The 119,081-nt window shown below is 37.3% G+C and overlaps 3 protein-coding genes and 2 long non-coding RNA genes across 8 annotated transcripts; 3 read left to right on the plus strand and 2 right to left on the minus strand.

Moving 5' to 3' along the window:
• Positions 1–38,201: 38,201 nt before the first annotated feature.
• LOC109804634 (dihydroflavonol 4-reductase/flavanone protein) lies at positions 38,202–43,097 on the plus strand. Its single transcript, XM_020366467.3, has 9 exons — positions 38,202–38,456; positions 39,527–39,647; positions 39,791–39,891; positions 40,270–40,395; positions 40,491–40,611; positions 40,741–40,825; positions 41,432–41,545; positions 41,633–41,672; positions 42,712–43,097. The coding sequence occupies exons 1-9, from the start codon at positions 38,280–38,282 to the stop codon at positions 42,862–42,864; spliced, it is 1,038 nt and encodes a 345-aa protein (XP_020222056.2). The 5' UTR covers positions 38,202–38,279; the 3' UTR covers positions 42,865–43,097.
• Positions 43,098–52,761: 9,664 nt separating this feature from the next.
• On the minus strand, positions 52,762–77,356 carry LOC145954162 (uncharacterized). 4 transcript variants are annotated; one of them, XR_014431328.1, is made up of 4 exons: positions 76,817–77,356; positions 76,283–76,417; positions 55,030–55,093; positions 52,762–53,013 (listed from the first exon to the last, which is right to left on the minus strand). It is a non-coding gene; the product is annotated as an uncharacterized LOC145954162 (long non-coding RNA). The 4 variants fall into 4 exon arrangements; XR_014431327.1 differs by having other exon boundaries at positions 76,324–76,417; positions 76,817–77,353; XR_014431325.1 differs by having other exon boundaries at positions 76,283–76,367; positions 76,817–77,352.
• Positions 77,357–84,381: 7,025 nt separating this feature from the next.
• LOC145954736 (uncharacterized) lies at positions 84,382–98,068 on the plus strand. Its single transcript, XM_083069427.1, has 2 exons — positions 84,382–85,187; positions 97,129–98,068. The coding sequence occupies exons 1-2, from the start codon at positions 84,382–84,384 to the stop codon at positions 98,066–98,068; spliced, it is 1,746 nt and encodes a 581-aa protein (XP_082925553.1).
• Positions 98,069–98,246: 178 nt separating this feature from the next.
• On the plus strand, positions 98,247–100,522 carry LOC145954737 (uncharacterized). Its single transcript, XM_083069428.1, has 2 exons — positions 98,247–99,809; positions 100,280–100,522. Exons 1-2 carry the CDS (start codon positions 98,247–98,249, stop codon positions 100,520–100,522), a joined length of 1,806 nt encoding a protein of 601 aa, XP_082925554.1.
• A 1,591-nt stretch (positions 100,523–102,113) lies between these two features.
• Positions 102,114–103,093, minus strand: LOC145954163 (uncharacterized). The gene is made up of 2 exons (XR_014431329.1): positions 102,802–103,093; positions 102,114–102,365 (listed from the first exon to the last, which is right to left on the minus strand). It is a non-coding gene; the product is annotated as an uncharacterized LOC145954163 (long non-coding RNA).
• Positions 103,094–119,081: the final 15,988 nt, after the last annotated feature.

The following is a 119,081-nucleotide window of genomic DNA, read 5'->3' on the forward strand; positions in this document are numbered from 1 at the left end:
GCATCATTCCTCGGTTACAGAAATCGGCAGCGCACAGCCCGTCTAGAGGAATGGCAAAAATCCAAGCAAAGAAACGCATCGGTTAATTCTTTTGAAAAATAAATCAAATAGAATTAGGTGCATCATACCGCATACATGCATACAGATGATAGGTGTACTGGAAGATCACTTATTCTCTGTTTATTGAAAAAACAAACAAAAAACAAAAAAACAAAAAAACAAAAAATAAACTTCAGAAAAAAACAATGCGCCCGTACCATGTTCAGTACGCCCGTACTAAAATTAGGGTTATGAACAAATTTTCAACTCAATACGGGCGTACTGAAATGAATACGGCAGCATTGGCCATAACGTCCACACCAATACGGGCGTATTGAATTCAATACGGCCCGTATTGGCCCATTCTTTTGTACATCAACAACATCTTCATTCCTCTGCATACTTTATTTGTGAGTGTGTTTGAGATCCCTCCGATGCCAAAAAAAAAAAAGCCAAAATCGACAAAAAAAGAGAAAAGGAAAAATTCAGAAAATACAGAATAACTGAGCCTGGAGAGGCTTGCCGAAATAATACTCCCCAGAGATATCTCAGCTTGCACTCTTGGGCCGAATTCCCAGTGAAAGCTATCAGAGCAAGATCAGCAAGATTCCTCAACGGAAGCATGATCATCCAAACAAAGCATCCGAGTCAAAAGACTCAGACTTCCTCAGTGGAAGATGGCTTTCCAACTCAAGCGACGAGTGAAGCTAAGCCTGCAGAGGCTTTCTAAATAATACTCTGGGATACACAAGATCCTCAATCCCCATTCGCCTACTCAGAGGCACTCCTTCAAAAAAAAAAAAAAAAAAAAAAAAAAAGGGAAAATCAGAAAAGATCAAAATGACAGAATCCCCCAGCGGATAACAGCCTACGCAGAGGCAACAAAACCAGAAAATCAAAAAAGAGTCACCCGAATAAGGATAACCGGGATACTCCACAAACGTCGAAAGGACGTCAGCCAATCATAAGGCATCGCTCACATCAGAAGGAGCATCTTTGTGTCTGCATCCCCAAGGAATCAGAATTTCCCCAGTGGGCACCAACGATGCAATGGAAAGTTGGGACACAAGAACCTATGAGTAACTGCACATCCCCTAGACGGATCCCTGCGTTATCCAGCCCTCAGCGGCACCCAAATCGAAAACAACCGTCGAAACAACATCGTGGACTGTGGAGACAAAATCATCTCAAATACCTGGAGAGGGTAAACTCACGCTACCAAAGTGACCAGAAGCACGGAGGTATGCAACCCTGGGGAGGGCAAACCGCAGACCCTGGAGAGGGCAAACTCAAGCTGCCAAAGTGATCAGAAACACTGAGGTATGCAACGAGCCTGGAGAGGCGACGACTAATACTCAGCTACCCCGTCGTCAGAAACACGGAGGTATGCAGCTGCCGAGGTTGTCAGAAACACCAAGGTATGCACGAGCCTGGAGAGGCGATGACTAATACTCAGCTACCCCGTCGTCAGAAACACGGAGGTATGCAGCTGTCGAGGTTGTCAGAAACACCAAGGTATGCACGAGCCTGGAGAGGCGACGACTAATACACAGCTACCCCGTCGTCAGAAACACGGAGGTACGCAGCTGCCAACATTGTCAAAAACATGGAGGCATGCACACCCTGAGAGGGCAAACTCACGCTACCGAGGTTGTCAGAAACACCAAGGTATGCACGAGCCTGGAGAGGCGACGACTAATACTCAGCTACCCCGTCGTCAGAAACACGGAGGTACACAGCTGCCAACATCGTCAGAAACATGGAGGCATGCACACCCTGGAGAGGGCAAACTCACGCTACCGAGGTTGTCAGAAACACCGAGGTATGCAACGAGCCTGGAGAGGCGACGACTAATACTCAGCTACCCCGTCGTGAGAAACACGGAGGTATGCAGCTGCCGAGGTTGTTAGAAACACCAAGGTATGCACGAGCCTGGAGAGGCGACGACTAATACTCAGCTACCCCGTCGTCAGAAACACGGAGGTATGCAGCTGCCGAGGTTGTCAGAAACACCAAGGTATGCACGAGCCTGGAGAGGCGACGACTAATACTCAGCTACCCCGTCGTCAAAAACACGGAGGTACGCAGCTGCCAACATCGTCAGAAACATGGAGGCATGCACACCCTGGAGAGGGCAAACTCACGCTACCGAGGTTGTCAGAAACACCGAGGTATGCACGAGCCTGGAGAGGCGACGACTAATACTCAGCTACCCCGTCGTTAGAAACACGGAGGTATGCAACTACCGAGGTTTTCAGAAACATCGAGGTATGCACGAGCCTGGAGAGGCGGTACTCAGCTACCCCGTCGTCAGAAACACAGAGGTATGCAGCTACCGAGGTTGTCAGAAACACCGAGGTACGCACAAGCCTGGAGAGGCGGTACTCAGCTACCCCGCGTCAGAAACACGGAGGTATGCAGCTACCGAGGTTGTCAGAAACACCGAGGTATGCACGAGCCTGGAGAGGCGACGACTAATACTCAGCTACCCCGTCGTCAGAAACACGGAGGTATGCAGCTGCCAACATCGTCAGAAACATGGAGGCATGCAGACCCTGGAGAGGGCAAACTCACGCTACCGAGGTTGTCAGAAACACTGAGGTATGCAACGAGCCTGGAGAGGCGACGACTAATACTCAACCTGGAGAGGCCACTCAACAATTTTCCCACCGGAAGACACTACAAGTCGGAAGGATGGCTTACTCCCCGGACAATTGGGTCAACTCCTTTACTTGTCAACCGGTACACCAAAAAGCCGTTCGACTAAGTAAAGGGGGGGCAGCTGTAGACCCCTATAATTGTCCGGGTCGGAAATAAAGCTCAAAGACTCTCGAAGACCGAAGGAAAGTCAGCCGGAAGGACTCCTGGAAGACCCTAGGATGATTCTTTGTAGGTCTAGAAGTCTTAGAGTAGCTTAGAATAAGGGTGTGCGAGGATTGGAGCTCAATACACCCTCCCAGAGGTTCAGTACGGCCGTACTGAGCCATTTGAACTGCAATACGGCCGTAGTGAACTCAATACGGCCGTACTGAAGTTTTTGAACTTCAGTACGGCCGTACCAAATTCAATACGGCCGTACTGTAGTTCAAAAAACTTCAGTACGGGCCGTAGTGAAATCAATACGGCCGTACTGAAGTTTTTGAACTTCAGTACGGCTGTACCAAATTCAATACGGCCGTACTGTAGTTCAAAAACCCAGTACGGGCCGTATTGACCTCCCAGGCCGTATTGCGCCTCAATCCTATAAATAGGACGTCATTGGCACGTCCTCCCACACTTTTTCCAGACTTCTGGACCCTCGTGCTGAGTATTCTTGGGTTTTTGAGCTATTCTCTGCCCTAGAAGTCTCTCCGAGAGCCAATCCGACGAAGTTCTTGAGTCATGAGCCATTAGCTTGAGACTCGAACAAGTCGAAGGGAAATCTCTTTGATTTCCATAGTAAACATTATTTTTAGGGAAAGGAGCAAGCGGACGTGTAGTGGGAAGGAGCGCCAAAAAGCCTCCTAAACTTCGTTTTGAATATATAAAAGCACGCTTCGAAGGTTTATTCCCAAAATCCTTTCTTTTACCGCTTTCTGATTGTTGCATTACACGTTTAAAGTTTTCATCATGTAAATATTTTACTTATAATCGTTTCTAATAAATGGGGGTAATTTAGTAACTTTACGCTATTATTCATGAAATAATCCGTCATAGGGAACCCGAAAGGGGCATTGTGGGGTGCTAACACCTTCCCCACACGTAATCGACTCCCTTACCCAACTCTGGTTGTAATGGCCAAGGTTGATTTATGAAAATCAATTGCCTTATATCTTTTTCCAATGTTTTGAGTAAAATATTGGTGGTGACTCCAAGAACCCTTCCTTTTACGAAAACCACTAATCCATGGAGGGTCCCGCTTGGGATTAACATGGATTGGTGAGAGTCATTTAAATAAAATTGTTAGCTCGATGAGGTCTCAGTTTGAGAATAAGTCGTTCTAACAATCCATCATTTTTCCAAACTTTAAAAAGAGTCCGACCATCGTCGCGAATGCCAATGTCCGTTTCGGCGGGTGGCGACAGGTGTGGAAAGCTCCTAAAACTCATCTCATACACTTTCGATGAATTGATTGGAGGAGCTGTCCAATTTGATTCCAAGACCTTTGGAAGGAGTTCTATCATCAAAAAGAGTGCATACACATTGAGAGGCTAACTTTTGGGTGTTCCCACTAGTGCAAAAATTAGTTTTAAAATCGGGGTTTTAAGATCGGTTAAAAGGTGATCGATCTTAAAAGTGATGCAGTGACAATTTTGTAAATAATGTGAACACTTTTAAAATCAGTTAAATTTTAACCGATCTTAAAAGTACTGTAACTATTTAAAGAATGCAACGCTCTTCCTTAGTCATTCTTCCTCGCATGCGCCTCCCTTAGTCATATTTTAAGATAAATAAATATATTAATTTAATTAATAATTTATTTAAAATGTTAAAATTTAATTTATAAAAATAATATTTTAAAAGAGAAGGGTTATAATAACACCGGTGTAACTTTTACTAAGTATTACACAACTCAATAACTTTATATTAAATGTGAATTTTATAAATTCAACTGTTAGATTGAAAGTTTTTTACTCTTAGCTCATATATACAAAATTTTATATTAATTCAAGATGATTTAATACTTCATTCTTATAAAACAAAATTGACGTAATATATATATTTTAAAATGTACTAAAATGTGAACACTTTGATTACCTTCAAGTTATTTTTCAATTTTAACAAAATTTTATATAAACATATAAAGTGATATGAACTTTCAATCTAACGGTTGGATTTACAAAATTCATATTTTAATATAAAGTTATTAAGAAGTGTAATACTTAGTAAAAGTTACACTGGTGTTATTATAACCCTTATCATTTTAAAATATAAATTATTATTTAAACTTTTAAATTTATAATAAATAATTTAAATTATATCATAATATTAATTTTAAATAGAAATAAGTAAAATGTTAATTATACAAGTAAGTATATATATAAATAAAGATTAATTAATTAAATATAATATTTATTATTATTGGTAATATAATTATTATATATATTTTTATATTTTTATAGCGGTCTAGACACACCAAAATGAGAGGGATCCAAAAATAGTATAAGTATGAGATTGTATAGTTGAGGATGACTTAAATGAATTAATTTGTACTACTTATACTAACAACATGCATTTATTTTTTGGTAGCTTATGTCATCAGAACTCTATAGTTAAGCGTGTTTGACTTGGAGTAATATAGGGATGAGTTACTTTCTAGGAAGTTTTCCAGAAAATGTGCACTAAGGACAAAGCACGTTGAAAAGTGAAGTGTCATGAAATAACATCCTTGAGAGGCTAAATATAGGGATGAGTGACCTTCTGGGAAGTTTCCCAGAAAATGTGCAGTAAGGACAAAACACGTTGAAAAGTGAAGTGTCATGAAATAACATCCTTGAGGCCAAATATGAGGGTTGTTACATTAATAAATTTATTAAAATTAAACATGATACTTTTAAGATCGTTATTTCGTAACCGATCTTAAAAGTTGAACTTTTAAGATTGGTTATTTAATCGATCTTAAAAGTAAAAAATAATCAATCTTAAAAGTCTTTTTCCACTAGTGTCCTTGTGAAGGGGTGACAAGTTGGAGACTTGAAGACTCAATTTCTTGAATTGTTTTATCTTTTGCACCATTTCTTTTAGGCCACTTGTATTTGGCCTTTGTTTCTTGAATTTTGGTTTGTAATTGGCCTCTTTAAACCTGGTAGTTCTAGGGTAATTCGAGTAGTGCTTGTGGGAGTGGCTTGAATACCACCAAGGTCATTTCAAGATCCCACCCTAGGGAATCCGACTAGCACATTCTTTAGTTGCTTTCTATACATGCTTTATTGCTTTAGTAGTATAATTGCTTAGATTCTTTATCTTGCTTGTTTCATTTTAGGAGGCTACAATTTTCCTACTAGGGGGCCATGCACACACACACTTAAATCTTGTGCAAAAATTATTTTTGTAAGAAAAGTGTAAAAGGGCTTAGTGATTTTTACTTGAAAAGGCATGGTTTTTAAGTGATTCCTTGTAGTCCACCTCCCTTGATAGTTCAAGTTGTACACTTAGGCCTTTTTATACTAATCTTGCACCTTCAAATATTTGTGAAAACTTTTCATCACTCACTCTTTGTGAAAACCTTTTTGCCAACCTTCTGAAATATATTTTTGAAAACCTTTTCTTAATCAAAGATGAGTGATCACTCTAGAGTACATGGTCATAACTCCTATAATAGTAGACCTAGTGTTAGGGATGAGATTAGGGAGTTAAAAGAGTACATAAGAAAAAAAAAGAGGAAAACATAAAAAGAGAGGAAGAAATTAGAAAAAAAGAAAAAGAAAATGCCAAGAAAAATGAAGAAATAAGGCAATTACTTGCAAAGTTGGTTGTGTGGGGGGAAGCTAGTGGATCCAAACCAAGGGTCCCTCCAACTAGGTCCTCAAAAGGCAAAGGGGTTAGAATCCCTACAAGTGTGCATGAGGAGGAAGGGCATCATACCCAACCTCCAAGTGAGAGCCTTTATAGTAGTCATCACAATGATGATTACTATCAAAGACCCCCAAGACAACCTAAACATAGGGAGTCTTCCAATAAGGAACCCAACATTACTATTCCTTCATTTCATGGCAAAGATAATGTTGAAATATATTTAGATTGGGAAATGAAAGTTGAACAACTTTTCTCTTGCCATAAAGTAAGTGAAGATAGGAAGGTTTCTTTAGCAACCCTTAGCTTCCAAGGGCATGTTATGTATTGGTGGACCTCCTTAGAAAAAGAAAGGAGAATAAACCATGATCCCCTAATCCAATATTGGAATGAGCTCCGTAGTGCTTTGAGAAGGAGGTATATTCCTCCATACTATGACCGAGAACTTATGGATAAGCTTCAAAGATTGAAACAAGGGTCATCTAGTATGGAAGAATATATTCAAACTATGGAGTTACTAATGATGAGGGATGGGATTAGGGAGGAAGAGAGGAACACTATATCAAGGTTTCAAAGTGGTCTTAACCTTGAGATAAGAGATAAAGTTGAAATTTTACCTCACAGAGATTTGAATGAACTTGTTCAACTTTGTTCAAGGGTGGAGCATCAACTTAAGAGGAAATCTTTTCCAAAAGACTTCACTCCCTCTTATTCCAAGAGTTTTAAGAAGGAGGTCCACTCTTCCCAACCTTATCCCAAAGAAGAAAAAAGATAAAGAAAAAGATCAAGAAAAAGAAAATTCATCATCTTTCAAAGCACTTTCCAAAGAATCTAAGTCAAGTGAAATCAAGTGCTTCAAGTGTCTTGGAAGAGGACATATTGCTTCTCAATGTCCTACAAAGAAAACTATGGTTTTAAAAGCCCAAGATCACTATAGTAGCCTTGATGAAGCTACTTCATCTTCCTCTAGTAGTGAAGATGAAGCCATAGATTCTGAGGAAGAAATCTTACCTTGTGAAGGAAACTTATTATTGGTTAGAAGGATCCTTAGCAATCAATCTAGTGAAATTGACCAATCTCAAAAAGAGAACGTGTTTCACACAAGATGCAAAGTTTTAGAAAACACTTGTTCTCTCATTGTAGATAGTGGGTCTAGCTCCAATTGTTGTAGTACTAGATTGGTTGATAAGCTAGCCTTAACTACAAAACCTCATCCTAAACCTTATAAAATGCAATGGACCAATGAGGAAAGAGGTATTGTAGTTAACCAAAAAGCAAGCATACCAATCTCCATTGGCAAATATAAAGAAGAAGTTTTATGTGACATAGTTCCATTGGAGGCTAGTCATGTCTTGCTTGGGAGGCCATGGCAATTTGACAAGAAAACAATTCATGATGGCCTCACAAATAAAATAAGTTTCCAACACTTAGGTAAGAAGTTTGTGTGGTGTCCTCTATCACCCTCTCAAGTGAATGAGGACCAACTCAAATTGAAAGCCAAGAAAGATGAAGAGGAGAAAAGAAAAAACAAAAATAAAAAGAAAAAGAAAAGAAAAGAGTTTTCCCTTTGAAGAGAAAGAAGGGCTAGGTTCAAGGGAACCTTAACCCTTGTGTCATCCTCAATCTTTTGGTGCCAAAGAAAGATGACAATGGAGGAAGAGCATCGTTTATAAAAGTCATCATTAAATAAAGTATAGGCACCTAATCCCTAAGCTAGATGATTTGATGGATGTCTTGCATGGGGCCATTAAATTTTTCAAAATTTGCTTATATGCATGGTTGGTGATGCCTTTTTGGGCCTCCCCAATACCCCTAGCACTCTCATTCATCTAGTAAATCACTTACTTAAGGATTGAGTAGGAAAGTTTTAGTAGTTTATTTCCCTAATTGTGGTCTCACATCTTTTGAAAGGACCAATGGCATGGATAAGCTTAAAGATTTAAGGTCAAATCCTTCTCAAGAAGGAGGGGATGATGGAGGACCATCCTTAGAGCTTCATGTGGGACCCATCACTAGGTCCATGGCTAGGAGATTGGAAGAAGATAGGGGAGCTAACACCCTAGAAGACATGCTTCTCATCTTCACTGTGAGTGTTCTCACCTTTAGGAGTGGCCTTCATCCATCAATGAAGTGAGCCAAAAACCCTAGAGTATCATTCTATCATTTCATCAAACACCTAGCCTCCATAAACATCAGTCGCCCATCTCCATCACCAAGGCTAGAAACCTTGAGTTCCATGATCCAAGGAGTCCGGTCTTCCCTCTTTGATGCTTCTAGCTCAATCCATGCAAGGAAGGTTGCCATCAATACGCCAAGTTTTCTAAAATTATTAAAAGGATATTTTGATTAATTTTATAAAATATTTTAGAGACTTTTAATAATTATGAGTATTTTAATTAAATAATAAATATTTGTAAAAATCATTTTGTATAATATGTAATACAAAAATATGTGTTTTGATGATATTTTGTTATAATAAGTATTTGGAGAAAAACATGTATTTTTATTATAATTGCGTACTATTTATGTATTTTATTTTAACTATAATGATGCCATGAGAAATATATTTATTTTATATATTATTTTTTAATTATTAATTATTGTATTTTTTTATACTTATTTGGGTTGAGAGAACTATGTTTATTTGATATATTATAAGTTTTAATATTTGAGGGAAATGAAAAGATAACTATGATTAAAGTATTTTAACTAAAGGTTAAGTGTGGGTTAAGTTTTTAAAAGGGATTTATGATAGTTCTTATATTTTTACGCTATCATTTTCCATATTGTGCATACACTCTGAAGAATGGGAAGGAGAATCAGAGCTCGTAAGAGAACGCTTTGGAGATCCACGACCTTCATCAAACATTCATCGAGACGGGGAAGTGAGTAGTCTAACTCTAGGCATTGGGTATTGGGATTGATCCTTATTCCTTTCTTTGTTGCTTGTATTATATGAAGGGGGTTTTCCTAATTGATTGCATTATGTGTTTTTGGTATTCTATTTAATGTTGTGTAGTTGTATATGTCTTCCATTTTGTGATTGAACTTATAATTGTGAAGTTTGGATTATCTGTAGGTTCTCGTGGGAATCCTAAATGGTTATTGTGTGAGTAGTTAATAGGAGTATGTAAATAGAATGTGAAATTGATGTTAGATTTGAGTAATTAATCATAAAGTATTAAGCTTTAATCGTAATTTTTATCGATTGGATTGGTGTTCAGAGTTCAAGGTTCTTAATCTGCAATTTTTGCACATTCTGCAAGCTTTTCACAAATTGATATCTCATTAGCGTCGAATAGGCCACACTGGGCACCATTTGATGTTGTTTCTACAAATTTTTGCATAGGGCATGGCTTCAGTCATGTTGGGTGTAGGTACTACTGAGAGGATGTTTTCTTTTCTACATTAGGCATAATCAACATTACGCAAGGTGTGATACTATTAGAATCAGGTTTTGTGATCTTCATATGAATTATAGCCTTGGATGTTTTCTTTCAAATTCTATTAAAATCATCTAAAAAGAAGGTCTATAACTCAAGTTATGATCAAATTAGTGAGTGAAGGTCATACTATCAGATTAAGGCTAAAACATTATAATTTTATATTTTTTAAAAAAAATAATAGATGACATAATTGGCTCTTGAGGTCAACATACAAGTTGGAGATGGACTCCTTCCACCAAGGGGATGATCAAATGTTCAATGGTGAAGAGGAGCTTCTTTCCAAGGCCAAGATGGTGACCTTAGAGGGTGGACGTTCCTTCAAGGGTGAGGCTAAGTGATGGTGGGCGTGAAAGGTGTAATACCCATTTTTTTAATTATTATTTATTAATGGCATTTTCGTAATTTTTATAAAGGTATAGGGTATTTTGGTGATTTTGCAACGGGCTGTTCCAAAAGCGGAACGGGCCGTTCCAAGCACCAAAAATGAACTAGTTAAGAAATTGAGAACGGGCCGAGAACAGGCTGTTCCAAAAGGAGAACGGGCCATTCTGGTTTTGGAACGGGCCGTTCTGGACGAGTCTCGGAACGGGCCATTATGGTTTCGGAACGGGCCGTTCCAGTTCAAAAATTTGCGTAGATTTGAAAGGCCCAGAACGGGCGTTCCACTTTTGGAACGGGCCGTTCCGGGTAGAGGAGGCAGACTTCCATAAATAGGGGGCTGGGGTTTGGAAAATGGGGAACTTGAGAGGAGGTCCTAGAGAGAGAAAGAGGAGAGAGAAAGAGGAGAGAGAGAGAAAGAAAGAGAGAGGAGGAGAAAGAAAAGAGGAGAGAGAGGAAGAGAAATCCAGAGAATGAGGTTCTGCCAGGGGAAAGAAAAGAGAAGGGAAATGGGGAGGTTCTGCCCTAGTTTCGATTTCTGCTTTTCCAAGTAAGGGTAGTACTTATAAGACTTAATCTAGTATGTATGAGCATGATAGGGGTAGTATAACTTTTAATATGCTATTTTGTTTATATGAAGATTGTCATTTGTTTAAGTTGATGGTTGTTTTAGGTGTTTAATTATTTGTTATTATATTGAATGATTTGACATGGTTATGGAAAAGTTTGTATGTAATTATGGAATATGCTATATGTGTGTGGTTTGGAAAGCTAATAGAACTTAGAGGAGTAAGGTTATGGTATGGATTAGATCTCTTGGTGAGATCAGGATATAATCTTTGGAAAAATATGGAAATTTGGGAGTCCCATGGTGAGGATTCCAATATGGAACTTTTTCAAAGGTTATATGATAAACCACTTCAGATGTTAGGTGGATTCTGAAGTACTCCTCTAAGTATTTTATTTGCTACCAGTATGGGTCCAGGCCGAGTCATACCGATGGATGAGGTGGCCACGATCACCAGGGTTACGTGATGACGTAATCCAACTGTATATTTTCCATGAGAGGTTAGGTGTGAGACATGGGTTGATGACATGTTTCACCGTATCAACACTTGGTTTGGATGTGTTGAGGCCAACATTTGGTTTGGATGTGTTGGTTACATCATGGATTATACAGTGGTGTGACTTTGTGTTGGATGTGGAATATGTATTCATATGGTATGGATTGTAAACATTGGTTATGGATTCTTTATTATCATAAAATATGTATGCATTGGCATGGATGTGTATACATTATATTTTGGATTGGTCTATATTTAGCTTGGAAATGACTTGTTGGTCTGGATAAATACTGTGGATAAATATCTATTTAATGATATTTTATTATGATGTACTATGATTAGTTTTATATGTGCTAACCCTTATATTTCCATGATGGACTGTGATGATCTCACTATGTGGGGGAGCAGATCAGGTATGAGGCCTTGGGATAGCAAGGAGTCTTTTGGATAGCTGCTTTGAGAAGTGGCTAGGTTTAGAGCTTGACCAGCACCTAGGGTGTCTTATTTTGATGTCTTCATGACGTTGTAATTATATTACCTTTTTGTATTAATGTATAACCTTACTGAGGATAATGACTTTATTATAAAAATATGTTATATATTTTGGAAACAATTTTATATGTTATTGTATATTTACACTCTAGTGTAACTGGCCCTTGTTCTATTTTCTTTATTATATATTATTTTATTTTGGTTGGTTCTGGATGTGACGGCCTAGGGTGGGTCGTTACAATTTTTGGTATCAGAGCTGGTCGAGTCTCTTTAGGATTTGTGGGAAATCGTCTTGTTATGTTTCTGTTGTGTGGAAATGGATTTTGGAAAGGAATTACTTATGTGTTTTGGTGTAAACTCACGGGTTCCTTGATCTTTTATCTTGATTAGGATGGTTGGTAGGGGAAACCATTCTAATCCTTCTACAGGCGTGGATGAGCGGCAGATTGCTCAGGCTATGGAGCTAATTGCTGCTGCTATTGGACAATAGAATACTTTGTTGGCTCAAATGGAGACCAATCGGGCTGCAGCTGAAGCAGCTAGGGCTGAGGTACCTGATGAGTATAGGGGCTTGTCAGAGTTTAGAAAAGGGAATCTTCCTCAATTTACAGGTGATGATGGACCTGAAGTTGCTGATCAATGGATTGAGGAGATGGAGAAAATCTTCATGGTGATGCATTGTCCTGAGGAGAGGAAGCTAGTTTATGTTGTTTATATGTTGGTAGGTGAGGCTAGCTTCTGGTGGAAAGGTGCTCAAGCTATTGGAGGCTAAAGGGGAGGCGATAAATTGGGAAAACTTCAAAAAGGTATTCCTAGAGAAATATTTTCCAGATAGTGCCAGGTATGCTAAGGAAGCTGAGTTTTTGAGACTGCAGCAAGGGACTATGTCCGTAAAAGAGTATGTGGTCAAGTTTGAACATTTGGCTAGGTACTATTCTCAAGCTATCTCTGAAGCATGGAGATGCAGGAAGTTCAGTGAGGGTTTAAGGTATGAGCTGAAAAAGACTATTGTTCCTATGGGGATTGTGGAGTTCCCAATTCTAGTTGAAAAGGCAAAAACAATTGAGAGATTTGAAGGAGGAAATAGAGTGGCAAAGGGTACAGAGGGATCATCTGGATTTGGGAGGGGGAAACATCCTCAAAAGAGACCATCTCAGTTTCAAATTTGAAATGTTAATAAGAAACCAATGGGGACTACTACTACAGGAGCTGTTTAGATTATTAGATGTTACACAAGTGGAGGCCCACATATGATGAGGGACTGTCCTACAAAGAACTATGTGTGTTTTAAATGTGGCAAGGTGGGTCACATGGCTAAAGATTGCAATGTCAGAAACACTCCAGCTAGAGAGAACTAGAAAGTGGATCGGCCGACTGCAGCAGGTCGTGTTTTTGCTTTAACAGGTGATGAAGCTCAAACGTCATCTGAGCTGGTAAAGGGAAAGGGCAAAGCTGATGGTAATGATATTTCTATTCTATTTGATTCTGGTGCATCACATTCTTTTAATTCTTATGAATGTGTGGCAAGGTTAAATTTGGTTGTGAGTTCCTTGTGTGTGGATTTAGTTGTTTCTACTCCAGCTTCAGGTTCTATTTTGACTTCTAAGGTTTGTTTGAAATGTCTAGTGGAAGTGGAAGGGCATTGTTATAAAGTGAATTTATTTTGTTTACCTTTATCCGGTTTGGATGTGATTTTAGGGATGGATTGGCTTTCTGCCAATACGATTTTGATAGATTGTTCGGAGAAGAGTTTAATCTTTCCTATTGTTGAATAGGAGAGATTTATTTCTAGTGGACAGGTGGATGGGTTGTTGAAGGGTGGAGCTCTTGGGTTTATGATCCTATCTTTTATTAGTGTAGAGAATGAAAAGTTGTTGAATAGTATTGATGTTGTTAGAGAATTCCCAGAGGTTTTTCCGGATGATGTTCCGGGATTACCACCAAAGCGAGAGTTGGAATTTAGAATTGATCTTATACCAGGGGCGGGACCAATGTCTATTTCTCCTTATAGAATGGCACCAGCGGAGTTATCTGAATTGAAGAAGCAGGTTGAAGAACTTTTGGAGAAGCAGATCATCAGACCTAGTGTATCTCCGTGGGGAGCACCAGTGTTATTGGTAAAGAAGAAGGATGGTGGTGTGAGGTTATGTGTGGATTACAGGAAGTTAAATAAATTGACAATCAAGAATAAGTATCCATTGCCAAGAATAGATGATTTGATGGATCAGTTGAGGGGAGCTTCTATTTTCTCCAAGATTGATTTGAGGTCTGGGTATCACCAGATTCGGGTAAAGGAGGAGGACATACCAAAGACTTCTTTCAGGACTCGGTATGGCCATTATGTGATGGAGGTGAGTAGGAGAAGTGATGAACAAGCTCCTCCTAAGCTCCTTCTAGGCATGGATCCTCTTCAATGGAGATGGAACTAAGTTGTTGAACTCCTTGAACGAAGTTCTCTAGCTGAAGACAAGGTCAAGACCTTGAAGGAAGCATCCAAGCTCAAGAACTCAAGGGATTGCACACTTCAAAGGGAAGGAAACTAGGTTTTCCTAAGGGAATTTTGAAGGCACTCTCTAAGGTTCTCTCTTAGGTGATTCGGTGACTCTTGAAAATGGCTGAAGCAATTCAGATTCTCATATATTCAAAAGTGTTTACAATAGGTGGGAAAAGATACACTTATAGGAAGAAACTAGGTTAACTTTAGGCGGCAATTTCAAACCAATCAAATTGGCGCCTAGTTTGAATTTCAAATTTGAATTTGAAATTCAAACTTTGGCTTCCAACATGACTAATTCAGATGCTACCCTCATTTAGGAGTCATTTAGAAGTGATTTGAGTCGCATTTGAAGCTCACATGGCCGGAACCACTCCATGCCATCCATGTGACTCAAATTCAACTCAAATTTCTTCTAAATGATGCATAAATGAAGCCTAATTTTCCTATTAATGTATTCTTCATATAACCTTAATCTAATGACCGAAATACATTGGTCTAATGAATACAATGAATAGGAAAAAATATAAGAAGAAGAATGAGCCTAATATTGGGTATCAAAAGCCCAAAGCCCAAGAAGCCCAAAACTAGGCCCAACTAGCCTATAACCTAAAATGCTACTCTATATGGTCCAAAATACAAGACCAAAATATATTCAAACTAGGTTAAGAAAAATATAATAAGGATGTTAATAACAAGATAGGCCCATGTTGAAACTTGGTTTGGGCCTTCCAAGCCCATAGGGCCCATTGGGCCTAGACTGGCCCAATCTTCCATGTCTAGCCCACTCCTCTTGGATCTTTAAGTATGTCACCTCTTGCACTCCAAAGCATGATTCCATCATCCCCTCCCTCTTGAAAAGGATTTGTCCTCAAATCTCGAGGATGAATGGAAGAAGAAAAATTAACACCTACATATAAAACATGCAAGGAATAAGAAGTAACATGGTAAGAGAAAAGATCATGGATCCTAAGAGGAGTCCTAGTATCTAACCTAACAAAGAAAGATAAAATACTAAACTCTCTAGAAATAGGCTCCTCTTCTAAGCATAACCTAGAAGTAAAACCTAAAAATGTAAGAACACTATGACTAAGACAATGAAAAGACTGATTTTTAAACACTACAATATCTTGCCTAAAGTCCCCTAAATGGTATCCTAGGCTTTTCCTAAAATATAAAGAAAATACTACTAAAAAACGTCCTAAACAATTTTGGATTTGATTGTTTATTAGATACTCATAGTCATATAATCTATTTTTGTCTTGTAGGGAAGGAAACATATTAAGTTCAAAAAAATAAGAACTTCCCATAAGATCAAACATAGAATATAGATTATTACAAGTTATATCTACTAAACAATGTAAACCGAAAATTGGGTGCTTTATGAAATCCAAAGAAATACTTCCTTCCTTGTGCACCTTCAAGGAAGTAGTATAAGGAGTAACACTAGGTATAGTCCACTCCTTCTTCACTATATCTCGAAGTTGAGAAGAATTCTTTACTTGAAATTCATTTTGTTCCTCATTCTCAACTTTAAGATAAGTGGCAGCATTAGGATAAGAGTCAAGACTTTTATGAATGAAGAGAGTTCTTTTCAAGTCTTGTTTGGTCATAAAATAACTCTCTTTTGTCATAAAGATCTTAGTGGAGTCCCCTTTAACCACACTCTTTCCTTCTTTCTTTTCTTTGTTTCTTTTCTTTTTCATTTGCTTTTGATCCTCAAACACTTGGGGTGGTGTTAAAGGATTAAAAACAATTTCCTTATTTTTATGAGTGAAGGATATTTTGTTAGTGAGGCCATCATGTATAGTTTGTTTATCAAATTGCCATGGCCTACCAAGCAAAATATGACAAGCCTCCATAGGGATCACATCACATAAAACTTTGTCTTTATAATCCCCTATAGAAAAGTTGACCTTCACTTGTTGATTCACCTCCAATTCCTCACCTTCATTGAGCCAATGAAGTTTATAAGGGTGAGGGTGAGGAATGGTGGTAAGGGCTAACTTGTTAACCAACCTTGTACTACAACAATTAGAACATGATCCACTATCAACAATGAGAGAACAACTTTTTTTAGAAACCAAACATCTTGTATGAAAGATATTCTCTCTTTGAGATAGTGAAGTGGGACAAGGTTGGCTTCCAAGAAGCCTTTTGATCATAAGAAGATCACCATCCACAGGATATAACTTTTCAATTTTAGGATCTTCCTCACTAGTCTCACTACCACTTGAAGTGGTAGAACTAGATTCATCAAGACTACTATAAATGTCTTGTCCTCTCAAAATCATGACCTTTTTAGTTGGACATTGAGAAGCTATATGGCCTCTCCCAAGATATTTAAAGCATTTGATGTCACTAGTTTTACTACTAGAAGTGACAACATTTTTATTTTTATCACTTTCTTTTTCTTTTTCTTGACCCTTACTAGAGTTTGTGGAAGAGTTATCTTGCCCCTCCCTCTTGTAGTCTTTCTTGATATAAGAGTTAGTTTGAGTTTTTCCTTTTCTCAAATTTTGTTGTTCCACCCTTATACAAAGTTGGACCAAATCATCAAGGTCCCTATAAGGGAGTAACTCAACTCTATCTCTTATATCAAAATTAAGACCACTTAGAAATCTAGCAATGGTCAATCTTTCTTCCTCTCTTATCCCAGCCCTCATGAGATATAACTCCATTTTTTGTCTATACTCCTCAACACTCATACTCTTTTGTTGGAGTCTTTGGAGCTTATCCATAAGCTCCCTACTATAATAAGAAGGTATCTGCCTTCTTCTCATAGCACTCCTCAACTCATTCCAATAAGTGATGGGAGGATCATTGTGAAGTCTTCTCTCTCTTTCCAAGGATGTCCACCAATACATGGCTTGTCCTTGAAAAGCTAGGGTGGCTAGAGGAACTTTTCTTTCCTCACCTACTTGATGACAAGTGAAGATTTGCTCCACTTTCATCTCCCAGTCCAAGTAGGCATCCACATCCTCCTTTCCATAAAAGTAAGGGAGATCAACTCTTGATTCCCTCACTTTGTGTTCTTTAATGACTCTCCTAGGTGTTGGTTGGTAGTATGCATCCAAATTCAAACTACCATCATTTTCTTGACTTTGAGAATCATGGGAGCTCTTGGTTGAGCTCCTAGAAGAACCTTTTGGACTTTTATTTTTATTCAATCTTTTCAAAAGTTTTTCTTCTCGTTGCTTAATCTTTTGAATCTCTTGTTCTAAAGCCATGATTTGTACTTCCTTTTCAAGTTTTTCTTTTTGTTTTTGAAGCATTTCATTATGCTTCCAAAGTTTTAGTGCCTCAACCTCCTTGACAATTCTTTTAAAACTTTTAGGAGATTCAAAGTCACTACTACTTTGAGAATGTTGACTCATGATTAAGCAATAAGATTTTATATGCTATGCAAAAAGTTATAAAATGTTTTTGGTATTTTCTAGGAATGAAAATAACACTTGGAAGTCTAAGTGTACAAGTTGCACTATCAAGGGAGGTGAGCTACAAAGAGCCACTTAATAACCAAGCCTTTTCAAGTGGAAATCACTAAACTCCTTTGTGGTACTTCCAATTCCCCAAAACTTTTCACAAAAATTTTGAATGCTTTTTCACAATTTGTTTGTTTTTGAGACTAAACTAAACATGAGCAAGTAAATCTACACAAGTCTAGACGAATTTAAGCAACTAAGTAAACACAATTAAAGTTCAAACACTTGAAGGAAGCAAGGATAATCAACTAGTCGGTTTGCCCTAGGTGGAAGCTTGAAACATATGAAATTTTCAAGCCACTTCCACTAGTACTACACGTGAGAATACTAACAAGGAGTTAGATATACCTGACCAGCTTCTTAATACTCCCTCCAAGCTTTACAAATTGATTTTAAAATACAAGAGAGATTGCAAAATTTAAACTAGCCTAGAAAGCAATAAATGGCGTTTTTGGTGACCAATTAGTGACGGTTTTGTGTTCAACTTTTCTAACACTTGTTTCAGTGTCTTAATCCGCCACTAATCCTTCAAATTTGATGCTCCTAGACCTGCAAAAAATCACAACAAAAGAGGTTAATGGTGGCTGCCTCACAAGGTGAAAGGAATGGTCACTCAAGTGAAGGAAGTTTAGGAGAAGTTTTGGTCACTAATTTAGGTCAAATTTTTAGGTCTTAGTGTCCAAACTTTTCCTACTCTTTGTTGAGCAATGCTTGATCCTGGAGCAAGGATTTGAGGCCACTTCCAGCACAGGGAAATTATTGAAAGAAAACTAGACAAGCAATAGAAGCACAATTTGAAAAGCTTATACCAAAAGTTAAGAGTAATATGTATATATGACAAGACTCAAAGAGGTTCAACAAGTAAAACTGGAAAATAAGACTCCAAATAAAGCTAGCACTCAGTTAGGAATGTTCCTAGATAGGTACTAGAGTAGATGAACAAAACAAAAAAAATTGAAAGCAATTGGATAAGTATAGCAAAAATAGTAGTCAAAACAATAACAAGGAATCAAGTAGTTTTTCACCAATGTACACCTCTCGGATTTTTCCTTTTAATTTGCTTTCTCTATTTTTTTTTATTCTTTCTTTTTCCAGTTTCAAGTTAAGAGTCCAGAGAGTATATTTGCCTTTTGTTTCAAATTTTTCTATGATTCCAAGCTATAGAAACCGAGACTACAAGTTAGCCAAAAAATTAGGTCAAAATTCAAGTGAAAATGAGAAACTAGTGCACTAGTCTTTAGGTTTTGGTTTGGATTCCTTTTTGTACTCTTTTTCTTTTGAAATTTGGAACTCTTCTTTTGTTTTAGGCTCTGTATTTCCTCTGTTTTCAGCCTCCTTTTTTTAAAAAAAAAAATTGAATCCACAAGAAAAGTGCACTAGAAGTAGGTTAAACACTTGAAATTTTAGGTCACAAAATTTTTAAGAGATTTTCAAAGGAAAGTGAATTGAAAACTTAAGTACACAATAGAAACCTAACTCTAAAGAAATTTGCTAGAACTAATAGCAAATTATGAACACAATAAGGTAAAAGAAAAAGCACATATAGGTAGGCAAAAGAGAAGCAAAACCGAGAGCAATATGTAGACACAAAGTTCAAAATAAAACTAGGTTAAACATGTTATTCAAGGAATTTGCAACATATAAAGACTAAACACAAACTTCTAAGATAAAACATAGATTCAAAACCAAAATCTAAATGCAATGCATGAGGTCCAATCACGGACACATACAAGGAATGGAGAGACTCAAAATAAAATCAAAAATAGCACAAGCAAATAGTTCCTAAACAAGTTGATTGAAGAAGAAATTCAAGAACAATCAACAATGGATCTATGAACACAAGAACATCAACAATATAGATCCGAAAATGAAACTCTATTAAGACAAACAAGAACAGCAAAGACAACACAAGACACGGACACAAAAGTTTGAAGAACTTATCTCCTTGAAGAAACCTTGCTCTTGATACCAAAAATGATGGAGGTGAGTAGGAGAAGTGATGAACAAGCTCCTCCTAAGCTCCTCCTAGGCACGGATCCTCTTCAATGGAGATGGAACTAAGTTGTTGAACTCCTTGAACGAAGTTCTCCAGCTGAAGACAAGGTCAAGACCTTGAAGGAAGCATCCAAGCTCAAGAACTCAAGGGATTGCACACTTCAAAGGGAAGGAAACTAGGTTTTCCTAAGGGAATTTTGAAGGCACTCTCTAAGGTTCTCTCTTAGGTGATTCGGTGACTCTTGAAAATGGCTGAAGCAATTCAGATTCTCATATATTCAAAAGTGTTTACAATAGGTGGGAAAAGATACACTTATAGGAAGAAACTAGGTTAACTTTGGGCGGCAATTTCAAACCAATCAAATTGGCGCCTAGTTTGAATTTCAAATTTGAATTTGAAATTCAAACTTTGGCTTCCAACATGACTAATTCAGATGCTACCCTCATTTAGGAGTCATTTAGAAGTGATTTGAGTCGCATTTGAAGCTCACATGGCCGGAACCACTCCATGCCATCCATGTGACTCAAATTCAACTCAAATTTCTTCTAAATGATGCATAAATGAAGCCTAATTTTCCTATTAATGTATTCTTCATATAACCCTAATCTAATGACCGAAATACATTGGTCTAATGAATACAATGAATAGGAAAAAATATAAGAAGAAGAATGAGCCTAATATTGGGTATCAAAAGCCCAAAGCCCAAGAAGCCCAAAACTAGGCCCAACTAGCCTATAACCTAAAATGCTACTCTATATGGTCCAAAATACAAGACCAAAATATATTCAAACTAGGTTAAGAAAAATATAATAAGGATGTTAATAACAAGATAGGCCCATGTTGAAACTTGGTTTGGGCCTTCCAAGCCCATAGGGCCCATTGGGCCTAGACTGGCCCAATCTTCCATGTCTAGCCCACTCCTCTTGGATCTTTAAGTATGTCACCTCTTGCACTCCAAAGCATGATTTCATCATTATGAGTATGTTGTCATGCCTTTTTGAGTGACGAATGCTCCAGCTGTTTTCATGGATTATATGAATAGGATTTTCAGACCCTTTCTGGATAAGTTTGTGGTGGTGTTCATTGATGATATTCTGGTTTATTCTAAATCTATGGAAGAACATAGAGAACATCTGAGGATAGTTTTGTAGGTATTGAAGGAGAAACAGTTATTTGCAAAGTTGTCAAAATGTGAGTTTTGGCTGTCTGAAGTTAAGTTCTTGGGTCATGTGATTTCTGCACAAGGAATTGCAGTTGATCCTACTAAGGTGGAGGCGATTTTGAGGTGGGAGCGTCCAAAATCAGTTACTGAAGTTAGAGGTTTTGTGGGATTGGCTGGCTATTATAGAAGATTCATAGAAGGATTTTCTAAAATTGTTATGCCTTTGACACAGCTGACCAGGAAGGATCATCCTTTTATATGCACGGAGGAGTGTGAAAGGAGTTTTCAAGAGTTAAAGGAAAAACTGACGTCGTCTCCAGTATTGATTCTGCCAGATCCTAATAAATCTTTTGAAGTTTATTGTGATGCATCTCATCAAGGTTTAGGATGTGTTCTTATGCAAGATAGACAGGTTGTGGCCTATGCATCTAGGCAGTTAAAGACTCATGAACGAAATTATCCTACGCATGATCTAGAGTTGGCTGCGGTGGTTTTTGCTTTGAAAATTTGGAGGCATTATCTCTATGGAGCAAAGTTTGAGGTGTTCAGTGATCATAAGAGTCTGAAATACTTGTTTGATCAGAAAGAGTTAAATATGAGGCAAAAGAGGTGGATTGAGTTTTTGAAAGATTATGACTTTCAGTTAATGTACATTCCTGGTAAAGCGAATATAGTAGCGGATGCTTTGAGTAGAAAATATCTTCATATGTCTTACATGATGGTTAAAGAGATGGAGTTGGTAGAGAAATTCAGGGATATGAATCTTAATATTGTGATTGCTCCAGATTTTATTAGTTGTGGTATGACTACCATTACTAGTGATTTATTGGAGATGGTGAAACAAAGACAAGTTCAGGATACGGGATTGAATAAGGTTAGAGAGTTGTTGGGTTCTGAGAAAGTTGAAGGATTTGAACAAGATATGGATGGAGTTTTGAGATACAAGGGTAGAATTTGTATTCCACAAGATAAAGAGTTGAAGAAGTTGGTACTTGAGGAAGGTAATAAGAGCAAGTTGAGTGTACATCTAGGTATGACAAAAATGTATCAAGATTTGAAGAAAATGTTTTGGTGGAATGGTATGAAGAGGGAGGTAGGCAAGTATGTTGCATCTTGCATAGTGTGTCAGAAAGCTAAAGTGGAACATCAAAAACCAGGAGGTTTGTTACAAATAATGGAAGTGCCAGAATGGAAATGGGATAGTATAACCATGGATTTTGTTGTTGGATTACCAAGGTCTGCTAATAATTGTCATTCTATTTGGGTGATCGTGGATAGATTAACTAAGTGTGCTCATTTCCTTCCAATGAATATAAAGTGGTCCTTGGAAAAGTTAACTCAGTTGTATATTAAGGAGATTGTTAGATTACATGGCGTGCCCTCCAGTATCATCTCTGATAGGGATCCTCGTTTTACTTCTCGATTTTGGCAGAGTTTGCACCAGGTGTTAGGGACTAAGTTGAGACTCAGTTCTGCTTATCACCCACAGACTGATGGGCAGTCTGAGAGAACTATCCAATCTTTGGAGGACTTGTTGAGGGCTTGTATTTTGGATCATCTAGGGAGTTGGGAAGAGATGTTGCCTTTGGTCGAGTTCACTTATAATAACAGTTTTCATGCAAGTATAGGAATGACACCATTTGAGGCTTTGTATGGGAGGAAGTTTCGAACACCTTTGTGTTGGTTTAAAAAGGGAGAATCAATGATGGTGGGGCCAGAGATCATCTTACAGACTACTGAAAAGGTGAAATAAATTCAGGAAAGAATGAGAGCTGCTCAGAGTCGGCAAAAGTCTTATGCAGACAAGAGGAGGAAACCTTTAGAGTTTTCAGAGGGAGAACATGTGTTTTTGAAGGTAACTCCTACCACAGGTGTGGGAAGAGCTATCAAAGCTAAGAAGTTGAATCCTAAGTTTATTGGGTCGTATCAAATTCTTAAGAGGATTGGACCAGTGGCATATCAGATTGCATTACCTCCATTCCTGTCTAATCTGCATGATGTGTTCCATGTTTCGTAACTGAGGAAGTATATTCACGATCCAAGTCATTGTAGACCCCTAAAATTGTCCGGGTCGGAAATAAGACTCGAAGACTCTCGAAGACCGAAGGAAAGTCAGCCAGAATGACTCCTGGAAGACCCTAGGATGATTATCTGTAGGTTTAGAGGTCTTAGAGTAGCTTAAAATAAAGATGTGGGAGAATTGAAGCTCAATACGGCCTCCTAGAAGTTCAGTACGGCCGTACTGAACATTTTGAACTACAATACGGCCGTACTGAACCCAATACGGCCGTACTGAAGTTTTTGAACTTCAGTACGGCCGTACTGAAACCAATACGGTCGTACTGAAGTTTTTGAAACTTCAGTACGGCCGTACTGAATTCAATACGGCCGTACTGTAGTTCAAATCTTCAGTACGGGCCGTATTGATGTCAGAGGCCGTACTGCGCCTCACTCCTATATATAGGACGTCATTTGGACGTCATTTCACACTTTTTCCAGACTTCTGGACCCTCTTGCTGAGTATTCTGGGGTTTTTGAGCAGTGTTCTGCCCTAGAATTCTCTCCGAGAGCCGATCCGACGAAGTTCTTGAGTTCTGAGCATTTAGCTTGAGAATTCGAACTAGTCGAAGGGAAATCTTTTTGATTTCCATAGTAAAGATTAATTTTTAGGGAAGGAGCGAGCGAGCGTGTAGTGGGAGGGAGTGCCAAAAAGCCTCCTAACATTTGAATATATAAAAGCACGCTTCAAAGGTTTCTTCTTCAAAATCCTTCCTTTTACTGCTTTCTGATTGTTGTATCGCATGCTTAATTTATTCATCATGTAGATATCTTATTCATAGCCGTTTTTAATAAATAGGGGTAATTTAGTAATTTTACACTATTATTAATGAAATAATCTGTCATAGGGAACCCGAAAGGGGCGTTGTGGGGTGCTAACACCTTCCCCACACGTAACCGACTCCCTTACCCAACTCTGGTTGTAATGGCCAAGGTTGATTTGCGAAAATCAATTGCCTTATCCCTTTTTCCAATGTTTTGAGTAAAACATTGGTGGCGACTCCAAGAACCCTTCTTTTTGCGAAAACCACTAATCCATGGAGGGTCCCGCTTGGGATTAACATGGATTGGTGAATCATTTAATAAAATTGTTAGTTCGATGAGGTCTCAGTTTGAGAATAAGTCGTTCTAACAATCCACCACTTTTCAAAACTTTAAAACGAGTCCGACCATCGTCATGAATGCCAAGGTCCGTTTCGGCGGGTGGCGACAGATGGCGACTTCACTGGGGAAGCCTCGAGAGTCAGTCCCATTTAGTGATGGATTATTTCTAAAATGATAGTCTAAAATTACTTCATTACCCCTCGCTTGTATGATAACATGTTTTATTTATTTGGCTTTAATAACTGTTGTATGTTTAAATTCTCGCAATTGTTTGAAATACAAACTGCACACAAACCTTTGCACACAACAGTTCCCTCTATACCTGGGGGCATGAGTGGAAAGCCATAGGGAGTGGATGCTAGTACGGCCGGTTGTCGAATGGGTCTATAGGTGCCCGTAGACCGTTGTCGGAAAACATCACTCAAGGTGATAACCATGAACTCAAGTCCGACAGTGCGTTGGAACTTTCCATCGACTTACGACGAGAGGAATTGGGTCCCTATAATGGGGGCACCTTGGGGGCCTCAGACCGGTGAGAACAGTTAGAACCACCTTAAATATGCACTTTTCTGCAGGATACCCCTACCTCGTGATTCGCTCGTGACTGTTCGTGGATGAGTGAATTGTGTGTGCATTGTTTATGTGACATTGTTTGAGCATACATTGCATTCTTTAAACATACAACATTCCTTTTTAAAATAAGAATAAATAGGAATAAGAATCTTCCGTTACATGGTGTTAACATCTACCTTCATCACATTCATATAGGTAGATTCCCTTTTCACCCAAAAAAAATAAAAAATACAAAAAACAAAATACTCAAAGAAAAATATCCAAAAAAAGATATTTATCCAAACCAAGCAATATCATGCATCATCTTAGGAGCATCCCGAAAACATGATAATGCTTAGTTGAATAAACACAATGCATGCATATTCAACGTCATCATCTCATATCATGCATTCTTATCAAAGATCATGGAGGGATCTAGGTTTGCATTTCATACATCCCTCCTAATAATTCATTAATAAACATTAATAAAAAGAAAGAATTAAATCGATGCGTATGTTCAAAGAATGGATCGCACGCCGTTCGTTATCAAGTGTAAGCCAACAACCGCGCCAAGCGAACACACGTCAACTCCGTTGTTGGTAATCAAGACGAACAAAGGGGAAGGTCCAACACCGTTAAGGATCACTGCTCCAAGACCTTTTCCCTACGAATCGAATAAGGTTGTGCCATGGATATACGACATCCATTCTTCTGCCGACAGCGATATCTCTAACATCGCTGGACTTGGGGGCATGACTAGGAGTGGCAGGATCTACACTCCCGAAGATCTTCATGACAAAGCTCCCAAGAATAAAAGGAAAGAAAAAGAAGAAAAAACCGAGGAAAATAAAGAATCCGAGGAGGAGACTAATGAGCTGTTAAAGTATATCCGACAGAGCGAGTACTCCATCGTGGATCAACTTCATAAGATGCCAGCAAAGATTTCTCTGTTGTCGTTGATCCTATGCTCCGAACCGCATCGGCAAGCTCTGTTGAAAGTCTTGAACGAGGCATACGTGTCGCACACTATCTCCCAAGACAAGTTAGAGGGGATTGTTAGTCACATCACGGCTAATGATTACCTCACTTTCACCGATGAAGAACTCCCCGCTGAGGGACCGAACCACAACAAGCCCTTGCACATCTCTGTAAAGTGCAAGGAGTATCACATCGCTAAAGTCTTGGTGGATAATGGATCTTCCTTGAATGTGATGCCAAAAAGAACGCTCGATCAAGTGGCAATCAAGGGAATCCAAATGCGCTCGAGCAACATGATCGTCCGAGCTTTCGACGGTTCTAAAAGAGAAGTGGTGGGAGAAGTCAATCTCCCAATCCAAATTGGACCCACCATCTTCAACGTCGAATTTCAAGTGATGGACATTACTCCCGCATACAGCTGTCTCCTCGGCCGACCTTGGATTCATGATGCGAAAGCTGTTCCCTCTACGCTCCACCAGAAAGTCAAATTCATAGTGGGTGACAAGCTGGTGACTGTACAAGCTGAAGATGACATACTCATCAGCAAGCCATCTGCCATACCTTATGTGGATGCAGCAGAGGAAGCTCTAGAAACCGCCTTCCAAGCATTGGAGATTGCCAATGTTGAAACGTTTCCCCGAGAAATGAAGAAGGTAGCCTACATGCTCACCAAGAACGGATACTTGCCTGGACAAGGACTTGGCAAGGATTCCCAAGGAATTCCCGAGCTACCCATTATTAAGGATAATCCGGGGAAACAAGGGTTAGGATACAACCCTAATAAAGATCAAAGGACGAAGAGGAACAAAGATCCTTCTCGACGTTCTTTAAGCCAGATCTTTAGGAAGGCCGGTTCACAAGCGTTAAGGCCGGTCGTCGTCGTCAAGTGTTTCTCCTTCCGATAGGGATGTATAGACCTGATGACTATTAGAGATCACTCCTCGGGGACAGCCCGACCCCCGAGCCTCGATAGGGCACACGTTTCCACTATGATTATAATAAAATCATTCTTTATTATTTCTTATTGCTTCTTTTCTTGCTTGCAATAAAATTCTAGACCACATTATTTTAACCCTGTTTGAATAAACATGAATGAGGTTAAAATCATCTTAATAACAATAAACCCACATCATTTTTATGTGGAAGTGTGTATGACAACTTGGAGCACCTTCCCTTGGCCTCGACAAGTGCCATCATGGATAAAAAGAAATCCTTTAAAATAAAAGAAGCTCGGCAGGAAACCCAAAAAGGGGGCTGCGCAAAAATAAGAGCAAAAGACCCGCTAGGAATCCCACGAAAGGGTGACCTAGGCAAAAGTTAGGGTTACGAAAATAAATAAAAACAAAGGTCCGCTAAGACGCCACAAAAGGGTGTTTTAGGCAAAAATAAGGACAATCAAAAAAGCAAAATAAATCCATGATGGTACCATGAGCCGAATTCAAAAAAGGTTCAAGGGAAGCTATCTAAGTTGTCAAAATCACAACGTCAAGAACAAGATTTTCTTAAACTTCATAAGTGTTTAATCAAACAAGCCTAAACACATAAGCCTACCTTGGCCAACCATTCTTACAAAAACCATTTTTGAAAAATAAATCCCCTCTAAAACACAAACTTCAGAACAAAAATATCTTTCCTTTCTTTTCTCTCTTGTCCCAAATGATTTTAGGATAATCTAGTGGAAACATGGAGATATAGTGGTCAATAGGAGGGTTGACACGTCTTCTAAAGGAAGGGGAGGATCACTGGGTTGATGACGCCCATCTCAATATAACACGCATCATTCCTCGGTTACATAAATCGGCAGCGCACAGCCTGTCTAGAGGAATGGCAAAATCCAAGCAAAGAAACGCATCGTTTAATTCTTTTGAAAAAATAAATCAAATAGAATTAGGTGCATCATACCGCATACATGCATACAGATGATAGGTGTACTGGAAGATCACTTATTCTCTGTTTATTGAAAAAACAAACAAAAAAAAAAACAACAAAACAAAAAAAACAAAAAAACAAAAAAACAAAAAATATAAACTTCAGAAAAAACAATGCGCCCGTACCATGTTCAGTACACCCGTACTAAAATCAGGGTTATAAACAAATTTTCAACTCAATACGGGCGTACCGAAATGAATACGGCAGCATTGGCCATAACGTCCACACCAATACGGTCGTATTGAATTCAATACGGCCCGTATTGGCCCATTCTCATTCATCACAACATCTTCATTCCTCTGCATACTTCATCTGTGAGTGTGTTTGAGATCCCTCCAACAGAAAAAGCCGAAATCAACAAAAAAAGGCAAAATTCAGAAAATCCAACAAATATACAGAATAATTGAGCCTGGAGAGGCTTGCCGAAATAATACTCCCACATCATACAGAATAACTGAGCCTGGAGAGGCTTGCCGAAATAATACTCGTACAGAATAATTGAGCCTGGAGAGGCTTGCCGAAATAATACTCCCTTATCATACAGAATAACTGAGCCTGGAGAGGCTTGCCGAAATAATACTCCCCAATTGTACAGAATAACTGAGCCTGGAGAGGCTTGCCGAAATAATACTCCCACAGAATAATTGAGCCTGGAGAGGCTTGCGGAAATAATACTCCCTCATCACACAGAATAATTGAGCCTGGAGAGGCTTGTCGAAATAATACTCCCCAAGAGACATCTCCGCTTGCACTCTTGGGCTGAACAAAAAATCAATAAAACGTACAAGAATAACCGAGCCTGGAGAGGCTCGCCGAAATAATACTCTCTCATCATAACCGAGCCTGGAGAGGCTTGCCGAAATAATACTCTCCAAAATAACTAAGCCTGGAGAGGCTTGTCGAAATAATACTCCCTAGAGACTTCTCAGCTCATTCTCGTGGATCAAAATCCCCAGTGAAAGCTATCAAAGCAAGATCAGTAAGATCCCCCAATGGAAGCAATGATCATCCAAACGAAATATCCGAGTCAAAGGACTCAGACTTCCTCAGTGGAAGATAGCTTTCCAACTCAAGCGAAGAGTGAAGCTAAGCCTGCAGAGGCTTTCTAAATAATACTCTGGGATACATAAAGTCCTCAAATCCCCATTCGCCTACTCAGAGGCACTCCTTTAAGAGAAAATCCAAAAAAAAAAAAAAAAACATCAATAACCATTCCCCAAGCGGAATCCGGCACTCAGCCGAACACCGAACATCAAGATCATTCGCCTACTCAGAGGCACCCCTTCAAAAAGAGAAAAATCGAAAAGATCAATAACCATTCCCCAAGCGAAATCCGGCAATCAGCCGAACACTGAACATCAAGATCATTCGCCTACTCAGAGGCACTCCTTCAAAAAGAGAAAATCCAAAAAAAGATCAATAATCATTCCCCAAGCGGAATTCGGCATTCAGCCAATCATTGAACGTCAAGATGATCCGCCTAACAGAAGAGGCTAATCAAAATCATCACAACAGAATCCCCTAGCGGATAACAGCCTACGCAGAGGCAACAAAACCGGAAAATCAAAAGAGTCACCCGAATAAGGATAACCGGGATACTCCACCAACGTCGAAAGGACGTCAGCCAATCATAAGGCATCGCTCACCTCAGGAAGAGCATCTTTGTGTCTGCATCCCCACGGAATCAGAATTTCCCAGTGGGCACCAACTACGCAATGGAAAGTTGGGGCACAAGAACCTATGAGTAACTGCACATCCCCTAGACGGATCCCTGCGTTATCCAGCCCTCAGCGGCATCAAAATCAAAAAACAATCGTCGAAGCAGCATCGTGGACTGTGGAGACAAAATTAACGACAGAATCCCCCAGCGGATAGCAGCCTACGCAGAGGCAACAAAACCAAGAAAATCAAAAAGAGTCACCCGAATAAAGATAACCGGGATACTCCACCAACGTCGAAAGGACGTCAGCCAATCATAAGGCATCGCTCACCTCAAAAGGAGCATCTTTGTGTCTGCACCCCCAAGGAATCAGAAATTCCCCAGTGGGCACCAACTACGCAATGGAAAGTTGGGACACAAGAACCTATGAGTAACTGCACATCCCCTAGACGGATCCCTGCGTTATCCAGCCCTCAGTGGCACAAAAATCAAAAACAATCGTCGAAGCAACATCGTGGACTGTGGAGACAAAATCATCACAAATCCCTGGAGAGGGCAAACTCACACTGCCAACGTCGTCAGAAACACGGAGGCAGACCCTAGGGAGGGCAAACCGCAGACCCTGGAGAGGGCAAACTCACGCTACCAAAGTGACCAGAAGCACGGAGGTACGCAACCCTGGGGAGGGCAAACCGCAGACCCTGGAGAGGGCAAACTCAACTGCCTAGGTTGTCAGAAACACCGAAGTAGAGCCTGGAGAGGCGGTACTCACGTTACCAAAGTGTTCAGAAACACGGAGGTATGCAACTTCCAGCTCGGGCGGCGAGCGAAGTTGAGCCTGGAGAGGCGGTACTCACGTTACCGAAGTGTTCAGAAACACGGAGGTATGCAACTTCCAGCTCGGGCGGCGAGCGAAGTTGAGCCTGGAGAGGCGGTACTCACGCTACCGAAGTGATCAGAAACACGGAGGTATGCAGCTTCCAGCTCGGGCGGCGAGCGAAGCTAAGCCTGGAGAGGCGGTACTCACGCTACTGAGGTTGTCAGAAACACCAAGGTAGAGCCTGGAGAGGCGGTACTCACGTTACCGAAGTGTTCAGAAGCACGGAGGTATGCAACTTCCAGCTCGGGTGGCGAGCGAAGTTGAGCCTGGAGAGGCGGTACTCACGCTACCGAAGTGGTCACAAACACGGAGGTATGCAGCTTCCGGCTCGGGTGTCGAGCGAAGCTAAGCCTGGAGAGGCGGTACTCACGCTACCCCCGTCGTCAAAAACACGGAGGTATGTAGCTTCCGGCTCGGGTGTCGAGCGAAGCTAAGCCTGGAGAGGCGGTACTCACACTACCCCGTCGTCAAAAACACGGAGGTATGCAGCTTCCGGCTCGGGTGTCGAGCGAAGCTAAGCCTGGAGAGGCGGTACTCACGTTACCGAAGTGTTTAGAAGCACGGAGGTATACAACTTCCAGCTCGGGCGGCGAGCGAAGTTGAGCCTGGAGAGGCGGTACTCACGCTACCGAAGTGATCAGAAACACGGAGGTATGCAGCTTCCAGCTCGGGCGTCGAGTGAAGCTAAGCCTGGAGAGGCGGTACTCAGCCACCAACGTCGTCAAAAACAACGGAGGTGTGTAACTGCTAACGTCGTCAGAAGCAACGGAAGCAGAGCCTGGAGAGGCGGTACTCAACCTGGAGAGGCTACTCAACAATTTTCCACCGGAAGACACTACAAGTCAGAAGGATGGCTTATTCCCCGGACAATTGGGTCAACTCCTTTACTTGTCAACCGGTACACTAAAAAGCCATTTGACTAAGTAAAGGGGGGGCAGCTGTAGACCCCTAAAATTGTCCGGGTCGGAAATAAGACTCGAAGACTCTCGAAGACCGAAGGAAAGTCAGCCAGAAGGACTGCTGGAAGACCCTAGGATGATTATCTGTAGGTTTAGAGGTCTTAGAGTAGCTTAAAATAAAGATGTGGGAGAATTGAAGCTCAATACGGCCTCCTAGAAGTTCAGTACGGCCGTACTGAACATTTTGAACTACAATACGGCCGTACTGAACCCAATACGGCCGTACTGAAGTTTTTGAACTTCAGTACGGCCGTACCGAAACCAATACGGCCGTACTGAAGTTTTTGAAACTTCAGTACGGCCGTACTGAATTCAATACGGCCGTACTGTAGTTCAAATCTTCAGTACGGGCCGTATTGATGTCAGAGGCCGTACTGCGCCTCACTCCTATATATAGGACGTCATTTGGACGTCATTTCACACTTTTTCCAGACTTCTGGACCCTCTTGCTGAGTATTCTGGGGTTTTTGAGCAGTGTTCTGCCCTAGAATTCTCTCCGAGAGCCGATCCGACGAAGTTCTTGAGTTCTGAGCATTTAGCTTGAGAATTCGAACTAGTCGAAGGGAAATCTTTTTGATTTCCATAGTAAAGATTAATTTTTAGGGAAGGAGCGAGCGAGCGTGTAGTGGGAGGGAGTGCCAAAAAGCCTCCTAACATTTGAATATATAAAAGCACGCTTCAAAGGTTTCTTCTTCAAAATCCTTCCTTTTACTGCTTTCTGATTGTTGTATCGCATGCTTAATTTATTCATCATGTAGATATCTTATTCATAGCCGTTTTTAATAAATAGGGGTAATTTAGTAATTTTACACTATTATTAATGAAATAATCTGTCATAGGGAACCCGAAAGGGGCGTTGTGGGGTGCTAACACCTTCCCCACACGTAACCGACTCCCTTACCCAACTCTGGTTGTAATGGCCAAGGTTGATTTGCGAAAATCAATTGCCTTATCCCTTTTTCCAATGTTTTGAGTAAAACATTGGTGGCGACTCCAAGAACCCTTCTTTTTGCGAAAACCACTAATCCATGGAGGGTCCCGCTTGGGATTAACATGGATTGGTGAATCATTTAATAAAATTGTTAGTTCGATGAGGTCTCAGTTTGAGAATAAGTCGTTCTAACAATCCACCACTTTTCAAAACTTTAAAACGAGTCCGACCATCGTCGCGAATGCCAAGGTCCGTTTCGGCGGGGTGGCGACAGTCATGTCTTGGAATCAGAGGCAGTGCAAATGAAGGAGAATTTAACTTTTGGAAAACAGCCAGTTTCAGTGGTAGATAAGAAAGTTAAACAGTTGCGGGGTAAATCTATCAATTTGGTAAAGGTTATTTGGGATGAGATTACTAATGAAGCCACTTGGGAGTTGGAAGATAAGATGAAAGATCAATACCCATATCTCTTTTTAAGTAAGTGAATTTTCGAGGACGAAAATTTTTTTTGTTGGGGAGAATTGTAATACCCATTTTTTAATTATTATTTATTAATGGAATTTTCGTAATTTTTATAAAGGTATAGGGTAATTTGGTGATTTTGGAACGGGTTGTTCCAAAAGAGGAACGGGCCGTTCCAAGCACCAAAAATGAACTAGTTAAGAAATTGAGAACGGGCCGAGAACAGGCTGTTCCAAAAGGAGAACGGGCCATTCTGGTTTTGGAACGGGCCGTTCTGGACGAGTCTCGGAACGGGCCATTATGGTTTCGGAACGGGCCGTTCCAGTTCAAAAATTTGCGTAGATTTGAAAGGCCCAGAACGGGCGTTCCACTTTTGGAACGGGCCGTTCCGGGTAGAGGAGGCAGACTTCCATAAATAGGGGGCTGGGGGTTTGGAAAATGGGGAACTTGAGAGGAGGTCCTAGAGAGAGAAAGAGGAGAGAGAGAGGAAGAGAAATCCAGAGAATGAGGTTCTGCCAGGGGAAAGAAAAGAGAAGGGAAAGGGGGAGGTTCTGCCCTAGTTTCGATTTCTGCTTTTCCAAGTAAGGGTAGTACTTATAAGACTTAATCTAGTATGTATGAGCATGATAGGGGTAGTATAAATTTTAATATGCTATTTTGTTTATATGAAGATTGTCATTTGTTTAAGTTGATGGTTGTTTTAGGTGTTTAATTATTTGTTATTATATTGAATGATTTGACATGTTTATGGAAAAGTTTGTATGTAATTATGGAATATGCTATATGTGTGTGGTTTGGAAAGCTAATAGAACTTAGAGGAGTAAGGTTATGGTATGGATTAGATCTCTTGGTGAGATCAGGATATAATCTTTGGAAAAATATGGAAATTTGGGAGTCCCATGGTGAGGATTCCAATATGGAACTTTTTCAAAGGTTATATGATAAACCACTTCAGATGTTAGGTGGATTCTTAAGTACTCCTCTAAGTATTTTATTTGCTACCGGTATGGGTCCAGGCCGAGTCATACCGATGGATGAGGTGGCCACGATCACCAGGGTTACGTGACGACGTAATCTAACTGTATATTTTCCATGAGAGGTTAGGTGTGAGACATGGGTTGATGACATGTTTCACCGTATCAACACTTGGTTTGGATGTGTTGAGGCCAACATTTGGTTTGGATGTGTTGGTTACATCATGGATTATACAGTGGTGTGACTTTGTTTTGGATGTGGAATATGCATACATATGGTATGGATTGTATACATTGGTTATGGATTCTTTATTATCATAAAATATGTATGCATTGGCATGGATGTCTATACATTATATTTTGGATTGGTCTATATTTAGCTTGGAAATGACTTGTTGGTCTGGATAAATACTGTGGATAAATATCTATTTAATGATATTTTATTATGATGTACTATGATTAGTTTTATATGTGCTAACCCTTATATTTCCATGATGGACTGTGATGATCTCACTATGTGGGGGAGCAGATCAGGTATGAGGCCTTGGGATAGCAAGGAGTCTTTTGGATAGCTGCTTTGAGAAGTGGCTAGGTTTAGAGCTTGACCAGCACCTAGGGTGTCTTATTTTGATGTCTTCATGACGTTGTAATTATATTACTTTTTTGTATTAATGTATAACCTTACTGAGGATAATGACTTTATTATAAAAATGTTATATATTTTGGAAACAATTTTATATGTTATTGTATATTTACACTCTAGTGTAGCTGGCCCTTGTTCTATTTTCTTTATTATATATTATTTTATTTTGGTTGGTTCTGGATGTGACGGCCTAGGGTGGGTCGTTACAAAAGGTGGAGTCTTGGGCAAATAGGAGAAAGGTTGGGAGGATGGTGTTTTGGGCGTTTTAGTTGGCTCTCTTCACTAAGTGGAGGTGAAGGCCATTCAAGGTATCCCTAAACTCACTCTAAGGAGGAGATAAGAGAGGTAGGCCGAATTGACCTAGTGACTAAGGAGAGGATTTGAGGCAAAAATGCTCACTCAAATTCATATATTCCAAAGTATTTACATGATGCACAGCCTAGGGTATTTATAGGAGTGAGAGGCATCTAGGGTTGCATTTGAAGAGTGCATGGACGAAATTCACAAGCCAAATGCACACCAAATGAAATGCAAATGAACCCTAGATGCAACTTGGTGGCCAAGGATGGAATCTTTGGGATTAGTTAGGCTACATCTAGGTGCATGATAAGACCATGCAACCTTTGCCCTCCACTTGGGCCTAAGCCTTTCTAACACCAAAAATAGGTCCAAGAGCCACAAAAAATATGTCTAGGTTTTGTTCCCACCCTAATCAAATACCTTAGTCCAAAAATAAAAACCTATGATCTAAAGCACCCCATAATACAAGGGTAAAATGGGAAATATAAAAGAAAATAAATCCTATGACTAAAATACCCCAAAATACAAGGGTAAAATTGGAAATACAAGTAAAATAGATCCTATAAGATACCCCAAAATACAAGGGTAAAAATGGAAAATCAAAGACAAGGGAAAAATAGGCATAAAGATAAATTCTAGGCTATCAAAGCTTAGGAGAGTGATTAGTGTATTTTAATCTTGAGAAGCATGTCTTCTAAGGTTTTGACTTCCCTATCCTCTTCCACTCTCTTAGCCATTTGGCTTAGTGATGGGTCTCACATGAAGCTCCATGGATGGTCCTCCATCACTATAACTCAAGTTATGATCAAATTAGTGAGTGAAGGTCATACTATCAAATTAAGGCTAAAACATTATAATTTTATATTTTTTTTTAAAATAATAGATGACATAATTGGCTCTTGAGGTCAACATACAAGTTGGAGATAATTGTCTTAGCTTTCTAAGAAAATTAAGATCAACTTGATATCATATATATAGCTCCAAATAAGGTGCTTGGATCACTTGATGACTTAGAAGATTAAGTTATGAAAATTTAATATGTGAATGGTGATGATGAATAACAATACCTTTAAGTATTTTATCATAAGAATTGTTTAAGGTACCTATATCAATGTCAAGGAAACATAATTCATGGTGGAAATTAATTGTTAATAAGTTATGGCATAAGTTTATTGTCAACAACTTGAAGTGTTTTGATAATAGTGATGTATAAGGATTTAACGTGTGATATTGATAAGGCTAATAGGCTAGTTAAGCTATTGATTTAAATACTTAGTAACATTGATCTTTTAGTAACTATGATTGAGGTGTTTACATATGATTAGACGATCTCATAATGATTATATCTTGAGGTGTATCAAATGATGTTGTGCAATTGTTGCGTTTAAACTACAAACATGTGTAATCATTGTACTAATTAATTTTGATAATTAGTTGTGGTACAAAAGCATGTTATTGGTATGATTGTAAGCTATGTATAAGTTATAATGATGTGATCCCTTATGCCATTGATTATTAATATTTAATTGATATAGTTGAATTGTTAATTGTTATATTGAGAATAGTTGATGATTATATGATATGAGATCAATTGATAGTGAAATAATGTGATAATGTGAAATGATAAGACATGTGATATGTGAATTAATGAGATCATATGAAATGTTATGTATAGAGTCTGTTTGACACGCATTATATGCATAAAAGTGTTATTAAAGGTATGATATGGAATACATCGCTAGGGAAGATCCCTTGTGTAAAAGCTTGGGGATCAGTCCTTAGAGATAACTTGGTTTGGAAGTCTCAGTCTCGCGCACTATGTGCATGGGATGTATCTTAGGCGACTCAGTTATCTTGACCAAACCTTAGTAGTATGCCCTCCTATTAAGATGTTGAAGACAGGCGAAATAAACTTTGGTATAGAAAGATGATAAGTAGTTTTCTTGATCAAATAAGAGGTATCATTTAGTAAAATGCATTTAATGCTTGTATTAAATGAGTCAATAGTTACCTCCTATTACAAGGAAAGATGTTGAAGACAGGCGAAATAAACTTGTGAGCTGGACTCGAAATGTTGCGTTGGTCATCTTCTCCAAACTACTATATAAGAAGATTCAAAGCTCGAGAAAAGAGAGACAACACGAGAAGAGACTTTTATAGAAACACACATGAAGAAACACACTTTGTAAATCATACTTGTGTATAAACTTCATTCTTTCTTGTAAAAAGTTTAGTGCTCTATATTGGTTGTATAATGTCTAATTGAGACGAAAACAACATTTATGTAACCTTCATAACTATTATTATAAGGTTGAGATTGGAGAGGTTTGTATGTAAAATAATACTTGATTGAGATTGGAAAGACTTGTTTGTAAAAAATACTTGGTTGTTAAGTCTAGAGAGGCTTGTTGTCAAAATAATACTTGGATAGTTGTTTAAAGAGGCAAGTTAAAAAATACTTAGGGTTAAGCTAGAAGTGACTTGTTGAAAGAATACTTATATATTTGTTGATAGATAGTGAATCTCAATCTAGTTGGATTGAGAACTAAACGTAATCTTGATGATTGAGATTAATTAGTATAAAAATATCTGATATTCTGTTTGACTTCTCTTCACACTTGATCATACTAGCATTAATATTTCACCATGAAAAAGTGCGAGTTTTGGTTACACACTATTTAATCACTTTCTAATATTTATCTTTTATCCATAATTTATATCTACATATGTTGTTTTTATAGTGACACTTTTTTCATATCATTATATTAAATATTTCTTGTAGTGTAAATTTTTTTTACATTATTTTTTTTTTTGCATGAAATATCCTTAATTAAAATAAATTATCTCAATTCACTAAGTAATTAGTAAACTAAGAGTCTCATTAGTGTTAAAATTAATTTTAAAAAATTATAAATGAAAAATTTGTTGTTATCCATTAAATTAATTGACTTTCTTAATCTTAATGAATTATGTAATAAAATCTTATAAAAAAAATCAAAAAGAATATAAATTTTAGTTATATAAAATAAACATATATCATATATATTACATATACTAATTTTTTTTTACACCATACATTTACTAAAGCAATAGTTTTTGTATAACTTAATTTTAATTAAGAGGAGTTCTCACAAGAAAAAATGTCTACATTTAAAAATAATATACAAATAAATAAGATTATATAATTGAACATGTGAATCAATTGACACAAAGTTATTTTAGTTTAACAAGTGATTTCAAATTCAAATTCTAATTATATATAATTTCAATTGCACTAAATACTTGAAAAAAAGTTCTATCATTCATAATAATTCTAATGATCTCAAACAAAATTATCCCATCCAAGAAAGGATACATGTTTCATGTGTACAAGGAAGTAGTTATGTATATCATATTGTCTCTTAATTTAGATGTGAAAATATTTTTAATAACTTAATAAATAAGTAATTAGTTGTTTTAATTAATTTTTCATCTCATACATATATCATTTTTAAAAATCCAAGCAATTAAACTTTCTAATAATAAAGAGAACGAATTAAATCAATTAAATAAATACATAAATAAAAAGTAATTTAACCCACCATTTTCGTAGTTATTTATAGTCATACACCAACCCAACTCGACTTAAAGACTAGTGCCTACACTGTCCTTTTTTTTTTTTTCCCCTCTTAAACGGCACTTGGTGGGCTGCGTTTAATCTCCTAAAGGCGGAAACGACACATACATGATATATCCAAGTTCGTTTCAACTGAGTGAAGAGCGTGCGTTGAAGAAGCAGCAGCAGTAGTAGCCGAAGTAGAAATGGGAGAAGAGAGAGAAGATCCGCAGAAGCTGAAGCGAATAGCGGCGAATTCCTACGACTACGACAACGACTCTCGATGGCCCGATTACTGGAACAACGTTCTCATCCCTCCACACTTGTCCTCGCGCAACGACGTCGTTTCGCACTACAAGCACAAGTTCTACCAGCGCTACATCGTGCGTTCTTTTTTTTCCTTCTCCTCCGTAACCCATCTCTTTATTCTCACTCACGCGCCCCGATTTTCAATCAAGTTCCGATTTTTTCGCCGTTTGCCCAATTGGGTCGCTCTCCTTTCTCGCAATGGGGTTTTGGGGCTCTTGGGAAAAAAATTGAATTTGCTTAAGTTCACTGAATTGATAGATTGATTGTAATTTGTAAGTAACTATGGGATTGTTTGTGAAGTCTAGTAATTTAATGAGTATTCTTGAGAATTCGTTGATTTGTGTTTCATTTTTTGATGCTGCGTAGTTATAGTTGTATCAGGAGAAGTTGTGTTGGGTGTGTACTTCATGGGAATTCGCTCGAGTTCACTGAATTAGTAAATTGATTGTAAGAAACTATTGGATTGTTTGTTAAGTTTGGGAAATTGATGAATATTCATAAGAATTCTTTGTTTTGTGTTTATTTGGGGGGATGCATATATAGTCGTATATGTATAAGATTTCATATTCTGATGCTACACAGTTATAGTTGTATCAGGACAGTTTGTGTTATTTTCATTAGTAATAGTGATTTTGAGTGTGTATTTCATGGGAATTTGCTTAAGTTCACTGAATTAGTAAATTGATCGTAAGCAACTATTGGTTTGGTTGTGAACTTCAGTAAATTAATGAATATTCATTGTTTCGTTTTAATTTGTGAGTTGTTTAGGGGGATTGCATAACGCATAATATATAAGGTTTAGGTTTGTTTGGATAAACTTTTGCGTAAGCGTTTTTGGCAGAGGAAAATAAATAGAAAAAATGAAATCAGTTTATACATAAGCTAATTTGTAGAAGTTTTCTTACATTATCTGAAAAGCTAATTTTTAACTTACGTACAAATTAATTTTAAATTTTAAATTTATGAAGTCTTATTTTCTTCTCTTAGAAATGCTTATGGAAAAATTTATTCAAACAAACCCATAGTTATATGTACAAGATTTCATATCGTGATGTTGCCTAGTATGTAGTTGTATAAGGAGAATGTGTTATTTTTATTGATTTGATATATTGGTTGTAAGTTGTAACTATTGAATACTGAACAGGATCCTGATCTTGTGGTGGAACCAATATCTGTTGGTGGCAGTTCGTCGCAGCCGGCGCGTTCATCAGCAACATCGTCATCACCGCCCTCGACAAATAATCAAACTCGTGCAAGAAGTTCTGGTGAATAAGTCATTTCTGTGAATGTTGTATATTTCGTAAAGAATTAGATTAAGGAGCACTGGAAACTTGTCTCGGTAATTGTCTTTGCTTGTTCCTTGTTGCTTGCCTGCCTGAGTCTTTTTATGTTTTGGATTTTTCTGCAGGAACAACTAATAGAACATCAGGGACATCCACAACTGCAGGTCCTAATCCAACACCTTTGCGTTGGGATCGGCAGACAGTTCTATTTTCAGTCAATGCTTGGGTACGCTCTCTTCACCATTGAAGGCATAAATCCACATATTCTAGTTAAGATATGCCCAATTTGTGTATGACCTTGACTGTTGTGATACTACATTTAATTGATTGATTTCTTTATGTCTCTGCTTTCTTCCTAAGATTTATTACACAATTGTGAATTATATACTACTACTGCTGATCAGAATTGCTTTTATCACTATCACAAATTTCATTCTTGAGTGTTTGTGGGGAAAAGACAAGGATATTAGAATTAGGAAGAGATGCATTAAAATTGTGAACTTGCCTAGTTGTACAATACATAACTCTTTCTATGGCCTGACTGTTTACATGCGGATCTGAATCACTTTTGTTGCTGATCCATTAATTTAAATATTTTCTGTAGGTATTTGTTGTGGCTTTCCTTGCAGCCATTCCACTGGTACCGCCACATCTATCTCATAGGGCTTATCGCCTTTCTTTTATGGGCACTACTTGCTCTTCTTTGTACTCATTGTACTCACAATATGGGGTAAGTTTTTGTTGTGGTTTTACGGTTAACACTATCCACTGTTCTCTGATTCTTTTATCTCTAATGCATTGTTACTTTATCTTGTGCTATTGCAGAAGCCAAGAGCATGGAATTTGCAGGCCTTGCAAGTTTACTTTCAATCTCTAATTGCTTCAAAAGATTTTATATACTTCATCTACTGCCTCACATTTGTTACATCTCATCTTTGCCTTAAATGTGAGTGTTCCTTTGTCATTTAATCCCATTATACTCTTGTTTGCTTCTTCCTGAAGAGAATTAATATTAGCATTCCTTTATGTCACTTCCATGTCATGCCTTTTATAATCTGTTTTTATTTTGTTGCAGTTGCTTTGATCCCTATCTTATGTTGGTCGTTTGAACATGTTGCCAAGTTCCTTAGACGTAATTTCAGTCGCTCTACCTTGTACAGGTGAATAATCTTTGAAAAGTTTGTACTAGTAACATACAAAGAAAATATTGTTGCTAAAGGAGACAGCACTGTTCTCATTAAATATGGGACCGCTACTCTCCTCTATCTCATATATTTGAATATTTCATTAGATTACTGTCAGACACCTGAACTTAAATACTTTGCTTTCCCTAGTGTGCATTTTGGACTTCTATTTTATGCTTTTCCCTTTTACTTTCTTTATCTTTTTCATTCTTGAATATGCTGTTTCCTGAATAACAACTTAGCCTGTTGCATGATTAACCATAATGTTACTCTTAATTATTGCAAAGCCAAGTGTGGAATTTCTTATATAATTTCATTGTATTCTGTGTTTTTTCTGTTGAACTGTCTGTATCATTTTTTCTAGAGTTAGATTTGATCTCTGGAAGGCCTAAGCAAGTAATTTTCTTTTTACAAAGTACAGCTTGAATAATTATCTTAACAGCTGTATGCATGATTGTTTATTTTTGATAATTGCCCTAGCTCAACTCCATATAAAGTCACACAATTCTCATTTATGGACTCTATTTTTTTAATGCGCATTGACATCCAAGATATCTTTTTATTGCTATTTTACTTTAATAGGAAGTACTTGGAAGAGCCTTGTGTTTGGGTGGAGTCAAACAATACTACCCTCAATATACTGACATCACATGCCGAGATTGGACTTGGATTCCTGCTGATCATCTCATTGTTCTCGTCAGTTTCTTAAGCTTTTCTATGCTACATATCCCTTTTCTATGGAATTTCTTGTTTGACTCATTGCACCCTTTTAACCACATGCAGGTGGCAGCGCAACATAATACAAGCATTCATGTACTGGCAGGTATATTTTCTTTTCATATAACTGGTTCAGGATAAATACAGAAAACTGAAAAATACATTCAAGACAAGCTTCAGACTCTAGCACAATGAATACAGAAAAACACAGTATCCTTCTCAGCCCTCAGTCATTCAGTTCAAGAGATCTGGACTGTCCTACTACTGCAATTTCCAATCCTAATATGAATTATGAAGTACCTCGCTATCTTTCCCCATATTCCTAATTAATTAACCACCAGACAATAGCTATTATTAATAACTCCATTCATGGGGCTGTAATTGTTACCACTCTTCCACTTCCTGCTGTAGGCTTCTTTAATTGGGGGGGGGGGGGGGGGGGGGGGGGTTTACTTACACATTATTATCTGAATATAGGGTCTTGCTAACCAGTGCTCTTGGGACATTTGTTAAGGAATTAATATATAGAAAGTTTTCATTGAAAATTACAATAAAGTTGCACGAAAGAATGTGCAAATACACTTTTCAATGAAGATTTTCTATTTTTGATTCCTTAACCAATGTCCTTAAGGGAACTTGTTACCATTTTCCCTGAATATATAGTATATACTCATTTTCTTTGTTTTTCTGGAAAAATGTTAGTTGGAGATATTAATTTGCCTTTGTGCCCGTGCATTCATATGCAACCACAAAGAAGGGGGATAAGATAACTGTATAAGACCAAGCACCAGTCTTCCATTATTTCTTGTGCTGGACTGTTTAAACTTTATTTAGTGTGTTTATTTTTGTCTGGGGCATAAGATATCTGTGATCTGTTTAATTCCTTTACTAAAAAGTATACATCATAGAGAAAATAAAAGGGGACAAAAACTTGTTTGTACATTTAGAATTCTTAACCCAACACTCCAACAGAAAAGGATTGGGAGAAAAATTGAAGAAATGGGGTTGTAGTACTTTTGAAATCCTCTTTCTCCAGTTTTTAGTAGGAAGTATTGCATTGAACCCAATCTGCAGCAAACCTAAATGAATTCAACAAAATATTTTTTTTCTGGCATGTATTCACCTGTTTTCCTTTCCCCCTGCAGCTTTTGAAGCTCATGTATCATGTTCCCGTTACTGCGGCTTACCATCAAAGTGTTTGGGCACAAATCGGGAGGATGGTTAATCCACTCGTCCAACGCCACGCACCATTCTTGAAAACTCCAATATCTGCAATTCAAAGATGGTGGCTAAGGTAGAAGCTTGGCAAAATGATTTCATATGAACACCTAGTAGACATTTTTTGTTCTTCTATCTTCAAAAACAGATTGATTTCACATCAAGTGTCCAGTTGGTCATATTACAGAGAACTGAAGGAGGTTTTGGTTTGAATAATTCTCTAACCGTGAATGTTAGTTTGATCGAGTAGTGTGTTCATTTACATTTTATAGTATTATTGGTATTGATCCATGCCTAAGCATGTAGTTGTTAATTGATTACTTGTTAGAATTTACTCTCTTTTTTTACCAAGAAACTATTATGACTATATAAAACAAGTAGGTAACCTTATAAAATAAGTTAATTTGAACTCATCAAGTTATTGCATGTGTACACTGTCTTTCAATCTTTAGCGTTGTTGGGGAAAGATGATTGTAGATCAACTTAAAAGGGTTATTGTGATTGGCTTGGCTTAATAGAAAAATAAATTACAATTTAAGATAGATATTATGCCTTTTATTAAAAGGTGATGCTTCACGGGTTTTGCTGGTGTTGACTTTTGATACGGTTTTTTGGTGTTACATGTGGTGTCTTTCTAAAATGTCATAGCAAAGGCCAGAAATAATTGCTTTTGTGGCTATAAATGATATAATAAATTAATAAGCAGATACAAATATAATGGGTCAATCTTTGGGATGTTAATTAAATATAAATAAGATGAATATATTCTTTAGTTATAAAGGTTGAGTAATCCTCAGTAAGTTCATTTTGTAAGTTTAAGGTTCGAAGTTAAAATTTTAAGATCGTATTAAAGTTTACTTTAGATCTATTATTGGATTTCTTTTACCTATGTTCTAGATATTTGGTATGTGTTTGGATTTAAGTTAAAAAAGTTAAGTTCAACTAAAATTTTTTGTTTAATGGAAACTTTTTGGAAAAGCAACATGGATGTTACTTTGGATGCAAGGTACGTTTTGAAGGTAATAAAGTTCAACGTAACGTATAAAAAGACTACCAACCAAATAGGTATAATATTCGAGGAGAATTGAACGTTTGTTAGTGTGCCTAAATGGCAAATCAAACATACCCTTGTTCGTAGATGGGGGTTGTTTGAGTCGTATGTAATTGTCCACGCCCTAGACGTCCCGGTGAAAGTGTAAAATTTAGTATCAATTAAAGATATGATCAATGTGGTTTTTATTAAAGTAGGCGATCGATTTTATGAAGTTAATTGTTTACTTTTTTAAGTGTTAAAAAATGACTAATATAATAGTTATCATTTCTTGAAAATAAAATATTTTCATTATTAAAATTTTCAGGTGAGACATTTTAATTAATATTTGTTACTTTAATAATTAAAATGATTGTTGTTTAATAATATTGGGGATCAAAATGATTCTCGATTGGTAATGTTAAAGAGTTAATTTAATTTATGCTGCATTATAATTTGGTTTTCATTTAATTCTTAATTTATTTGTCATGTTTTTAATTAAGCAAATTTTATTTCTCCAATTTAAAAAAAAAACATGTGATTTTTTTATTGTATTATCAACATTAAAGATTAAAATTGCATAATTAGGAATAGAGAATTAAATTGTGAAATTAAGAAAAAAATAAGAATCATTTTTTCTTTTTTATGTAATGTAGTTGCATTGACAGTAAAATGTATGACTTCATAAATACTATTCTAATTGATATTCTTTGTCTGTGGGATAGTTGTTGAAACTTGAAAGACAATATCATAAGTGATTGGGTTGGTAACCAAAAGAAAAAAAAAATTACATACTATTCTAATTTTGTCACTATATCTATTGACCCAAATATATAATCTACAAAGAATGGTCATATAACGTAAATGAGTTTTATCTTTTTATCATAGGATTAAATATATTTTTGTCTCTTTAAGAATTACAGTTGTATTTTAGTTTTTTAAATTTTAATTAAGTAATTTTAATCTTTTAAATGTTACAGTTGTACCATTTTAGTCTCTTACATTAATATGGAGTAATTTTTATTCTTCAAATATTGTAATTATATGATTTTAATCACTCAAATATCATAATTATACAGTTATTTTGACCTATTTAAGTTACATATATTATTAATTTTAATAATAAAAAATATATATCATTTAACATATGAATGAAAATTATAATATATTAAATTTAAATAAGTCAAATATTGTATAATTACGATACTTGAAAGACTAAAATTATGCAATTATGATACTTGAAAGACTAAAATTGCTTAATTATAATTTGGGGAACCAAAATCTCATAATTACAATATTTGAGAACTAAAATTGTTTAATTAAAATTTTAGAGATCAAAATAGCACAACTATAATATTTGAGGGATAAAAAGAAAATTTAAATCATTATTATAAAATAGATGATTAAATTAAACTCTTGAAAGGTTTATTTTTATACATGGTATTTGAATTGAATTTTTATAAGTTAATAGTAGAGTAATTATTTTTAGTAAATTTAAAATGTTTAGTAGCAAAATATTGTTCGTAGAGAAGATATATAGAAAGAAACTAAAGTTTTAACAATTTATAAAACTATTTTGATTATTAAATTGTAAATTTTTAAATTTTATAAAAAAAAATTAAGAATTTAAACCTTTCATGTTTACTCTTTTTTTCACAGTTTTTCTTTTCTCTCTTCTCTCTTCTCTCTTTGTCCTTTCTTAATTTTAGTCATTTTTATTTTAGTTGTAACACTGTAAGTTTTGTTATTATTGTGTTTTTATCAATAATTATATGTTGTGATGTTTTGAGATGAGGTGTTGAGAAATTCTAAGAGTTAAGGAACTCGTGTGAAGTCTTTAGGTATTTTAGATGGTTTCTATAAGCAGAGGTCCAATTTGACTCTAAAGGGAGAAATATATAATGTTTATGTTAAGAATAGAGTTTCATAAGTTCAGTTCTTCATAATCTTAGAGAGATACTAGAGATAGACTCAGGAGTGTTGATTCTTTTTCTTCTTCTTTCTAGACTTCCTGAAGGCATGGACAATCCTTGTTGATCAATCGAGTGGCGATCCAACGTTGTTGGAGTTGAGGATTGGTGTTGCTTTGGAGTTTTTCGCAGTGAGAGCTTGAAGTTCTTCTTCCTTTTCCCTCTTGAATTCATGAGGTAAGGGAAGTTAAAACTCATATCTTTTGATAGATTGATAATTTGTATATGCCTTAAATTCATTGAACGCATGATTGTATGGATGATTCTAAGGTGGGGATTCTTGTCTTGTTGAACTTTGATGTTTTGAGTTCATCTTTTTTTTGATAAGCGATGTTTTGAGTTCATGAAAGTATAGTTTTGGTGATTGATCAAAATTGTTGTTGCATTTTGAATTTATGGTGCAAAATGAGGTGTAAATGATGTATATGTATGGTATGTTGCTTTGCATGCTTTGGATTTCTTGTATTTCAGGTGGTTTGAGCCAAATTTAAGGTCTACTAGGTGTAAAACACATCGTTGTGTCGGGCATGCCTTCATGGCGTCGAACATGGTTTCAGTTAAAGGGTCTCTACCGATGGAAGTTAGGAGAAGGAAGAAGCTTGATTCCTTCTCCAATGGCTCCATGGATCCAAGTAACCTATCTTGAGGTTCCTTGTTGCACTTTGATCGAATGAAATGGATGAAAGTGAAGCTTGAAGGTGAAGGAGGAGGAAGAGTGGTGTGAAGCTCATCTAGAGAAGAAGAAGCAAATTGATGTTACTGAATCCACAAGGAAAGTTTCCTTGTGGAGAATTCTTAAGGAGGAGTGTTCTCCTTGGTGACTCTTGAGAGAGAGAAGAGAGTTTTTTGAAATAAGAACTCATATAATGCTAAAAGATGATCACAAAATGGAGGGAAATGGGTTTAAATAGAATGAAGGGAAGACTAGAAGTGGAGGAAAAGTTTAGTACTTAGAATTGAATTTGAAATTCAAATTTGAAATTTCAATTCTCACTTGGCCGAGAAACCTCCCTCTCTTCATGCCTAACTCACATTCAAATCTGAAATGTAATGTGATTTAGGGTTCATTTGCATCTAATTTAGTCATGCATAGAAAGTATGACTCAAATTAGATGGAAATGAACTCTAAATTGCATTTCCTTTCAAATTAACCCTTCTAACCTTAAAAACTCCTACACTATGATACCTATGTATACAAGGTCTAAAATTCCTATACAATTATTTCTAAAATAAAAATAAAAACAAAATAAGACCAATATTGGACATATAAAGCCCAAAGCCCATGGAGCCCAAAACTAGGGCCAACATAACATAGGCACTAAAACCCTAATCTAAGAAGCCTAAAATACAAGGCTACAAATATAAAATCAAGATACATGTTTTATGTACATGGGAATGAACCATATGTCGGCTTTAAGATAGGGTCCAAGTAACAAAAGCTTGGGCCCACCATCCTTTAAGCTAGCCAACTCTTCATGCATCCTCCTAGCCATAGATCTAGTCGTGGGTCCTTTGGCTAGGCCTTTTCCATCATCTACCTTGCTCATGTTGGGTGCAAGATTAGTGATGTTAGGCATGAGGAGAGAGAATTGCCTTGGGGTCAAATGGCATTGGGCATGATGAGAGAGAATCATCTCTACTTAGATTGGTGCTAGATACTAAAAGAGTGGCATCAAGCATGAGGAAACGGCATCGTCTCTACTTGGTTTGGTGTTGGCTATGGGACTTTCCCATGCCAGGCTTGAGGGTCCAAGGGTCTCTACCTAATCCATGTCGGGCATGGGTTGTATGGCGTCAAGTGTTGGGCGTGGGTGAAGTAGAGAGCTTCTTGTCTCAATGGTGTTAGGTGTGTGTTATCTTAAATCAACTTGATGTTCCCATGATTAAATGGTGAGCTAAATAGGTTAGGTGAATCTATTACTTGTTGTATGTTGATTGGTGATAATTGTTCTATGTATATTGACCTGAAATAATATATACAAATGGTTGTATGGTTAAATTTATTGAGATGCATAGGTATGTTGCAAGTTGATTAATTTTGTTATATCTATATCCATTGGCTCAGGGTAATGTTGTTGAGGTGTTGATGCTGAGAGTGTTATAGACATTTAGACATGTTGATTAACTTAGGACTAAAGAAAAGTTTGTTTTTGAAAGTGGATATCTCATTGTGTGGATATTTGTGTGGTGCACTATGAGTCTAGTTATTGAAAAATCCTCCTTAAGTAGGTGTTATCTCTTGAAATGGATTGTTTAATTTGAAGTTAGATGAGAAAAACACATAGAAGAGGGGGGTTGAATATGTGTGTGTGTGTGAACAAAGGGATTTAAAAACTTTTAGCAATCAGGCTCTCTTTCGTCCAATAAAAATATTAATGAATGCTTGAACGGAAACAACCCAAGATTAGTTTACCAAAATCATTTTGCGTCTAGGAGTTTCATCGTCTTCTAAGAGAAAAATACTTCATAGAAGAAAATTGTTCTTTTAGAATAATCAATTGAGCAAATATAGTTTTTGTCTGAAGATTGCTTTAATAGACGATAATCATTGAATGAAGTTTTCAGTGAATTAAATAAATCAAATAAAGTTCATTTGAGATATTAAAGTGTAGAGCAAGTATTTTTATATTGGTTCACTCAAACTGAGCTACGTCTAGTCTCTTTCAATCGAAGGGTTCCACTAGATAATCAATTAAGTACAAGTATTGTTTGTTCTGCCTCTGCAGGCTTGCAGTGAGTATTATAGACCACCCTGGTCATGGCCACTCCTGGTCACGAGTATTCTCAACAACTCCTGGTTGGCTAGCTTCACTCACCAGCTCTAGTATTCTTAAACCACTTCTGGTTCCCCAAATATTCTTGACCACTCCTAGCTGCCAGCTTCACTCACTAGCGCTAGTATTTTCTTATCAGCCACTTCTGGCTAGTAGTGAGTATTCTCGAACACCTCCTGGCCCGTCGACTTCACTCGTCAACGCTAGTATATTCTTATTAGTCACTTCTGGCTAACAGTGAGTATTCTTTGACTAACCTCTCTAGGCTTTACAAGTATTCTTTCCCTAGCCTCTTCAGGCTTTACAATATTAACCAGACAGGTTTGGTTTTGAGTGTATGGGTTACTCTCACAGAGAGGATACATAAGTTTCTACACTCACTAAGGTATGCAACCTTAGTCTTTACAATGATTGAGTGTTTGGTTTACTCTCATAGAGAGGATACATAAGTTGGTACACTCACTAAGGTTTTGTTCCTAAGATACACATGTTTGGAACTCGTTGTCGCCACCCGCCGAAACGGACCTTGGCATTCGCGACGATGGTCGGACTCTTTTTAATAGTTTTGAAAAGTGGTGGATTGTTAGAACGACTTATTCTCAAACTGAGACCTTATCGAACTAACAATTTTATTAAATGATTCACCAATCCATGTTAATCCCAAGCGGGACCCTCCATGGATTAGTAGTTTTCGCAAAAAGGGTTCTTGGAGTCGCCACCAATGTTTTACTCAAAACATTGGAAAAAGAGTTAAGGCAATTGATTTCGCTAATCAACTTAGGCCATTACAACCAGAGTTGGGTAAGGGAGTCGGTTACGTGCGGGGAAGGTGTTAGCACCCCACAACGCCCCTTTCGGGTTCCCTATGACAGATTATTTCATGAATAATAGCTTAAAATTATTAAATTACCCCTATTTATTAGAACGATATTAAGTGAATTATCTACATGATGAAAGCTTTAAACATGCAATGCAACAATCAGAAAGCGATAAAGAAAGCAATAAAAGACGAGTTTTGGAAAAAAACCTCTTGAAGCGTGCTTTTATATATTTAAAAGAACTAGGAGGCTTTTTGGCGCTCCTTCCCACTACACGCTCACTTTCTCCTTTCCCTAAAATAAAATTTTTACTATGGAAATCAAATAGATTTCCCTTCGACTCGTTCGAATCTCAAGCAAATGGCTTATGATTCAAGAACTTCGTCGGATTGGCTTTCAGAGAGATTTCTAGGGCAGAGCACTGCTCAAAAACCCAAGAATACTCAGCCAGGGGGTCTAGAAGTCTGGAAAAAGTGTGGAATGACGTCCAAATGACGTCCTATTTATAGGAGTGAGGCGCAGTACGGCCTCTGACATCAATACGGCCCGTACTGAAGTTTTGAACTACAGTACGGCCGTATTGAATTCAGTACGGCCGTACTGAAGTTTCAAAAACTTCAGTACGGCCGTATTGGTTTCAGTACGGTCGCACTGAAGTTCAAAAACTTCAGTATGGCCGTATTGGGTTCAGTACGGCCGTATTGTAGTGCAAATTGTTCAGTACGGCCGTACTGAACTTCCAGGAGGCCGTATTGAGCTTCAATTCTCCCACATCCTTATTTTTGGCTACTCTAAGACCTCTAAACCTACAGATAGTCATCCTATGGTCTTCTGGGAGTCCTTCTGGCTGACTTTCCTTTGATCTTTGAGAGTCTTCGAGTCTTATTTCCGACCCGGACAATTTTAGGGGTCTACACTCGTTAGCTTACAGAGATGAATACGCTATGGTACATTTGACTCTATATGCTCTATCTCTGGTTTCGTTGCTTCATGGGCTGGATATCACTCTTTGTTTAACTTTTTTTTATCTAAGCCAAACAGCCAACCCTTTTCGGTTTGAGGTAGTGATATATATAGTCCTTGTAGAATTTTCCCATTGCAAGTGTCCGTTGAAGCAGATATAGCCGTTCATGACTAGTTCAATCTACTCATTTAATGCTTGAGTTCTTTGCATTAAATGTTGCTTCCTGTGATAGACCTTGCGTGAATTCTTATTGCCTTGTTAGCAGTTATGTATGAATTTAGCAGAGACCTAGGAACTTTTTTTTCCTTTTCTGGTCACGTAGCTATGGAGTGTTGTCCTTATCTGAAAAAGTAATGTACTTTTTCTAACATATGCATGTTTTTACTTCTGCGCTTGATTTTCTCCTTTCTTCTTTTCTTCTCATAATTTCGATGACTTCGTGTGTTCTCCTGTGAGTGTGGACGATATTCAATTTGTCCTTTGAAGCTTGATTCCTCAGGTGGTTGCATGACAACTTTCGTCTGCGTCTAGTAGTCTATATGTAGCTGAAGACTTGACCTTTGTTTGAGCATTTGTCATTAACGCATTGACTTTTCCTTTCGTTTGGTCAACTTGTATATGGTCAGACTTTCAAATGATCTTTGACCAACCTTCGTATGTAGCTCAAGACTTAACCTTTGTTTGAGCATTTGTCATTAACGCATTGACTTTTCCTTTTGTCTAGTCAACTTGTATATGGTTAGACTTTCAAATGATCTTTGACCAACCTTCATCTGAGTCTTTATGTTTCGCTTTAGGTTGTGCTTGACACGCTTTTGTCTTGTTCTTGATTTGACTTTTCGGATGCTTGTGTTGGCTTTTCGTCTATCGTCTTGTATCGTCTGATGCATATGCTTGTTCTTCATTTTACTTGTACTTATGTTTATCTGAAACAGTAACACATTTGTTAGAAATAACATGTATTATATTTGTCTCATTCAAAACCTTGTTGGGAGTGATTTATTCTTCGTTTGACTTAACAAAATTTCCTCTACAATCTTAGTTGATGCGATATGTGGGCAAGGTCGAGGCATACCAGCTACAAGTGATTGATATTGACTTGTATGTAGGCAAAGTCGAGACATACATGTATAAAGTGACCAACTAAGTAATGTACAAGGTTAGGGACTTAGTCCCTAACTGAGTATCAGATAGGCGTAGTATTTGGAAGGTTAGTTGGTGGGCTAAATCCATAGGGAGCTTAGTGTTGCAAGATAATGTCAAGGTAAGCTCATTCTCAAAACATTCTACCTTGACAGGAATACTAAACTTTCTAATTTAAGTGGAAACATCCGAGAAACCATGTTGTTAAGGATTTGTATACCTAGCAAGTGTAAAAAAGGTCATGTTGGTTTGGTAGGATCAAGTCACTTAGATTGTTCACCCTATTGTAGGAGATTTTTGTAGGTGACTGCATAATGACACATTAGTTGAGGTGTATGCATATGATATGGTGTGATTTATTCTTGTTCATATACGTGTTGATTAGATGGTTAAATGGCATTGGTGTTGTGAAATATGATTTGTCATATGTTGTTGAAATGCATACTCTTGTAAGTTGTTGAATTCCATGTTGAGGTAATTGGTTGTGGTGTTGAGTTGTAGATCATATTGTGATATTTTTGTATGGTTTACATGTTCATGTTGTTATTAGTATAAAATTACTTCAATAATTGATATTTGAATTTTTTTTTTGAAATCTAGCTTACCATTGCATGCTTTCTAGTTGTTTGAGTGCGATGATCATGTTTACATGGGAGTAGGGAAGGGTTAGTTAGAGGCAGTTTGGAGTGCTTTGATGAGCCATGTTGTTGGCCGTGTAGCCGTTGGCTACTTTTGTATATTTTTTGTAGTTGTTTGACCATAGAGATGACAAGTACACTCATATTCATGGGTAATATCCAAACATATTCTGACTTTGAGGGAAAATACTCGATTTTACTAGGTATGGATATACTTGATTTATTAAATTGGTACAAGGATGGGAATGGATATATACTTACCCATCCGTATCCATACCTGCTTTAAATTTCTAGAAACTTTATTTTTTTTAAAAGTTACTTGACATTTATGTAATTCTTACTCTATTTTAAATTTATGTTAAATGAAAATTAACTAATTTAATTTTGTAATTGTAACTTTATGTTGAAAATTTTTTTATATTTATTTTTAGAAAATATTTAATTAATTTCTAGGTGAATACGAGATGGGTATGAGTATACTTGATACCCGATGGGGACAAGGATAGGGACACAAATTTCATGTCCATCAAGTATGAAGCTAAGGATGGGTATAAGGTAAGGGGGTGAGGATGGGGACAAAGATAGTTAAACCTGTGACGTCCTTTATCCCGCATGTCATAATACATAATAAATTGAATAATTGAATAACCTAAAATATAATAGATAAGCTCAAAATCATATAGGTAGAGAGAATCACATTTTAACATAAACTAGACAGCGAAAATATTAAATTACAAAGGAATTAAAATTAAACTATTCAAATTAAGTAACATAAATCAAACCCTAACTAATCCTAACTAATTCTTCAATGTCACATGTCTTATTAGAGCATAACCCTTCTATGAGGACAAAGCCTCATTACCAACATCCTCAACATCATGCTAAAGATCACCTACAACAACATACAAGAAAAGCAACACAAAACAAGGGGAGTGAGAAACATCTCACTCTGACTCACAACATAAGATGTAGCTAGGCAACTAAACACAAATAAGATATATATCAACATAACATAAACATATCAATCATGTAACATATTCCATTCATTCACAATATAACAACTAAATACCACATAGAATTAAGATGCATTATGTAATGGAAACAAACTAGATGTTATCATGCATATAGAGCCAATAAAAACATCACATATCCAACTTGTGCATTTTCGCTAACAATACACGTTCACCTATGCACTCTCACTAGAAGGAAATACTATTAGGGTCTGGTCGAGATAGCTAAGTCACACAAGATACATCCTATGCTCATGAAGGAAAGATTAAGACTTCCAAACCAAGCTATCCCTAAGGTTGCTTCCCAAGCTTTTACATAAGGGACCTTCCCTAGCGATTTATTGCATATCATATCCTTTAAAACATTTTATGTATATGATGCATGTCAAATAGAGACTTTATGCATTACATTCTCATGGTCTTATACCATAACACATCACACATCTTATCATATCATATCATATCATGGCTAAACCTCACTTAGACTTCTCATCATATGACCTTCATTGGATCCATATACATCAAATGCATCAATGTCAAAGCATATCAATCAATTCATGCATAGTTCACAATATGTCATATCAATGGCATACTCACATACTACAACCAATTATTAAGTAATACAATGCTTACACAACATCATCCAATACACCTTAAGTAAGAATTGTTATGAGATCGTTTAATCATATGTTAGCACCTCAACCATATCCATTGAGATCAATGCCACTAAGAATTTAAATCAATAGCTTAACTAGTCTAGCAACTTTATCACTATCAGATAGGAAGTCCTAAGACATCGCTATCATTAAAACACCTCAAGTCATTAACAATCAACTCATATCATAACCTACAAACAATTTTTTTCTACCATAATTCAGTCTTTCTAAACATTGATATAAGTACCTCAAACTATTCATAGGATCAAATAGTTAAAGCGTAAAGCTATTCATCATCTTCATTCACAAACTACATTTCCACAACTTAACCTTCTAAGACATTGTGTGATCCAAACATCCTATATATATATATATATATATATATATAATTAATATCAAGTTGAATTAATTTTATTAGAAAGATAAAACATTTCAGCCTAAACCTAACAGTTTGACCTTCACTCATTAATTTAATCATAAATTTAGTTTTAGACCTCATTTTAAAGTGATTCCAATGGAATTTAAAAGATAACATCCAGGGATACAACTTTTATGAAAATTATAAAACCTAATTCTGTCATTTAAGTCTACTTGAAAGGCTCACAACATACATATATTACATTTCACGCAAAGAATGTGAGGTTCATCTTTTGACTTACATAACTTGGTCATTCCTTAACATTTTTATGTGGTTCTTGAGTCTAAATTGTATTCTCAAATGTGTAATTTCTTAAACAACAATCAAAACTCAATTTCATTAATCACACATAGAGAAATCACATAAATACAAGGTATGTTCTTACTAGAATTTTCAGAACTTGACACAACTCACATCCAAACTCTCTTCTCCTAATCCAATCCGTAAAAATATAAATTAAAGCCTAATATTACTCTATCATACCATCAATTACTCAAATTCAATCTCAATTTTACATAATTGCATACTCATAACATCTCCTCATACAATTTTCCAAATACATTCCCTTAGGGTTCCTACAAGAAATCATGGGCAACTTAAATCATATCAAAAGGACTCATCACTCCAAATTAACTATCAAAAATTACAATTAATGCCAATTGGGGAGTTGAAGAGTCATGGAACAACAACAAATCAATAACGGAAAACAATAGGGTTTCCCCCTTTATACAACCTATACAACGTACAGAGGTTGATGATCAACCTTACTACCTAACAATTATCACACGCCCTTTAGCAAGATATATTACTTACTTCCCCCTTACCTCGATGAACACTTGATCTCTGGGCCGGGGTGTTCTCCTACGAGCTCTGGTTCTCCTTCCCATTCTTCAGAGTGATAGAAAATGAAAAACGTAAAATAATTATTGTAATTCCTTTTAAAAACTTAACCTACACTTAACATTTTAGTAAAAATACTTTAACCATAGTTATTTTTTCTTTACCTCAAATATTAAAATTGATAATAAATAATATATCAAATAAATATATTTCTTTCGATCCAAATAATTATAATAAATACATTAATTAATAATTATCAAATATATAATATATAAAATAAATTTATTGTTTCCAACACAATTATAATTAAAATAAAATATATAAACAATTACAATGAAAACACATATTTTTCTCCGAATACTTATTATAACAAAATATCATAAAACTACATAGTTCTTTAATAAATATTATACAAAATAATTTTAATAAATATTTATTATGTAATTAAAATAATCATAATTATTAAAAGTCTAAAAAATATTTTATAAAAATATTTTAATTATTTAAAACAATTATAATATAATAACTCGATCAAATATAAAATTAAATAATTATATTGGCAGAAAATTTGGAGTGATGCAAAACTTGTACCCGTCCAGTTTTATTGCCATCCCTATTAAATTAACTGTCACCTAGGGTAATATATTATAGTTTTGGATCACTATATATACATATATATTTGTATAATTTTTCAATTACATTTGCAAAATTTTATTTTGTGTGTGTGTGTGTGGATCACTATATATTCATATATATTTGTATAATTTTTCAATTACATTTGCAAAATTTTATTTTGTGTGTGTGCGTGTGCGTGTGTATGTTTGTGTGTGTGTGTGCGTGCGCGTGTATGTGCATGTGTGTGTGTGTATTAGTTAGGTGTTATATTTTTTAGTGCGATCATAATGAATCGTTAGAGATGATCATAAAACAAGCAATAAAAAACTTGGGATAGCAACATAACTTTCTTTTAATTTCTCTCCATAGTAATAGACGTTGATTTGGTGGACTCCACCAAGCAACCTACCGAAAAAGTCAAGACGAAAGAAGATATGGTGGACAAAGCGGTGGTAGAGACGGTTCCTCCCAAGACCTCTCCATCCATTCATGCTTTCTCCTACAAGGACTCCCTCTTGAATCATAAGGAGGATTCGGTGATGGGAGACAATGAACCTAATGATGAGGATGAGGAGGACATCCATGAAAATCGCTGGTATAAGGAGGGAGAACCTTCACTACAACCTTACAAAAAAGGTCTTGTGGTTCCGTTAACAGATAAGGAATGGGAGAGCTGGTCGGAGCCTTGGAAAAAGACTTTAGTGGTGAAAGTTTAGGGAAAATAGTGAACTTTCGAACTTTAGAAAGCAAGTTGTGGAGATGTTTGTAACAGCCCGATTTTCATAGATTGTACGAGGGCCCAAAGCCCAATAAGGGTGATTTAGTAGCCTAGAATGGGTCATTCCCAAATTGGAACGGGCCGTTCCAAACTACTAAAATGAGAGTGATTTAGTATCTCAGAACGGACCGTTCCCAAACTGGAACGAGCCGTTCCAAATTACTAAAATTGCCTACAAATCTTAGTTGAGAACGGGGCATTTCCAAATTGGAACGGTGCGTTCCAAATTACCAAAAAGACTTGTAACCATAGTTGGGAACGAGCCGTTCTGGTTTAAGAACGGGCATTCCAAATATGTCCGTTTTGGGTTAAATGCAACCCTAAAACGGGCTGTTCTGGTTTGAGAACGAGCCATTCTGGATGTGAAATTTTACACATGATGAAGAGTGCAGAACCGGCCATTCTGGATTTGAAACGGTCGTTTCGGCCACTCCTGATTCCTATAAATAGAGCACTCTAGAACTCCCAAAAAGCACACCTTTCATTTCTAACTGCTTTCAGTTTTAACTTCTTTTTCTTCTACATTCTCTAAAGACCGAGGGAAATCCAGAGGAGGATACCAATCAGATCTTGCTCTAGTTTCAGCTACTGCTTATCGAGGTACGGGGGAAAAGGAAATTATTTGTATGTAAAGTTACATGAGGGAATTGGGTAGAGGAAGAATCCCTTAGGATTGTAGGTAATTTTATAATTATTTCTGTTTGAGGAATTGATGATCCCATTAGATTTTATATGTATTGAGGATTAGAAATATATATTTAATTTGTGAAAATGATGATTTGGGAGAGAGAACGAAATTGTAGAAAAGTGTCTGTGAGTTAAGTTTTGGAAAAATTGGGAGCTTTACTATTTGATTTAATATTGTATTAAATTGGTGAATTAATTGAGTTTTATATTAATTTATAAATATTATTATTATAGATGTGTATTCATGGTGAATTTATTGAAGGGTATGTGAATCATTGTATTGTGTAGACTTATCTGTATGTGATATGGAATTTGAGTTATGAGATGGGATGTTGTATTGAATGTGAATATGATGTGATTGTGGTTCCTCACACTAATGACCAGGGATGACATGACCCTTGAGTAACTGATGCTACAAGGACGGCGTGACCTTGGCATAGTGTGGGATGAGTGAGGCAATTAACACGTATCACTTATGTCAGTTGTTGTGTGGCCTTAGCATAGGGTTAATTGTAAGATTTGTGTGGATTGTGGTTCCACACACTAATGACCAAGGATGGCACGACCCTTAGGTAAGTGATGCTACAAGGACGGCGTGACCTTGGCATAATGTGGGATGAGTGAGGCAATTAACCTGTATCACTTATGTCAAATGTGGCATGGCCTTGGCATAGTGTTAATTGTAAGATTTGTGTGGATTATGAATGTGAAAATGATAGTGTTATTTGCAAGATTTGTGATGGATTGGTGTGATTGTGAAATTGTGATGTGAAGTTGATGCATGATTGATAGAATTATGATATGGATTGTAAATATTTCATTATGTAATGAGTTATGATGAGATTACACTGTGGTGTGTTTGTATGTGCTTTACATATAGATGTTTTCTTTTCTCACCGTATAATTTGTGGATGTTTTAGGTGAGGAGGATCGGGCTCTGAGTGGCATCTAAAATGCCAACAATTGAATTGTGGATGTGCTCTGGTATTGTGACATCGGGGCAGATGATTCTAGGATATAAATTTTTATATGTATTTGGAGTTGTGCCTTTTCTTTTGAAAATAATTTGTAAACTCTTAAGTTTAACTTTCCAAGTTTATTTTCAATTATTTTGCATATTGAAGAACAATTATGAAGATTTTGTGAACCCTTTTACCAACATTTAAAAATTTATTCTTTAGTTTATTTACATTGTTGCAATATATATGTGTTGGGGGTAGTAAGGGTGTCACATTTAGTGATATCAGAGCAGGTCGATCCAATCGGCCGTGAGTTATGAGTCTACTATGCTTGTTTGGTAGATGAATGATGGAATGAATTGATTGAGGAACTTATTGATATGCTAGTATGATGATTGATTATGTTTGTTGTTATTTAATTGTGTGTACTCTAACAATGTTTTGCTTTAGGATGAGGATAATGATGATGATATTGATGTTTCCCTTGTGTTATTAGTGTTGTTCTTACTTGTATATTATTTTCTCAAAATTTGGCTGAAAGACATGATATAGCTTAGTTGATGCTATTCATGATTGCTTATTTGCTTTGATACTTCTTGCGTATGTAAGAAGTAGTGGTTGAGTGGTATCGCTCGTGTTGCGAGCATATGTACCAGTAGTAGTGGACAAAGCCTTGTGCTAACCAACTAGAACTATTAGAACCTTGGATGTGGGTGAGATATTGATTTGTCGAGTGTATTAAGAGTTTACGATTGGTGGAGTTTCTAAAATCTATAGTTGTAGCGATTAAATCCAAGGAGGTTGTATATTGAGAATTAGAGTTTTGGTATTCTTAAGGAGAGATTGAAGTGTTGATTTCTGGAGTTGGTGCTTGCATGTTAACCTTTTATGGTTTAGGTAGCATGTGAGTTTTATTTTCTAAGTCTTTTGTGATGAATATGTGAGTTCTTTTGTTTTAAGATTTTAGTGGGAAGCTTGGATATGAATTTGAGGTGTGAGTTTGGAAGGATTAAGGTATTTTCGTGGCCTTAGATGTTGATACACTATTATTGTATGGTGTAGGGGATGTTTTCACTGCAGTTTTATTATGCCAGTACAAGTGTTATATTGACAGAATTAGATTTTGTGGTCTTCATAAAAGTTGTATCCTTGAACATTATATTTCCAATGGAACTGGAATCAGGTAAAACAGAGGTCTAGAACTCCAGTTATAACTGCTTTGGTGATCATAAGTCTAGTTGTAAGCGCTGAATATATTTGTTGTGGTTTTTGAAATTTTTAGCTAAGAAGATGATCTTTTTAGAATCTTATGTCTTCATAAGAGTTATAGCTTATTCTCTTAGCTTTCTTTTGAGATAGGTTTGAGATCATTTGGATGAGTATAACTCTCTGTGTGTCATTTTCTTTGACAGTTGTTGAAGGGAAGGTGTATGTTGTCATGATGTTTTTGAGTTGTTAGGCATAGCAAGGATAAAAACTGATTTGGATATGATGTTCTGAGGTGTTGTCATTGAGAGGTTGTTTAAGATGGTATGATGCTATGTGGTAAGGTTGGTTCTTGTACATGCTATATGGTGTAAATAGTGATTGATTCGTACATGCTTAGGGATGGTATATATGGAGGTTTAAAGTAGGTATTCTAATATGATTTGATATGCATGTATGTTGATATGAGGATAGATGACCTTATGTGTTTAGTAAGATTGACCTTAGGGTGTGATATCATCATATTGGAGTTGAGAGTGAGGTTATATCCAAGATAGATTTAGGCTAAATTATCTAAGTATGATTTTTGATTGTATGAAGTGAGTTTTCTAGGTCCTTTAATTTCTAGCAGAGGTATAACGTAGATCTATCTAAGATAGAAGTTGTGATTAAGTGGGAGATACTTGAGTCTATTAGTGAGGTTAGGAGTTTCTTGGGTTAGCTCATTACTATTAGAGATTTATTGAGTAAATTTCTAAGATAGCATTACTTTTGACTAGGTCGTCTAGGAAGAGTGTTGTCCTTGTGGGGGATAGTAAGTACGTGAGTAGTTTCCAAATTCTTAACGAAAGATTGACTAGTGTTAATACTACTAGATTTTAGTAAGTCTTTTGTGGTATATAGTTATGCTTCTAAGATAGGTTTGGACAGAGTGTTGATGCAAGAAAAAATAGTAGTAGCTTATGCTTCTAGGAAATTTAGAATTCATGAAAGGAATTACCTTACCCATGACCTTGAGTTAGCGGTTTTAATATTTATTCTAAGATTTGAAGACACTACCTATATGATTCTAAGCTTGAGGTATATAGTAATCATAAGAGCCTTAAATATCTTTTGGCTAAAGGAGTTAAATATGAGACAAAAGAGATAGTTGGGATTTCTTAAGGAATATGATTTTGATCTTATTTGTTATTTGGGTAAATCCAATGTGGTGGTCGATGCTTTGAGTAGGAAGCCTCTATAGTTAACTTCCCTTAAGATTAAAGAGATGGACCTTTTGGCTTGGTCTAAGGATTTAAGTTTGACTTGTGAGATTACTCCTAGTAGTGTGAAACTAGGTATGACTCGAGTAACTAATGGATTGTCAAAGGGAATTGGAAAAAGCACATTTAGATTATTCATTTTTTGTGGTAAAACGTGAGGCTATAGGATAAGGTGATGGATAAGAGTTTGACTTGGGTGTAGATGGAGTGGTGAAATTAGAGATTTGGTATGTATACCTAGTGAACTTATGCTTAGGTGCTTGATCTTTGGAGAGGATCATAGAAATAAAACTAATATTGTGGTAGATGCCTTGATTAGGATATTCACCTATCATCTTTGATGATTTAAAGGTTGGATCTGATAGAAGAATTTAGAGACTTAAGCGTAATGTGTGAGCTCACCCTTTAGAGCATTGGATTTGGGTATGTCGAAAGTGACTAGTAAATTAATAGATGAGATTAGAGAAGCCCAGGAGTTAGAGCCTTTCTTAGTGAACCAAGTGGCGAAGATTGGTAGAAGTATAGATAACCTTTTCTAAGTACGAATCGACGTTGTTTTGAGGTGCAAGGACAAAACTTAGGTGCTTAGTAATCCCGAATTAAGGAAGATGATCTTAGATGAAGGACATAAAAATACTCTTAGCATTCATTTAGGAGCTACTAAGATGTATCAGAGTAGCGCAGCAGAAGCGTAGTGGACTAAGGTGAAGAGAGGAGTAGAAGAATTTGTGTACTCGTGTTTAGTATGCTAGAAGTCTTTAGGACTTTTGCAGCCTTTATACGTCCCATTTTGGGAAGTGAGATGGTGTGTAGATAAATCTTGGTTGTAGGCTTGCCTAAGATGATTACAAAATTTGATTCTTTTTGGGTTATAGTGGATAGACTCACCAAGTTTACTAGCCTTACTCTCGTTGATAATAGACATTCCTTGGTGAGATTGTTAGAGTTGTACATCAGTAATGTAGTGAGGTTGCATGGGAATTAGAAAGCAAGATGTGAGGAGCCTACCTATTTCTATTTTTAGGTGAATTTCGGGGACAAAATTTCTAAAATGAGTGTAGACCCCTAAAATTGTCCGGGTCGGAAATAAGACTCAAAGACTCTCGAAGACCGAAGGAAAGTCAGCCGGAAGGACTCCTGGAAGACCCTAGGATGATTCTTTGTAGGTCTAGAAGTCTTAGAGTAGCTTAGAATAAGGGTGTGTGAGGATTGGAGCTCAATACGCCCTCTTAGAGGTTCAGCACGGCCGTACTGAGCCATTTGAACTACAATACGGCCATAATGAAATCAATACGGCCGTACTGAAGTTTTTGAACTTCAGTACGGCCGTACTGAATTCAGTACGGCCGTACTGTAGTTCAAAAACTCAGTACGGGCCGTATTGACTCCTTAGGCCGTACTGCGCCTCAATCCTATAAATAGGACGTCATTGGCTCGTCCTTCCACACATTTGGAGCATTTCTCCACCCTCTGGCTGAGTATTTTTGGGTTTTTGAGCTATTCTCTGCCCTAGAAATCTCTCCGAGAGCTGATCCGACTAAGTTCTTGAGTTCACGAGCCTTTAGCTTGAGACTCGAACAAGTCGAAGGGAAATCTCTTTGATTTCCATAGTTAATATTTATTTTTAGGGAAAGGAGCGAGCGAACGTGTAGTGGGAAGGAGCGCCAAAAAGCCTCCTAACTCCTTTTTTGAATATATAAAAGCCCGCTTCGAAGGTTTCTTTCCAAATCCTTTCTTTTACCGCTTTCATTTATCGCTTTTTGATTGTTGCATTGCACATTTAAAAGCTTTCATCATGTAGATAGTTTACTTATAATCGTTCTAATAAATAGGGGTAGTTTAGTAATTTTACGCTATTATTTATGAAATAATCCGTCATAGGGAACCCGAAAGGGGCGTTGTGGGGTGCTAACACCTTCCCCACACGTAATCGACTCCCTTACCCAACTCTGGTTGTAATGGCCAAAGTTGATTTGCGAAAATCAATTGCCTTATGTCTTTTTCCAATGTTTTGAGTAAAACATTGGTAGCGACTCCAAAAACCCCTTTTTGCGAAAATCACTAATCCATGGAGAGTCCCGTTTGGGATTAACACGGATTGGTGAGAATCATTTAACAAAATTGTTAGTTCGATGAGGTCTCAGTTTGAGAATAAGTCGTTCTAACAATCCATCATTTTTCAAAACTAAAAAAGAGAGTCCAACCATCGTCGCGAATGCCAATGTCCGTTTCGGCGGGTGGCGACAGATGGCGACTCCACTGGGGAAGCCTCGAGAGTCAGTCCCATTTAGTGATGGATTATTTCTAAAATGATAGTTTAAAATTACTTCATTACCTCTCGCTTGTATGATAATATGTTTTACCTAATTGGCTTTAATAACTGTTGGGTGTTTAAATTTTCGCAATTGTTTGAAATATAAACTGCACACGAACCTTTGCACACAACAGTTCCCTCTATACCCGGGGGCATGAGTGGAAAGCCATAGGGAGTGGATGCTAGTACGGCCGGTTGTCGAATGGGTCTATAGGTGCCCGTAGACCGTTGTCGGAAAGCATCACTCAAGGTGAAAACCATGAACTCAAGTCCGACAGTGCGTTGGAGCTTTCCATCGACTTACGACGAAAGGGATTGGGTCCCTATAATGGGGGCACCTTGGGGGCCTTAGACCGGTGAGAACAGTTAGAACCTCCTTGAATATGCACTTGTCTGCAGGATACCCCTACCTCGTGATTCGCTCGTGATTGTTCGTGGATGAGTGAATTGTTTGTGCATTGTTTATGTGACATTGTTTGAGCATACATTGCATTCTTTAAACATACAACATTCCCCTTTTAGAATAAGAATAAATAGGAATAAGAATCTTCCATTACATGGTGTTAACATCTACCCTCATCACATTCATGTAGGTAGTTTCCCTTTTCACCCAAAAAATACAAAAAACAAAATACCCAAAAAAAAAAAAAAGTTATTTATCCAAACCAAGCAATATCATGCATCATCTTAGGAGCATCCTGAAAACATGATAATGCTTAGCTGAATAAACACAATGCATGCATATTCAACGCCATCATCTCATATCATGCATTCTTATCGAAGATCATGGAGGGATCTAGGGGAGTGCAAGGGCAGTTGAAGAAAGTGGACTTCTTGTTATACCGTGCCGAGAGGTTGGACCACCTCTGTTCTTTGATGCCACATGAGGCTCGTGTTGAGTTCGAGAAATCATATGGACGAGTCCTCGATTTGATGAAGATATGTGTGGATCCGGCCTTTCTGAGAGCATTGGTTCACTTTTGGAGTCTCGATCTGCATTGCTTCGAGTTCCCCCAGTTTGACTTAGTTCCTACTCTCGAGGAGTACGAGCTCATGCTGCGATGGCCCAAATCAGCAGGAGTCTATGTTTTTCATGGTAATTATGTGGCCGTGGAGAGGGTCGCTACTCAAGTCAAACTACCATCACGATCATCTGCCTTAGTGGGGAACGGCAGTATCAAAGGTTGGAAGCTCGCTATGATTGAGGATCACCTTTCTTCCTTAGCTGGTGAGGGAGATTGGTTAGCTTTCAACAAGACTCTAGCGTTAGCCGTGTTTGGGACAGTCCTATTCCCCTTTCACGCTAACACAGTGGACCATGCCGCTATGGATGCTTTCTTCGCATGGGACGTGCACATGAAGAGTCCCGTGCCTGCCATTCTTGCCGACACCTTGCTTTCTGTCAACATATCTCAGCAGAAGCAAGGGAAGATTATCCGATGCTGCACCTCCTTGTTATATGTGTGGAGCATCACACACTTCTACGCCTCTAGTCACATGGGGACTTTCCCCGATCCATTGAGGAGCTTTTCGAAGATCCCCGTATGCCGCCGTTATGCTTCCGAATGGAAGGAAGAGATGGAACAGTGGAGCATCGAGCACTTCACATGGGTTTGTCCTTGGTTCCGTCCGAGCAACGTATTGATGAGATGCGGCAGTTACCCAAGCGTACCTTTGATGGGCCTCAGAGGTTGCATAGCTTATTCACCTAGATTGGCTATGAGGCAACTTATGAGGACTCAGATTGTTCCTACTAAAGAGGAGCTTGGAGGATTGTGTTTCTCCTTTGATTCCGAGCATCAAAGGGACATGCACGCTGTCGTTAGAACATGGGAGAGACCAATCTACGAGGGAGATCGAGAGCTTGGAAAGCCTCGGGTATCCGTCTCCACCGACTACGAGACTTGGAGGAGCGAGAGGGGAGTGCCCCAACCATCCACCTCTTGCGCAACCGCAGTCACGAGGAGGTTGCTGCAAGAACAAGTCGATGCCTTGACCAAGAAGCTGGAAATCATGGGAGCTCAGATGAGAGTTCTTGAGGAGAAAAGCGAAGAATCCAGTTTCGCCATTGACGGTCTACAAAGGCAGTGCAAGAAAAAAGACCATGAGATAGAGCGGCTCAAGGAAGAGTGTGTTAACCTTAATGAGAAGGCTATTCGGGCATCCAAAATGCCAAAGGTCGAACCGAGTAGTCAACTCCGAGATGTTGACGCAAAGATAGCACGCCTTGAAGCCGAGTACGCAAGGCAGGCACAGTTGATCAAGGATATGCAAGATGATCTACTCTTGACTCGATCCGATGCGCAGCAATGGCGGGAAGTTGCTCAACAACAAACCGCAAGCCTTTCCGATTTTCGCAAGAAGGAAAGGGAAGGATTAGCACATATGGCTAAGCTCCGAGAGGAGAAGGATCGAGCCGAAGACGAGCTTAATGAGCTGCAAGCCATGATCAACTACTATATTCAAAAGGCGAAGGACGCTCAAAAGATTAGTGATAATATGAGCCAAGCGGTCCATACGCAAGCCGAAGCAATGGCCCGTCATGTAGAGGAAGCCGAAGTTGAATGGAGAAGAAACATGAACCCGCCTGTGGGTTTCTATCGGCTTTTCTCATTTTGTAAAAATTTGCTTCGAAGCATTGTATAATGAGTTGTACACTTTCTTTGATTAATAAATCGAATTTTTGAGATCTATGAAATCTTTCAATTGCCTTTGCATTTCATAGTCATTCATTTGCATACATCTCGCCTAGTAATTCATTAATAACATTAATAAAAAGAAAGGATTAATCGATGCGTATGTTCAGAATGGATCGCACGCCGTTTGTTATTAAGTGTAAGCCAACAACCGCGCCAAGCGAACGCACATCAACTCCGTTGTTGGTAATCAAGACGAATAAAGGGGAAGGTCCGACACCGTTGAAGATCACTGCTCCAAGACCTTTTCCCTACGAATCGAATAAAGCTGTGTCATGGATATACGACATCCATTCTTCTGCCGACAGCGATATCTCTAACATCGCTGGACTTGGGGGCATGACTAGGAGTGGCAGGATCTACACTCCCGAAGATCTTCATGATAAAGCTCCCAAGAATAAAGGAAAGGAAAAAGAAAAAGAGAAAACCGAGGAAAATAAAGAATCCGAGGAGGAGACTGACGAGCTGTTAAAATATATCCGACAGAGCGAGTACTCCATCGTGGATCAACTTCATAGGGCGCCAGCAAAGATTACTCTGTTGTCGTTGATCCTAAGCTCCGAACCGCATCGGCAAGCTCTGTTGAAAGTCTTGAACGAGGCGTACGTGTCGCACACTATCTCCCAAGACAAGTTTGAGGGGATTGTTAGTCACATCACGGCTAATGATCACCTCACTTTCACCGATGAAGAAATCCCCGCTGAGGAACCGAATCACAACAAGCCCTTGCACATCTCTGTAAAGTGCAAGGAATATCACATCGCTAAAGTCTTGGTGGATAATGGATCTTCCTTGAATGTGATGCCAAAAAGAACGTTTGATCAAGTGGCAATCAAGGGAATCCAAATGCGCCCGAGCAACATGATCGTCCGAGCTTTCGACGGTTCTAAAAGAGAAGTGGTGGGAGAAATCAATCTTCCAATCCAAATTGGACCCACCATCTTTAATGTCGAATTTCAAGTGATGGACATTACTCCCGCGTACAGCTGTCTCCTCGGCCGACCTTGGATTCATGATGCGAAAGCTGTTCCCTCTACGCTCCACCAGAAAGTCAAATTCATAGTGGGTGACAAGCTGGTGATCGTACAAGCCGAAGATGACATACTCATCAGCAAGCCATCTGCCATACCTTACGTGGATGCAGCAGAGGAAGCTCTAGAGACCGCCTTCCAAGCATTGGAGATTGCCAATGTCCAAACGTTTCCCCGAGAAATGAAGAAGGTAGCCTACATGCTCACCAAGAACGGATACTTGCCTGGACAAGGACTTGGCAAGGATTCCCAAGGAATTCCCGAGCTACCCATTATTAAGGATAATCCGGGGAAACAAGGGTTAGGATACAACCCTAATAAAGATCAAAGGACGAAGAGGAACCAAGATCCTTCTCGACGTTCTTTAAGCCAGATCTTTAGGAAGGTCGGTTCACAAGCGTCAAGGTCGGTCGTCGTCATCAAGTGCTCTTCTTCTTCCGATAGGGATGTATAGACCTGATGACTGTTAGAGATCACTCCTCGGGGACAGCCCGACCCCCGAGCCTCGATAGGGCACATGTTTCCGCTAGAATTATAATAAAATCGTTCTTTATTAGTTCTTATTGCTTCTTTTCTTGCTTGCAATAAATTTCTAAACCACATTATTTTTAACCCTGTTTGAATAAGCATGAATGAGGTTAAAATCGTCTTAATAACAATAAACCCGCATCATTTTTATGTGGAAGTGTGTGTGACAACTTGGAGCACCTTTCCTTGGCCTCGACAAGTGCCATCATGGATAAAAAAGAAATCCTTTAAGGACAAAATCCTAAAAACAAAAAAAGCTCGGCAGGAAACCCAAAAAGGGGGCTGCGCAAAAATAAGAGCAAAGAACCCGCTAGGAATCCCACGAAAGGGTGACCTAGGCAAAAATTAGGGTTGCAAAAATGAACAAAAACAAAGGTCTGCTGAGACGCCACAAAGGGGTGTTTTAGGCAAAAATAAGGACAATCAAAAAGCAAAAGAAATCCATGATGGTACCATGAGCTGAATTCAAAAAGAAAGGTTCAAGGGAAACTATCTAAGTTGTCGAATCACAACGTCAATAACAAGACTTTCTTAACTTCATAAGTGTTTAATCAAACAAGCCTAAACACATGAGCCTACCTTGGCCAGCCATTCTTACAAAAATCGTTTTCAAAACAATAATAATCCCCTCTAAAACACAAACTTTTGAACAAAAATATCTTTCCTTTCTTTTCTCTTGTCCCAAACGATTTTAGAATAATCTAGTGGAAACATGGGGATATAGTGGTCAATAGGAAGGTTGATACGTCTTCTAAAGGAAGGGAAGGATCACTGGGTTGATGACACCAATCTCGATATAACACGCATCATTCCTCGGTTACAGAAATCGGCAGCGCACAGCCCGTCTAGAGGAATGGCAAAAATCCAAGCAAAGAAACGCATCGGTTAATTCTTTTGAAAAATAAATCAAATAGAATTAGGTGCATCATACCGCATACATGCATACAGATGATAGGTGTACTGGAAGATCATTTATTCTCTGTTTATTCAAAAAAAAAAAATGAACTTCAGAAAAAACAATGCGCCCGTACCATGTTCAGTACGCCCGTACTAAAATTAGGGTTATGAACAAATTTTCAACTCAATACGGGCGTACTGAAATGAATACGGCCGTATTGGCCATAACGTCCACACCAATACGGGCGTATTGAATTCAATACGGCCCGTATTGGCCCATTCTTTTGTACAGCAACAGTAAGATCAGTACGGCCGTACTGAATTCAGTATGGGCCGTACTGACCTAATTTTTTCTATAAATACATCCCTCCTCCTCTCATTCATCACAACATCTTCATTCCTCTGCATACTTTATCTGTGAGTGTGTTTGAGATCCCTCCGATTCCGAAAAAATGGCCGAGTCTTCAAGGAAGAGGCAGAGGGTCCCTGCGCAACTTGAAATGACCGCGCGGCACCAAGAGAGGTTGGATTTCCTCGAGTCATTCGTCTTCCAGCCGTCGAGGGTGCTCGACTTCAGCATCCTTCGGGCAATGGAATGGGAAGATGAGGTCAGAGGCTACATCGATGCCATAGGATGGGGGTTCCTCCTTGATCCCCACCCTAAGATCTATCCGACCGCGACAAAGGAATTTCTGGCTACCGTCGGTGTCACAGAGTCGACGAACAGCTACGGCGCAACGGTCTACTCTGTAGACTTCTGGATGAAGGGAGTATACCGCTCCCTGACACTGGATGAATTCAACGTCCAGGCTGGTTTCTTTCGGCGAGCCGATCAGTTGGAATATCGGGACGCCGTCTGTGAGTGCCCTGATAATCTGACCCCGACCGAGATGTGGAGAGAGGTCACGGGTCAGATGGATTATCACGCTGGAGTAAAGGGTACCCGGCTCCCGACTGCGCTCCGGATTTGCCACAAGCTGATCACCGGCTCCATCCACGCCAGACTGAAGAGTCCAGAGTCAGTAACGCGGCAGGATCTGCTAGCTCTTTACTGCATGGCCACCAGGCAGAAGGCCAACCCCGGATTCTTTTTTCTCGAGCATATAAAGAATCTGGGGGCAAGAGAGGGCAGCGACGCTCGGCGAGGATACATTTTGGTCTCTACGTTTCTTTCACGACTCGCCGAGACTTGGGGGTGCCCTGATGGCGTAGATGCGGGGGAGTTGGCGCCCAAGCCTATCAATGCTGCCACCCTGCTCAATATGAAGATCATTGCTAAGGCAGGGAGGCAATATGTACGTGCGACCACCCACGACACCTTCAGTGAGCTTTTCGAGAACATCGAGCTCCCGGGTGAAGGGGACCCGCAGACAGAGGCCGACACCTCGCAGCAAGACATGGCCTACTTTGATGCTCGTTTCGACGCGTTGCAGCAGAGCATCGACGCCCGATTCGACAATGCGCAGCACAGCATTGATGCCTTGAGACAGGATTTTGACAACCTGTCAGTCTGGCTGCATCGTCGCTTCCCAGACCCTCCACTGGATCCGCCGGCAGAGGAATGAAGACCGGCCATTTGCTGTGTTTTCCTGCTTTTTGTTTATTTTGATTGATCGGGCTGTGCCCCACTCTTTTTATCATCATTGTACAAATTTCATTCCATTTGATTAATGAAATTTTCCACTTTCGAGTTCAAAATTCTTTAGCACTTTAATTTCTGTACAGAAAAAGCCGAAAAAGCCAAAATCGACAAAAAAGGCAAAAAATTTAGAAAATCCAACAATCGTACAAAATAACTGAGCCTGGAGAGGCTTGCCGAAATAATACTCCCCAGAGACATCTCAGCTTGCACTCTTGGGCCGAATTCCCAGTGAAAGCTATCAGAGCAAGATCAGCAAGATTCCCCAATGGAAGCATGATCATCCAAACAAAATATCCGAGTCAAAGGACTTAGACTTCCTCAGTGGAAGATAGCTTTCCAACTCGAGCGACGAGTGAAGCTAAGCCTGAAGAGGCTTTCTAAATAATACTCTGGGATACATAAGATCCTCAATCCCCATTCGCCTACTCAGAGGCACTCCTTCAAAAAGAGAAAATCCAAAAAGATCAATAACCATTCCCCAAGCGGAATTCGGTATTCAGCTAAACACCGAACGTCAAGATAATCCGCCTAACAGAAGAGGCCAATCAAGATCAATACGACAGAATCCCCCAGCGGATAACAGCCTACGCAGAGGCAACAAAACCAGAAAATCAAAAAAGTCACCCGAATAAGGATAACCGGGATACTCCACCAACGTCGAAAGGACGTCAGCCAATCATAAGGCATCGCTCACCTCAGAAAGAGCATATTTGTGTCTGCATCCCCAAGGAATCAGAATTTCCCTAGTGGGCACCAACTACGCAATGGAAAGTTGGGACACAAGAACCTATGAGTAACTGCACATCCCCTAGACGGATCCCTGCGTTATCCAGCCCTCAGCGGCACCAAAATCAAAAACAACCGTCGAAGCAGCATCGTGGACTGTGGAGACAAAATCATCACAAATCCCTGGAGAGGGCAAACTCACGCTACCAAAGTGACCAGAAGCACGGAGGTATGCAACCCTGGGGAGGGCAAACCGCAGACCCTGGAGAGGGCAAACTCACGCTACTGAGGTCGTCAGAAACACCGAGGTATGCACGAGCCTGGAGAGGCGACGACTAATACTCAGCTACCGACGTCGTCAGAAACACGGAGGTATGCAGCTGCCAACGTCGTCAGAAACACGGAGGCATGCAGACCCTGGAGAGGGCAAACTCACGCTACCGAGGTCGTCAGAAACACCGAGGTATGCACGAGCCTGGAGAGGCGACGACTAATACTCAGCTACCGACGTCGTCAGAAACACGGAGGTATGCAGCTGCCAACGTCGTCAGAAACACGGAGGCATGCAGACCCTGGAGAGGGCAAACTCACGCTACCGAGGTCGTCAGAAACACCGAGGTATGCACGAGCCTGGAGAGGCGACGACTAATACTCAGCTACCGACGTCGTCAGAAACACGGAGGTATGCAGCTGCCAACGTCGTCAGAAACACGGAGGCATGCAGACCCTGGAGAGGGCAAACTCACGCTACCGAGGTCGTCAGAAACACCGAGGTATGCACGAGCCTGGAGAGGCGACGACTAATACTCACCCTAGAGAGGGCAAACTCAACCTGGAGAGGCTACTCAACAATTTTCCCACCTGAAGACACTACAAGTCGGAAGGATGGCTTACTCCCCGGACAATTGGGTCAACTCCTTTACTTGTCAACCGGTACACCAAAAAAAGTCGTTCGACTAAGTAAAGGGGGGGCAGCTGTAGACCCCTAAAATTGTCCGGGTCGGAAATAAGACTCAAAGACTCTCGAAGACCGAAGGAAAGTCAGCCGGAAGGACTCCTGGAAGACCCTAGGATGATTCTTTGTAGGTCTAGAAGTCTTAGAGTAGCTTAGAATAAGGGTGTGTGAGGATTGGAGCTCAATACGCCCTCTTAGAGGTTCAGTACGGCCGTACTGAGCCATTTGAACTACAATACGGCCATAATGAAATCAATACGGCCGTACTGAAGTTTTTGAACTTCAGTACGGCCGTACTGAATTCAGTACGGCCGTACTGTAGTTCAAAAACTCAGTACGGGCCGTATTGACTCCTTAGGTCGTACTGCGCCTCAATCCTATAAATAGGACGTCATTGGCTCGTCCTTCCACACATTTGGAGCATTTCTCCACCCTCTGGCTGAGTATTTTTGGGTTTTTGAGCTATTCTCTGCCCTAGAAATCTCTCCGAGAGCTGATCCGACTAAGTTCTTGAGTTCACGAGCCTTTAGCTTGAGACTCGAACAAGTCGAAGGGAAATCTCTTTGATTTCCATAGTTAATATTTATTTTTAGGGAAAGGAGCGAGCGAACGTGTAGTGGGAAGGAGCGCAAAAAAGCCTCCTAACTCCTTTTTTGAATATATAAAAGCCCGCTTCGAAGGTTTCTTTCCAAATCCTTTCTTTTACCGCTTTCATTTATCGCTTTTTGATTGTTGCATTGCACATTTAAAAGCTTTCATCATGTAGATAGTTTACTTATAATCGTTCTAATAAATAGGGGTAGTTTAGTAATTTTACGCTATTATTTATGAAATAATTCGTTTGGGATTAACACGGATTGGTGAGAATCATTTAACAAAATTGTTAGTTCGATGAGGTCTCAGTTTGAGAATAAGTCGTTCTAACAATCCATCATTTTTCAAAACTAAAAAAGAGTCCAACCATCGTCGCGAATGCCAATGTCCGTTTCGGCGGGTGGCGACAATGAGAGAAGAATTGTAACAGCCGAATTTTCACAGATTGTACGAGGTCCCAAAGCCCAATAGAGGTGATTTAGTAGCCCAGAACGAGTCGTTCCCAAATTGGAACGGGATGTTCCAAACTTCTAAAATAAAGGTGATTTAGTATCTTAGAACGGGTCGTTCCCAAACTAGAACGGGCCGTTCCAAATTACTAAAATTTCCTACAAATCTTAGTTGAGAACGGGGTGTTCCCAAATTCGAACTATGCATTCCAAATTACCAAAAAGACTTGTAACCCTAGTTGGGAACGGACCGTTCAGGTTTAAGAACGGGTCGTTCCAAATATGATCATTTTGGGTTAAATGCAACCCCAGAACGGGCTGTTCTGGTTTGAGAACGGGTCGTTCTAGATGTAAAATTTTACACATGATGAAGAGTCCAGAATGGGCCGTTCTAGATTTGAAATGGCCATTCCGGCCACTCCTGATGCCTATAAATAGAGCGCTTTGGCACTCCCAAAAAGCAAACCTTTCAGTTCTGACTTCTTTCAGTTCTGACTTCTTTTCCTTCTACATTCTCTGATGACCGAGGGAAACCCAGAGGAGGAGACCAACCAGATCTTGCTCTAGTTTCAGCTACTACTTATCGAGGTACGGGGGAAAGGGGAATTATTTGTATGTAGAGTTACATGAGGGAATTGGGTAGAGGAAGAATCCCTTAGGATTATAGGTAATTTTATAATTATTTCTGTTTGAGGAATTGATGATCCCATTGGATTTTATATGTATTGAGGATTAGAAATATATATTTAATTTGTGAAAATGATGATTTGGGAGAGATAACGAAATTGTAGAAAAGTGTCTGTGAGTTAGGTTTTGGACATTGAAAGTTTTACTATTTGATTTAATATTGTATTAAATTGGTGAATTAATTGAGTTTTATATTAATTTATAAATATTATTGTTATATTATTGTTATAGATGTGTATTCATGGTGAATTGATTGAAGGGTATGTGAATCATTGTATTGTGTAGACTTATTTTTATGTGATATGGAATTTGAGTTCTAAGATGGGATGTTGTATTGAATGTGAATATGATGTGATTATGGTTCCTCACACTAATGACCAGGGATGGCACGACTCTTGAGTAAGTGATGCTACAAGGACGACATGACCTTGGCATAGTGTAATATCCTAATGTTTTTAGATAACAATATTCTCAACATTATTATTAAGTGTATTGAAATTTTTAGTTATGATAATATATATATATATATATAGATATATATATATATATATATAGATATATATATATATAGATATATAAGAGAATAAGTATAATATTTTCACTATAAATATATATATATAAATTTTATTATAACATTTTTAGTGAAATAAAATTATAAAATATTTATAATTATTATGATTTAATTAATAAAATAAAATCACCTAATATTTATAATTTTATTATTATCTTAAATCAAATTCTTAAATTTTAGTTAGTATAATTAAAATAAATAAATAAATAGTGTTTTATTAAATTTTATGTTCAGTAAAATATATATATATATATATATATATATATATATATATGTGTGTGTGTGTGTGTGTGTGTGTGTTAACTAATTATATTATAAATATTACCTACTAAAAATAACTTATTATAAATTTGCATGATGTTATAGATATATAAAATAAAATGGTTCAGTGGTTTCACTAGTTGTGCTTAAGAACTACATGTGCTGGTTTCTGGGTTCAAATCCTACCTTGGCCTTATATATTTTTATATAGAAATTAGGAAAAAGGGAATGTGAATGTACAGGTGTAGTGGATATAGATATACGTGGCAAAGCATTAAGTAGTTACGTGGAATTTGCACAGCAGGGAATGTGCAGCGGAGCCAGATAAGAATGTATCTTAAATCCGTGAAGTAAGTGAGCCTTCCTTTCCCTATAAATGTAGCAACGAAAATAGTAACAGAAGAGAGAACTAAGTGTGCATTTCATAAAATAGATGGATCTACCAATCCTATCGGGCCCTTTCTCTTCCGTTATCACTGCAGTTTTTCCGAGTACCAGTTGGGCCATGGACGACGTCTAGTCGTGTTAATATTAATTTTAATATAATAGTAATATACTTTATATAATTAATATCATTATACATAAACCAAAATGTATTTTTTTCATACCCTCGCTTACATATAGCTTTTTGTATATGCATCATATCTTATACAAAAATTTACAATAATGTACATTCTTATAATCTACTTATTTCCTAACTAATTATATAAGGTCTACATATCAGGTTGATATAAGTTCACTATTGGGTTAACATGATTGGTTGGAGGGAGATAAAAAGTGACTACAATTTGTCCATCTATGATAACGGGGTTTTGTTGGGTTGGTGAAAACACAAAAGATGATAATCCTATTCCTTGGAATGTAACAGCATTGGCAGATGCGTCCATGGCCCAACTGGTACCCGGAAAAACTGCAGTGATAACGGAAGAGAAAGGGCACGGTAGGATTGGTAGATCCATCTATTTTATGATATGTTAAATTTATTTTTTTTACAACAAGAAATAAGGAGTGAGAACACTTGTTAAATAAATATAATTAATTAAATAAGGAACAAGATTATTTGTAGTAAACATAAAAAAATTAAATAATAAAATTTGAATCATTTTAATAGTGACTAGTCAGGATAAATGAGCATTATTGTAATATCAATCAAATATCACCATAATATTTTACCATAAATGCTTACTCATTTAAATCCCCAAGGTCAAACCTCCAGCTATAAATAATTCAAACTTTATCTTCTATGGCCATAAAACAATATTTATGAAGATAAATACATGAGGAAATAAGTCCAAAATATCACAACTATATTATTATCGATTATAAAATATATTTATAATAAATATATTTACGTAAAGAGAATATATTAAGAGTACTAATAATATAAATAAAAATGACAATAATTATAAAATAATTAAACAATATAAAATATGAACACCTTAATAGTTAATATGGATAAAAATAATCATAAATTAAGCAAATAGATGAGGTTAGGGGCACCTCACTAGATAAAAATAACATAAATAAATAAACATAGGAGTATATAAAATTAAAGAGATAAAGTTCTCCTCCCCCTTACCTTGAAATGCACACTTATCAGAATTTTATTCTGTTGCGGTTTCCTCTATTTTCTCTCGTTCTCTCTTCTCTCTTTTGTTACTATTTCCGTTGCTGCGTGCCTCTCAATTTACTATAATGGAGGCCTATTTATAGGGAAAGGAAGGCTCACTTACTTCACGGATTTAAGATACATTCTTATCCCCGTAATGATTTTTATGTACTTGCTTATATACGTACACATTCCCTACATACATATATATATATTCGCTGCACCTGCACATTTCTTTTTTTTTTTTAGTTTATTTATATAAAAATATATAAGGCCATGGTAGGATTTGAACCCAGAAACCAGCACATGTAGTCCTTAAGCACAACTAGTGAAACCACTGAACCATTTTATTTTATATGTCTATAACATCATGCAAATTTATACATAGTGTGGGATGAGTGAGGTAATTAACACATATCACTTATGTCAGTTGAGGCGTGGCCTTGGCATAGGGTTAATTGTAAGATTTGTGTGGATTGTGATGTGATTGTGGTTCCCCACACTAATGACCAAGGATGGCACGACCCTTGGGTAAGTGATGCTACAAGGATGGCATGACCTTGGCATAGTGTGGGATGAGTGAGGCAATTAACCCATATCACTTATGTCAGATGTGGCGTGGCCTTGTGTTAACTCCTAATTTTGTCTTCTTGCATAAATCAAAATTATATTAATACATATAAAAAATAATAATAATACATATATTAAATTAATCAAAAATTAATTAAAAACAAAAAAGGAAAAAACAGAAAAGAAATATCTTCCTCTACCTTCTTTGACCCCTAACTACTCTGCTACGGAGCAACCTTACCTCTGCAAACAAGCCACCATGCCCTACAAACAAGCCACCATGCCCTGCAAAAATCTCCAAAATTTCCTCTTAACCAAATCCACAAGCTATATCCCTGAATTTAGGGATTTTGGCAGAGAAAGATATTAGATTAACCAAATTCAAAAAAAATCGTGTGCCTATAAATATCATAACACAAGATCAACAAGGGGATGAAAATTTGAAGAAAAAAATAGAAACAATGGTGACTGAAGTATAGTCAGAGAGGAGAAGGCACGAACAAGAAGCACTGACCACGACTTCCCAATTGTGGTATCATCCTTATTATGATCTAACATTATCTTTGTGTATTATGTATTGTTGATTCTATTTTCTCCTGTCTAATTTTATCGCAAGTATGACATGAACAATAGCCTCATTCTTGGTTAAAATTTAAATCACCAACATAATGTAGATGATTAAGATGCAAAGAAAGACGAATAAAAATTATGAATAAAAAATATTATTTTTCAACCTCTTCAAATTGTTGTGTGCCTTAGTCGGAGACGTACCCCGCTCTTTTTCTTCTTCCTTGCACCGTCACTGTTTGTGACTACGTTGAACCGCTGTTCAAAGGTAAGGTCTAACAACGGTGATGTCTGCCTTCGTCATCTTTTTCATACTGTGTTTGGTTGTAGCACGGATCTTCTTCAGTTTGTCATCGTGCTGTTGCAGTTCGGGAAGGGAAGCGCCGCATTTCACCCTAAAACAAACCCTCCTCTCTTTCTGATGTGAAACCCTTTGCTGTTTATTTGTTCCCTCATTTTTATTTCTTTCTATTTTATCTCTTTTGGTCCTTACGGTGGGCTGGTCTCTATGGATCAGATAATGGCAATGTAACCGTGTAGATTTTTCTTAGATGTTGGGCTTACTTTTTTTCTTTTTTTTCCTTTTCTTTCTCCTTCGTTTTTTTAAAAACGTTGCAAATAACTTGGCCCATATCCTCGTATTTCTCAAACGATCATAAGATAAACATAAATAATAAAATTAATAATTATAATGAAATAAGAATAATATCTTAAAATTAAGTCCTGTAACTTAACGTTAAAAGAAATGACCAATAGAAATACTATTTGGATTTTAGATGAAATTAATAATAATAATAATAAATAGTGATAAAATTATGAGGCATTTCCTTAATCTTAGAGGATAGCATTTATTTATTGTTTAACAAAATTAGCTTAATTGATTTTACTTGATTAATTTGTTTCCTAATATAAATGTGTTAGATGATCATGTAATTTTAATTCATTTTAAAAAAAAGGGAATTATTGGAATATGACATTCCCTTAATTCTTGGACTTAAAAGGTGCAAATTGTGACAATTTGTTATCTTAAAGTTCCTCTTATTTAAGTTTAAAATATAATTAAATATATAAAAAAAAAATATTATCACAAATTTTAATATAAATATTTGAGGTCATTATATCAAAGATTTTATTGAAAAAATAATTGATTAGATGTAATATCTTTTTAACCTTTAAATTTAAAATACAAGTTGTGACAACTTGATATCTTTATTTTTTCCCTAAAATAATAAAAAATATCTAACCAAAATATTTTTAATATGTACCACAATAATAACAATATTAACAATAACAATGCTATTTTTTAAAAATAATTAAATATCTGACTTTGGTGTACACCTTTGTCAGTTTTTATATTTTGGGATATATGAGTTGTGACAGTTCAAAAATCCTAACACTTTTAAAAGAAAAATAATAAACAAATTAATAAAAAATTTCCAACACACAAATATTTTCTACCAAAGAACTACGTGACTCTGATTCTTCATTACATATGGAGATACGTAGGAGCAGGAAATCACTCCTGTCGAGCAATAAAAAATAAAAATAACAATATTGTCTCATTTTTTAACAATATTATTATTAATTCATATTAATGTGGGGTGAGATAAATGTTTTAAAAGTTATAATAAATTTGCTTAATTAATTAAAGGTAATCGTCTTAAGACGAACGTTGTAAGGTGCTAATACCTTCCTTACATGTAATCGACTTCTGAACCCAAAAATCTAATTTTCATAGACCATTTTCTATTTTATGGTTTTTCCAATGTTTTTCCGTAAAAAAAAATAACATTGGTGGCGACTCCTTATTTTTTTTCAATTTATTTTTCGTCTTCCCGTCGCGATCTCGGTTACGACAGATGGCGACTTCACTAGGGACATTTATGAGAGTCAAGTCTATAATAATTAATTAAGCAAATTAATAATAAGTTTTAAAACGTTTACCTCACCCTTATTTTTTTTAAATATTTTCCTTATTCATTATTTGTCTTATTTGCGTGTATTTGTGTTAGGTATTTGAACTTTAGGGTAGAAGATTTTGTCATATCATGTGTGTTGTTCGTTTCGCAGATTGGGTAGTTTAGGATTACTCCTTTCACACACATCACCTATACACTTTCACACACGCTTATGAGCGAGGTCCTATGCCCGGACTTGAGTGCAACTTAGGATAAGTAAGAGATCGAGTAGTGGTAACCTTCTAGATGTACATCTTGTTTGGTTATCATGAAGGCCTCACCTAGAGTTTAATCCTTTCAAGGGTATTATCACTTCCAATAGTTTACCTATTGTTGTGATTGATATTCTAAAAAGGGGTTATTGGCTCTAGAAACCTGTTTTAGAACTATAGAACCACCTATTGTGAGGAACACATATTAATGGCCCTTTAGCCTTTTATTGTTAGGAGAATCCTTCAAAAGATGCAAGGGGATCAGTATTCTACCTCTGCAGTCAAATAACATAACCTATGCACAAAATAAAGAATCTATCTCTCTCTCTCTCTCTCTCTCTCTTCCTTTACTACATCATTTTATAACAAGTATCATGCATTTCATATAAAATAGATGAAAATAATTTTTGCATTTCAACAATCATGCAAAATAAATAGATAGAATCATAAATGGCATGTTGCATCCATTTCTAGGTTGTTAAGGGACCATAAAGACCTAATACTCGTTGTGAACATTTTCTAAGAGACATGGAATCAGATTTGAAGAAGACATTGAAGTTGAAGATCAGAAAACCTAATTTGAAGAGTTTAAGGGATCTCAGTAACAAGCTGAAAAATAGCCAACGCCGAACTTTTGTTGTTATATTTGGAAAGCTTCTTAACCTATTAGAAGTTACCGTGCAAGAAGGAGCTCTCACTACCTTAGCTTAATTCTACAACCCTCCTTTAAGATGTTTTACCTTCTAAGATTTCCAACTTGCTCCAACAATTGAAGAATTTGAACAAATACTGGATATTCCTTTAGGGAACAAAAAGCCTTACCTATATATGGGTCATTATCCTTCACTAGCTACAACTGCTGCAACCTTGGGGATTGGAGTAAAGGAGCTAACAAGTAAGAAAGAGATGAAAGGAGGCGTTGAAGGTTTCTCAAGAGCCTACTTAGAAGGATATGCATTATGTCTGGCAGAAAATGAAAAGTGGGATGGTTTCATGGATGTGCTCGCACTCATCATTTATGGGATTGTTCTGTTCCCAAATATTGAAGACTTTGTTGACTTTGCTGCAATTGATGTTTTCTTGGCCTACAAGCATGAGAGGAGAAGCCCTGTACTGGCCATTCATGCTGATACATACCACACACTTAATTTATGCCATGAAAGAAAAAGGTGGATGATTTTGTGTTGTTTGCCTACATTATACTTGTGGTTCATGACTCACATGTTCAAAAAAGGAAGATAGATAGAGACTATAAGCAAAAGCGAATGGGCCCACAACATAGCAAGTCTTAGCGAGAAGACCATTGTGTGGTACTCTTGTGAGAAAGACATAAGTGAAGTGATTTGCCAATGTGGAGACTTCCCTAACGTACCACTGATGCATAAAATACAATCCAACTCTTGTAATAAGGAAATTTGGTTATCCAATAAGGAGCCCACCTACAGAAGAGTCAATCACTCCCTTCATTGTCTATGAAATGAGTAAAGACTTAGATATGCTTAACAGGATTAGACGTGCTTGGGATCGAGTGATTAAGAAAGGAAGAGAGTTGGGGAAAAGAAGTTACACTGTAGAGGGAAGTTATCACCAATGGCTTTGTGAGAGAGTGAAAAAGGTCAAGTTTCCATTTCATAGCTCGGTTCCAGTTATTGAAGAAACAACAATTCAAGATCCCATGAGTTTGGAGGAAATTGAGGAACTAAAAAAAGAGCTGGAAAAATCTAAAAACGAAAAAGAAGCATTGAAGAAGGAATTGATACAGACTCGCCAAGAACATAGAGCCTCACAAGAAGAAATTACAAAAGTAAAGAAGTACGTTGAGTTAGCCAACAAACGAGAAAGAATAGAAGAAGAATGCAAGTTAAACACTCGAAGTTGTCTAGAGGCTATTGCCACAGAGCTAAAATTACAAAGAGGAGAGCAAGATGAGGCTAGAGTTAATAGTGAACGATGGAGAGAGGCATGGAAAAAGTCCAAGGAAGCTGAAAGAAGTGCACAAAGGCAACTTGAGCAATTGAAAAGGGTTGTGGCTGAGTATGAAAGTAGATTCCCAGATGAAAAACAACTAAATGCCAATCTTGTTTTGCAATATCAAGCCACACTAAATGCAAGAAATCAACATATTATGGAACTAGTAGAGGAAGTGGGGCAATCGAGGAAGGTTGTTGAAATACATGAAGCAAATCAAAGATTCTGGGCACGTAACCTCGTGAATCAAGTTCAACAAATCAAAGGAATTCTCAGTGATGCCTCTTACCTATTGCAAAGAGCCGAAGGAATGATAAACCCGCTGTCCACTCCCATAGATATTCATGAGTTCTTTGAATATTGTAGAGATATGATATCTCAGATGAAGAAGATGACTACTAGTGCTAAATGATTTGTATTTTTCTTTAAGTTGTATGAGAAATATCATATATGTATTTTGTAGTGCTCCACCCTTCTAAACTTTTTGTACTTCACTTTATCTATTTAATGAAGAAGGTTGTTGATGTTTTTCTCTTTACTATTGTTTCACTCATTCATTTTATGTAACTTCATGCTTATAGTATAAAAGAAGTTTGAAAATAGACGTTTGTGCACAAATTAAATCTGAATCTCGTATTAAATCTAGAACGTGATGTTCTAAAGAAAACAACACTAAAGGCGCTCATGCAAATTCTCGATTCGATGTTTTGTGAGACTTAGTACCTATGACGTGACGTTATAGGGAATAGTTTTAGGGGATGTTCACACACGAGCCAGGTGGCTTATGGTGCTCTAACAATTTCCCATATACAAAAGCATAATAATTGCATTTTCATATTCATCACATACTCATCACATAATCTTGCACAGTGCGTGAATGTGAAAGGAAAAACAAGTATTAAGGCAAAGAAAACATCCCTACAAAACCCTTATTGGACACGCGCCAAGACCAGGATCATGAAGGGAGTAGTGGAAGATTTGGAACAACAACATGACGAGTTGAGAGGAGATGTTAATCAGTTGAAAGAATAAATGAGTAAGATTTTGGACATGCTACAATCAATGGAGTCAAGAAGGGATACAAATGGAAATTCGTCTGAGCGACCTCATGTTACACCTGCTTACCCCCCTGGGTTCACTCCTCCACCACATCCCAACCAAAATACTCAGGTCCAGTTCCCTCCATATGGGTTACCCCAAGGCTATACACCACTAGTGGTTGCAAACACTTCAGAAAATGATCATCACGCTTCCACCATGAACCCTCAAAACCAGATTCATAATACTCAAACTCTATTCCCTCCATATGGCTTGCCTCCGGGATATACGCCACCAGTGGCTAATAATAATGAGAGTAATCCCATTACCTTTGTCTTAAACCCACCGAACCAAACACAACCCCAAGACCCAAACCTTGAAACAAGTGGACCACAAATTCCAACTCAACCTTACATCCAAATGCCTTATACCCATGTACATACGCCATCAGTTGACATGACTCAAGTTGGAGGCCCCTCGATCCACCAAAGTGTCGTTCCCACATCAGTTATCATTACGCAGCCTAGCCAACTCGAGGATAACTCATCTAAAGATACAATTTTTGGCAGAAAGATTAAGGGCAATTGAGGGAGTTGATCATTATGGACTCAATGCTATTGATTTGTGTCTAGTTCCTGATGTTGTGATCCCTCCTAAATTCAAGATTCCTGAATTCGATAAATATAGAGGGGACACATGCCCAAAGAACCATCTCACCATGTATTATCGAAAGATGGCCTCATGTGCTCACAATGATAAATTGTTGATCCATTTCTTTCAAGAAAGCCTTATAGGGGCTGCCTTGGGTTGGTACATGAACTTGGAACGAGGACGAATACATACGTGGAAAGATTGGCAGAAGTGTTCTTAAAGCAATACAAGTACAACATGGACATGGCCCTAGATTGCACACAACTGCAAAATATGTTGAAGAAGGAGAATGAAACTTTTAAAGAGTATGCCCAGCGTTGGAGAGGAGTGGCTGCTTAAGTACAACCCCCTTTGTCAGAAAAAGAGATGGTCACAATGTTCATTGATATGCTCCAATCAACCTTTTATGATAGCATGATTGGAAACGTATCATCGAACTTCTCAGACCTAGTCGTTATTGGAGAAAGGGTTGAGATGGGAGTGCGAACTGGTAAGATTGCTCACTTATCAACAGGATCAATGTGCGCAAAAAAGCCATCAACAAATACAGATAAGAAGAGAGGAAGTGAAACAAATGCAGTAATTTCAACCTCTATCGGGTCCAATTGTGTCCCTTTTACACCTAATCATCGACCCCAATACATGTATAACCCATAAGTGGCAGTGGTTTCTTTACCTCCATATCCAGAACATTATCAATTTGGGATGGCCTATCGATTACCTGCACCACTGTCGCAAGTCCCAATACCTCAACAAAATCAATCAAAAACTCCCTCTTCTAATGCGGATAACACTCAAAAGAAAGGAAACAACCAACAAAGAACATTGGTCCCAATCCCTATGACCTACACTAAACTCTTGCCACATTTGACTCACAATGGTTTGATAGTGTCATTCCCCTTAAAGCCTATTCAACCACCATATCCAAAGGGTTATGATCCAAATTCCAAGTATGATTATCATGCAGGGGATGTTGGCCATTCAACTGAAAGATGTTGGGGCTTAAAGCATAAGGTGCAAGACTTAATAGATATGGGGTTACTAAGCTTTAACGAAGATAGTCCAAATGTAGGGACTAATCCGCTTCCCGGTCATGGTTCCTCATCAGTAAACATTATTGAAGAAGTGTGTGATTAACAAGTGAAAAACGTAAGGAAAATCAAAACCTCTATGAGGTTCATTTTTTCGAAATTGTGTAGATTTGGGATGATTAAGGGAAACCTATTGGAAGCTGAGATGTGTGGTCTTCACCCAACTGCTATGCATTCTATTGAGAAGTGCGATGAATTTAAGCAAATTCTACAAGATCTGATTGACTCAAACTTGGTTCAAGTAAGTCAATTTCCAATTGGAGAGGATGTGTTAATGGCTTAATCAGAAGAAAGACCAAATGCGGTTATCCCAAGACCATTGGTAATTCACTTTACTAGAAATGTGCCTTTGCCAAAACCAAATATCCATAAGCCTCTTATTATGCAAGTCCCAACCCCTTTTCCTTACAAGGATACCAAGGCAATTCCATGGAAGTACGACACAGAGGTGAAGATAAATGGGAACATGAATGAACAACAAAAGGAAGAAGTAAGTGATGGGGAAACCGATGTTACAAATATTGCAGGAGTAGGCGGAATGACTCGTAGTGATAGGATCTATACTCCTAAAAAATTAAGGGAAGGAGATATAACTAAGAATCTTGGGGCAAAAGGGAAAGCAATCGTCGGTGGAGGAATTGAGCATATCACAAAGAACAATGGAAAAAATGCTATTGTGCAAGATGAGGAAGAGAAAAAGAAAGTGCCAAATGAGGAAGCTTTAGAATTCCTTAAATTCATTTGACAAAGTGAGTATAAACTCATTGATCAATTGGATCGTACACCTGCCAGGGTGTCCTTGCTATCATTGTTAATGAATTCTGAAAGTCATAGAAAGTTATTGATGAAGATTTTGAATGAAGCACATGTAGCTAATGACATTACACTAGATAAATTTGGAGGCATCATTGGTAACATTACATCCAATAATCGTCTCACTGTCACAGATGAGGAAATCCCAGTTGAAAGAAGGGGGCATAACAAAGCTTTACACATTTCTGTGAAATATCAGGACCATATTATGGCCAGAGTGTTGATTGATAATGGTTCTTCATTGAATGTAATGCCTAAGTCAACATTAAATCGATTGCCTTGTGATGGGACGTATATGAAATCAAGTTCTATGATTGTGAGGGCCTTTGATGGATCACGTAGAAAGGTAATGGGAGAGATTGAAATCCCTATTCAAATTGGTCCTTTCACTTTTAATATCACTTTCCAAGTCATGGATATCAAACCAGCATACAGTTGCTTGTTGGGTAGGCCATGGATCCATTCAGCTGGGGTAGTCCCATCTTCCTTGCATCAGAAGCTAAAGTTTATAGTGGATGATAAATTGGTGATTGTCTCAGGCAAAGAAGACATGTTGGTGAGTAGTCCTACACCTGCTCGCTATATTGAAGTAGCCGAAGAAGCTCTAGAAACCTCTTTTCAGTCTCTGGAAGTAATCAGTACTGCCTATGTTGAGTCATTGCCAAAGAATCCACAACCATCAAAAGCAATAATGATTGTAGCAAGAGTCATGATGAATGGAGGATATCAATTAGGGCAGGGGCTGGGAAAAAACCTAGAAGGAATTACAAGATTGATAGAGATTCTAGAGAATAAGAACCGATGTGGGTTAGGATATAAACTTACTGGGGCTTGTCGCCACCCGCCGAAACGGACCTTGGCATTCGCGACGATGGTCGGACTCTTATTTGATTTTGAAAAAATGATGGATCGCTAGAACGACTTATTCTCAAACTGAGACCTTGTCGAACTAACAATTTTATTAAATGGTTCACTAATCCATGTTAATCCCAAGCGGGACCCTCCATGGATTAGTGGTTTTCGAAAAGTAGGGTTCTTGGAGTCGCCACCAATGTTTTACTCAAAACATTGGAAAAAGAGTTAAGGCAATTGATTTCGCAAATCAACTTAGGCCATTACAACCAGAGTTGGGTAAGGGAGTCGGTTACGTGCGGGGAAGGTGTTAGCACCCCACAACGCCCCTTTCGGGTTCCCTATGACAGATTATTTCGTTAATAATAGCTTAAAATTACTAAATTACCCCTATTTATTAGAACGATATTAAGTGAATTATCTACATGATGAAAGCTTTAAACATGCAATGCAACAATCAGAAAGCGATAAAGAAAGCAATAAAAGACGAGTTTTGGAAGAAAACCTCTTGAAGCGTGCTTTTATATATTTAAAAGAACTAGGAGGCTTTTTGGCGCTCCTTCCCACTACACGCTCGCTTTCTCCTTTCCCTAAAATAAAATTTTTACTATGGAAATCAAATAGATTTCCCTTCGACTCGTTCGAATCTCAAGCAAATGGCTTATGATTCAAGAACTTCGTCGGATTGGCTTTCAGAGAGATTTCTAGGGCAGAGCACTGCTCAAAAACCCAAGAATACTCAGCCAGGGGATCCAGAATAGCTGGAAAAAGTGTGGAATGACGTCCAAATGACGTCCTTTTTATAGGGGTGAGGCGCAGTACGGCCTCTGACATCAATACGGCCCGTACTGAAGATTTGAACTACAGTACGGCCGTATTGAATTCAGTACGGCCGTACTGAAGTTTCAAAAACTTCAGTACGGCCGTATTGGTTTCAGTACGCCCGCACTGAAGTTCAAAAACTTCAGTACGGCCGTATTGGTTTCAGTACGGCCGTATTGTAGTACAAAATGTGCAGTACGGCCGTACTGAACTCCAAGGAGGCCGTATTGAGCTCCAAACCTCCCACTTTCTTATTTTTGGCTACTCTAAGACCTTTAAACCTACAGATAATCATCCTAGGGTCTTCCAGGAGTCCTTCTGGCTGACTTTCCTTCGGTCTTTGAGAGTCTTCGAGTCTTATTTCCGACCCGGACAATTTTAGGGGTCTACAGCTGCCCCCCCTTTACTTAGTCGGACGGCCTTTTGGTGTACCGGCTGACAAGTAAAGGAGTTGACCCAATTGTTCGGGTGATGTGCCATCCTTCTGACTTGTAGCGTCTTCCGGTGGAAAATTGTTGAGTAGCCTCTCCAGGTTGAGTATTAGTCGTCGCCTCTCCAGGCTCATGCATACCTCAGTGTTTCTGACAACCTCGGTAGCTGAGTACCGCCTCTCCAGGCCCTGCCTCTCAACATGAGGCAGTTGAGTATCGCCTCTCCAGGCCCTGCCTCTCAACATGAGGCAGTTGAGTTTACCCTCTCCAGGGTCTGCCTCTCAACATGAGGCCCTGCCTCTCAACATGAGGCAGTTGAGTTTACCCTCTCCAGGGTCTGCCTCTCAACATGAGGCCCTGCCTCTCAACATGAGGCAGTTGAGTTTACCCTCTCCAGGGTCTGCCTCTCAACATGAGGCCCTGCCTCTCAACATGAGGCAGTTGAGTTTACCCTCTCCAGGGTTTTGAGATAAGTTTGTCTCCACAGTCCACAATGCTGCTTCGACGGTTTGTTTTTCTGATTTTGTGCCGCTGAGGGCTGGATAACGCAGGGATCCGTCTAGGGGATGTGCAGTCATTCATAGGTTTTTGTGCCCCAACTTGCATTGCTTAGTTGGTACCCATGGGGAATTTCTAACTCCTTGGGGTGTAGACACAGATGCTCTCTCTCTGAGTTGAGCGATGCCTTATGTTTGGCTGACGTCCTTTTAACGTAAGTGGAGTATCCCGGTTGTCCTTATTCGGGTGACTCTTTTTGATTTTTCTGATTTTGTTGCCTCTGTGTAGGCTATCATCCGCTGGGGGATTTTGTCGTTTTGTTGTGATTAGCCTCTTTTGTTAGGCAGATCATCTTGACGCTTGATGTTTGGCTCGATGCCGAATTCCACTTGGGGAATATTTATTGATATATTTTTTTATTTTTCTCCTTTTGTAGGGGTGCCTCTTGAGTAGGCGACTGGGGATTTGGGGATCTTATGTATCCCAGAGTATTATTTAGGAAGCCTCTGCAGGCTTAGCCTCACTCAGCGCTTGAGTCAGAGAGCTATCTTCCACTGAGGAAGTTTCAAGTCCTTTGACTGAATATTTTGCTTGGATGATCGCGCTTCCATTGGGGATTTTGACGATCTTGCTTTGATAGCTCTCGCTGGGGATTTGTTCCATGAGCTTAAGCTGAGGTTTCTCTGGGGAGTATTATTTCTGCGAGCCTCTCCAGGCTTAGTTATTCTGAGAGAGTATTATTTCGGCGAGCCTCTCCAGGCTCAATTATTCTATACAATTGGGGAGTATTATTTCGGCAAGCCTCTCCAGGCTCAATTATTCTGAGAGAGTATTATTTCAGCAAGCCTCTCCAGGCTCAATTATTCTGAGAGAGTATTATTTCGGCAAGCCTCTCCAGGCTCAATTATTCTGAGAGAGTATTATTTCAGCAAGCCTCTCCAGGCTCAATTATTCTGAGAGAGTATTATTTCGGCAAGCCTCTCCAGGCTCAGTTATTCTGAGAGAGTATTATTTCGGCGAGCCTCTCCAGGCTCAGTTATTCTGAGAGAGTATTATTTCGGCGAGCCTCTCCAGGCTCAGTTATTCTATACAATTGGGGAGTATTATTTCGGCAAGCCTCTCCAGGCTCAATTATTCTGAGAGAGTATTATTTCAGCAAGCCTCTCCAGGCTCAATTATTCTGAGAGAGTATTATTTCGGCAAGCCTCTCCAGGCTCAATTATTCTAAGAGAGTATTATTTCGGCAAGCCTCTCCAGGCTCAGTTATTCTATACAATTGGGGAGTATTATTTCGGCAAGCCTCTCCAGGCTCAGTTATTCTGAGAGAGTATTATTTCAGCAAGCCTCTCCAGGCTCAATTATTCTGTACAATTTTTGTGGGATTTTCTGTATTTTGCCTTTTTTGTCGTTTTTTGGCTTTTTCTGTATTTTGCCTTTTGTTGACTTTGGCTTTTTTGTACAGAAATTAAAAGTGCTAAAGAATTTGAATTCAAAATGACAAATTTCATTAATAGAATGAATTTGTACAAAGATGATTAAAAAGTGGGGCAAAGCCCAATCAAGCAAATACACAAAAAGCGAGAAAAAGATAGCCGGTCTTCACTCCTCTGCCGGCGGGTCCTGTGGAGGGTCTGGGAAGCGGCGGTGTAGCCAGACCGACAGGCTGTCAAACTCCTGTCTGAGGGCATCGATACCATGCTGAGCAGCATCAAATCGAGTGTCGAAACTCTGCTGCAAGGTGCCGATGCTATGCTGAGTGGTATCGAATCGACTATCGATGCTCCGCTGTAAGGCGTCGAAGCGGGCATCGAAGTAGGCCCTGTCCTGCTGTGAGGTGCCGGCCTCTGGCTGCGGGTTCACGTCACCTGGGAGCTCGATGTTCTCGAAGAGCTCGCTGAAGGTGTCGCGTGTGGTCGCCCGTACAAATTGCCTCCCTGCCCTGGCAATGATCTTCATGTTGATCAGGGTGGCAGCATTGATGGGCTTGGGCGCCAACTCCCCTGCGTCTATGCCATCGGGGCATCCCCAAGTCTCGGCGAGTCGTGAAAGGAACGTGGAGACCATGATGTAGCCTCGCCGAGCGTCACTACCCTCTCTTGCCCCCAGATTCTTTATGTGCTCGAGGAAAAAGAATCCGGGGTTGGCTTTCTGTCCAGTGACCATGCAATAGAGAGCCAGTAGATCCTGTCGTGTCACTGACTCTGGGCTCTTTGGTCTGGCATGGATGGAGCCTGTGACCAGCTTGTGGCAAATGCGGAGCGCTGTCGGGAGCCGAGTACCCTTCACTCCGGCGTGGTAGTCTATCTGACCCGTAAGCTCTCTCCACATTTCGTTCGTGGTCAGATTATCGGGGCACTCGCAGATGGCGTCCCGATACTCCAGCTGATCGGCTCGCTGGAAGAAACCAGCCTGGACATTGAATTCGTCCAGCGTTAGGGAGCGGTATCCTCCCATCATCCAAAAGTCCACTGAGTAGACCGTCGCACCGTAACTGTTCGTCGACTCTGTCATGCCGACGGTAGCTAGGAACTCCTTCGTTGCCGTCGGATAGATCCTAGGGTGGGGGTCAAGGAGGAACCCCCATCCTATGGCGTTGATGTAGCCAACGACCTCATCCTCCCATTCCATCGCTCGAAGGATGTTGAGGTCGAGCACCCTTGACGGTTGGAATATAAACGACTCAAGGAGCTCCAACCTTTCTTGATGTCGCGCGGTCATCTCGATTTGCGCGGGGACCCTGTGCCTCTTTCTTGATGATTCGGCCATTTCTCAGAATTTGGGAAGATCTCAGACACACTCACAAAGAAAGTATGCAAAGGAGTGAAGAATGCTGTGCAGAAATGAGAGGGGAAGGGGCCTATTTATAGAAAAATTTACGTCAGTACGGCCCGTATTGAATTCAATACGGCCGTACTGACTTGGCCGTTAGTGTGCAAAAACGGGGGACCAATACGGCCCGTATTGGATTCAATACGCCCGTATTGGTGTGTCTGTTGAGGTCAATACGGGCGTATTCTGTTCAGTACGCCCGTATTGAACTGAAGGGTTGCCCGTAACCCTAGTTTCAGTACGGGCGTACTGAAATGGGTACGGGCGTATTGAGCCTACTCCACTGAATTTTTTTTTTTTTTTTTTTTTTTTTTTTTTTTTTGATAAACAGAGAATAAGTTATCTTCCATTACACCTATCATCTGTATGCATGTATGCGGTATGATGCACCTAATTCTATTTGATTTATTTTTTCAAAAGAATTAACCGATGCGTTTCTTTGTTTGGATCTTGCCATTCCTCTAGACGGGCTGTGCGTTGCCGATTTCTGTAACCGAGGAATGATGCGTGTTATATTGAGATGGGTGTCATCAACCCAGTGATCCTCCCCTTCCTTTAGAAGACGTGTCAACCCTCCTATTGACCACTATATCTCCATGTTTCCACTAGATTATCCTAAAATCATTTGGGACAAGAGAGAAAAGAAAGGAAAGATATTTTTGTTCTGAAGTTTGTGTTTTAGAGGGGATTTATTTTTCAAAAATGGTTTTTGTAAGAATGGTTGGCCAAGGTAGGCTTATGTGTTTAGGCTTGTTTGATTAAACACTTATGAAGTTAATAAAATCTTGTTTATTGACGTTGTGATTTTGACAACTTGGATAGCTTCCCTTGAACCTTTCTTTTTGAATTCGGTTCATGGTACCATCATGGATTTCTTTTTCTTTTTGATTGTCCTTATTTTTTGCCTAAAACACCCTTTTGTGGCATCTTAGCGGACCTTTGTTTGTGTTTATTTTTGCAACCCTAATTTTTGCCTAGGTCACCCTTTTGTGGGATTCCTAGCGGGTTTTTTGCTCTTATTTTTGCGCAGCCCCCTTTTTGGGTTTCCTGCCGAGCTTTTTGTTTTTAGGATTTCTTTTTTTTATCCATGATGGCACTTGTTGAGGCCAAGGAAAGGTGCTCCAAGTTGTCATACACACTTCCACATAAAAATGATGCGGGATTATTATTATTAAGATGATTTTAACCTCATTCATGTTTATTCAAACAGGGTTAAAAAATAATGTGGCTTAGAGATTTATTGTAAGCAAGAAAAGAAGCAATAAGAAATAATAAAGAATGATTTTATTATAATCATAGTGGAAACATGTGCCCTATCGAGGCTCGGGGGTCGGGCTGTCCCCGAGGAATGATCTCTAATAGTCATCAGGTCTATACATCCCTATCGGAAGGAGAAAAAACACTTGACGACAACGACCAGCCTTAACGCTTGTGAACCGGCCTTTCTAAAGATCTGGCTTAAAGAACGTCGAGAATGATCTTTGTTCCTCTTCGTCCTTTGATCTTTATTAGGGTTGTATCCTAACCCTTGTTTCCCCGGATTATCCTTAATAATAGGTAGCTCGGGAATTCCTTGGGAATCCTTGCCAAGTCCTTGTCCAGGCAAGTATCCGTTCTTGGTGAGCATGGAGGCTACCTTCTTCATTTCTCGGGAAAACGTTTCAACATTGGCAATTTCCAATGCTTGGAAGGCGGTTTCTAGAGCCTCCTCCGCTGCATCCACGTAAGGTATGGCAGATGGCTTGCTGATGAGTATGTCATCTTCAGCTTGTACAGTCACCAGCTTGTCACCCACTATGAACTTGACTTTCTGGTGGAGCGTAGAAGGAACAACTTTTGCATCATGAATCCAAGGTCGGCCGAGGAGACAGCTGTATGCGGGAGTAATGTCCATCACTTGGAATTCGACATTAAAGATAGTGGGTCCAATTTGGATTGGAAGATTGATCTCTCCCACCACTTCTCTTTTAGAACCATCGAAGGCTCGAACGATCATGTTGCTCGGGCGCATTTGGATTCCCTTGATTGCCATTTGATCGAACGTTCTTTTTGGCATCACATTCAAGGAAGATCCATTATCTACCAAGACTTTAGCGATGTGATATTCCTTGCACTTCACAGAGATGTGCAAGGGCTTGTTGTGGTTCGGTCCCTCAGCGGGGAGTTCTTCATCGGTGAAAGTGAGGTGATCATTAGCCGTGATGTGACTAATAATACCCTCAAACTTGTCTTGGGAGATAGTATGCGATACATATGCCTCGTTCAAGACTTTCAACAGAGCTTGCCGATGCGGTTCGGAGCATAGGATCAACGACAACAGAGTAATCTTTGCTGGCGTCTTATGAAGTTGATCCATGATGGAGTACTCGCTCTGTCGGATATACTTTAACAGCTCGTCTGTCTCCTCCTCGGATTCTTTATTTTCCTCGGTTTTCTCTTCTTTTTCTTTCCCTTTATTCTTGGGAGCTTTGTCATGAAGATCTTCGGGAGTGTAGATCCTGCCACTCCTAGTCATGCCCCCAAGTCCAGCGATGTTAGAGATATCGCTGTCGGCAGAAGAATGGATGTCGTATATCCATGGCACAACCTTATTTGATTCGTAGGGAAAAGGCCTTGGAGTAGTGATCCTTAACGGTGTTGGACCTTCCCCTTTGTTTGTCTTGATTACCAACAACGGAGTTGACGTGTGTTCGCTTGGCGCGGTTGTTGGCTTGCATTTAATAACAAATGGCGTGCGATCCATTCTGAACATACGCATCGATTAATTCTTTCTTTTTATTAATGTTTTATTATTAAATTACTTGGAGAGATGTATGCAAATGAATGACTATGAAATGCAAAGGCAATTGAGAGATTTCATAAATCAAAAACTTGATTTCATTGATCATAGAAAGTGTACAACTTATCATACAATGCTTTGAAGCAATTTTTTACAATATGAGAAAAGCCGATAAAAACCCACAGGCGGGTTCATTTTTCTTCTCCATTCGTCTTCGGCTTCCTCCACATGACGTGCCATTGCTTCAACTTGCATATGGACGGCTTGGCTCATATCATCACTAATCTTCTGAGCGTCTTTCGCCTTTTGAGTGTGATAGTTGATCATGGCCTGCAGTTCGTTAAGCTCGTCTTCGGCTCGATCCTTCTCCTCTCGGAGTCTAGCCATCTGTGCTAGTCCTTCCCTTTCTCTCTTGCGGAAATCGGAAAGGCTTGCGGTTTGTTGTTGAGCAACTTCCCGCCATTGCTGTGCATCGGATCGAGTCAAGAGCAGATTGTCTTGCATGTCCTTGATCAACTGTGCCTGCCTTGCATGTTCGGCTTCAAGGTGTGCTATCTTTGCGTTGACTTCTTGGAGTTGACTACTCGGTCCAACCTTTGGCATTTTGGATGCCCGAGTAGCCTCCTCATTGAGGTTAGCACACTCATCCTTGAGCCGCTCTATCTCGTGGTCTTTCTTCTTGCATTGCCTTTGTAGACCATCGATGACGAAGCTGGATTCTTCATTTTTCTCTTCAAGAACTCTCATTTGAGCTCCCATAATTTCCAGCTTCTTGGTCAAGGCGTCGACTTGTTCTTGCATTATCCTCCTTGTAGTTGCGGTTGCGCAAGAGGTGGATGGTTGGGACACCCCTCTCTCGCTCCTCCATATCTCGTAGTCGGTGGAGGCGGATACCCGAGGCTTTCCAAGCTCTCGATCTTCCTCATAGATTGGTTTCTCCCACGCTCTAATGACAGCGTGCATATCCCTCTGATGCTCGGAATCAAAGGAGAAACACGACCCTCCAAGCTCCTCTTGAACAGGAACAATCTGAGTCCTCATAAGTTGTCTCATAACCAATCTAGGTGAGTAGGCTATGCAACCTCTGAGGCCCATCAATGGTATGCTTGGATAACTACCGCATCTTGTCAATACATTGCTCGGACGGAACCAAGGGCAAACCCACGTGAAGTGCTCAATACTCCACTGTTCCATCTCTTCCTTCCATTCGGAAGCATATCGGCGGCGTACGGGATCTTCGAAAAACTTCTCAAAGGATCGGGCAAGGTCCCCAGGTGACTAGAGGCATAAAAGTGTGTGATGCCCCACACATACAACAAAGAGGTGCAGCATCGAATAGTCTTCCCTTGCTTCTGCTGAGATAGGTTGACAGAAAGCAAGGTGTCAGCAAGAATGGCAGGCACGGGACTCTTCATGTGTACGTCCCAAGCGAAGAAAGCGTCCATGGCAGCGTGGTCCACTGTGTTAGCGTGAAAGGGGAATAAGATCATCCCAAACACGGCTAACGCTAGAGTCTTGTTGAAAGCTAACCAATCTCCCTCATCAGCCAAGGAAGAAAGGTGGTCTTCAATCATAGCAAGCTTCCAACCCCTGATACTGTCGTTCCCCACTAAAGCGGATGATCGTGATGGCAGTTTGACTTGAGTTGCGACCCTCTCTACGGCCACATGATTTCCATGGAAGATATAGACCCCTGCTGATTTGGGCCATCGTAGCATGAGCTCATACTCCTCGAGAGTAGGAACTAAGTCAAACTGGGGGAACTCGAAACAATGCAGATCGAGACTCCAAAAATGGACCAAGGCTCTCAGAAAAGCTGGATCCACACAAATCTTCATCAAATCGAGAACTCGTCCATAAGATTTTTCAAACTCCAAACGAGCCTCTCGTGGCATCAAGGAACAGAGGTGATCCAACCTCTCGGCACGGTATAACAAGAAGTCCACTTTCTTCAACTGCCCTTGCATTCCCCTAGATCCCTCCATAATCTACAATAAAATGCATGATATGAGATGATGGTGGTGAATATGCATGCATAGTGTTTATTTAACTAAGCATTATCATGTTTTCGGAATGTTCCTAAGATGATGCATGATATTGCTTGGTTTGGATAAATAACCCTTTTTTTCTTTTTTTCGGGTATTTTGTTTTGTATATATTTTTATTTTTTATTTTTTGGGTGAAAAGGGAAACTACCTACATGAATGTGATGATGGTAGATGTTAACACCATGTAATGGAAGATTCTTATTCCCATTTATTCTTATTTTAAAAAAAGGAATGTTGTATGTTTAAATAATGCAATGTATGCTCAAACAATGTCACATAAACAATGCACAAACAATTCACTCATCCACGAACAGTCACGAGCGAATCACGAGGTAGGGGTATCCTGCAGAAAAGTGCATATTCAAGGTGGTTCTAACTGTTCTCACCGGTCTGAGGCCCCCAAGGTGCCCCCATTATAGGGACCCAATTCCTCTCGTCGTAAGTCGATGGAAAGTTCCAACGCACTGTCGGACTTGAGTTCATGGTTATCACCTTGAGTGATGTTTTCCGACAACGGTCTGCGGGCACCTATAGACCCATTCGACAACCGGCCGTACTAACATCCACTCCCTATGGATTACCACTCATGCCCCCGGGTATAGAGGGAACTGTTGTGTGCAAAGGTTCGTGTACAGTTTGTATTTCAAACAATTGCGTAAATTTAAAAATACAACAGTTATTAAAGCCAAATAGATAAACATGTTATCATACAAGTGAGGGGTAATAAAGTAATTTTAAACTATTATTTTAGAAATAATCCATCACTAAATGGGATTGACTCTCGAGGCATCCCCAGTGGAGTCGCCATCTGTCGCCACCCGCCGAAACGGACCTTGGCATTCGCGACGATGGTCGGACTCTTTTTAAGAGTTTTGAAAAATGATGGATCGCTAGAACGACTTATTCTCAAACTGAGACCTTGTCGAACTAACAATTTTATTAAATGGTTCACCAATCCATGTTAATCCCAAGCGGGACCCTCCATGGATTAGTGGTTTTCGAAAAGTAGGGTTCTTGGAGTCGCCACCAATGTTTTACTCAAAACATTGGAAAAAGAGTTAAGGCAATTGATTTCGCAAATCAACTTAGGCCATTACAACCAGAGTTGGGTAAGGGAGTCGGTTACGTGCGGGGAAGGTGTTAGCACCCCACAACGCCCCTTTCGGGTTCCCTATGACAGATTATTTCGTTAATAATAGCTTAAAATTACTAAATTACCCCTATTTATTAGAACGATATTAAGTGAATTATCTACATTATGAAAGCTTTAAACATGCAATGCAACAATCAGAAAGCGATAAAGAAAGCAATAAAAGACGAGTTTTGGAAGAAAACCTCTTGAAGCGTGCTTTTATATATTTAAAAGAACTAGGAGGCTTTTTGGCGCTCCTTCCCACTACACGCTCGCTTTCTCCTTTCCCTAAAATAAAATTTTTACTATGGAAATCAAATAGATTTCCCTTCGACTCGTTCGAATCTCAAGCAAATGGCTTATGATTCAAGAACTTCGTCGGATTGGCTTTCAGAGAGATTTCTAGGGCAGAGCACTGCTCAAAAACCCAAGAATACTCAGTCAGGGGATCCAGAATAGCTGGAAAAAGTGTGGAATGACGTCCAAATGACGTCCTTTTTATAGGGGTGAGGCCCAGTACGGCCTCTGACATCAATACGGCCCGTACTGAAGATTTGAACTACAGTACGGCCGTATTGAATTCAGTACGGCCGTATTGGTTTCAGTACGCCCGCACTGAAGTTCAAAAACTTCAGTACGGCCGTATTGGTTTCAGTACGGCCGTATTGTAGTACAAAATGTGCAGTACGGCCGTACTGAACTCCAAGGAGGCCGTATTGAGCTCCAAACCTCCCACTTTCTTATTTTTGGCTACTCTAAGACCTTTAAACCTACAGATAATCATCCTAGGGTCTTCCAGGAGTCCTACTGGCTGACTTTCCTTCGGTCTTTGAGAGTCTTCGAGTCTTACTTCCGACCCGGACAATTTTAGGGGTCTACAGGGCTGATAAAAGAAGAATGGCTGAGGAAAATAGAGAGAAAAGGTTGGCTCGATTGGAGAATCGGGAGCCAAGGATTAAAAGAATTCCCATTTGTGATCTCTATCAGAGTTTTTGAAGTGGAGGACAGGTACACACAAACCAAGTGGCTATGGCTAAAGAAGATCAAAATGTTGATGAACACGTCAACTTGGTGAATCGATGTGACCCTAATGAAGAACTTCATAATTGGACGATCATCGAACTTCCTGTGATTTTTAACTCCTTTTCAAAGTAATTGTAATACAAACTCTATGATCATGCCCAGGATTTTAGTATCACTTTTTGTTAAATGGGCTTGCATGTTATTTTTTGGTATATCATATGAATGAAATACATTTTGAGAATCTTCCAATCATTATCTTTGTCTTATACCTTCCCTTCTTTTCCGTTTCAATATCTATTTATCAATTTTATCTCTTGTCAAACCTAAATTGCAGATCCAAAAATAATCACATTAAAAATAATAGCGCTAATATCTCATGTCACGATTTTGATCATCCTATTTACGAAGCCAAGGAAGATGATGATGACCTAGAGGCCCCATTCGAGTTGAGAAGATTGGTGGAGCAAGAAGACAAAATAGTTCTACCTCATGAGGAAGAAGTTGAAATGATCAATCTAGGAGGTGAAAATGATAAAAAGGAAGTTAAAGTGGGCACTGCCATAAAAGGAGATGAGAGAAGAATGTTATTTAAGCTTTTGACTGACTATGTTGATATCTTTGCATGGACATATCAAGACATGCCTGGGTTAGATTCCAACATAGTTGAGCATCGATTGTCATTAATACCTGAGTATCCACCAATAAAGCAAAAGTTGAGGCACATGAAACCAGAAGTGTCCTTAAAGATCAAAGAAGAGGTCAAGAAACAACTAGATGCAGGGTTCCTTGCAGTAGCCAAATACCCTCAATGGGTTGCCAATATAGTACGAGTTCCAAAGAAAGATGGAAAAGTCAGAATGTGTGTGGACTACCGAGACCTTAATAGGGCTAGTCCTAAAGATGATTTTCCACTACCTCATATAGACGTTCTGGTAGATAACACTGCCCAACATGCTTTCTTCTCCTTTATGGATGGATTTTCATGGTTCAATCAAATTAAGATGGCTTCTGAAGACATGGAAAAAACCACATTCATTACATCTTGGGGAACATTTTGTTACAAGGTGATTCCATTTGGGTTGAAAAATGCAGGAGCAACATATCAACGAGCAATGGTGACTTTGTTCCATGACATGATGCATAAAGAAATAGAGGTATATGTTGATGATATGATTGCTAAGTCGAGAACAGGGGCAGAACACATCACTAACCTACAAAAATTGTTTGAGCGTTTGAGAAAATATAAGTGTACTTTTGTTTGGATTTGTGGTTAGTGAAAAAGGGATAGAAGTAGATCCCGACAAAGTGCAAGCAATCCTAGAAATGCCAGCCCCTAGCACAGAAAAAGAAGTTCGTGGGTTCTTTGGGAGATTGAATTACATTGCCAGATTTATATCTCAACTGACTGCTACTTGTAACCCAATTTTCAAATTATTACGCAAAAGTCAACCAATGGTGTGGAATGAAGATTTTCAAAAGGCTTTCAAAAAGATCAAGCAATACTTGCAAGAGCCGCCGATCTTAGTACCACCAGTACCAGGGAGACCTCTCATACTATATATGTCTGTGCTTGATGAATCTATGGGTTGTGTATTGGGGCAACATGATGCTTCTGGGAAGAAAGAGCAAGCAATTTATTATTTGAGCAATAAGTTTACAAATTGTGAGATGAGGTACTCCTTATTAGAGCGAACATGTTGTGCATTGGCTTGGGTTGCTCGACGATTGAGGCAATACATGTTAAGCCATACTACATGGTTAGTATCTAAAATGGATCCAATCAAATACATATTTGAGAAGCCTGCTCTCACTGGTCGGATTGCTCGTTGGCAAATGTTGTTGTCAGAATATAATATTATTTATGTAACTCAGAAAGCTGTCAAGGGTAGTGCATTAGCAGAATATCTGGCTCATCAACCCATAGAAGATTACCAATCAATGCAATGCGAATTTCCAGATGAAGACATAATGACATTATTTGATGAGGAAGAATCCATAAACGAAGAAAAATGGACACTGTTGTTTGATGGAGCTTCTAATGCACTGGGGCATGGAATTGAGGTAGTGTTAATTTCTCCAAAGAATCAGTTCATCCCTTTTACTGCAAGGTTGGGTTTTGATTGCACTAATAATGTGGCAGAATATGAAGCGTGTGCAATGGGGATTGTAGCAGCCCTAGAGTTCAAGGCTAAAGTGTTGGAGGTATATGGAGACTCAGCATTAGTTGTTCATCAACTCAAGGGTGAATGGGAGACTCGAGATGCAAAGTTAATCCTATATCACTCGTACATCAAGGGGTTGATGGAACAATTTGAAGAAATCACTTTCCAACATATCCCCCGTGAGGATAACCAATTAGTAGACGCTTTGGCCACTTTGTCTTCAATGTTTAAGATAAGTCAAGGAAATGAAGTGCCATTAATAAGAATACAAAATCGAGACCAACCAGCATACTGCCAAGCAGTAGAGGAGGAACCAGATGGAAGACCATGGTTCCATGATATAAAGTGCTACATAAAAGATAAAGAGTATCCCCCTAGTGCTTCAGAAAATGATAAAAAGACCTTGAGGAGATTGGCAATGGGATTCTTCTTAAATGGTGATGTACTTTATAAGAGAAACCACGACATGGTATTACTCAGATGTGTTGATGCTATTGAAGCCAAGAAAATAGTGGAAGAAGTTCATGAAGGCTCATTCGGAACACACATGAATGGGCATGCAATGGCAAGGAAAATTTTAAGGTCTGGTTATTATTGGTTGACCATGGAATCTGATTGTTGTAGTCATGTGAGGAAATGCCACAAATGTCAAATGTACGCTGATAATATCCATGCACCACCAACACCCTTGAATGTTTTGGCTGCACCATGGCCATTTTCAATGTGGGGAATGGATGTGATTGGTCTAATTGAACCAAAGGCATCAAATAGGCATCGTTTCATCCTCGTAGATATTGACTACTTCACTAAATGGGTCGAAGCAGCTTCTTATGCCAGCGTGACAAGAAATGTGGTAGTCAGATTCATCAAAAGAGATCTAATTTGTCGATACGGTCTACCGAGCCACATCATTACTGATAATGGAACCAATTTGAACAATAAAATGATGAAAGAGTTGTGTGATAATTTCAAAATTCAACACCATAATTATTCACCATATCGCCCTAAGATGAATAGGGCAGTAGAAGCAGCAAATAAAAATATCAAGAAAATTGTTCAAAAAATGGTGGTAACTTACAAAGATTGACATGATATGCTTGCTTTTGCCTTGCATGGCTATCACACTTTTGTTCGTACCTCTACTGGGGCAACCCCATATTCTCTCGTGTATGGCATGGAGGTTGTGCTCCCAATTGAGGTACCTTAAGGGTATTGGCCGAAGCCAAACTTGAGGATGCTGAATGGGTACAAATTCGTTATAATCAATTAAATCTCATTGAAGAAAAAAGGCTAAATGCCTTATGTCATGGTCAATTATATCAGAGAAGGGTGAAAAGAGATTATGATAAGAAAGTTCGTCCTCGAGAGTTTCAAGAAGGAGATTTGGTGCTCAAGAAGATCTTACCAAACCAAAAAGATCACAGAGGGAAATGGACTCCAAATTATGAAGGACCTTATGTGGTGAAAAAGGCATTTTCAAGAGGAGCTTTAATCCTTACAAATATGGATGGTGAAGATTTATTGCTTCCTGTAAATTCTGATGCAGTCAAGAATTATTATGCCTAAAAGAGAGGAAATAAATAAAAAGAAAAGGCTCGCTAGGCTGAAAACCTTAAAAGGCTACCTAGGCAAAAGTTAAAGCGACCTGCTAGGCTAAAAATCTTAAAGGGCGGTCTAGGCAAAAGTTAGGGTAAAAAAAAATAGAAAAGGAATCTTAAAGATAGATGGGCATAACCATTGAAACTTGAAACTAGAACAAATTGAAGAGTCCATGTACCAAAGTATTGAAAAAGCTGCAAACCTTCAAACAAGGGGAAGAGGTTCAACAAAGCATCTAACATCCTCGAAGTTCGTTTGATAGGATTATTAAAGATGAAGACATGAGAAGTTGGCGTTATCACCAGAGAGCAAGAGAAAGAAACTTTTGGCTTGTTTAGTATCTCATGATTTTGCTACTTCCCTTTTTGTATTGATTAGACTTTCTGGTAACCGTAACCCTTTACTTGAAATGACAAAATCTGATATTCCCCATAATCATTGATTCTTTGAATTTCACTATATGATATGCTAAAAGTAAAACATGTAATAACATCAAAAAGTATTTCTATTACAATGAATGGACTTAAAATCCACAAGAAATATGATTGGTCCTTAACCAACCCTAATAAAGGCAATAACCATTGATGAATGAGAACTTTGAACAGCATAGTCATCAATACAACAAGAAGAAATGGGTTTCCTTGCATGTTGAACGGAAGTCGACTTTAACCCTCACCAGATCTTGGAGCGCTTGTCCTCTTAAGGGGTTAGAGGTTGAAAAAATGAATACAAAGTGATAATAATAAGATGTGTCTGACACTTCATTAAGATCATTTCACATTACATACCATGCATACATATCACCATAAGTTTATGCTTCCTAATATCATATAATCTTGGTGTGCCTCGCCTTAAGTTTAAGACCCTTGAAATCCTTGTTTAGGTTTATTGACCCACGGTTTTCATATTTTGAGTCCCTACGCTCATAACTTTCACTATTTTGGATCCCCGAGTCCACTATTTTTATATTTTGAGTCCTCGCGCTCATAGCTTTCAATATTTTGGATCCCCGAGTCCACTATTTTTATATTTTGAGTCCCCGCGCTCATACCTTTCAATATTTTGGATCCCCGAGTCCACTGTTTTCATATTTTGAGTCCCCGCACTCATAGCTTTCAATATTTTAGTCCACTATTTTCATATTTTGAATCCCCGCACTCATAGCTTTCAATATTTTGGATCCCCGAGTCCACTATTTTTATATTTTGAGTCCCCGCGCACATAACTTTCAATATTTTAGATCCCCGAGTCCACTATTTTTATATTTTGAGTCCCCGTACTCATGGCTCTTAATATTTTACCCATCGAGTCCACTACTTTTAATTTAATTTTATCTTAGACCCTTTGTCCATTGCTTTAAAGTTTTTAGATTCTAGTATCTTCCCATTTATGTTTTGAATCTCCATGACTATCATTTCTTTTAACTTAATTGAAAGTCTTTAAGCTTCATGCCAAAAACAAAATTGGAATTAAGTCTTTACTTAAATTTTACTACAATAATATGAAAAGCATTGTTATTCATATTCTTTAGTAAAACTTAAGTAAAAAGGGGCATCTGTTAACTCCTAATTTTGTCTTCTTGCATAAATCAAAATTATATTAATACATATAAAAAATAATAATAATACATATTAAATTAATCAAAAATTAATAAAAACAAAAAAGGAAGAAATAGAAAAGAAAAATCTTCCTCTGCCTTCTTTGACCCCTAACTACTTTGTTACGGAGCAACCTTACCTCTGCAAACAAGCCACCATGCCCTGCAAAAATCTCCAAAATTGCCTCTTAACCAAATCCACAAGCCATATCCCTGAATTTAGGGATTTTGGCAAAGAAAGATATCAGATTAACCAAATTCAAAAAAAATCGTGTGCCTATAAATATCATAACACAAGATGAACAAGGGGATGAAAATTTGAAGAAAAAAAAGGAAACAATGGTGACTGAAGTATAGTCAGAGAAGAGAAGGCACGAACAAGAAGCATTGACCATGACTTCCCAATTGTGGTATCATCCTTACTATGATCTAACATTATCTTTGTGTATTATGTATTGTTGATTCTATTTTCTCCTGTCTAATTTTATCGCAAGTATGACATGAACAATAGCCTCATTCTCTGTTAAAATTTAAATCACCAACATAATGTAGATGATTAAGATGCAAAGAAACACAAATAAAAATTATGGATAAAAAGTATTATTTTTCAGTCTCTGCAAATTGTTGTGTGCCTTAGTCAGAGAGGTACCCCGCTCTTTTTCTTCTTCCTTGCACCGTCATTGTTTGTGACTACGTGAACCGCTGTTCAAAGGTAAGGTCCAACAACGGTGATGTCTGCCTTTGTCATCTTCTTCATACTGTGTTTGGTTGTAGCATGGATCTTCTTCTGTTTGTCATCGTGCTATTGCAGTTCGGGAAGTGAAGCGCCGCATTTCACCCTAAAACAAACCCTCCTCTCTTTCTGATGTGAAACCCTTTGTTGTTTATTTGCTCCCTCATTTTTTTTTCTTTTCGTTTTATCTCTTTTGGTCCTTACGGTGGGCTGGTCTCTATGGATCAGATAATGGCAATGTAACCATGTGGATTTCTCTTAGATTTTGGGCTTACTTTTTTCTTTTTTTTTCCTTTTCTTTCTTCTATTTTCTTTCTCCTTCGTTTTTTTAAAAAAGTTGCAAATAACTTGGCCCATATCCTCGTATTTCTTAAACGATCATAAGATAAACATAAATAATAACATTAACAATTATAATGAAATAAGAATAATATCTTAAAATTAAGTCCTGTAACTTAACGTTAAAAGAAATGACCAATAGAAATACTATTTGGATTTTAGATGAAATTAATAATAATAATAATAATAATAATAATAATAATAAATAGTGATAAAATTATGAGGTGTTTCCTTAATCTTAGAAGATAGCATTTATTTATTGTTTAACAAAATTAGCGTAATTGATTTTACATGATTAATTTGTTTCCTAATATAAATGTGTTAGATGATCATGTAATTTTAATTCATTTAAAAAAAAAAAAGGGAATTATTGGAATGTGACATTCCCTTAATTCTTGGACTTAAAGGTGAAAATTGTGACAATTTGTTATCTTAAAGTTCCTCTTATTTAAGTTTAAAATATAATTAAATATAAAAAAAAATATTATCACAATTTTTAATATAAATATTTGAGGTCATTATATCAAAGATTTTATTGCAAAAATAATTGATTAGATGTAATATCTTTTTAACCTTTAAATTTAAGATACAAGTTGTGACAACTTGATATCTTTACTTTTTCCCTAAAATAATAAAAAATATCTAACCAAAATCTTTTTAATATGTACCACAATAATAACAATATTAACAATACCAATGCTATTTTTTAAAAATAATTAAATATCTGACTTTGGTGTACACCTCTGTCAGTTTTTATATTTTGGGATATATGAGCTGTTATAGTTCAAAAATCCTAACCTTTTTAAAAGAAAAATAATAAACAAATTAATAAAAAATTTCCAACACACAAATATTTTTTACCAAAGAACTACGTGAGTCTGATTCTTCATTGCATATGGAGATACGTAGGAGCAGGAAATCACTCCTGTCGAGCAAAAAAAAATAAAAATAACAATATTGTCTCATTTTTAATAATAATATAAATAATTTAAATACTCATTAGAATAAAATAAAAACATTTGTTAAATAATATATTTGATTATTATTATTAATTCATATTAATATGGGGTGAGATAAATGTTTTAAAAGTTATAATAAATTTGCTTAATTAATTAAAGGTAATCGTCTTAAGACGAACGTTGTAAGGTGCTAATACCTTCCTTACACATAATCGACTTTCGAACCCAAAAATCTAATTTTCGTAAACCATTTTCTATTTTATGGTTTTTTCAATGTTTTTCCGTAAAAAAATAACATTGGTGGTGACTCCTTATTTTTGTTTCAATTTATTTTTTGTCGTCTCGTCGCGATCTCGATTATGACACCTTGGCATTGTGTTAATTGTAAGATTTGTGTAGATTATGAATGTGAAAATGATAGTGTTAATTGCAAGATTTGTGATGGATTGGTATGATTGTGAAATTGTGATGTGAAGTTGATGCATGATTGATAGAATTATGATATGTAGAAATGATTGTAAATATTTCATTATGTAATGAGTTATGAAGAGATTACATTGTGGTGTGTTTGTATGTGCTTTACATATAGATGTTTTCTTTTCTCACCGTATAATTTGTGGATGGTTTAGGTGAGGAAGATCCGGCTCTAAGTCGTATCTAGAATGCCAACAATTGAATTGTGGGTGTGCTCTGGTATTGTGACTTCGGGGCAGAGGATTCTAGGATATAAATTTTTATATATATTTGGAGTTGTGCCTTTTCTTTTGAAAATAATTTGTAAACTCTTAAGTTTAAGTTTCCAAGTTTCTTTTCAATTATTTTGGATATTGAAGAAAAATTATGAAGGTTTTATGTGAACCTTTTTACCAAAGTTTAAAAATTTATTCTTTAGTTTATTTACATTGTTGCAATATATATGTGTTGGGGTAGTAAGGGTGTCCCAATTTGGACTAAAGGTAGCCCAATATCCATCATTGATATGCCTGAAGACTTCTACCTGGTGAAGTTTTCCTCAAATAATGATTATAACTTTGCTCTTTTCAGGGCTTGTGGATGGTCACAAACCATTATTTCATTGTCCAATGGTGGAGACCTTTCTTCCTTGCGAATGTAGAGAAGGTGCAAAAAGTAGTAGTTTGGGTTAGAATCCCACGACTACCCATTGAATTATACAACTCACGGTTCCTCCACCGGGTTGGAGGCATCCTTGGTAGCATGTTCAAAATTAATAAACTAACCTCCATTCAATCTTGAGGGAAGTTCACTCATATTTGCATAGAAATGGATTTCTCTCGACCTGTTGCTACCCACATTATGGTAACAAGGAACCCTATTTTCCCGGAGTATGAAGGACTCCACTTAGTTTGTTTTAAGTGTGAAACCAGCAGTCATAGAAAGGAGCAATGTAGTTTGGGAAAGGTAACCTCATCCTCAATAAATAAACCTAATTTTGCCCCAACCACGAATAAAGGCAATCATGCTGCTCTTGTTTCAATGTCTTAGTTTGGGAAAGAGGGTTTGTCTCAACAATTGATGGAGGAAGTCAATAAGTCTAGAGTGACGGAAGACTCTACCTTTAGGCCATGGATGCTGGTCAAGAGGACCTTTCACCGAAAACCAACAAACAACCACGTGAGCAATACATTTCAGTGATTGATGTAGTGGGAAAAAGACCCCTAAAATCCACACCATGACAAAACCTGCTTTTCCTACAAAGCCCAAATCCCAAGGGATGTTGTCGCTAACTACACCTGCAAAAATGCATTCTTTTATCTTACCCAACCATGGGGCAACCCCACCACTACTTGCAAATAACCTTTTGACCATTGTACGTGTATGAAATAATACAAGAGGCAAAAAATCTCAAGCCAAAAAGGCTATTAATGGTATTGGTAAAGGTAAGATAATCAAAAAGTCAAACCTGAAGGCCCTTGCTTGGGCAAAGGGCGTGGCTATCCATCCTAAGGCTCTTAAGGTGAATGTGTTTTCTCAAGCCCCTAGGGTGACTTCGAGTGAAAAGTGAAAAGGTAAAGGAGAGAGATAGAGAGATGGTGAAACTCATGTCTCTCTTGGAGAAAAAAAATGGTAACCTTGTTATTGATTATCCCTTAATAGAATTCACATGGACGTTTGATCTCTTCAATGCTCACTATGTGGGATATTCGTTTACTTGGATGAGGGGCAGTCAGAAAGTACACTTGGATAGACTTTTAATTAATGAAGCTTGGAGAGTCAGGTTCCTGCATGCTTCCGTCTTCAATTTGCACCCTCTCAAATCTGACCATGTTTCCTTACTGGTTAAAATGGAGGAAGAAGCCAGTCCTAACCGCCATCGAAGACCTTTTCGTTTTCAAGCAGCATGGTTCACCGATGATCTCTTTGAGAGTTTTGTTAGAGACAACTGGCTTTCTACTGAACATTGGGACACAAAAATTTTGCATTTTTGCAATTCTCTTCGAGATTGGAATGTCAACATTTTTGTTTCCATCCAAAAAAAAAATGCACTATAATGGAAAGGTTAAATGGCATTGCAAGGGCCTAGGCTCTCAATAAGCCTTTCAACCATTCTCTTCGAGATTGGACTATAATTTTGCATTTTTGCAATTCTCTTCGAGATTGGAATGTCAACATTTTTGTTTCCATCCAAAAAAAAAATGCACTATAATGGAAAGGTTAAATGGCATTGCAAGGGCCTAGGCTCTCAATAAGCCTTTCAACCATTTCCTTTCCACCCTCCAACATGATCTTTGGAAGGACCTCCAAACTGTTTTGTTCAAAAAGGAATTATTGTGGTATCAAAAATCCCGCTCCAAATGGTTGAACTTTGGTGATTGAAATACCTGATTCTTTCATTGTTCCACCATTGTTTGAAGAAGAAAGAACCATATCCTTAGCCTTTAAGACAGTTGTGGTACTTGGATAAATGACAAGGACAAGTTGGAGGATATCGTGACTTCTTTTTATAAAATCTTATTCAAGCTTGATGATGGTTATCGTGCCTTTCCCGTCATGCAACACTTCCTTACACTAGACAGCTCAAAATTACAAGAGCTCTCTAAAGAGCCTTCCTATGACGAGATCAAAAGGGCTCTCATTAGCATGCCTAATTTTAAAGCTATAGGGGAGGATGGCTTGCACATGGCTTTTTACAAACATCAATGGGAAGTGGGGGGACCTTTTCTCTACCAATTGATCCAGATGTGCTTTAGGGACCCTAGTAAAATTCAATTCATTAATAAGACATTGATTAGTATTATTCCCAAAATCGAACCTTTCACTAAACTAACACATTTTTGCCCAATAAGCATTTTTAATGTTTCTTACAAAGTGTTGACTAAGGTACTGGCCCAACATTTTAAAATGGTGATGCAAGAATTAATCAGCCTAGTTCAATGTAATTTTGTCCTTCATCGCTAAAGTAGGGATAATATTATAATCATGCAAGAGGTTATACATTCTACGAAGACCAAGAGAGGTAAGGTGGGACGGATAGCCATCAAAATAGACCTTGAGAAAGCCTACGATTGTTTATACTAGGAATTTGTTATTGACACCCTCAATGACATTGGTTGCTCATGCAATCTGATTGATATTCTATGGGGATGTATCACTTTTTCTTTTATATGGGTTCTTTGGAATAGAGAGGCCATTAAAGCTTTCTAGCCATCTAGAGGTATTAAGCAGGGAGATCCTATCTCCCTATACTTATTTGTCATGCGTGTGGAAAAATTATTGCACCTTATAAACGACAAGCTGAGATCCATGGTCTAGAAGCCTATTCGTATTTCCAAAGATGGGCCATCCTTGTTTCACTTAGCTTTTGTTGATGATTTGGTTTTATTAGTAGAAGCCAACATGGAACAAGTGCACCTCATCAATGATTGTCTCAACACCTTTTGTACTAGTTCTAGTCAATGTGTTAGCAAGGATAAGACATGTGTTTTCTTTTCAAAAAATGTCTCTATGCAGTCTCAACTAGATCTCAGTTAGGGGCTTGGTTTTGAATCCATCTCTAACCTTGGAAAGTACTTGGGCGTTAACCTGCTCCATTCCAAGGTCAACAGAGCTACTTTTGCAAGTGTTATTGACAGAGCAAAGAATAGATTAAGCTCTTTAAAAGCTTGTACCTTTTCCCTACCAGAATCCTTAATGAGGCTTTCATGCTCAAGCTGACTTGGGAAATCTATATGAAGAAATCCGATCTATGGGTTCATGAGCTTAGATCTAGATATAAAATGTGGCTCTAATCTACCCTGATCATGTCTCATAATCAAGAATCCTTGAACTGTTGGAAAGGAATCTTGCATTCTTGGAATTTCTTCACCAATAATGTTGTTTGGAAGCTTGGTAAGGGAAATTTTATTTGCTTCTAGGAGGATAACTGGATCCCAATGGTGGGAATTCTTCGTGATAAGGCTATTTCTTCTCTTTTAGAACAATTGAATTGGAAGATCCAGATGGTTACAGAGAATGGGCACTAGAACTTTACCGACTTACTATATGTGCTCCCACCTAACCTTTGTAATGTTATTTCCACTATCTCACTCCCCAACATATCCCATGAACCTGATTGACTCCTTTGGAAACCTTCACAAAATGGTATCTTTTCTATCAAATCAACTATTTCCTCTCCAAGTGACCATAACCCCATCCCCTAGCCCTCAACATTCTCAAGTATTTAAGCTTATATGGAAGTCGCCAGGACCACAGCAAATCAGATTGCTCCTGTGGAGTCTTGTGCATAATGCTCTTCTCATAAATGAGAATTGTAGTAGGAGACACATGGCACAATGTAATTTATATCATGTTTTTCAATCTCAACCTAAGACGATGTTCCATGTGTTGAGGGATTGTCCTCCCTCCGATCTCCTTTTGCAAAAACTCTTGTTCAAATCTCATGAGACTTTCTTTGGTGACATGGATATCAAACACTGGATCCTTCATCATTTGGATGGTTACTCTATTAAGAGAGGAAGTTGGAACATTGCTTTCAGTGTTATGGTGGACCTTATTTGGAGACGCGAGAATGAGTTTGTCTTTTTAGACAAATTAATGGGAGTTGAACTCCATCATTTTAACTAAGAAGAATAGATATGTTGATGATATTGACCATGCTAAAAGAGACCTTGCAGGCATTTTATGATTTCAATGTAGGGAGATCCTTACAGTCTCGTCTTAGAGGCCTCCTTAGGTTCGTGTTTATTGCGATGGAGCATATTCGTACCGGAACAATAAGACTGCTTATGGAGGCTTGCTTATTAATCATATAGGCATGTATGCTTGGGGGTTCGCTCGTTCTCTAGAGGCCAATTCTATTGTTCAGACAAAACTTTGGGGCATATTTCATGGGTTAAGATTGGCTTTAGCAAAAGGATTTACTCATATTTGTATTACCTTAGACTCTTCCTAGGCATTATCTATGAATAACGGGGTGGGCGAGCTTGAACAATCCAAACAACTAGTGGATTCCATCAACTATTTTTCTCGACAAACCCAAGAGATCAAGTGAGTTCTTATTACTAGGAAAAGCAACATGAGTGTCGATTCTTTCGCAAAGTTTGGTCTCTCTCTTGAGAATGACATGTACATTTTTGAGTGTGCTCTAAATGAAATTTTGGTTCATATATTTCATGAAATTTTCTATTTTAGTCTTATAATTTTTTTCATTAATATAACTTAATTATAAAAGCAAAATTGAAAAAAATAAAAAGACTAAAAGCAAAAACTCTCTGGTCTATTATAAGAAAGAAAAAAATATTTTAGAAAAAAATAATATATTTGCGTGCTTGTTAATCAACATACATTCCTCTTTTCTAAAGCATGGAATTTTCTAGTGCTAGCATTTCGTTGCCTTCATTAGTTCTACGTATACGTAGCTTTTGAAACATTTAAGAAAAAATACCACGATGCAATTTATTTATTTTTTAAGAAGTTGAATATTTAATTTAATGAAATCAGTTTTTGTTTGGCTTTTCTTAAAAAAGTTACCACATTTTCATAATTTTTTTAAAATGTTTTCATTTTTATTTTCTCCTCATATAAAAATCTAACCAACAGAACAAGACATGTCATTTTCGAGCCGTACGTAGCAATAGCAAAAGACATTCTCTGTGAGTCTCGTGATCCTTCCGAAAAGTTCATTTGTGCACTGAAATGTTCTTTGACAGTTGTTTCCATGCAATATGTCCAAAAGAAAATAGAAGGACGAAAAATAAAGAGAAAAAAATATCAAGTGATTAATATTATTTTGGAATGTTAATATTTAATTAATAAGAGTAATTCAACAGACCAAGCAAAATATTTATTTTATTTCATTCCCCTCTTTTTGTACAATTCTTAAGTAAGTCATTTGTTAATTATCAAGTGATGAGATTTTTTTTAACTTTATTAAGCATGTGTTTGCGTCCGCGTCGTGGTTTTTCACGTTCATCTTGAAGCGATAAATAGTTGCTTCTATGTAAATCTGTATGTTAATGTGGAGAGAGACGATACAATTGCGTTTTAAAATGAAAAGCAAATACACGCTAAGTAGTTTTTGGTTAATATATAATTATGTTAAATATTAAAAAAAAAACAATATTTTGTCACCTTAAATGATCTTACTTGGTCAAGGCGTCCAAACATACTATTGTTCAAGTCTTTCTTTTACATTCTAAAAAAAAAGTTATTTATTAATACTAGCAAGAAAAAAGTGTTTTTAAAAACAAAAACAAGAGAATAATTAATATTGTTAAAGTGATAATTAAATATTATATATATATATATATTATATATATATATATATATATATTATATATATATATATATATATTCTATTTTTTAGGATCTAACTCACCTAAATTTTTATGTACTAAAATAAATATTTTAATTTTATCTTTAAATTATATTAGTGGAAAAACTATAAATTTCTGTAAAAATAATTAGACAGGAAAGAATTGTCTTAAGTTAATATTTATACAACTTTTACTATATATATTCGACTTAGTATGATTGTAACTATGGTGTTTTTTTTTTCTTCGTTAAGTAAAGTTGGAGAAAAAATACTTTTATATTTAAAGGGACCTATAATTTTTCTATTATTTTAATTAATTTAATTTTAAAAAGGATATCATCTAATATTGAGTAGAGTTTTTTTATCAAGCATAATTTTAGAGTGTATTTAGTTGAAAATTTTAAATGAATTAATTCATTTTTTTTAAGAATTTCAAATATTGAGATGAAATTTTGTATTTAAATAGAGATGTAACATTATGATTTTATATATTTTTATTTAATTATATGATTATTGTTGTTTAGTTGTGATTAATAGTATTATTTAAGATCTCTAGAGTCGAGAGATTATAAGAGTTAAGTTAACTCCCGAGGAAACTAGGTATGCATGGGATAGATACAAGTATATCCAATATCTATCGAGGGTGGGGATAAGGATACAAATTTCATACCTATCAGGTGTCAAGAGATGCATGGGCATAGGGTACAAGAACAGACACAAGAATAGGATAGTGAAACTCGTACTCGTCTCACCCCATTGTCATCCCTACTTTTTGTAGTGGTTAGGTCATTGTTTAGTCGTTTGATTGATAAGTAGCATTATTTATATACTTTTGTATATTGTGTATATACATTGTGTATGTGTATAGATTTTGCTTTTACATCTCCTATACCTTATACATATATTAGTTCGCTGGTAACCTTATGGTGTGTTTGGATGTGAAATTTTACAAATTCAAAGAATTTGAAATTTTTTGTATTTGAAATATTTTGATTTCAATTTCTATCATTTTTAAAATGTTTTGTTTGGATAAGTCATAAATTTTTTTAATTTTAAGTTATTAGTTTCGATATGATAATTTGATTCTACCGTGATAAAATTGATTTTAAAAATATATTTGTATATTGAGATTTTTAAATAAAATTTTATAAAAATAAATATTAGTCAATTTTTAAATATTTGATAATTTTAAAAATTAATATTAGATAATATTTAATAATTTTGAAAATATTTTTGAATATTCAATAATTAAAAACATGAAGAGATAAAAGATAAGATAAAATATATAAGTGAAATAAGAAGAAAAAAATAATTTCAAATTCTTATTTATTTGGGAGAATTTGAAATTTTACTATTTCAAGGAATTTCACAAATACTCTCTCTCTGACCTTCTCACCCCTCTTTTGAAATTGACATAAAAAATATCAACAAACTAAACAAATTTAAACTACAAAAGTATTTTATACTTATTAAATATAATTTAGTATTAATTTTTAAAACTATTAAATATTTAAAATTTAGATAATATTTATTTTATAAAATTTAATATTAAAATCTCAATATATATATGTGTATATATAATATTAATTTTACTTGTGATAAAAATTAGATTATTATATTCAAACTAAAAATTTGAATTTAAAAATTTTGAATTGATTTATCTAAACAAAATATTTAAAGAATGATTAAAATTGAAATAAAATAAAATAATTAAATTCCAAATATTTCAAATTTCTTAAATTTGTAAAGATGCTCATTCAATCACAGCATTACTTTCATCATAATCCAAACATATCCGTCACCATATCTAAACAGGTGACAAATCATTTGTGACAATGATAGATCTTAGAGCGTAAGCCGCAAAAAATCTACAATGCCGGAGAATATGTTGAGACGTGTAGTGTTGATTAACGAAGATAACTTGTTCAAGTCAGAAGCTCTCTATTTTTTCTTCTTCATTGTTTTAGCTTCTTTTATTTCACACGGTATAACGTTTTTGTCAAACTAAGACTAAGTGTCATGTGAGATACATTAATTACATAGTACAAGAATTCAAAACTTAATGGAACAAGTGTTTTGTGGGTATGGTGAGGTAAAAATTTGGATAAGATTGATCTACACCTAAAGGCAGGGATAACACGAAACGCATAAGTGAAAATAAAATATTTTTATAATATATATATATATATATATATATATATATATATATATATTAGACCTTGTAAATTATTATTTTAAATAATACTTGTAAAATTTACTTTTTTTTATTTTAGTCATTTGAATATATGTATTTTTTTTTCATTTTAGCTCTTATAATATCTTTATCATTTTTAGTTCTTTAAAAAAAATAGTAGATATATAAAATTTATTAAGTAAAAACAAAATAATAAGAACCAAAATAAAAAATAATTTTACGCAAACTATTATAAAAAATTACAAGGATTAAAAATACAGTATATTATAAAAACTAAAAGTATATTTAAGTCAAAATAAATTTATTAAAACCTATTCCATGAAGTTTAATGTTTGACCCTTTGAAACATAGATATTAATGGTGGGGATTCATATTAAAAGGTTTCTTCTGGATCAATTTCATGACATTGCCCTGATTTAAGGAGGAGACCTTTGGTCTTAAAAGATTCCTTCTTCTTTTTTTGTTATCTCTTTAATTCACGTTGTAAAAAATTCTATAAGTAAAACAGATTCCTATGATAAAAATATAATTCTCATTAGAAATCATGAGCATATTGAAGTATGTTACAACACGCAAGTTTTGTACATTCAGAAAAGCAACACCACCCCTTTGTTACAACTGGAATCTTCAATAAACTTCTCCGATAAATATCTTTAAGAAAAATACGAAAGAAAAAAAATTATAATTAAAAATTAGTTTGTATACAAGTTAATTTTTAGAAGTTTTCTTTTATTAGTTTGTATAAAATAAAAAATTAAATCGATTTTTATAATTAGTTTTGTAACAACCCACACACAACAACACTTCATAGCTCACAAATTAGCAACAAAACAATAATATTTCAACATGACATTCAAATAACTTTAAAAGGTAAACAACTCAGTCACATTTAACATCTTATACTCCGCATGCATAATATAATAATTATAAAAAGAAAATATCATACTTGAATGATTTCAAACAAAGGTAAAGAGTATCACATTTGAAATTCCAATAAAACTAAACCAATGCCTAACTATTACATCTTTAAGAAAAGTATGTTGTTAGGAAAGTAAACTAAAATTCCTAAAACAAAAGGTATGAAACATGAAACATGATTTAATATCCCCAGTATCACAAGTATCATAGCTCTCCTTCAATCAACTAAACTCCTCTAAAAAGGAAGCTTTTTGCAACCATATGTAAAACAACCACAAGAAAAATAAGGGAGTGAGGGCGTATCTCACTCTAACTATCGGTGTAGAATAAGGTTGGGTAGCTACACTCACAAATAATATATAATAACCAATAAATTAATAAGCTCAATTCACATCTCATTCCATCACGATATCAATCATAATACAGTTCAAATACAAGCAAGATGTCATGATCGTACCTAGACTAGACTCTTCTAATCTATATACATGTGACATTAGTAAAAACACTTTTCCCTGCTCAAAGGTTGAGTAGTTTAGGAGTACATGTTAGGTCAAGTCATCACAACACTCTCACTAGAAAGATATACTATTAGGGTCTCATCATGATAGCTAGGAGAATCTGGTTTAATCCTTCTCTGCATACATACACAAATAACTTAGGGATTGTGGGTCAATCTTGCTACCCAATAGTTACCCTACACCCTAGAGCGAAGTTCTCACTCCCCATTTACATTGATCGCCGCTAGTTTCAAGATCCTACTTTTTGAATTCCTCTTTGCCTACCTCTGATTTGCTTCCCTCTTCAGATCACAATGTATAGTCAGATCGCATGTGAGACAGACCTAATACTATTGATGTATTTAAATAAAACCTTAATTCTCACCGCACGCGTAGCCTGTTAGTAAAAAGCCCAACTAATTAACGTCACACATTTGAATTTAAAAAGATAATAAATAAATATTATTAAATCAAATCACTTAGAATATTATATTCTCCCAATCAATTAATCAAAAAGTCTTTATTTAATCTATTTCGAAAAAATAGGATGTTATACACATCACAACATATTACAACTTTCATTATAACAATGTCATTTAATAACAATTTATATAGAATATGAACAACATCACAATCAACACATCAAATGCAAAACACCTCAAGTACATGCATTATCATGCATTCAACAACAGAGATCTCCCATAACAAAGGTGAGCAGTCTAAGTAGCTTGACCTTATTCAACTCATGCAATCTTTTTACACCTACTAGATCAACAACCAATTTGAATGCCAATCCATAACAACATCATTTCTCAGATTTCATTTCTTAAACTAGAAAGTCTAGTATTCTTGTCAGGATAGACTAACTTGGGTATATAAGCATACCATGACATTAGCTTGCATAACTAAGTCACCTGAGGGATTAGTCGGTCGACTACTCTCTAAATACTACTCCCTTCCAGTACTTAGTTAGGGATTTTGACCCCTGACTTTATACCTTACTCAATTTAGTCACTTTATATATGTATTCCTCGACCTTGCTCACATACGAATCAACATTGATCACTTATAATTAGTATAGTTCAACCTAACCCCTATATTGTGCTCACTTGTAACATGCATGCCTCGACTTTGCCCATGTACTGCATCAACTATGTTCCTAGAGGAAACTTAACTATCTACTTCAAGAGTTAACTACTTAAGAATAGTTTTCAACAATGAGACTTGTAGAACACCACAATAATATCCTCACAATGAGATATCCAACTTTCTAAAGCACCCTCTCCTCCAGTCCTAAATCAATCAACACAACATATCTTGATGCCTTAAGCATTTCCAACATCAACGTCTCAATAGTTCAACAACTAATCATCTATAAACATTATCCCATATCAATGTATATAAAACTAACACCATTCAACTATCAATAATTTAATCATCAATATATATTATCTTATATCAATGTATAAAGAACTAACTACATATATCAACATACAACATGTAATACATTCAACTAACCTACATATGTTCACCATTTTCTCAATCAAATAACAAGTTTTCATAATGAAATCCACACCCAGCGCCCATTCTCCCCACGCCCAACATCATTTAGGTAGAGAGCTCTCAGGCTTGTCCACACCTAGTGCTACTCAACTCGCGTTCAACGTGAATGAGGTAGAGAGCCTTTATTACAATCACGTCTGGCGTGGCTAAACCCACACCTGGCCCTATTTAAGAAAGAGAGTCTTTGCTTGACTCATGCCTAGTGTCACTCCATTGGTGCCTGACGTCATTCAGGTAGAGAGTTTCTATCTTGCTCATGTTGAGCACCACTCAACTTGGGCTTGATATCACCAAGTTAGTGATGTTTCTCTTTCATCATGTTGATGCCATTCAACCCACATTTGACGAGAGTGAGATAGAAAGCCTCTAGCCCATGTCACACTTAGTGCCTCGAAGCTACGGCTAACACGATGGTGAAATATGTACTCAACAGAATCAAAAATTGTTACAAACCACCTAAAACTTACAAGAATCAAAGCATGTAATACACTCAAACATATCCAATTATCCCATAAAACTCATTTCTCATCAAACTAATAAAATGCAACCACCAATTGGCTAAAATCACTAAAATCACCTCAATATACTTCAAACACCTTAAACTCATCAAAACATGACTTTCATCATTGAATCATCAACACAACCATGTTTTGGTTACAATCCAACAACTCAAATAATCAACAAGTTTCGAGTTCTAGCTCCCCTTACCTCTAGATTGAAGAGAAACAAAGAAGAAGGGGGGAGAAGACAAGCTTCTCCAGGGAAGCTCTACACGACTCAATAAGCTTGGATTCAAAACTCTACAAACTTGAATCAACAACACAACTTTTCAAAAGTTTCAAGAGAAGGATCAATCACTTTAAGACAGATTTAAGGAGGAAGAGATTCTCTCAAACTCCAAAGCCCTTCTCTCTAAACTATCTTTATAGGATTTCTTAAGAATAAGTTTATGAAACTCAAATCTTAAAAAAAAATCTTATTTACCTTCTTCTTAGGGTCAAAATAGACCTCTCCTTAGAGAAATCCCTAAATCACCTAAAACTTAAGATAATTCTTTAATTCTCAAAGTTGCTCAACAAATCAACAACACATAATTATTGATAAAATCAACAATAATTAACAAAAATGTATACTGTTACAAGTTTTATTTTATAGAAAAACTCTTTTTGAAAAAAAAAAAACAGATTCTCTCTTTTATATACTTTAAGAGAAACTTATCTAAACAAACCTACTAGTCACAAAAATTTTACTTGTGTTTAAAATATATTTCTAACTAGTTTTTTATAATATGAGTTTTCAACTCAATTTAATATTATAAAATTAATTTATTAGGTAAAAAAAAAATTACGTATTTTATTTTAATCAAATCATTGATTGTCAACATGAAATCTTTAATATATCTTCTTCAAGTTAAAGACTAAATATCTTGAATATAAAATTACATTACTAAATATTTATGGTTGATTTGATAACAAACCCATGAAATTGACAATAGAATTATTTCATTTTGTATTCACAGTTTTTTAAGATAATTTTGTTCCTAAAATCTATACTATCAAATAATTAGTCTCTAATTTTATTTTTTTTATATAAAAATTACCCTTATGACTACAACTACTCAAAAACTCTTCAACCTCTTATTATTAACCTCTCACTTTTATTTTATTTTTCTAAAAATACACCGAGAAAGACACTAATTTTAGGTCTAACTTATAAATTCTTACTCAAATTATATATTTTATTTTGACAACGAGATATTCAAAAATTAATTATATCTTATTTCTAAGAGAGTAACAATTATTATATCTTATTTCTAAAAATACAATGAGGCATACACTAGCATTTTATAATGTACATTTCAGTTCTTAGTATAAATTTTTATACTATATTATTTAATAACAAGTTATCATATATATATGTACGAATAAATTTATTAATTTTTAATAACTATCTTAAAAATAATTTTAAGAAATATTATTTTTGTTCGATTAATAATATGTATTTTTTTTTTACTGGCAACAACATATATATTATCTCTTCTAATAAACAGTTTAATTAATTTCTATAATAAATTTTTATTATCTGAAAATAGACATTATAAATTTGTTAAAAAGATATTTTGATGGACTTTACAAATAGTTTTATTAAAATAAACTATAAGAAAGTTACAAAAATTATAAATTATTTTTCATCAATGTAAGTAAACTCTAGTTCCTCAACAAACATCAATTAACTAATCAGTGGTGTATGAAGGGAATATATATATATATATATATATATATATATATATATATATATATATATATATATATATATATATATATATATATCTGGAGACTTGTTTCTCTATACTTAAAAAGTATTTTCAATGAAAAAGTAAAGGAACTATGTTCACTAAGATACATTGAACCTCCCTCTAACATTTACATCAAGATGATGTCTATCTCAAAAGTCTCCGCAACTAACTTACTTTGTTGCTTATTTTTGACTAATATTCGGTGATATATACACAATTCCATGGAATAATTATTACTTTACTAATAACAATTATTCTATATTAATTATCGGTATTATATATTTCTTTTTTATCAAACTTAACACTTTTTGATCTGAAAAGAATCTATTGTTGATTTCACATCAGGAATTCTTATCTATACGAATATGCAATTCTTAAATAATAACATGATTTCTGATTGTAAATTATTTGATTTTCTTTAATTATGTTATTAGTCAAAATATTTATCAATTTTATAAATAATTTTTATGAAAAGCTTTTTATTTAACTAATTTTCTTTTGTGAAGCCTTTAGTTTTAGAAAAATATCATAAACACACTTTTTAAATATATATATATATATATATATATATATATTATGCACTGGAGGTTATCACACACATATACATGTCTCCATAATAGTAAGATATTGTCCGCTTTAGGCCCAAGTCCTCACAGTT

This window comes from Cajanus cajan, chromosome 2 (assembly GCF_000230855.2).
Source record: "Cajanus cajan strain Asha chromosome 2, NIPB_CcT2T_4, whole genome shotgun sequence".
Lineage (NCBI taxonomy): Eukaryota > Viridiplantae > Streptophyta > Magnoliopsida > Fabales > Fabaceae > Cajanus > Cajanus cajan.

Excerpts from the sequence above, each read along its gene's own strand:
- LOC109804634 (XM_020366467.3), top strand. The coding sequence starts at position 38,280 with ATGGGAGAAGAGAGAGAAGATCCGCAGAAGCTGAAGCGAATAGCGGCG. Across the intron at positions 40,612-40,740 it reads ATCTCATCTTTGCCTTAAAT|TTGCTTTGATCCCTATCTTA; the intron begins GTGAGTGTTCCT and ends ATTTTGTTGCAG. Across the intron at positions 40,826-41,431 it reads AGTCGCTCTACCTTGTACAG|GAAGTACTTGGAAGAGCCTT; the intron begins GTGAATAATCTT and ends TTACTTTAATAG.
- LOC145954736 (XM_083069427.1), top strand. The coding sequence starts at position 84,382 with ATGAATTCTGAAAGTCATAGAAAGTTATTGATGAAGATTTTGAATGAA. Across the intron at positions 85,188-97,128 it reads GAGAATAAGAACCGATGTGG|ATCCAAAAATAATCACATTA; the intron begins GTTAGGATATAA and ends CCTAAATTGCAG.
- LOC145954737 (XM_083069428.1), top strand. The coding sequence starts at position 98,247 with ATGGTGTGGAATGAAGATTTTCAAAAGGCTTTCAAAAAGATCAAGCAA. Across the intron at positions 99,810-100,279 it reads CCAGCGTGACAAGAAATGTG|AGAAGGGTGAAAAGAGATTA; the intron begins GTAGTCAGATTC and ends CAATTATATCAG.